Here is a 144,179-nt window from a genome sequence, read left to right as displayed (position 1 = left end):
CAACGATCCCAAATCCGATTGCCTCGAGCGAAATCTAGAAAACTAAGAGCCAAAGCAACGGGTAAGCATTTTTATGCTTAGTAAGTCTCAAGGAATATAATGAACTATAATTTACAGCAATACATTCACATAGCCAAATGCATCATTTCATTAATACACATTCTTACTTCATACTTCATCATTGTATAAGTTCGCAAAGCATCAATCAATTCAATAACTGAAATTCATTAGTCGATTGAGCGAATGTTGCTCAAACACGTCGACTTTCCAATGCACATATAACGTACCTTATCCTTTGGGCTGTCCGAGTGTACTAATTAAATTCATTTCAGCAACCAACACTCACCTCCAGCCCAAGATTCTTCGAATATAACCGGATATAATCACGTGCACAAATGCCTTGGTCTTAGCCCGGATAGAATAACTCGCACGAATGCCTTCGGCCTTAGCCCGGATATAACCACTAGCACAATTGCCTTCGGTCTTAACCCGGATATAATTTCAACATAATTGTCTTGGGCTTAGCCCGGATATCATTCAATTTCTCATGCACACATACATCAATAATCATTGGACATGCATATTTCATTTTCGTTACTAAGGCTCAAACACAATTAATATCATTAGCATATTCGCCGGGACTTAGCCCGGTGGAATTCAAATACTCATACACACATAATCAATAATCATACACATCCATATTTCATCTCACATAATTCAAGTAAGGTCACTTCTTGAGGACTTACCTCGGATGTTGTCGAACGGCTTTTTCGGCTATTCGATCACCTTTTCCTTCCCTTGTCCAATTGTGGCCCTCTTAGCTCTTGAGCTAATTCAAACAAATTCAATTTATTAAAACCTCATTGTGCTTGCTTATGGCCGAATATGACAAGGATTTTAAATGGTCATATGGCCACTCTTTAGCTTGAATACACAATGGTCATGCACATTTTATACTACATCAAGCAATTCAATACAATTTATTTGAGCATCAAGGAAATGCTAAGGCCTTCAATAGGCTACCCAAGGCCGAATATTCATGTACATGTTGAGGTCAATTTTGCACTTAATACCTCACAAAACAGCATGCAATCTACTAATTTATGCTTTGCACATTGTGGCCCAAAACTTATAATATAGCATCAAGCACTTATATGTGTGCTAGGCAATTGTGCTTGCAATTTCACAAGCATTCTTCCACATTTTCTTCTTTAAATCAATATATTCATCACTTAGTTCATAACCAAACATAATGTGCAATCATATATATGCATATATGAGCATGGCCGAATTTTCAAGGTGTCCATAGCCATCCAAAACACAAACTTTTAACTAACATGCAAGAAGCATGAATCATGCTCAAGAATGCATCATGGCCAAGTATGACAATCATGCTCCTTTTCAACTTTAATCATGATAAAACAAAGAGAAAACTCAAAATCTTACTCATGAGTAGAAAATCCATCATTGCATGCATCATCATCAAGCTTCACACTTAGCATGCAATGGCTTTATCACTATAACAACTTTGGCCAAATACCATTTCCATGGCATACCAAAGATTTGAGCCATGGCTAACATGCACATCAAGTTAGCAACCAAAACATGCATGAAACTCCCAACACAACCTCATACATACCTTAATCTTGATGCAAACTTAGCCAAATCTCCTTCTAGATCTCTTCCAAACCAAGCATGAAGCAAAAATCCTCCTTCTTCCTTAGTTTTGGCTCAAAGAAAGGATGAACAAAATTTTTTCTTTCCTTCTCTACAACTCACGGCAATGGGGTATGCCACTCTCTCACACATTTTTTTTTTTCATTCTTTTCTTACCCATGCTTATTTGTTTACTATTTCTCCCTAATGCCCAACAAAACATGTTTCATGACATGTTTGACCCATATTTCTTTGTCATGGCCGGCCATTACTTGTAGAAAGGGGGAATTTGACATGCAAGTCCATTATTTTGCATGCATGCTTTAATTAGTCATCACCTATTTCCTATCGTACTTTCAAAGTTCACTACTAAGTCCTTTCTTATAATTTAGCACCTAATTAATAAAAATCGAGACACGAAATATTTACGCATACCAATTCCACATACAATAAGTACGGAATATAACACTTAATTATTCTTGTGACTCGGTTTCGTGGTCCCGAAACCACTCTCCGACTAGGGTCACATTCGGTGTCACAACTCTCCCCACTCAAGAGATTTTCGTCCCAAAAGCTTACCGGTAAATAGGTTCGGATATCGCTCTCTCATTGAGTTCTCGGTCTCCCAAGTAGCTTCTTCTATCCCGTGCTTGAGCCATAACACTTTCACTAACGGAACCCGCTTGTTTCGCAACTCTTTCACTTCTCGTGATAGGATACGAATTGGTTCTTCCTCATAACTCATATTAGCTTGAATTTCAATTTCGATGGACTAATCACGTGCGATGGATCGGATCTATAACGTCGAAGCATCGAACGTGGAAGACATCGTGAACCTTTTGAGTTCAGGGGCAAAATCAAACGATATGCCACCGGACCGACTCGCTCGATATCTCATATGGCCCAATGAACCTCGGGCTCAACTTGCCCTTACTACCAACACGAGTATTTTTTCCAAGGCGATACCTTGAGGAACACTTTATCACCCACGATACTCGATATCCTTACGCTTCATATCCGCGTCGACTTACGACGATCGAAGGCTATCTTCAAACTTTCACGGATTACTTTCACTTTCTTCGCATCCCTAATCAAATCCACCGAAAATCTTGCTTTCACCAAGCTCACCAAAACAATGGTGTACGGCATTTACGCCGTACAAAGCCTCGTAGGTGCCATCTTAATACTCGATTGAAAGCTATTGTTGTAAGCGAATTCAATCAACGGCAAATACCGCTTCCCATGAACCACTAAACTCGAGGACGCAACATCTTAACATATCCTCAAGTATCTCGAATTACCCGCCGGATTGACCATCGGTTTGGGGGTGGAAGGCGGTCTTTGAAATGCAACTTGGTACCCAAAGCTTCTTGCAACTTTTTCCAAAACCGCGAGGTAAATCTCGGATCTCTATCCGACACGATAGAAATAGGCACCCGTGTAATTTCACAACTGAGAAACGTACAATTCCGCTAATTTGTCCATTGAAAATCCGACGTCACGGGGACAAAGTGGGCCGACTTAGTCAATCGATCTACCACGACCCAAACCGCATCCTTCTTACTTGTCGACAATGGCGGTCCGGATACAAAGTCCATTGTGACTCGATCCCATTTCCACTCGGGTATCGTGATTGGTCAAGTAATCCTCAAGGCACCGATGTTCCGCTTTCACTTGTTGACATATTAAACATCTTGAAACAAAGTCGAGATGTCTCGCTTCATACCATGCCACCAAAATCGACGTTTCAAATCATTGTACATCTTCGTACTCCCGGGTGGATTGCCATTCGCTACAATGGGCTTCATTCAAATTATCGAAATGAGTTCAATTCTTTGGGACACACAGACGACTTTTGAACCTCAAACAATCGTCATCGTCGATTTGAAACTCCGAGTCCTTGTTCGAACACACGCAGCCGCTTTTGCAACCAACTCGTCATCGACTTTCCGAGCTTCTCGAATTTGGTGTGTCAATAATGGTTTGGCTTTCATTTCAGCCACTAACACACCGTCGGATCGGATAGACAAGTGCACATTCATCGCTCGAAAGTGAATAACGATTTACGACTCAAGGCATCCGCAACTACATTCGCCTTTCCGGTGATAGTCAATGATCACTCATAATCCTTTAACAACTCGAGCCAACGTCTTTGTCGCAGATTTAAGTCTCGTTGGGTCATCAAATACTTGAGACTTTTGTGATCCGAGTATACATGGCACCTTTCACCAAATAAGTAATGTCGCCAAATCTTTAAGGCGAATACGATGGCGCCAATTCGAGATCATGAGTCGGATAATTTTTCTCATGTGGCTTTAATTGCCTCGACGCGCAGGCCACAACTCGACCTTCTTGCATTAATACGCAACCTAACCCAAGTAGAGAGGCGTCGCTATAGATGACAAACTCCTTGCCGGACTCGGGTTGCACTAGAATTGGGGCTTCATCAAATAAGTTTTCAGTTGATCGAAGCTTTTTGGCATTCTCCGTCCATTCAACTTAACATCCTTTTGGAGTAGCCGTCATCGGCGTGGTTATCGTTGAGAAGCCTTTTACAAATCGTCGGTAGTAACCTAAAGCCCCAAAAAGCTTGAACCTCAAGAATATTTCTGAGGCTTCCAATTTAGTATGGCTGAAATTTTATTCGGTCGACTCGAATACCCGATCGCAGATACCACATGACCCAAGAAGCTTACCTCTTAACCGTAACTCACACTTGTTGAACTTAGCATATAATTGCTTGTCCCGTAAAATTTGCAGACTAACCGCAGTGTTCAGATGTTCGGTCTCATTTCTTGAATAGACCAAGATGTCATCAATGAACACGACTACGAATCGATCCAAATATGGTCTAAAGATTCGATTCATTAAATCCATAAATACCGCAGGGCATTAGTGAGCCCAAACGGCATCACCAGAACTCATAGTGACCATATCTCGCTCAAGGCGGTCTTGGGCACGTCTCAATCTCGGATTCGCAATTGATAGTAGCCCGATCTCAAATCTATTTTCGAGAACACCGAGGCTCCCTTCAGTTTGATCGAACAAGTCATCAATACGTGGCAACGGATATTTGTTCTTTATCGTCGCTTTGTTAAGTGACGATAGTCGATGCATAGTCGCATGGTTCCATCCTTCTTCTTCACGAACAACACCGGCGCACCCCAAGGCGAAAAACTCGCAAGCGAGCAAAACCTCTATCCACCAATTCTTGCAACTGAGTTTTCAACTCCTTCAATTCCGTTGGTGCCATACGATACGGAGCTATCGAAATTGGGGTGGTACCAGGTACCAATTCGATGCCAAATTCTATTTCTCGAACAGGTGGTAAACCCGGCAATTCTTCGGGGAAAACATCCGGGTATTCACAAACCACGGGCACAGATTCGGGTTTCTTCTCTGATTCCTTGTCATCGAGTACGTACGCAAGGTACGCTTCGCACCCTTTTCTTACATATTTCTGGGCCAACATCGCTGATATTACAGCTGGCAACCCCTTTAAGTCCGTGGACTCAACCCGAATTATTTCATTATTCGCGCACCTCAAATCGATAGTCTTGCTCTTGCAATTTACAACCGCATCGTGCATGGTCAACCAATCCAAACCAAGAATAACATCGAACTCATCGAATGGCAAAAGCATTAAGTCCGCGGAAAACAAGAACCTCGGAACACTAGGGGACTTTTCTTGCACACTTTGTTAACAAGCACGTAATGACCCAAGGGTTTGACACCGAATTACAAACTCAAGAGACTCAATGGGCAAAGTCTTCTTTGGATGCTAAGGTTTCACATATATAAGAATGAGTAGAACCGGGGTCAATCAAAGCAATTACATTTGTATTGAAAAGAGTGAAAGTACCGGTAATAACATCCGGAGAGGCAAGATCCTCGCGTGCGCGTATGGCATAAGTCCTAGCAGAGAGCACGAGCCTCGAGATCGATGGTAGCATCTCTAGATCCTCTCGACCGCCAACGACATTGCCCATATTTCTAGGTGGCCTACCTCGGCGATGGTAGCACCGGGTTTGCACTCGACTTGCATTCTGTCATGCATCCTCGGGCAATCCTTCATAAAATGGTCGGCCGATCCACACTTATAGCAGAGCGATCACGAAACCAACAGCTCCCGAATGCCATTTGCCACAATGTGGACACTCCGTCCTCTCGGCGATCATTTCCGCCACCGGCAATCGAGGTGACTCGTGTGGTCACAGGGGTCGATCGCGTCCTCGTCTAGAAAATCCCAAACGCCTCTAGACCGGCTCGCATCATCTCGAAATCTCTTCGATGCTTGTTGAAGAGACTTTCCCGAGGACCTCTTTCGAATTCTCCAATCCCCACATCAGCTTTTTGTTTCTCCTTTCTAAGCTCTTCTGCTTTACAAGCTCGCTCAACAAGTACTACGAACTCTCGTATCTCGAGAATGCCAACAAACATCCTTATATCATCATTCAGCCCATCCTCGAAGCGTTTGCACATAATAGCTTCGGACGAAATGCATTCTCGCAGCATCGGCTAAGCCTCACAAACTTTCGTTCGTAGTCGGTAACGGACATAGAACCTTGCTTAAGATCAAGGAACTCCTCCGCTTTTGGTCGATGAATCTCGATCGATATACTTTTTCAGAACTCGGTTAGAAAGAATTCCCAAGTCACTTGCTCTCTAGGCACCACAAGTCGAGTACTCCACCAATAGTAGGCGGACTCGCGTAGCAAGGAGATGGTACACTTTAAGCACTCATCGGTGTACAGGATAGCTCATCAAGCACCCGGATAGTGTTATCTAACCATAATTCAGCTCGCTTCGGCATCATCATCATCCGTAGCCTTAAATTCAGTGGCCCCATGTTTTCGAATCCTATCGATCGGGGCTTACGACCTTATTGGGTCGATCCACGGAGGTATTGTAGGTGCGGGGTTGCATTCGTCGGGAATGGAGGTGGTGGAACAGCCGTGTTGGTTCGAATGTATTGATTAAACCATTCGTTCATCACACTATAAAAGGCTTGCTTAGCCTCGTCATTAGGATTGCTGGCCATAGGTTGAGAGTCCGCCGGCGCTGTCCCTTGCGCGCGAGCAGGCGCCACACTCTCCACATCATCAGCTATCGCTCGGTTGGGATCGGGATCCATTGCTATAAACAAACATGAAGTCAAATTGTCAGAATTCATCACACTATCGATTCATCATTTAATGGCATGTATAGCTAGACCCCAAACACATCACGGTAGTCCTAGAATCGACTAAACCGTGGCTCTGATACCAATAAAATTGTAACACCCCAAACCCGAGACCATCGCCGGTGTCGGACCCGAGGGTTAACAAACCAAGTTCACATGTTTTTGCCCACCAATTTGACATTTCCAGTCAGGCTGGAAAACTGCGTCACTGTCGCCTTAAAATCATATCTCGAGTTTCAAAACTCGGAAACTGGTTTCGTAAATTTTCCTGAATTTAGACTCATATATACATCCATGGATTTATTTCTAGGATTTTGGTCGGGCCAATTGGTACAGTTTATTAGTTAAAGTTACCCAAGTTACAGGGATCGACTGCTCTGACCTTCGCGCGGTATAACTTGAATATCTCTCTGCACAGGGCTTTAATGCTGGTGTCGTTTGTTTCTAATGAAACTAGACTCAAAATGGAATCTGTACATATAAGGTATATCTCCTAATTCTTTTTGGATAATTTATAGTGAATTTTTAAAGTTGCGACAGGGAACCCAGAAACCATTCTGGCCCTGTCTCACAATAGCTTTAATATCTCTTAACCTGTAACTCCTATGACCGTTTCGTTTCTTCCATATGAAAATAGACTCATCAAGGTTCATTTACATAGCTTATTCACTATTTTATTCCATTCCTATGAATTATGGTGATTTTCACATTCACGCCACTGCAGCTGGCAGCATCTGTTTTAAGGTAGGACTTACCTATTTGGTAGTCTCCATGATTCAACTAATCTTGCCATACATAGGTTCATATATGATCATTTTAACCATGCCAATGGCTGATCATATGACCAACATTCCCATTTCCAAACCATAGCCACATCATGACCCCAAATATATATACATACAACCCACAATAAGTCTAAGTTCATGCTCCCTTTTGAGCCATTTTCGCATGGCCATACAAACTTACATTACAACGTATTTAACAAACAAGAGGTAGTCCTATACATGCCATCTCAAGTTCAACCAAAATTTATACCAAAATGGAGGCTTGATAGTGTGGATGACTTCGACTTCAACGATCCCAAATCCGATTGCCTCGAGCGAAATCTAGAAAACTAAGAGCCAAAGCAACGGGTAAGCATTTTATGCTTAGTAAGTCTCAAGGAATATAATGAACTATAATTTACAGCAATACATTCACATAGCCAAATGCATCATTTCATTAATACACATTCTTACTTCATACTTCATCATTGTATAAGTTCGCAAAGCATCAATCAATTCAATAACTGAAATTCATTAGTCGATTGAGCGAATGTTGCTCAAACACGTCGACTTTCCAATGCACATATAACGTACCTTATCCTTTGGGCTGTCCGAGTGTACTAATTAAATTCATTTCAGCAACCAACACTCACCTCCAGCCCAAGATTCTTCGAATATAACCGGATATAATCACGTGCACAAATGCCTTGGTCTTAGCCGGATAGAATAACTCGCATACGAATGCCTTCGGCCTTAGCCCGGATATAACCACTAGCACAATTGCCTTCGGTCTTAACCCGGATATAATTTCCAGCATAATTGTCTTCGGCTTAGCCCGGATATCATTCAATTTCTCATGCACACATACATCAATAATCATTGGACATGCATATTTCATTTTCGTTACTAAGGCTCAAACACAATTAATATCATTAGCATATTCGCCGGGACTTAGCCCGGTGGAATTCAAATACTCATACACATAATCAATAATCATACACATCCATATTTCATCTCACATAATTCAAGTAAGGTCACTTCTTGAGGACTTACCTCGGATGTTGTCGAACGGCTTTTTCGGCTATTCGATCACCTTTTCCTTCCCCTTGTCCAATTGTGGCCCTCTTAGCTCTTGAGCTAATTCAAACAAATTCAATTTATTAAAACCTCATTGTGCTTGCTTATGGCGAATATGACAAGGATTTTAAATGGTCATATGGCCACTCTTTAGCTTGAATACACAATGGTCATGCACATTTTATACTACATCAAGCAATTCAATACAATTTATTTGAGCATCAAGGAAATGCTAAGGCCTTCAATAGGCTACCCAAGGCCGAATATTCATGTACATGTTGAGGTCAATTTTGCACTTAATACCTCACAAAACAGCATGCAATCTACTAATTTATGCTTTGCACATTGTGGCCCAAAACTTATAATATAGCATCAAGCACTTATATGTGTGCTAGGTCAATTGTGCTTGCAATTTCACAAGCATTCTTCCACATTTTCTTCTTTAAATCAATATATTCATCACTTAGTTCATAACCAAACATAATGTGCAATCATATATATGCATATATGAGCATGGCGAATTTTCAAGGTGTCCATAGCCATCCAAAACACAAACTTTTAACTAACATGCAAGAAGCATGAATCATGCTCAAGAATGCATCATGGCCAAGTATGACAATCATGCTCCTTTTCAACTTTAATCATGATAAAACAAAGAGAAAACTCAAAATCTTACTCATGAGTAGAAAATCCATCATTGCATGCATCATCATCAAGCTTCACACTTAGCATGCAATGGCTTTATCACTATAACAACTTTGGCCAAATACCATTTCCATGGCATACCAAAGATTTGAGCCATGGCTAACATGCACATCAAGTTAGCAACCAAAACATGCATGAAACTCCCAACACAACCTCATACATACCTTAATCTTGATGCAAACTTAGCCAAATCTCCTTCTAGATCTCTTCCAAACCAAGCATGAAGCAAAAATCCTCCTTCTTCCTTAGTTTTGGCTCAAAGAAAGGATGAACAAAATTTTTTCTTTCCTTCTCTACAACTCACGGCAATGGGGTATGCCACTCTCTCACACATTTTTTTTTTCATTCTTTTCTTACCCATGCTTATTTGTTTACTATTTCTCCCTAATGCCCAACAAAACATGTTTCATGACATGTTTGACCCATATTTCTTTGTCATGGCGGCCATTACTTGTAGAAAGGGGAATTTGACATGCAAGTCCATTATTTTGCATGCATGCTTTAATTAGTCATCACCTATTTCCTATCGTACTTTCAAAGTTCACTACTAAGTCCTTTCTTATAATTTAGCACCTAATTAATAAAAATCGAGACACGAAATATTTACGCATACCAATTCCACATACAATAAGTACGGAATATAACACTTAATTATTCTTGTGACTCGGTTTCGTGGTCCCGAAACCACTCTCCGACTAGGGTCACATTCGGGGTGTCACAGAGAATAACAGAACTTATAGAGTACCTAGGAGATGTTGTTGTAATATACTCAATTATAATAGTTGCCTTGAAATATCTTTGCAATTTCATCACTATTCTACTAACTAATTAAGTCATCTATAATCTTACATTATTCAGTTCACTGAAAGAGTTAATCCGAAAGAATTTTCGGCTAATTCATTCTATAAATATCATATCTGGATAAGTCATTTAATCATGAATAACTTTTTCCTTAACAATGACATCACAAATTCAGAATAATCTTCAGAAAAATCTGATATCTCTTTTAAAATCGTTTTTGCTTTCTAACCCATTCTCATTCTGACTACATCATTAATCATTCAGTCTTTGAACTCTTTAGTTCCACATTCATAAGCTTAATCCACATAAATCTTGTGAATTTCATTGTATAACACTATACTAGTAAGGGGTAGAGATCGTAAGCCTCAAAATTTAACTTCCATAAATACACACATATCACTTAACATTTATCAGTAACATATCCATTATAAAACATTTATTACATACCTTTATAGGTCCCCTTTTATCATACGCAATATTTTTACTCGAACATTATGATTATCACTTTCAGCATTATCAGAATTAGCTCGATTGGAAAGCATCTCTGTTTATTTGCAAAACAATTTTCATCAGAGTCGGGAGATATCACACTATCACAGGTTATATAATGGCATGTATTTCTAAACTCTACATACACTACATTCTGACTAAGAACCGACTAAACCATAGCTCTAATACCACTAAATGTAACACCCCTAACATGTATCCATCGTCGGAATAGGGTTGCAAAGCGTTACTAGAGTTTTGAGAACATTTTTTAGATAATTCCCGTAAGTTAATATTCATTAACTAAGATCATTTAAAATGTCCCTTAATTGGACCCTCGAAGTCCATTACGAGCATTAGAATCGAGTCGGGACTTAAGCGAAACCTCTAGGAATTTTTCACGAATTTTCAAAAAAAATTCTAGGTTACAGTGCTCACACACCCGTCTGGTCCGAGGGACATTCCCGTGTGACCCTGGGACAGCTTGTGCTAGAGGCCGTGTTTGACCCTATATAACTCTCTGACTTGTGCACATAGCCATGCCACACGCCCGTGTGATAGGCTGTGTGGTTAAATAATTCAATTCAAAATTAGGTGTAGGTTTCACATGGCCAAGACACACGCCCATGTGCCACACGTCTAAGACACACGCACGTGTCTCTGTCCATGTACCCAATTCTCAGCATTCTATTTCTCAAATTTAAGGTGCAGGGGGCACACGACCTAACTACACGACAATGTACTCAGCCGTGTGTCACACATGGTCTAGACACATGCTCGTGTGTCTGCTTGTGTGGACAAAATAAAACCATTCCTAGCTTTATTTCTCACCCAAAATCACACCCATAACTTGTACTTGAATCACACATCCAAATACCAACCATTTCAAGCATTCAAATCAAGCAAATTCCATCATTCATCATGGCATATCATTTCATGCCTACATGTCTATTATCTTACCTTAGTTTACTAAGTCCTCAAGTTAGACATAGTTTGATCAAGTACTTAACATATGTGTAGCTACCATAGTTTGACATTACAAGTATATTAAAACAAACCATTACTAGCCATTCCAGTGGCTAGATTACAAGCATCATTTACATTTACATGCCAATATCGCTAATATATCCTATACATGCCATTACAACAATAATTGATTTACCATACTGTACCGACATGGGGCAATGGATAGTGTGAGTGATATCCGCCAAGCTTCCAATCCAATGAGCTTCCGATTTATATAAAACAGGGAAATAAAACTAAGTAAGCATAAAATGCTTAGTAAGTTCGTATAACATGGTACTTAACTTACCATTCATTCTTAACTTACCATTCATTCTATTTTAAGGTAATTATGTAAGGCATACTCAATCTATTTGACCTCAAGCCCTACATACATCTTCATTGCCCTTGTTAGTCATATATTCCATAATAATATCAAAACATATATGGCTCAACAACAATCAAGTTTCCATGCACATATGCTTTCCATATCATGTATTCATTTAACATGTATAAATCATCTCTTTATATTACAAGTATAGTTTTATAATAGTTTATCTCAAGTTCAGATTATTTCATATCAGAGCTTTACCCATATTACTTGGAATATTAAGGTCACGATTAGTACACTCAAGGTGTACAAGTCCATAATCAAGAATGAACATATATTCATAAGATAAAATCCATGTACAAATATCATCATCACATGTTTTCATATATCACTTGTCATGTATCATCATTTTCTTATATTTCAGACGGCTTCGTGTAATAACTCATTTTATCATTCATATCTTCTCATGTCTAGAATTGTCACCCGTTGAATTTATTCGGAATATCAATGGATACACAGGTAACACACTCGAGGTGTACAAATCAGGATCCATCAAATCATGTCCAATGGTACCCATAAAGGTACTATATCAGAGAGTACACTCTCGAGCCACACATGTGTACAACAGAATTACCAGTCCAGGCTAAATCTTTTTTTGACATATACTCTAAGGAACTTGATATGGATTACCCGTCTAGGCTAAATCCAATCTATAACATGTTCTCTAGAGGACTCATATCAGGATTATCGTCTAGGCTAAATCCTTTTCTGTAATAAGGTCAATAGGATCACTTGTCCGAGCTAAATCCTTTCAGCAACAAATGCAGGACCTCATTCCTTTCAAGAAATCACATATCCATCGATTTTCCATTTTATTCAATCGGGATTTAAACATTTTTCTCAAGCATTATCGGGCATGTGATTATTTCATACATCCATAACATTCATATAATTGAAATAAACACATTCCACATTCATTTCAAGCATATAAGTAATATTTTCATCATTTATCCTTCATCATTTATTGGGTATTATCATTTAATCTAAACATTTTTATTTATCGGGCTTGAACGGATATGTAATCATTTCACATATTTATGACATTTATACAAATTACATAAACACAATCAATGCAAGCATGTAAATAAACACAATTTAGTTACACGAACTTACCTCAACAGTGTTCTTGTACGTAAAATCTACTAATCCGACATTTTACTCTTTCCTCGTTCTAACTCTGAATTTGGTCTATTCCAATCTATACAAGTAAATTTTACATCAATTTCTCATATTTTATACTCATTTGGACTCAATTTACATCCTAGGAAAAATTACCATTTTGCCCCTAACTTTTCTATAAATTCCCATTTCTTCCCTAGGCTCAAAAAAAAAATTTGTGCAATTTACTCCCTATTCCAAGCCTAACCCAAGTCCCATTACAAAATTTACAACACATGTATTCATAAAAATTCAATATTTTTCTTCAATTTCACAACTTTACATTTTAGTCCCTAAATCATGTTTTCATCAAAAATCACTTTGTAAAAGTTGTTTATCTATAAACATCCTTTCATTTTCTACCATAAATTTCTAATTTTCAGCATATACATCCATGACCCATTTTCCATACTTTAATAATTTCTCAAATTGATCTCCTAAATAGATAGATTAAGCTATCCCGATTTAAAAAATATCAAAATTACTAAAAACAGGCTAAGGAAACTTACCCAATTTGGCCATGAAAGTTTCTTCTCTCTCTCCTAGGGTTTTTATGGAATATTTTGGGGAAGAAGATGATAAAATAATTTTTATTTCTATTTAATAATTTATCATTGTAACACCCCAAACCCGGCCTAGACGTTATGACTGGATCCGGTGTGCCACATCGATGCGTTCAAAACGTTCCGTTTTACTTAGTTTGGAAAACTTAGTTGGGGTTGTAAAGATACTTTTTAAAGCGGTTAAGGTGAATAGAAGTCAGGCACCGTAGGAAACCGGGAAGAATAGGAGGTGAGTCCGTCGGATCGCTAAGTACCAAGCTCCCTTCGGATCCAATCCTAGACATGCACACCACCATTGCCACACCCTAACGACCCGTGTAATTTTGAGAAAACTATTTGGTTATGTCTATCTTAAGAAAATGATTAAGTTTGAAAACGTTTGTTTAGCGGAAGTCTTACTTGTAAACGTGTTATTTTGAAATCCCTTAATGTTTTTGAAAATGCGTCCTAAAGTTAACCCATTTTCCTTAGTCATCATAGTTTTTCATCGCAGTAAAATAAAATAATAAAAGTAAAACAAAACCATAAAAATAATTAAAAAGCCTTATTACACTTAAAACCCAAAACCATAGATGAAATTAAAAGGACGTCCAGTTCACCAGAAAGAAACTAGGTTCATTGAAACATGTGGCCAGTCCGAATCTCTCATAGCTCCAAGCCTACTATGGTTGAGGATTACCTGCGAGGGTGAAAATAAGGGTGAGTTTTGGGAAACTCAGTGTGTAATTCAACCCAACCATTGCCTAAATCAGTTCAAACCACAGAGACAGAATAAGTTGGCCTTAGCACGTAATGCATTTCGAATAAAGCCCATAGGCCCGTAATGCATCGTAAGATATATCATGCTTATGCAGAAACCCAACCATATCCAACCACGTGCACCCCCATACCATCCTTTCACCATGTGGGGAGACTACTCGACCCACCCAACCGCTACACGCCACAGAAATATGCAGCATGGCTGCCAGATACAGAAAATGTGACAGAGTCACCAGATACAAATATTTTGTGGCAGTGCCACCAGAACAGATATATGTGGCAGGGCCACCAGAACAGGTAATTTGTGGCATAGGCACCAGGACGCTTCCTCCATAATATAACCCATGTCCCCATGCAACATGTAACGACCCGAATTTTACCGTTACCGAAAAAGTGTATTTTCGGGTCTCCATTTCTGAAAAATGGATTCGTAAATATTTATTAAAAATATTTACGAAGTAAAATGAGTGGTTAATTAGAGTTTAATTAAGTGAATTTAATTTAATGAAGAGTAATTAAGAAAAAAGACTAAATTGAATATAGGATGAAAGTTAAATTGTAGATTAAAAGAAAATGAAGAGGACCAAAATGGCAATTATGCCATTTGTCCTAAGTGAGGCGGTGTACCGTGAAGAAAATCTAAGATTTTTTTTTATGTTTTAATTATATTATATTATATTATATTATATTATATTATATTATATTATATTATATTATATATAAACATAAGAAATGAATGAAATGGAAACGAAACAGAGAAGAACAGGGAGAAAGAAAGGAAAGAAAGAAAGAAAGGGAGAAAAGGGAAAATTGATGTTTTGAAGCTTTAAACTTTAATTGGTAAGTCAATTTAGCCATTTTACTTAATTTTGATGTTTTAGAAGTTTTAGAACAAAGTTTTGATGAAATTAAGTTAATATTTTGAAGTTATTAGATTTCTAGATATTGTCCATGTTAAATAAAATGATGAATTAAGGGCTAAATTGATAGAAATTCAAGTTAGAAATGATATAAGGATTGAATTGTAAAGTGATTCATAAGTTTTGTGCTTTAAGGACTAAATTGGAAGAATTTCGAAATTATGGTTTTATGATGAAAAATAGATAATTATGTCTAAGTTTGGTTAAAATTGAGTAGAAATAAAGTATGAATTAAGATAGAAAAGTAAGTGAATTTAGTTAGAATTAAATTGAAATTAAAGTAAATCAACATTTTGTATTGGACAGCAGCAGTAGTCTAAGTTTGAAAAATCACCAAAAATTGTAGAAATTGAATTATAGGATGAATAAAATATAGAATTAAAGATTATTGAGTCTAGCTTCTTATAGAAGAAACTATATAAGCAATTGAATTGTAAACTATGAGATATAATAAATTTTGTGAGACAAGGTCAGAATGAATTCGGGTTCCCCTATTCTGACTTTGGAAAATCACCAAAAATTGAATAAAAATAATTAGAGGCTTAAAGTTATATGTTTAGAATCCCTAATGAGTCTATTTTCATTAGAAATCAACGAGAATGTTATCCGAGTTCTGTACTATGAGATAATTAATTTTTAGTAAAGAAGGGACGAAACTGTTAGACAGCAGAATAGGGGTGAATTTAAAGAATAAACTGTACTTAATGGCTAAACCAAAAATTCTGAAAATTTTATTGTAAGAAGATTTGTGAGTTTAGTTTCAGGAAAAATTAGCGGATCTTAATTTAGAATTCTATAACTCAAGATATGAATTAGTAATGTATTAATGATTATGAATTGTATTAATTTCGTAGTCAATGTGGTACCGTAAATCTCGGCTAAGAAAGGACAAGACAAAGTCAACGGAGTTAGCTCGAAAATTACGGTTTGTATTTCTATAACCCGAACCTAATACTTAATTGTTGAATTTATTTCTTAATATGTATATTAAGTGTTTTGAAGTAAGAATTATTGTGTTTTGCAAATGAAATGGATTGATATAGTATGTGATGAATTTATTGAATTTATATTGATTGAATTGGCGATATATATATAGATATATATATTGAATATTGAATATATATTGATTATTTGAATTGAATTGAAAAATAAATTGTTTGAAAATTTTAAGTATGAGATTTGTGATATTTGGATATTTGTTATTGAAAAGTGAATTGAATTGTATTGAATTATGAATTTATGTGATTAATTAAAATGTGTATTGATTGAAAAATTGAAAAGTGAATTGAATACCCTATTAACAAAGATCGGGCTGAGTCGGATATAGTTGGCATGCCATAGGATTGGAAGTGTTCAGGATTCTTCGACCTCGAGTCGATGAGACACTCGGTGTCACTATATTTCTTCGGATAGATTCGATGAGGTATCGGGTACCAACTTTACTTGGCTAGGCCGATGAGACACCGGGTGTCAAATATTGCTTCGAACTATCCGATGAGGCACTCGGGTGCCATATTGGTGTGTTTGGTTGGATCCGTATATCGCCAAGGTCCGAGTCTTGTTAATAGGGGTAAATAAGTGAAAAGATAAATCGAGTGAATTTGATAGATTGAGCTATTGGAATGAAATAAGAAATTGAATTGAGAATTGAAATTGAGATATGAGATTGAAAACATGAACCAAAAGGTTCATGAAATGAGTGAAGTTCATATGGATGATGATTGATGTTAGAATGAATTAAAATGGTATATTGTTAAGAAGTAAAGTGTGAAAACAAGTGAATTGTGAATATATTGTATAGAATTTATACGGTAAGTAAATGAAAAGAATTGAACAAATATGTTATTGTGTTTGTTATATGACTTGTATAGAATTTATATGGTAAGTAATTGAAATTTTATCTATAAAACAAATAAATGAATACTTATAATTGTTATTGTGATTTTAAGTTTAATTGTTATATTATTAAGTGTTCGGATTATGGAAATACCACTTGAGTATACCATACTCAGCGTACGGTTTGTTTCCGTGCGCAGGTTTAGTAAAGATAGAACGTTGAATCAGCATCCCAGTTCGATCCCGAATTCATTAAGGTAAAGTGTGTTAATTATTGGTAATGGCATGTACCTAGGATGTTTTATGAGAGTCATTTAGGTTGTAGATGTACTCATGAAATGAGTAAATTATGGTTGGCAACGGTATGTAGTATGAATTTTGAAATTTATTAAAAATTCGTAGTGATTCTAAATTAATCCCGAATTGAATTTACTGTTCATATTGGACCGCGAGGGCCCATTAAAGGGACGACATCTTAAAACTAGGATGTGTAAATATTTATTTTAATTAATGACCGAAATTGACTGATCGACCGGTAATGTCTCAAACCCTGTTTCGATGACGGTATAGGGTTAGGGGGCGTTACACAACAGATATACATTCATACAGATTTAATTCATCATGCTTTTCAGGAAAAATTAACCCTAGGGGTATAAAGGTCATTTTGCATACATAGGGGTATAATGGTAATTTTGCATACATAGGGGTACTCTAGTACATCTAACTATTTCTAAGGTTTTCATGCATTTTGTAGCCATTACGTTTTAGCTAGAAACACTTACCGAATGTTCTTACCGAATTGGGCCCGTTGGCCCATTAACCCAGTTTTAGCCCATTAAGCCCAAAATATCAAAACGCATTTAAATCGCTGCATTACGCTTTTATCACTTTCGATTACCAGTAATAATTACCCATACATCTTACGAGCATTCGCACACTCGCAAGTGCCTAAAATACCGGCTTTTCGGCATTTCGGCTTTTTGGCTTTTGCCGATCTAGCCTATGAGAGGGTGTCAGTTACACACCTGATTTGTGACGACTTGCTGACAAGATCCACGCACGAACTGCCTACAATTACGTTGCTACAATTCTTAGATTGCAAATCACAACACTAATCTCCATAATTACTTACCCATATTCGACTCTGTCCCTAAAAGCCTTTAAAACTTTACCTTCTTGCCAAAATCCGATGGCTAGATCCAAGTCTGATCGCTCCAAAGATCCAAGCCTTCGATCCAACCCTTGAGAAGACACTAATCATCAAAATAAATCATCGGTTAAAGACCCTTTATGCCCTATGCCCAAATCGATAGCCTCCCTAGATTTTAGGGACTTCAGCTTTTTCCTAACTTGAAAAATAAGACTAGATTCAGAGTGATGAGCACTTACCACTTATTCCTTCCTGCTTTCCACGTAGATCTGATACAGATTCAACCTTTAAATGACAGTAAAACTTGAATCTAGAAGCTTTGAAGTTTCGGCTACAAGTCCCTAACTCTATAGTAGTTTCGACTTTTCTAGGTGATATAGAAAATAATGATTTGAGGCTATAACCCTGGGTAATGTTGTCGACAGATGCTAGGGGTTTAGAGGAGAGGAATGTTGGTTAAAAAGGAAAACATATTGAGGAATATGGCTTTGGAAAAACGGCATAAGAATATAGCTTTAGAGATTTTGAGATTTGAGGTTCGGCTTTAGTCTAAGAAAATTAATGGAGGAAAGTGATGTAGAGTTGGGTGGAGATGGACAAGAGGTTTGAAAGGTTCGGCTATGGAGAAAGAGAATAAGAAGAAAGCAAAAATGGCTAAAGGGAGAAGGTGAGAAAAGCAGCAAACGGCACAACTCCCTCCCTATTGCCGAATTTATACTGGCACTTTAACCTAGCCGAATTTACCCCCTAAAGAAACCCTTGGCTGGCCACCTCTTGCTCCTCAAGAGTCCAAAATTCAGCCAAAACAGTTCACCCCAATCAGCTCCTAGATTTCCTCCCTTATCTCTATCCTTATTCAATCCCCTTACCCTCTTAAACTCTTCCCGATGACTTTTATTTCAATTCCACCACTTCCCTTTCTGTACATAAAATTAATCACTTAATTTGTTGTCATTGTGACTTGAACCTGGTCCTCCCCAAGCTTCCACACGCCACTACATCCTTCCCAAGGGCGCACATGCCACTTTACCACTTGCTTCCTTGTGATCCATTTTTCACAAATAATTCCTAAAAGCCCAATTTATCGAACCCTCTCTCTTATAGAATTAAATTTAATTAAAACTACTGGTTTTATCTTAAGCTTGGGCCTTCTAGGGCCCACCAACATGATTAATCCTACACATAACAAATGTAACACGAATTTTAAATTTTACAACTTTTACGAATTCTAAAATTGGGCGTTATAACTCTACCTCTTTAAAGAAATTTCGTCCTCGAAATTTACCCGATCCAACAGATGAGGGTATTGTTGTTGCATTGCCTCCTCCGCTCCCAAGTAGCTTCTTCTCTGCCATGGTTACGCCTAAAGCACTTTCACTAAAGGTACCGATTTCCTCCTCAGAACCTTAACGTCTCGATCCAATATTTGTACAGGCTCCTCCTCAAAGGTCAAATTAGTTCGCACCTCAATTTTTGCAAACGGCACGACATGAGTAGGGTCAGAACGATAACACCTTAACATGGAGACGTGAAAAATATCATGAATCCTGTCTAGCTCTGGAGGCAATTCCAACTGATAAGCCACTGGGCCTACTCGCTTCAAAACCCGATAAGGCCCAATGAACCGCGGACTCAACTTGCCCTTCTTGCCAAACCTTAGTATCTTCTTCCAAGGTGAAACCTTCAAGAAGACCATATCGCCTAATCGAGTATTCAATCTCCTTACGCTCAGATCCGCATACGACTTTTGTCTATCGACGCTTCTTTAACCAATCTCTAATTAACTTGACCTTATCCTCAGATTCGCCACCAACTCAGGTCCAAGAACTTGTCGCTCCCCCAGTTCAGTCCAACAACTAGGTGTTCGACACCTTTGCCCATACAGTGCTTCATAAGGTGCCAGTCGAATACTCGACTAATAACTATTGTTGTATGCAAACTCTGCCAAAGACAAGTAATCCTCCCAACTACCTCGGAAATCAATAACACATCCCCTCAACATGTCTTCCAGAATCTGAATAACTCTTTCCGATTGACCATCAGTTTGGGGATGGAAAGCCGTTCTAAAGTTCAATCGCGTTCCCAACGCCTCATGCAACTTTTGCCAAAATCGAGATGTGAGTCTAGGATCCCGATCAGAGATAATCGAAACCAGAACTCCATGCAGTCGCACAATCTCCGCAATCACCCATATCGAGTCTTTCTTAGATGGTGACAAGGGTAGCCCACTCACAAAGTCCATGGTTACCCTCTCCCACTTCCAAAGTGGTATTTTTACTGGCTGCAATAATCCGTAAGGTAATCGATGCTCACTTTCACCGCCGGCATGTCGACATTTCCCACAAATTCGCCACCTCTCGCTAAGTCCAGGCCACCAATACAGTTCTCGCAAGTCATGGTACAACTTATTCTCTCCAGGATGCATGGTACAAAGTCTCCCATGAGCTTCCTTCAAAATTGACTGTCTCAAGTCAGAGTCTTTCGGAACACAAATTTTTCCTCGAAAACACAGAACCCTTTCATCATTTATCCCAAACTCAGAAGTTTCCCCTTCCTTAACTTGTTGAAAACGAGGGACCAAAGACTCATCTTTCAATTGCTTCTCTTTAATCTGATCCACCCAGGTTGGCCTTACTTGCAATTCAGCCAACAGACTTCTATAGTCAAACAGACTTAGATGAGCAAACATTGCTCTTAGATCAGATACAGCTCTACGACTTAGAGTATCGGCCACCACATTAGCCTTGCCTGGGTGATATTCGATTGAACAATCATAATCCTTAAGCAACTCGATCCATCTCCTTTGCCTAAGGTTCAGTTCCTTCTGAGTCAGCAAATACTTAAGACTCTTATGATCTGTGTATATAATACACCTTTCTCCATACAAGTAATGCCTCCAGATTTTAAGTGCAAAGATCACTGCTGCTAACTCCAAATCATGAGTGGGATAGTTCCCTTCGTGAGGCTTAAGTTGTCGAGACGCATAAGCAACCACCTCACCCTCTTGCATCAACACACAACCCAAACCTACGTGTGATGCATCACTGTACACAGTAAAATCTTTTCCAGACTCTGGTTGAATTAACACAGGTGCTTCAGTCAAAACTTCCTTCAACCTCTCAAAAGCTTCTTGCTGCTTCTCCGTCCAAACAAACGGTACTCCTTTCCTTATAAGTTTTGTGAGAGGTGGTGCCATCACAAAAAAACCTTCCACAAACCTTCTGTAGTAACTTGCCAATCCTAGGAAACTTCGAATTTCTGAAACCAACCTAGGTGGATTCCATTCCAAAATTACTTCAATCTTTTGAGAATCCACTCTAATCCCCTCTACAGAGACCACATGCCCCAAAAAGATTACCTCCCTCAACCAGAACTCACACTTACTGAACTTCGCATAAAGTTCTTTCTCCCTTAACACTTGTAACACAGTGCGGAAATGCTCATCATGTTTTGCTTTAGTCTCAGAATATACCAAAATATCGTCAATAAAGACGACCACGAACCGATCCAGAAATGGTTGGAACACACGATTCATCAGATCCATAAACGCTGCAGGAGCGTTTGTTAGTCCAAATGGCATAACCAGAAACTCATAATGACCATAACGAGTCCTCGAATGCTTGTCTTATGAATATCTGCCTCCTTGACCCTTAATCGATGATATCCAGATCAAGATCGATCTTGGAAAATACTGAAGCTCCCTTAAGTGGTCGAACAGATCGTCAATCCTTGGCAGAGGGTACTTATTCTTAATCGTCAGTTTATTCAACTGGCGATAATCAATGCACATGCACATCGTCCCATCCTTCTTGTTCAGGAATAGCACCGGTGCTCCCCATGGAGACACACTTGGCCTAATAAAGCCCCTATTCAATAATTCTTGAATTTGCACCTTTAACTCCATTAACTCTTTCGGTGCCATCCTATATGGTGCAATGGACACTGGTGCTGTCCCAGGCAACAGGTCGATTCCAAATTCGACTTCTCGGTTTGGAGGCAATCCCGGAAGCTCCTCCGGAAAGACATCTTGGAACTCTTTTACAGTCCTAACCTTATCCACTGTCAGCCCCTCTACATCTGTTTGACTTACAAATGCCAAATATGTAATATCCTAAATTAGGGCTTAATCGGAATAGTGGTTTCGTGACCACAAATCCGAGATAGAAATAATTATTTTACAATGATTTTGATGTTTATGATATGATTGCATGATTGTGTGAAAATTTCGTGATGAAATTCTATGCCTAAAGTGCTTAAATTGAAAGTAGGGACTAAATCGAATAAGTTGCAAAACTTGCATTCTAGAAGTTTCTAGTATGAAATTGTTTTGGAATATTAATGAGGAGGTCTTAAATAGCAATTTTACCAATTTTAAGTTCATGGACAAAATTAGGACATGGAAGGAATTTTGGAAAGTTTAGTAGTAAGGGTATTTTGGTCATTTAGTTATTAAAATGAATTAAAACAAAATTAAAAGCCAATTTTGTCCATCTTCTTCATTAGGCCGAAATTTCAAGGGTTCTCTATAGCTAGGGTTTGTTTCAAGCTTCCAAGCTCCATAGTAAGTGATTCCAAGCCCCGCTTTTAATGTTCTTTACGCTTTTGGAATCCTTAGCTCGATTAAGCTTATGTTAGCAATAATTCAACCTAGGGTTTATATTTGGAAAAATACCCATAGGTGAAATTTGTGTATTTTGATGTTTTATGATAGAATATGAGGTTTTAAATTATGTTAGACAACTTGTGCTACTCGGTTTTGAGTGAAAACGAGTAAAAGGGCTTAATCGGCAAAAAATACCTAATAGTCACAAGTATATGTTAGAGAGAGAATTTGATGTTGCCATAGAAGGAAAAGTGATCAGCGTGTTATAAAACATAAGAATAAGGAATAAAGTTTAATTCCAGAGCCTAGGGGCAAAAGTGTAATTATGCAAAAGTTTAGGGCAAAAGTGTAATTTTTCTAAAGTTCAGATTAAATGCTGTTTTGATGAATGTATGTATTAAATAAGATTAATTTGGCATTATAGATCAAGAGAAACGAGATTCAAGTCGCGATCGAGGAAAAGAAAAGGTTGTGGACTAAATTGCAAAATCTTTATATTTTGGTACCAAGGTAAGTTCATGTGTAAATAATGTAGCATAATTGTTATTTTAAGTTATTGATATTAATTATGTGTTATGCTGAATTTCATTATGAAATGTATGCTTTGTGGTTAATTTCAAATAATATGTAAATTATGTGAACTACTTGTTAAATATAATTGTTACCGAGTATTGATTTCGGCATTCTACTAAGACTAAGAAGGATAAGTGTTCGAGGAAAAGCCCGCTTGAACCTTAGGAATAGATTAGGATACAAGTGACATGTCACTAGGATGGTTGAGCATCCGAACTCGTTGAGTTGAGTCCGAGTTCACTTATGGATGCGAATGTCGAACTCGTTGAGTTGAGTCTGAGTTCGAGAGATGTAACTAGGCATCCGAGCTTGTTCAGTTGAGTCCGAGTTCACTTATGGATGCGAACGCCCGAGCTCGTTGAGTTGAGTCCGAGTTCACTTATGGGCGGGTTACATGGTAGCTTGGCTACATATGTGGCACTTATGTGCAAACTTTCCATGTATCCGAATTATATTCCGATGTGTTCAACGAGTAAAGTTCTACTCAAATGGAGGAAAATTTCGAGATGTAAAGAGACGTATTGGTAAGTGATATGAAATGGATATTTTGGACAGGTATGTATTTAACCCTCGGGTTGAGTATTGATACAACCACGATAAGGTAATAAGATGATGAAGAATGATTAAAAATGTGATATGTGTTTTAGTGATGTATGCTAATGTTGACTGGTATAACTGCTTGTTATGTTACTTATTATTTGCATATGAACTTACTAAGCATTTATGCTTACTCCTCCTTCTTACTCATTGTAGTTTTGGACAAGCCAGCTCAGAGTCGGGATAGGTCAAGGCTCACCACACTATCCGAAGATTTTTGGTAAATGGCTTGTAAATTTAAGTATGGCATGTATAGCAATATACCCATTTTGTGTAAATGATCTTATGGTATGGTTGTGAAATGGTTGAGGAAATGCTTGATAATGATAAATTATGAAAATGGTTAGTTTAGATTATGTTTGATGTTAAGGAAAACTATTAAGTTACTTAGTGCATAAAACTCATAAAAGGACGAAATTTACCATAAACAGAATACATAGCAACACTAACGCGAGTTTGAAAATTTACTAAAAATCATAGAAATTGAATTTGGTGGTGAAATACATATCAAATTGAAGCTTATTATGTCTAGTTTCACATGAAACAAATGAAACAAGTAAAGGAAGTATATGTTAGAAGATATTTTAATTTTAGTGAAACAGAGTCATAGCAGTTTCTGAATCCCTGTTCCTACTTTAGAAATTCACCATAAATTGTAAAGATATAATTAGGTGGTGTATTTTATATCCTCAAAATCCTTATTGAGTCTAGTTTTAGTATAAACAAACCTCATAGTCATATGGATTTTTACAGAGAGAAATATGGTTCGTAGTAAACAGAGGTCAGACCAGTCAAGTCCTGAAACAGGGTAACTTTAACTAATAAACTGTACTAATTGGCCCAACCAAAATTCTAGAAAAAATTAGTAGATAGATATATGAGTCTAGATTTAGGAAAATTTATGGATCTTGATTTCGAGTTTCGTAACTCGAGATATGATTTTCTTGTGACTGTGATGCAAGTAGCTTAAAAGCTGTGAATGTAGAAATAAATAATCCAAAGTCCTAAATATGTTAAATTGCTTAGTAACACCTCATACTCGACTCGGCGATGGTCTCAAGCGTGGGGCCGTTACATTTAGTGGTATCGAGCAGGTTTAGTCGGTTCCTGACCACGTGTTGTATGTACGGATTTTGCTATACATGCCATATGTATGAATTGTGATAGTGTGACGACTTGACCTTTTTAAATGAAATTTTTTTATATAGTAAATGGATCCCGATCCACTGTGGCGATGAAGTATGAGTAATGCGCCAGCTCCTACTGATGGAGCAATACGATCGAAAACCCACCCCTCATCGTTGGTCGTGGAGGAGGGAAAGGGATCGGAAGCCTTTCTCCAAATGATGAGTGCATGGTACATCGAGTTCGCTCAGACGAACCCAAATGTACGACCTCCCCACCTCCCCAATTCCTCAACCTATGCCTCCAATGCCTCAAGGAGTGGATATGATAAAATTTCACAGAACCCCGTTGATAGAATTCGTAAACAATGGGCTGAAGAATTTAGAGCAAATATTGATGATGATGCGAGAAAGCGAGTTCGGCTTGAAAATTCTATCCGGTATTTGATGAATTATCTTGTACACCAAGAATGTTTGAAATGTGCTACATCTTTGTTGAGAGATTCAGCCTATAATTGGTGGAAGACTTTGATTTCGTGGTACCGAAAGAGAGGGTAACTCGGGAATTCTTTCAAGAAGAGTTTCGAAGAAATATATTAGTGAAAGATTTATTGATCGAAATGTAAAGAGTTTCTTGAGTGAAGCAAGGTAATATGACAGTCTCGAATATGAAAGAGAGTTTGTTCGATTAAGTAAGTATGCCAGGAATATGTTCCTCTGAAGCCAAGATGTGCCGACGATTTGAAGACGGGCTTAACGAAGACATTAAGGTATTTGTTGGGATCCTTGAACTAAAAGAAATGGTGGTACTTGTCGATCGAGCTTGCAAGGTGAAGAATTCTTCAAGGAAAAGAAAAGGTAGAATCAAACACGAAATTGGAAGAAAAACCAATGAGTAATGCACCTCACAAAGAAACCGGAAAGTCAAGAAATATGAATCCTCGCTCCCAAGTTTCAAATTGGGCAATCATATGGAAATTTTAAGAAGCGAAATGTGGGTCTTAAATCTCGGACTACTTCATGGCTAGTGTGGAAATACGAGATTTGTTAAACCCGAGTGCCGCCGTGTGGTAGAAATCATTTTGGTCCGTGCAAGAGCAAATGAATGTTTTCGATGTGGTTCTCCTGATCATTTTATTAGAGACCGCCAGAGAGAGTCGAGAAAGAAAAATTTCGAATGTAAAAGCTAGTGGTGCGACTCGAGGGAAGGTATCCGAGAAAAGTTGGAAGTGAAACAAGCAGAAGAATGTAGCGAGGATGCACCTGTTAGACTCAAGGAAGGGCTCCGCTAGAACTTATGCTATTAAAGCGCGTGAAGATGCTTCCTCACCGATGTGATTACCGTACATTTTCTCTCTATAATGTTAATGTTATTGCTTTGATTGATCCGGTTCTACTCATTCATATGTGTGCATGAAATTGGTGTCTAGTATGAATATACCGTTGAGAATACGAAATTTATGATTAGAGTGTCGAATCCGTTAGGCAAATGTGTGACTGTTGATAAAGTATGTAAGAAATGTCCTTTAATGATTCGGGATCATTACTTTCCTACCGACTTGATGTTGTTGCCGCTTGATGAATTTGATGTTATTTTGGGTATGGATTGGTTGACATTGCATGATGCTATAGTAAATTGCAAAGAAAAGGTTATAGAATTAAAGTGTGAAAATGGTGAAACTCTGGGTTGAATCAGATAAATCGAGGCATTGCCTAGTGTAATTTCTTCAATGTCGGCTCAAAGATATCTCGAGAAAGGGTTATGAAGCTTATTTGGCGTATGTAATTAATACAAAAGAAGTTGAAAAGAAAGTTGAATCGAGTCTTGGGTTGTGTGTGAATTTATGGACGATTTCCGGAAGAATTGCGGGTTTGCCTCCAATCGAGCAAGTAGAATTTGGTATAGATTTGATACGGAACACTCCGATCTCGATTGCTCCATATAGAATGGCACCAACAGAGTTGAAGGAATTAAAGTCGCAGCTTGCAAGAGTTGATGATAAAGGTTTTGTGAGACCGAGTTTTTCACCTTGGGGTGCTCCGTGTTATTTGTGAAAAGAAGGATGGTTCTATGAGATTATGTGTTGATTATCGGCAGTTAAACAAGGTGACAATCAAAAACAAGTATCCGCTGCCAAAATTGATGATTTGTTTGATCACCTAAAAGAAGCGACATGGTTTTCAAAGATTGACTTGAGATCCGGTATTACCAATCTGCGGGTAAAGGAGTCGGATGTGCCTAAAACGCTTTTAGAACAAGGTACGGTCATTATGAATTTTTAGTTATGCCATTCGGGTTGACAAATGTGTGTTTATGGATTTAATGAATCGCATATTTCACCATACTTGGACAGATTTGTTGTGGTGTTTATAGATGATATTTTAATTTATTCAAAAGATGAGATAGAGCATCTTGAGCATTTGAGGATAGTTTTGCAAACTTTGAGAGATAAGCAATTGTATGCTAAGTTTAGTAAAAGTGAATTTTGGCTCCGGAAGTTGGATTTTGGGTCATATTGTTTCGTGATGGTATACGGGTTGATCCTAGTAAAATTTCAGCCATCGTTGATTGGAAACCACCAAAAATGTAACGAAGTTAGAAGTTTCTTGGGGCTAGTGGGTATTATCACGGTTTGTAAATGGATTTTCTATAATTGCTGCTCCTATAACTAGATTACTCGAAAGGATGTTAAATTTGAATGGACGGAAGAATGTCAACAGAGTTTTGAAGAATTGAAAAGTTATTAACAGAGGCACCGGTGTTAGTACAGCCCAAATCGTAAAGAATTTGTGGTGTATAGTGATGCTTCTCTAAATGGTTTGGGGTGTGTGCTCATGCAAGAAGGAAAAGTGGTGGCATATGCTTCGAGGCGCTTAAAACCTCATGAGAGGAATTATCCTACTCACGATTTGGAATTGGTCATGTGGTGTTTGCTTTGAAAATTTGGCGACATTATTTGTATGGTGAAAATGTCGGTATATACCGACCACAAAAGTCTTAAGTACTTGATGTCACAAAAGACTTGAATTTGAGACAACGAAGATGGTTGGAGTTGTTGAAAGATTACTTAACTTGTTATTGATTATCATCCGGGAAAAGCGAATGTGGTTGCTGATGCTTTGAGTAGAAAGTTGTTGTTTGCTTTGAGAGTTATGAACACTCAGTTGAAAGTGTCAAATGATGGTTCGATTCTAGCAGAGTTAAGAGCAAAACCAATGTTTTTACAAGAGATTTCAAACTCGGAAAAATGATCAAGATTTGCTAGCCAAAAGAAAATAAAGGTGAAGTCGACACGGATCGATTTTAATTGGTTCGATGGGTGCTTAATGTTTAAAGATCGAATTTGTGTATCAAGAATGAGGAATTGATTCAAAAGATCCTACAGAAGCACATAGTGGTTATTTCTTGATTCATCCGGGTAGTACGAAAATGTATAATGACTTGAAGAAAATGTATTGGTGGAATGGAATGAAAAGAGATATATCGAGTTTGTGTCCAAATGCTTAATTTGTCAACAGTGAAAGTGAACACCAAGTACCTTCAGGATTACTCCACCTATTATGGTTCCCGAATGGAAATGGGATCGGATTACTATGGATTTTGTTTCAGATTGCCATTGACTCGGGAAAGAAAGATGCCATCGGGTAATAGTTGATAGATTAACTAAGTCGGCTCATTTTATCCCGACGCATTTAATTATTCTCTTAACAAGTTGGCTGAATCAGATATTAAAATTGTTAGATTACACGGAATACCATTATCGATTATTTCAGATAGAGATCCAAGGTTTACCTCGCGGTTTTGGCAAAAGTTGCAAGACGCGTTAGGTACAAAGTTAAATTTCGATCGCCATCCACAAACCGATGGACAATCGAGAGAGTAATTCAGATTCTTGAAGACATGCTCGATGTTGTGTATTGGAATTTCAAGGAAGTTGGGAAAGATATTTGCCGTTGGTAGAATTTGCTTACAACAATAGCTATCGACGAGCTTGAAAATGGCACCTTATGAAGCATTGTATGGTCGTAAGTGTTTAACGCCTTTGTATTGGACTGAACTCAAGGAAAATCAGATTTATGGAGTTGATCTAATAAAAGAAATCAAGAAAAGTAAAGGTAATTCGAGATTGTTTGAAAGTCGCTTCAGATAGATGTAAATCTTATGCAGATTTAAAACGAAAGGACATTGAATTTCAAGTTGGTGATAAAGTATTTTTAAAGGTGTCTCCGTGGAAGAAAGTCCTTAGATTTGGACGGAAGGGCAAATTAAGTCCGCGTTTTATTGGACCGTATGAAATAATTGAAAAAGTTGGACCGGTAGCATATCGGCTAGCTTTACCACCGAATTAGAAAAGATTCATGATGTGTTTCACGATCTATGTTACGTCGGTATCGTTCAGATCCTTCACATATAATTTCACCGATGTAAATTGAATCTGCGACTGATATGACTTATGAAGAAGAACCGATTAAGATTTTAGCTCGAGAAGTCAAACAACTAAGAAATAAAAGTGTTGCACTTGTGAAAGTGTTGTGGCAAAAGCATGGGGTAGAAGAGACTACATGGGAAACGAAGAAACTATGAGAAACCAATACCCACACTGTTATTTGGTAAGATTTTCGAGGACGAAAATCTTTAAAAGGGGGGGAGAGTTGTAATATCCTAAATTAGGGCTTAATCGGAATAGTGGTTTCGTGACCACAAATCCGAGATAGAAATAATTATTTTACAATGATTTTGATGTTTATGATATGATTGCATGATTGTGTGAAAATTTCGTGATGAAATTCTATGCCTAAAGTGCTTAAATTGAAAGTAGGGACTAAATCGAATAAGTTGCAAAACTTGCATTCTAGAAGTTTCTAGTATGAAATTGTTTTGGAATATTAATGAGGAGGTCTTAAATAGCAATTTTACCAATTTTAAGTTCATGGACAAAATTAGGACATGGAAGGAATTTTTGGAAAGTTTAGTAGTAAGGGTATTTTGGTCATTTAGTTATTAAAATGAATTAAAACAAAATTAAAAGCCAATTTTGTCCATCTTCTTCATTAGGCCGAAATTTCAAGGGTTCTCTATAGCTAGGGTTTGTTTCAAGCTTCCAAGCTCCATAGTAAGTGATTCCAAGCCCTGCTTTTAATGTTCTTTACGTTTTTGGAATCCTTTAGCTCGATTAAGCTTATGTTAGCAATAATTCAACATAGGGTTTATATTTGGAAAAATACCCATAGGTGAAATTTGTGTATTTTGATGTTTTATGATAGAATATGAGGTTTTAAATTATGTTAGACAACTTGTGCTACTCGGTTTTGAGTGAAAACGAGTAAAAGGGCTTAATCGACAAAAATACCTAATAGTCACAAGTATATGTTAGAGAGAGAATTTGATGTTGCCATAGAAGGAAAAGTGATCAGCGTGTTATAAAACATAAGAATAAGGAATAAAGTTTAATTCAGAGCCTAGGGCAAAAGTGTAATTATGCAAAAGTTTAGGGCAAAAGTGTAATTTTTCCAAAGTTCGTATTAAATGCTGTTTTGATGAATGTATGTATTAAATAAGATTAATTTGGCATTATAGATCAAGAGAAACGAGATTCAAGTCGCGATCGAGGAAAAGAAAAGGTTGTGGACTAAATTGCAAAATCTTTATATTTTGGTACCAAGGTAAGTTCATGTGTAAATAATGTAGCATAATTGTTATTTTTAAGTTATTGATATTAATTATGTGTTATGCTGAATTTCATTATGAAATGTATGCTTTGTGGTTAATTTCAAATAATATGTAAATTATGTGAACTACTTGTTAAATATAATTGTTACCGAGTATTGATTTCGCATTCTACTAAGACGGCAAGGATAAGTGTTCGAGGAAAAGCCCGTTTGAACCTTAGGAATAGATTAGGATACAAGTGACATGTCACTAGGATGGTTGAGCATCCGAACTCGTTGATTATGTATTTAACCCTCGGGTTGAGTATTGATACAACCACGATAAGGTAATAAGATGATGAAGAATGATTAAAATGTGATATGTGTTTTAGTGATGTATGCTAATGTTGACCGGTATAACTGCTTGTTATGTTACTTATTATTTGCATATGAACTTACTAAGCATTTATGCTTACTCCTCCTTCTTACTCATTGTAGTTTTGGACAAGCCACCAGAGTCGGGATAGGTCAAGGCTCACCACACTATCCGTAAGATTTTTGGTAAATGGCTTGTAAATTTAAGTATGGCATGTATAGCAATATACCCATTTTGTGTAAATGATCTTATGGTATGGTTGTGAAATGGTTGAGGAAATGCTTGATAATGATAAATTATGAAAATGGTTAGTTTAGATTATGTTTGATGTTAAGGAAAACTATTAAGATACTTAGTGCATAAAACTCATAAAAGGACGAAATTTACCATAAATGAATACCGCAGCAACACTAATGCGAGTTTGAAAATTTACTAAAATCATAGAAATTGAATTTGGTGGTGAAATACATATCAAATTGAATCTTATTATGTCTAGTTTCACATGAAACAAATGAAACAAGTAAAGGAAGTATATGCTAGAAGATATTTTAATTTTAGTGAAACAGAGTCATAGCAGTTTCTGAATCCCCTGTTCCTACTTTAGAAATTCACCATAAATTGTAAAGATATAATTAGGTGGTGTATTTTATATCCTAAAAATCCTTATTGAGTCTAGTTTTAGTATAAACAAACCTCATAGTCATATGGATTTTGTACAGAGATAAATGTGGTTCGTAGTAAACAGAGGTCAGACCAGTCAAGTCCTGAAACAGGGGTAACTTTAACTAATAAACTGTACTAATTGGCCCAACCAAAAATTCTAGAAAAAAATTAGTAGATAGGTATATGAGTCTAGATTTAGGGAAAATTTACGGATCTTGATTTTGAGTTTCGTAACTCGAGATATGATTTTTCTTGTGACTGTGATGCAAGTAGCTTAAAAGCTGTGAATGTAGAAATAAATAATCCAAAGTCCTAAATATGTTAAATTAAGCTTAGTAACACCTCATACTCGACTCCGGCGATGGTCTCGGGCGTGGGGCCGTTACAAAATAGGCCTCACAACCTTTCCGAATCCACTTTTCAGCCCTCAATGCCGATATCACATTAGACAAATAGTCCCTTCGTTCACCTATCACCATAACCCCATCCCCTTCGGTGGTCCTTAGCACCAGTCGCTTAGCAGCACAGTCCAGAGTCGCCTTATGATTAACAAGTCAGTCTATTCCCAGAATGATGTCAAATTCTCCAAACGGCAACTCCATTAGATCGCCAGGAAAGATCCTACTTTGAGTTTCTAAGGGTACATCCTTATACAGCTTGTCTACCCTAACCGAGTGACCCAAGGGACCTAGCACAGATACCCCACTCACTATCTTCTCAGAATGCACTCCCAAAGACCCAGATATGGCACACGCAACATAAGAATGAGTAGATCCAATATCCACCAAGGCAGTATACGGCATATTAGAAACTAAGAATGTACCAGTTATGACATCAGGTGCGTCGCCCTCCTCTCGGCGACGAGCTAGATACACCAACGCTGGCTGTCGAGCCTCAACATTTCTGGCTCCCCTGCCAGGCGCTCCACGACCTCAACCATTTCTATTCCCATTTTTGCCCCTACCTTGTCCACGTCCTCTCGGTGGTTGTGGTCCACCTCTCATGGGTTGAACAACCCTCTGTACAGCAACCTAAGCCTGATCAGCTCTCTGTGGACAGTCCTTAACTCTGTGCCCCATAGATCCGCATCGGAAACAAGCACCAGAACGTTTCCGACACTCACCCAAGTGTACCTTACCACAGTCCTCACAGATTGGCGATCTAACCACATTCATCGGAACGGCTCGAACTGGCTCCTCCACTCTCGCCCTTTTGGCATTCTTGTTTGCTCCACCCGAAGGTCCAGAATCCCTCCGAAAACGGTTTCGATCTTTCTCACGGTTCTGCCTCTCAGTACGCTTTACCTCATCAGCGATCTTAGCTTTTTCCACCGTAATCACAAGTCACGCTCCCTCTGCGAGCAAACAGACTATAAGGTCATCTTTGAGTCCATCCTCAAAGCGAACGCTACGCTCATACTCGTAGCAACTATTCCCACAAAGATACCTACTCACCTCGAAATTCACCTCGACTTAGCAATGCTTTGCCTCCTTGGACCAGATTCAGAATTCTTTCCTACGGCGTCCACATAACTTGCCCCGACGTACTTTCCTTTAAAGGTCGTCTTAAAGCTCCCAAGTAACCCTATCACCGGGTTCCATCCTCACAAGTGAGCCACCACCGATAAGCCTCATCTCGCAAAGAACGACATCGGCCCCTTCAACTTCGCTCCACGTAGCGGTCCAAGTCATCCATAATTCGCCCGTGGCCTCCAAGCAATATTCCGCCATATTCGGGCTACACCAGATACGCCCCTAAAGATCTCCGCTCCATTAGCCCGGAGTCGTTCAGAAATTGACCCTCGAATTCCGTTGCGAACTTGCCCGGCAACCCTTTCCGAACTCGAGCATTGCTCGCGACAGAGCGTCATCCCGGCACCATGATCATGAGATTCCACTTCCATTGCAAGGTACGGTGCTTCGCCACCGGCATATGTCCCAAGACGAAGATCCCGCCGAGCTCTTCTTCGCCTCGCCCACGGCTTCTACCTCGAGTGCTCGCGTACTCATATCGTATAATCGATTACGAATTTTATGCATTAATTTTAGCATTCCAAAGATTATTACGAGATGTTTTATGATAGTAATTCGTAGATGGTTTTCAGAGAATCGACGCCTAACTACGCTTCATCTTTTAGCAAGCTTTTCTAGGGTTTCAGAGCATCCTATCTAGAGTATTCTAGTAAAGTTTCAAGATGCATGATAATTGAATATATTTAGAAAAATTGAATACTTACAGGCTTGGGTTGGAGATTCGGAATGCCACCTTCAGAAGTCCAGATTTAAAAACCGATTTTTTTTTGAAAATCTTCGTTTTTGTAAACCCATTCAACAGCCGAGTTGTTGCAACTTGGCTCTGATACCACTAAATCTAACACCCCAAACCCGGCCTAGACGTTATGACCGGATCCGGTGCGCCACATCTATGCGCTCAAAACGTTCCGTTTTACTTAGTTTGGAAAACTTAGTTGGGGTTGTAAAAGATACTTTTTAAAGCAGGTTAAGCACCAAGCTCCCTTCAGATCCAATCCTAGACATGCACACCACCATTGCCACACCCTAACGACCCCGTGTAATTTTGAGAAAACTTTTTCTTTTCCTCGATCTAGCTTCGAATTTGAGTTATCCAGATCTATATAAATGAATTTAGTCATCAATTTCTCACATTTCATATTCATTTGGACTCAATATACATCCTAGGCAAAATTACCATTTTGCCCCTAATCTTTCCATAAATCCCAATTTCGTCCCTAGGCTCGAAAAATAAAACTTGTGCAATTTACTCCTTATTCCAAGCCTAACAAAAATTTCAATATAAATTTTACAACACATGTATTCTATAAAATTCAGAATTTTCTTCAATTTTCACAACTTTATATTTTAGTACCTAAATCATGTTTTCATCAAAATTCACTTTGTAAAAGTTGTTTATCTATCAACAACCTTTCACATTCTACCATAAATTTCAAATTTTCAACATATTCATCCATGACATAATTTCTATTCTTTGATAACTTTTCAAATTAACCCCTCAAATAGGTGATTAAACTATCCTAGTTTCAATAATATAAAAATTACTAAAAACGGGACAAGAAAACTTACCCAATTAAGCCAAGAAAGGTTGTTTTCTCTTTCCTAGGGTTTCCATGAAATATTTGTGGAAGAAAATGATATAAAAATGATATTAATTCTATTTTAATTATTTATCATGTTTTAATTATTCATATTTCCAATTTAGTCCTTGCCATTTTCTTATTTTTCCATGGATGAATGATCAAAAATATCTACTAACTTTTCTTTAATGGTCTCATTACCATATAAGGACCTCAAGTGTTGAATTTCATAGCTATTTGACCTTTCTAGCTACTAACTTCCAACTTCTGCCTTTTATGTAATTTGGTCCTTTCCGTAATTAAGCACATAATCAATAAAAGTTTCTTATCAGAATTTTCATATGACTTTCCTATCATAATTCAAATCATGCAATAATATAAAAATAAATTTTCTTTCTGGCTCAGATTTGTGGTTCTGAAACCACTATTCTGATTTTTTTGAAAATGGGTTGTTACATGCCCAGTTCAACAAAACAAGATCTACAAGGAAACAGGGAAAACAACACGATTAAGCTTTAATAGAGCTTAGTAGGTTCATAGGTTGAAACGATAAAACTTACCTTTTAAATATAGCCTAACATAGAAAAAAATCATTAGTAAACATTAACCCTATCAAGCATAATCATTCAATAGGTGAGTTCTATATGCACAAGTAGCACAATCACTCCAACCATACAAGATCATTCAATACCAAGTCACGGTATAATATCATAAATCATGTAAACATTTATATAAATCATCACCAAGTTATTATAAACTATTACAAGTACATATCATCATCATCATCATATCATTTAATAATTAAACTTTAGCCTGATGAACTAGATAAACTGATACAGATACACAGTTATCCACCCAAAACACACCAGAATGCTCAACCGAGCTAATCCAATCAAGAACATGCTTGGGCACCAAGTGCCTAGCCCGTATGATAAAAACCCTCTAGAAACACGCCTAGGTATCAAGTGTTAAGCCTGTAGGCTTTACATCTGCCCCCAGAAACACGCTAGAATCACTATAATATAACGCTGTAATCTGCAACAAATGCTAGACTCCAGTATATTCAATGTATGGTAACAAGTAAAGAATCATCATCTTATCACAAATCAATCCCGTATAGTATGCAAAATAACCTATTGGCATGTTAATTGTATTCTACTTGGGTCTTGTTAGATGTACTATTAGTCCAATCAGTCACATCAATGTCTCTATCTTCTAAGAGTCATCTGCTCCAATACCCAAGACAAGATATCTTCCCAATTGAACTTGATATACGACATATTAATCTTTTAATCGACATGCTCAATTTCGATTATACTAAGGACTTGTTTAGATTATCTACTCATACAAGTTGTCTTCCTACATTATGACCCAACCATATAATGCAACTTAATATTAGTTAAACATTAGATAATCAATGAGCTAATATTTTCTTTCATTTGGCTTTGCATGCAAAGATCATTAAGGACAATATACAAAAGAAATTAATGTTAGTAGCGGAGTTTGTAACATCCCAATATAGGATCTAGTCGAAAAACTAGTTTTGAGACCACAAATCTGACGTAAGAAAACTTATTTTTATTATATTTTTATGTTCTATGATCTCACAAAATGATTTCATGAAAATTTTGTTTGAAAATTTTGATGTTTAGGCATTTAATTTAGTCAAAAGGACTGAATCGTAAAAAGTGCAAAAGTTGAGTTCTAGATGCTAGAGGTGTCCAATTGTTATGAAATTTTAAATTGGAGGTCCTTATATGGTAATTAGACCATTGGTTAAGTTGGTGGACAAAAATGGACATGGCTAGGCATGTTTCCAAAGTTTTTAATTAAGGGCATTTTGGTCATTTAGTTATTAAAATGAATTAAAAACAAAAATAAAAGCCTAAAAATTTTTCCATCTTCTTCCTTGGCTGAAATTTGCAATAGGAAGCCATGAATAGGGTTTTTCAAGCTTTCAAGCTCGATTGTAAGTCCATTCTAGACCCATTTTTAATGATTTTCACGTTTTTGAAATCCTTATAACATGATCTAGCTATTTCTACATTAATTTGAGATATGATGAAGGTATAGGTTTTGAAACATGTTATAAATTTGTGTATTTTGATGTTTAATGGTAGATTAGCATGTTTATGGTTAGAGAAACGACTTTTACTAAGTGATTTTTGGTGAAAACGTCCAAAAGGACTAAATTGTAAAAGTCATAAAATATGTAGTAAAAGTGTGTTTTAATGGAAATTTTGGGCTACTATGGTTATTAAAATGGTTCGGCTAGGCTTAAGGTACAAAGAAATTGAATGAAAATCAATTTACGAGCCTAGGGGTAAAAGTGTAATTATGACAAACTTTAGGGGCAAAAACATAATTTTTCCATAGTATGATTTTTGGGTCACATTGAGTAATGTGACTAATAAGTGGGCTAAAAAAATTAGATTCAGGCCTAGAACGAGGGAAAACGAGTAATTGACGGTTAGGTCCCTCTTTACCATTTTGGTGTCGAGGTAAGTTCGTATGTAAATAATGCTATGTTATATTTTTATTTTAAATATTCCAAATGCTTTGATGATGTATGAAATAAATGATTGATTCTATGGTTGTATTTGACGAAGTTCAAATAAGTGAGAAAAATCTCGTTTGAACCTCAGGAATAGAATAGGATATGAGTGACATGTCACTAAGGATATTTGTGATGTATGTGTGATTATGTGATCCAGGTGCTGGTCTTGTACATCTACTAGTGGCTGGGTAGTCCGGCATGTGTTACGGATACCTGAGAGCTTGTGTGAGCAGCTCGTCTGAGTAGGCCCAACATTTGCTCGAGAGCGAGCATTTATGTGATATGAGATATGAGGTAGTTTTAGCTACATATGTGACACTTATGTACAAAGACTTTCTGTGTGTCCATTTAATATTCCAAGTGTTCAATGGGTATACCAAAGATGAGAAAGTAAGTGGTTATGTTACGAGATGGTATAGGTATGTACGTAAAGATTTTAAGTATTGACTTCATGATTTTGTGAGTTATGATCACTATGAAAGTGACTTTGAGATAGCCCTATGATTGTTGATTTATGGACATGATGTATAAATGCATGTAAACACGGTTGATGACTATATGTTAGGCCTTGGACGCCCAATTGATTGGTGAGATAGTAAATGTTGTTCATTTGATTTGTGATTTATCAGTTATGATTGAAAGGAAATATTGGTCTAATTACCTATTAAAATGGTTAAGAAAGTATGGAAAGAAAGAGTTATTACAATTTAGAATATGTTGAGCTATATGCATGAAAACATGAATATACATAAGTAACGTGTACTTTTACTAAGATGCTTAAAATGATTTGCTAATTATGAAACATGCTGCAATGGAGAAATTATGGCTGCTAGACTGAAAGTCGAGTAGTGTTAAATTATTTTAATAAATCAAAAGAGAGTAAACATGTGAATAGTTTATATTATAACCTTTATATTTATAGCTATTTTTATATTAATTTGTGCTTATATTGTCAAGCATAGTATATTACTAGCATGAGTTGCTCATTATTTTTATATGAACTTACTAAAATTTGAAGCTTACTCCCCTTCCTTTCCCATCTCTTATAGGTTAATTTAGCTAGCTCGGGTTAGAGGCCACTGGAGATGTCATCACACTATCAAGCTATCATCGTGGGTAAAAATGAATACAAACCTCTTAAGTTTATGGCATGTATAGGGCCTTAGTCAATTGTGAATGTGTCATTACGATTTAGCCAAAGGTATTGGCTTGTAATGGTTAAAGGTTTGATGTAATGTGAAGCTACGTAAATTAGCTTATATTGGCTTATATTGATATTTGATTCATTTTTTGTAAGGCCATGAGATGTGGCTCATATTGATTATTGGGTTGTAAGCCTATTTATATAAGGATACATGTGTCCATGCAATAGTGATGTTGTTGGTGGTTGTGTGAATGTGATGAGATGTGTTGTGGTTATGAATGCTTGAAAATTTAATTGGGATTTGTTTAGTATGATGATAAACATGGCTTAAATGAGAATTAATAAGTTGGGCTTGACAAAGTATGAAGTCTTATGCATGTATAAGTAAAAATGAAATGATCACAGTCATGTCTTGTTTGTGTCTGTTTAAGTGCTCACTTATGCCATGCTAAGTGCCTTTGAAGTCATGTATGTGTATGTACAAATAAGGGTGGCAATTGGCTTGGAAAATAGCCTCAAAGTTGTTCACACGGTAGACACACGGGCATGTGTCTAGGCAGTGTGAGACACACGATCAGCCCCATGGGTGTATGATCCGGTCGTGTGTCCCCTGCACCCTAACTAGGTAAAATAGAATTCCCAACAGTAAACACATGGGCAGAGACACAACCGTCTGTCTCAACATGTGAAGGACACAACCTAGCATATAGGCGTGTGACTTGGCCATGTGACCCTATTTCGATTGATGATGTCATAAATAGAGAGTTACACGGGCTGAGGACATAGGCGTGTATGACCACACGGCCTACCTACACGGGTGTGTAACCCTTCAAAATAAGAAAATTTTCTTAGTATTGTATAAGTTCTGAAAGTCCTTAGTTTAGTCCTGAACCACCCCAAATGTATGTTTTGGTCCTCGTGGGCCCATATAAGGGATGATATGCATGTGAATGAAAATTTTTAAATTTGGGCGAAATTTTATGGCCTCTTTGTGTGAATGTTTATGTTTTAGTCCAATAAGGCCTCGAACCCTGTCCCAGTGTCAGATACGGGTAAGGGGTGTTATAGACTTTTATTAAATAAATTTGTTTGAAAAAAGTACAAGTATATAGACGTAATCACTACACTAGACGTAATCACTACACTAAACGCACTAGATCCTGATACATATTTTATTTTTAGTGTTTATTTATGTGCAACCACTTAGTTCATTTGAAGAACATTTTAATGAGTTCAAATATAGGGATTTTTGTTATTTTTTTAGAGTGTTCTTACAGCCTTCAACAAGTGAGGTTTGTTTGGTGGAGTATGTTCAGATTAAGTGTACAATATTAAGGTTGCAACAATTTATAGATTGGTTCAACTTAGACTAGTGTTTTAACTAAGACTTAATAAGTGGATTTAACTCTAGGTAAGGTCCCGCAAACTTATTTAGTTCACCAAATTATGTAAGTATCATTGATTTTTTTATTGTTTTGTTCATTGTATATTGTTTCATTTCTTGTTATGACAATCTAATGCAACATTTATAAAGACAAATTTTCAATTAGTATTAGAGTCTACCACCAAAGTTAATTGATTTAATCTTATGTTTAGATGACGAATATGGACTCAACAAAGGAAAGAAGCTCAATCTCACAACCACGCTTGTTGGATTTTTCCAACTATTCTTACTAGAAGTCACATATGAAAGAATTTATTAAAGACATTGATGAGAAAGTCTAGTATACAATTTGGATTCATAAGAATGCTGAGAGTGAAGATGATAATGAAAAACATATAAGATATTATGTTGCTTTTACAACAAAGACATAGGTTGTCAACTTATCAACAAAGATAGATTCAAAAGAAATTAGTGATAATGATGATGATTTTTCTAATCTCTAGTTGGAAGAAGCTTATAGAAACATGATAGATATGTGGAACTTATTATGTAGGTGAATGAAACTCTAAGGGAAGAAAATTTAGCTTGAAGGAAGGAAAACCAAGACTGTATGAAATTGTAGAAGATAATAACGTCTCTTTAACTTATCGAGAAGGAAAAATGAATAAAGTTGAAAAGGAATTGATTGTTTCCCTCATCCTGAAAAACCTAGGATTTAGAAGTAGAGAACTTGATGAAATCTTTGCAACTAGGATAATTGAAACATGTCACAAAGAGCTTAATTATCAAAGTCAAAGATGCAATTAAACCACTTTTTTTTTCAAGGTTCTCTACCTAATATGAATAATTAGAAGAATAAGGGAAGGCCAATATGCCACTACTGTGGTGTGATTAGTCACATCAACGAAGGTGCTGCATATTTCTTAATAATCTAATAAAAAAGTATTATGTTGCAACTCATGTTACAAAAAAAAGGAATACCTATAGAAACATGTTTGGATAAAGAAAAACCAAACGATAACTTTTGGTATTTTGATAGTGAATTTTCAAGGCAAATGACTAAAGATAAAGGATTCTTAAAGGAGTTTAAAACAATCATTAATGCAAGGTTGCCTTTGGTGATTGGAAGAAGGAGAGAATCTTTGGGAAAGGAGTTCTCAATGTTTAAGGATTTCTTGAATTGAAAATTGTTTTCCTTATTGAAAGGTTCAAAGCAAACCTAATTAGCATTAATCAACTAAGTTACCATAGATTACATGTGAAGTGATAGATCAAACTACCAAACACATCATGAAAGGGGCAAAAAAGTTTTCTAACACCCTTAACTACACCAAAATAGGGTTATGGAGCATTGTCGGATATATTACTTAAAAGAACATACAATTTTCGTACATTTATCATTTCCAAAATAAAAGTCATTTACAAGAAATCATAAATTCTCTGATACGAGCCCCCGAGGCTAAAAAAATGCATTAGAAGTGGTTCGGGACTAAACCGATACTTAGGAAATTATTAGAAAATTTAGAAAATTTTTCAAAATAAATTTAGAAAATTTTTCAAAATATAGGGACACATACCCGTGTCACAGGCCGTGTGGACATTCGAAATGGGATCACATGGCCATGTCCCAACCAGTGTCTGACCCCATGTAACTCTCTGACTTGGGTCACACAGCCAACCACACGCCCGTGTGACTAGCCCGTGTGCCCTTTGAAATGGCCTCACACACCCATGTGCCAGGCCGTGTGCTACACCATGCCAAAACTGTAGGGTATACTGACTTATGCCACATGACCAAGTCGCATGCTCATGTGCTTGGCCGTGTGAAGCATACTGGATTTGCTTCTAATTAAACACCATGGGACCCACAATCGTGTCACCTGACCATGTGTCATACACGGCTGAAACACACGCCCATGTCACTGCCTGTGTGGACAAAAATAGGCTATTTACCAAGCCATCACTCAAATTTGCATTCACTTACATAAATCAAATGGCATATAACATGGCATAAATAGGAAGTTAAACCAATCTCAACCAAGCTTAATTCATGCTAATTCCATACCAACTACTACAAGACACTCAAATATCACAATAAGCCATTCAATTCATACCAATTTCACATTCTCAAATCACCTAAATGGTCACTTCATATATGCACTTTCTTACCTAAAATCACATATATACCATATCTCAAAATTCAATCATTTAACGCTCAACATACAAGTTCACAAAAAGCATTTACCTAGCAATTACCAATCACATAACAAAAGCCATTTGCACATATATAAACCTCACCATGTAAAAACTCAGTTTTAGCTAAAATAAAATAGTGGTTTTGGAACCATAAATCCGAGGTCGTAAAATAATTTTAATATTATTTTTGGTGTTTATAGCATGTGAATATATATGTGTGAAAATTTGGTGAGCTAATTTTATCATTTAATAGCTCAATTTGAAAAAAATGACTTAATCGCATAAAATGTAAAAGCTGTGTTCTAATTGTTTAAGTGCTTATTTGCTTTGATGAGTTAAATGTGAGGTCCTTATTGTGTTATTGGACCAATGATAGTGGTGTTGGTCATAAATGACCTTACAATATGTGAATTTATATGTTTATTATTAATGGATAAAATGGTAATTTGATTATTAAGTTAATATAATTAAAACAAAACCAAATTTTGTTTAAGTTATTATATGTGGAGGCAATGCTCACGCCCATGTGCTTGGGACACACCCGTGTCCCTTAACCGTGTGGAATTAATTGAATTTATTTTCCATTTCGAACCTACAGGTGTTTTCACATTGCCGACCACACGCCTGTGTCCCTGGCCCGTGTCCTTCACCCGGCCTAGACAAGCCCGAGTGGTTACCTGAGTCCAAAAACCTGAGCATTTTGTTTATGATGTCATCATGCATTTAGGGGCACACAGTCAAGACACATGCCCGTGTGTTAGGCCGTGTCCTCCATACGGTTGAGACACACGGCCGTGTCTCTACCCATGTTTTTACTACCATGCATACTGACCTAAAAATTTTAGGTGTAGGGGACACATGGTCGTACCACACGCCCATGGAATTGACCACGTGTCACACACGGCCTAGACACACGCTCGTGTGTCTACCCTTGTGGACCTTTTTGGAGGCTACAATCCAAGCCAATGATCACCCTCAACATCCACACACATCTGTGAACTTCTATAATATTTAACAGGGCCTAAATATGCCCAATGACTACCTTCAATGGTCTAGTGCATCTTAACCTCATCTCATTGGTTTTATACATGCTAGATTATCCTCCTTGTATTAAGGATTACCATATCATCAAACTCATTTAGACTTGGCTCATTTTATAACTCACTGCAAATTATGACCTAGCCATCTCCAAGTGATTAGACCACATTCCACATATCCATTCATGATATACCACATTAACCATCCCATGAACATTTAAACACCAACATGCACAATTAGTAAGTTACAACCTACATCTAAATGAGCCATGTCTTATGACCATATACAAAATGAATAGGTATATCATTCAAGCCCTTATATTGGCTAACCAATGACACATATAACAAAATAACCAAAAACCTATACATGCTATAGAAACAAAGTAAAGGCATCTATATAACAAAGCAAGATAAGATGATAGTGTTGACAATACTCCAATCATCTTCCAACCTTCACGAGTCCACGAGCTCTGTAAAACCGAAAAAGGAAAAGGAGTAAGCATTAACATGCTTAGTAAGTTCGGATAATAGGAAGGTAAACTTACTAATTATTTAGCATACAACCACAAAAGATATTCATGCCAAACATGCATAGTATAAATCCCCTATCACATCACTCAATCATCAAGTTAGTTTCCTCTCAAGAAATATAACATTAATCTTAGGTGAGCTCATCAATTCAAACATTTCCATTATCGTTTCTCATTATAGTCCCGTTGAGTTTCTCAGAAATCTCGATGGGTATCCTATTAACCGTCAAGTCATGCTAGTGACCATTTTAAATATTCACTCCCGTGAATCTCACTCTTACGGCGGGATTACCAATCCAGGTTAAATCCCTCATAACATAAATTCAAGGAGTATTCTCGGGATTACCATTCCAGGATAAATCCTTTACAACGACAATTACTCCAGTACGCTTGGATCTGAAATGCCAATCCAGGCTAATTTTAGTCTTTAATCGTATTACTCATCTGGGCTAAATCCACAATGCACATATATTCATCACGAAGTTTGATCACTTAAGGAACACCCGTCCAGGCTAGATCCTTACTATACTGAGATCATCGGATTACCCGTCCGGGCTAAATCCCTTTCTGCAACACATGCAAGATCTAATGTCATGTAAACAAGAATTTACCCATCAAGTCTCCCTTTATCATTCAACCGGGACAATTGTCATCTTTTTCATTTTACACTATCACATTTCATGGATTGTCATACAATCAATATCTAAATTAACATACATTTAAGAATATGCATTTTCAACTATATTTAAAGTTTACTTCGAGTTACACGAACTTACCTGGTAATTGCTTCGATTTTGTATTTCGGTTACTCCAGAACCTTTCGTTTTCCACGGTCGACCTTCAAAATTGGTTCCTCGGGGTCTATATCAGTAAAAATGAATTATTAATACCTCACATTGTTCATTTCCGACCTAAAACTCATTCTAGGGCAAATTAACTATTTTGCCCCTAACCTTTCACACTTTTACAAATTAGTCCCTAGGCTAGTATAATGAAATGCATGAAATTTCTTGAATACCCAAGCCTAGCCGAATATTTTTCATGCTTATGCCAGCCCATATTTTCTTCTATTTCACATTTCTACCCCATATTTTATGCCTTTTACAATTAGGTCCCTTTTTGGTGTTTTTATGAAAAATCACTTAGCAAAGGATGTTTATCTAACATCTAACTTTTATAACCCTTCATAATTAATCAAAGAACAACCATCTCATGTATGGGTCAAATTTCTTGTAACTCCCCTAACCCGTATCCGTCGCCGGAATAGGTTAAGAGGCATTATCGAACTCTTAAATTAGATCAAAACAACCAAATATCAAATACCATCTCAATTCAATAAAATGCCATTCATTCATGTTCCTTATGAACTTAAATCGAGCATACAAGGTCTAATCCATGCATCTAGGACTAAATCGATAACATGTGAACTTTTTAGAACTTATAAAAATTTTCATCTTTTAAAGGTCACAGGCCCGTGTGAACAGGCCATGTGCCTTACACGACATTAGGCACGCCCGTGTGTCTAAGCTGTGGCGAAACAGGGCATACATACTAACTTGTCCACAAGGCCACAAGACACACCTGTGTGCCAAGCCTGTGAAAATTAGGGAGGCTACTGACTTGGCCACACGGCTGACCACACGCCTGTGTACCAACCCGTGTGCCACACACGACCAATAGACACGCCCTTGTATCTAGGCCGTGTCAAAACTGAAGGGTATACTGCCTTTAATTTGTAAGGTAATCCAGGGGACACACGGCCGTGTAACGTGACCGTGTGTCGCACACGGCTGAGACACACGCCCGTGTCTTTTCCCGTATTAACAAAAATAGGTCATTTGAATAGCCAATTTGCCACCCCAATTTAGGTCAACCTACAAGCAACAAATAAGCATGCACAATCAATTCAACCAAATTCCAAACCAAAACATAAACCACTCATGACATATCAAATTCAATCAAATACATACTTATAAGCCTTACCAATCTATATCAAAACATAAGTCAAAAGCCTGTCAAAACATTTCTTTCTATACATCATTCAATTTCACGCCAAAACTTACCAACATTTACCATTTCTTTTGTCCAACTAAAACATATCAAATATATCATATTGCATCACATATCTTATACCAAAATCATGACATATCCACAACCATACCAAGCCATATCACATGGCTAAATATATACATCACAAAACATAATCCCACAACTTTTAGCCTATACATGCCATACTTTAATATATACATTTTAAAAGTACCAAAATGAGGTTCGATAGTGTGGTGATGATCCTTGACGATCCCTGAGCTCACAGTAGCTTCGACATCTATAAAAAATGCAAACACACACACAAAGTAAGCTTTCAAAAGCTTAGTAAGTTTGTACCAAAATCATCAACAGTATATAAAATATGAAACAACAACACATAAGTACTTATAAATTCTCAACTCATCTATTAATTTCATGCCAACATCATCCATATGTTTACACCAATTCAATAAACTTTATGTGCATAATCCCATCTACCACATAGGTATTATACTTACCTGAACATTCCCGTATTCATTCATTTTCATTCTCACCTCTTGTTCGGATATTTTAAGACTTTCCGAAGATTACCAACACTTTAAACATCCGCACACTTAGTGCTTTAAAGATTAGTTGAAGCTATAATAATTCCACACACTTAATGCTTTCTCAATTAACTGAAGCTATCTCAGTATCACACACTTAGTGCCTCATATAGCAGAAGTTAGTTTAAATCACACACTTAGTGCCGAATACCATTGATTTATCATCGTATTCATCCAAACTAAATGTATTGATCTATGTATAAACAAACCATGAAAATATACTTATAACATCATGTTTTACGTACGAACTTACCTCGTACTCGAAATTGTCGACTCAAATCATCTACTCTATAATCTTCGACTTTCCTTGGTCTAAGTCTAAAATCCTCTTTTCTTGATCTATAAGTATTCAAAATTAACCCTTTTATTCACTAAATTATTCAAAACAATCCATAGGCACATATTTAGGGCATTTTACAAACTAGCCCTCATATTTTCACATTTCGACACTTTAGTCCTTAATTCAAAAAATCACAAAATACACAAAGTTTTCTTGTTCACAAGTTTCTCATACAAATCCATACATTTCATTTATTTCACATTTTAGTCCCGCAAATTAACATTTTTACAATTTAGCCCAAATTACTCAATTCATCAAAAATTCAAAGACAACATATGTTAACCCAAAACATATCTTTCATAGTTCATCAACTAACATCACAAAGCTCATAGTTTCATCAATGGCATAACTCAAAAGCATCAACAAAATTAGAAATTGAGACATGGGCTTGATAGTATACTAAGTAACGATCACAAAAACGTAAAAATTATCAAAAACAGAACAAAACTCATACCCTAATCAAGCTTCAACCATAGCCGAATGAAAACCTAGCCTTTGGCTTTCTTCTTTTCAAATTTTCTGTCAAAATGATGATAATAAGGATGATTTTATGATATGTTTTATTTAACATAACTTAATTACTAAATACCAATTTTAACCTTATCTATTTCATTAAAATTTCACTAACTATCGTCCATATTTGTCCATTCATTAAACCAATAGTCTATTTGCATCATAAGGACCCCTCATTTATGAAGCCAAATCAAATAGGCACTTTCAACATCTAGCATATAGCTTTTACATTTTATGCAATTAGGTCCTTTTTATTAAATTAAGCACACAAACATTCAAATTTTCATATGAGACTTTCACACATGTTAAATCACACATCATAAACACAGAAAATAATATTTAAACATTTCTTTGACTCAAATTTGTGGTCCTGAAACCACTATTCTAACTAGGGTCTAAATCGAACTGTTACAATTCTCCCCCTTAGGGATTTTCATCCCCGAAAATCTTACCATTGAACAGATTCAGGTATTGCTGCCTCATAATATCTTCAGGCTCCCACGTAGTCTCTTTAATTCCGTGTCGATGCCACATCACTTTTACTAATGGATTTTTCTTATTTTGCAGTTCTTTAACCTCTCGAGCTAAGATACGGATCGACTTTTCTTCGTAAGTCATATCCGACTGAATGTCTATCTCAGACGAAGGAATTACATGCAACGGATCAAATCTGTATCGTCAAAGCATCGCTACAAGAAACACATTATGAATCTTTTTTAGCTTTGGTGGCAACAACAATCTATACGCTATTGGCCCAATACGCTTGATAATCTCATACCAATGAACCTCAGACTTAATTTACCTTTTCTACCAAACCGAAGCACTTTCTTCCACGGAGATACCTTTAAAAACACTTTATCGTCGATCTCAAACTCAATATCTTTTCTTTTCAAATTTGCATGAGATTTCTAATGATACACCAATCCTAAGGATCCATACATAGGATTAATTATGGACCCAGGAGAAAATTTGAGTTGTGTTTAGTCTTTTATTTTTGTATTTAAGATCTTGTATATCTAGATAAAATATATCTATCAAAATATAGACAATAGAATCGGCTCAATCCTTTTAGTAAAAGATTGGGCCGAGTTTAATTGCAATTCAACAAACCGACAAGAATTATTGGATTACAAAGTATCCATTGCTTCAATTCAAATTTGATTTATGAAGTCGGTTTATCTCATTTTTACACTTTATCTAATTTATCCATCGCGTCAATTCAAATTTGATCGCTTCCATACTTCACAAGCAAAGACTAGTTCAGACTCCATTTGCTAGCCTCATGGATAATTTCATTACCCTCGCGGGCAAGGTCACGTCTAGAAACAAATTTAGAGATATCTCTTTTCATTCTGGACCCAGTAATGTTGTTTCAGATCATTATACATTTTTGTACTACCCGGATGCACAGATAACTAACTGTTGTAAGCTTCACTCAAAATCATCTGAATTAACTCTGAATTTCTCAGAACACAAATTCGATCTCGGAATCTCAAACAATCATTTTTATCAACTTTGAATTCTAAATCAGACTCTACATCACACTAAGCTCTTTTAGCTAAAATCTCATTATCAATCTTCTGAGCTTCGATAATCTACTGTAAGAACAAAAGTCTTGCTTTCAATTTAGCTAAAAGTGAACCATCATTGGACAGAACCAAATAAGCATTCATCGTACGCAAAGCAAACAATGATTTTGGACTCAAGGCATCAGCAACAACATTTGCTTTTCATGACTGATAATCAATCACAAGTTCGTAGTCTTTTAGCAGCTCTAACCATCTTCTTTGTCGCTGATTTAGATCTTTCTGAGTTATCAAATACTTCAAACTCTTATGATCAGAATACACATGACAATTCTCACCGAACAAGTAGTGGTGCCATATCTTTAGAGCAAACACAATCGCAGCTAATTCAAGATCGTGTGTCGAATAGTTCTTTTCATGCTGCTTCAACTATCTCGAAGCATATGCAATAACCTTTCCTTCTTACATTAAAACACATTCCAAACCAATCAACGAAGCATCACTGTATATCACAAATTCTTTACCCGATTCGGGTTGTACGAATACTGGAGCTTCAGTCAACAAAGTTTTCAACTGATCAAAACTGTCTCACAGTTTTTAGACCCCACAAATTTCATATCTTTCTGAAGTAGTTTTGTCAAGGAGTTGCAATCGTCGAAATTTTTTTTACAAATCTTCTATAATAACCAGTAAGTCCCAGAAGACTACAGACTTCAGAGACATTCCTCGGAGGCTTCCAATCCAAAATAGCTGAAATTTTGCTCGGATCAACTCGGATACTAGAGGCTGATACAATATGACCTAGAAAACCAACTTCTCGCAGCCAGAATTCACATTTACTGAACTTCGCATACAACTGTTTATCTCGCAGAATCTATAGTACTAATCTCAAATGCTAGGCATGTTTGGATTTATCACGTGAATAAATCAGAATGTCACCAATGAATACAACAACAAATTGATCTAGATATGGTCTGAAAATTCTATTCATCAGATCCATAAAAATAACCGGTGAGTTAGTCAATTCGAAAGGCATAACTAAAAATTCATAGTGGTTGTACCTCATTCTGAAAGGAGTTTTCGGAATGTCTGAGTCTTTCACTCGTAAATGATAATAGCCTGATCTCAAATCTATTTTTGAAAACACAGCAACTCCTTTCAACTGATCAAACAAATCATTGGTTTGAGGAAGAGGATACTTATTCTTGATAGTCACTTTGTTCAACTGATGAAAATCTATACACATTCTCATCGTTTCGTCTTTATTTTTCACGAATAGAACTGGAGTACCCTAAGGTGAGAAACTCAGTCTAGCAATTCCTCTATCGGTCAATTCTTGCAACTGAGACTTTAATTCTTTTAATTTGGTCGGAGCCATTCTATACGTAGCTATCGAAATCAAAGTAGTACCAGGTACCAATTCAATGCCAAATTCTACTTCTCTAATCGGAGGTAATCCTGAAATTTCTTTAGGAAACACATCAGGGAACTCACAGACAACAGGCACAGATTCAACATTCTTTCCTGACATTCTCAAATCAATCACATATGCAAAAAAAGCTTCACAACCCTTTCTCACCATACTTAAAGCTTTCATCGAAGATATTATAGCAGGCAATCCATTCAAATCACTAGATTCAATTCTGACTATTTCATCATTCTTGCATCTCAAATCAATAGTTTTCCATTTGCAGTTCACAACAGCATCATGCAAAGTTAACCAATCCATACCCAAAATTAATCAAATTCATCAAAATGTAACAACATCAGATTAGCTAGAAAACAAATGTCTCGAAACATTAACAGACAATTCTTACAGACTTTATCAACCAAAACACATCTGCCTAGGGGGTTCAAAACTCTAATTAAAAATTCAGTAGACTCTGCAGGCAAAGTCTTACTATTCACTAAGTTCATGCATATATACGAATGTGTCGATCCAGGATCTATCAAAGCAATCACAGAAGTATCATAAAGAGTAAATGTCCTCGCGAGCTCGAATAGCATAGGCTCTGGCAGGTGCACGAGCCTCAGATCTAACAGTTGTATCTTTTGTTCCTCTTTGACTATTGCTTACATTTCTCGTATTTCTGGTAGGTCTACCACGAGAAGCATTGCCACTCGACCTCTGATTCTGAACATTATCTTCTTCAGCTAAATCTGGGCAACCGTTTATAAAATGATTTCATGAACCACAATTGTAACAAGCTCGGTTATTACTCTTTCCCCAGCATTCTCCAAAATGGCATCTTCCACATTGATCACACTCAGGTTTTTTCATTCTATGCATTACCAACACTGGCAACAGATGTAGCTGGAGCTTTAAAGTTCGAATACGATCTAGCACGATCTCTGTTCGAATGTCCCACATTAGCCGTTAAATGACTATTATCACCTCTGAATTTCTTTGATCCAGGTTGAAATGACTTGCACGATGATTTCGTTCGTACCTCTCTAGCTTCAAAATCATATTTTCTTTTCTCTTTCTAGAGATTTTTAGCTTTACATGCTCGTTTAACAAGCACAACAAATTCTTTGATTTCCAGAATCCTAACTAACAGACGAATATCTTCATTTAAGCCATCCTCAAATCTTTTGCACATTATTGCTTCTGTAGATACACATTCACAAATTACACTTTTTCCGCCAATATTTCAACATCTTTACAATTTAGTCCTTAGCTTATAAAAATACAAATTCATGAAATTAGGTCCCTACCCATGCTATCCGAATTTTCCTTATTATCAAAGCAGCCCATATTTTTTATTATTTCACACATTTACCGCACAATTTATCATATTTCTCAATTTAATCTCTAATTGATAATTTTACCAAAAATCACTTTAAAAATGTTGTTTATCTAACAACAACCATACATTTTCTATCATCAAATATCAAAATGCATGTACATTCGTCAATGGAAAAACCTTAAACATTTAACAATTTTGGAAAATAGTCCCTGAGCTAGCTAGATTAAGCTACAAAGACTCCAAAAACATAGAGATCATAAAAAACGGGATGAAAAATACTTACATGCAAGGCTAAGAGTGAAGGCTGAATACTTAAGCTCTCATAGAGGTTTTCTCCTTAAAACATCCGGTGGTATCATCCATTAAGAAATATGATACATATATATATATTGTTTTAATTAGTTTATTTACTAAATTACTTAATTAACCTTTGTTTTTAACCATTAAAACATCCATTTTATGCCCATAAATGTCCACCCACAATAAAAATGGTCTAATTACCACATAAGGACCTCCACTTTAAAGTTCTATAGCTATTAGATGCCTTTAGCTATTAGAACATAACTTTTACACTTTAAGCGATTTAGTCATTTTTATCGAATTGAGTGTTCAATCGATAAAATTTCTGAACGAATTTTTTACACAATCATACTATCATCAATTTAATAATAAAATAATTATTCAACCTCAAATTTGTGGTCCCAAAACCATTGTTTTGATTTGATTAAAAATGGGTTGTTACATGTTTAACAATTGTTACATATTATTTGATCCATTGAAGTGTAACACTAATCATGATTTGGAAATATGACATCATTGTCTTAGACATATACATTATCAAATTCTTTAAAGGATTGTGAAGTGTGATGCAATTCATGTGTAACGCCCCCACGCCCGAGACCATCGCCGGAGTCGAGTATGAGGTGTTACTAAGCTTAGTTTAACATTTTTAGAACTTTGGATTATTGTTTCTACATTCACAGCTTTTAAGCTACTTGCGTCACAGTCACAAGAAAAATCATATCTGGAGTTACGAAACTTGAAATAAAGATCCATAAATTTTCCATGAATCTAGACTCATATACCTATCTATTAATTTTTTTCTATAATTTTTGGTTGGGACAATTAGTACAGTTTATTAGTTAAAGTTACACCTGTTTCAGGACTCGACTGGTCTGACCTCTGTTTACTACGAACCACATTTCTCTCTGTAAAAAATTCATATGACTATGATATTTGTTTATACTAAAACTAGACTCAATAAGGATTCTGAAGATATAAAATATACCACCTAATTATATCTTTATAATTTATGATGAATTTCTAAAGTTGGAACAGGGATTCAAAAACTGCTATGACCCTATTTCACTAAAATTCAAATATCTTCTAACATATAATTCCTTTACCTGTTTCATTTATTTCATGTGAAACTAGACATAATAAGCTTCAATTTGATATGTAGTCCATCACCAAATTCAATTGCTATGATTTTTAGTAAATTTTCAAACTCGCGTCAGTGTTGCTGCAGTATTCTGTTTATGGCAAATTTCATCATTTTTATGAGTTTTTATGCACTAAGTATCTTAATAGTTTTCCTTAACATCAAACATAATCTACACTAACCATTTTCATAATTTATCATGATCAAGCATTTCCTCAATCATTCCACAACCATACCATAAGATCATTTACACAAAATAGGTATATTGCTATACATGCCATACTTAAATTTACAAGCCATTTACCAAAAGTCTTCCGAATAGTGTGACTGAGCCTTCGACCTATCCCGACTCCTGAGCTGGCTTGTCCAAAACTACAATGAGTAAGAAGGAGGGAGTAAGCATAAATGCTTAGTAAGTTCATATGCAAATAATAAGTAACATAACAAACAGTTATACCAATCAACATTTGAAGCAACTCGTCTCATTCCCTTGGCACTCACTGAAATGACACCTACCACATTGTGAACACTCTGGCCTATTTGGCCAAGCACTACCAACACTTGCGATAGAAGTGGTTTGAGCTTTAGACATCGTGTGTTGCTTGTTCTTGCTCTTGCTCGAGAACCCCACTGACGTGTTTGATCAGGTAGGAAACTATCTTGATCTCTTGGATGAGGCCTACTATGATTGCTCCATCTGCTTGAGTCTCAGGATCGATGTTAGCTTTTCTTTTCTCTTTGGCCAATTCTTCGGCCTTACATGCTCTCACCACGAGCACCACAAATTCTCTCAATTATAAGATACCAACTAGTAAACGGATATCTTCATTCAAACCATCTTCAAACCTCTTCCACATGATAGCTTCTGTAGATACACACTCCCGTTCATATTTTCTGAGTCTCACAAACTCACGCTTATACTCTGTCACCATTCTATGGCATTGCTTTAGCTCTAAAAATTCTTTCCTTTTCTAGTCTATAAACCTCTGGCTAATGTACTTCTTCCGAAACTCTTCCTGGAAGAATTCCCAAGTTATCCTCTCTCTCGGTACAACAGACATGAGAGTATTCCACCATTGGTAAGCTGAGTCTCGTAGGAGTGGCACTACACACTTAACGCACTCCTCAAGCATACATGTTAGCTCATCAAATACCGTAATGGTATTTTCCAACCAAAACTCTGCTCTTTCTGGGTATTCATCAATATTAGCCCGAAATTTCTCGGCCCCTTGCTTTCATATTTTATCTGCAGGGGGTTTCTCTCTCCTAACGATATCCACTCCTTGCAGAGCTATAAGGGCATACTGAAGAATCGGAGGTGCTAGGGAAGATGGAGTGTTTGGATTCACTCGAACAAACACATTGTACCAAGCGTCCATCATGTGGAGGTAAGCTTCTCTAGCCTCTCCGACCTGACTCATTGTCAAGGGCCCACTATCTACTGCCACAGTCCCTTCAGCATAGACTCGTGAGGATATAAATAAAAACACAATTTATCTCGTAAGGATATAGCTAGACTAGTACTTATGCAAGGTTAGTCCTAGAACCGACTAAACCATAGCTCTAATACCACTAAATGTAACACCCCACACCTGTGCCCTATGTCGGGACGGAAGACGAGGCATTACGAAACTTAAACTAATGCATTTCCAACGTTTTCAAATCATCAAGGCTTGATCAAATTTAAAAATTTATCGAACTTGTTTAAACTCTTCAATATGGGCCTACGAGGCCTCAAACATCCTTTGGAAACCATCCAGGACCAACCCATGTCCTTTAACTAACTTTAGAAAAAAAACTCTTGAAACGGGGCACACGCCCGTGTGGTCATTATAACACGGCCGTACTGATTGCCCGTGTGACACACACGGCCTAAGCATCTAGGGACACGCCCGTGTCCCATGCCTGTGGGAATTAAATTCTAAATTTGAACCTACAGGGGTTTTCTCATGGTCTGACACATGCCCATGTCTATAGCTCGTGTCCCTTACATGGCCATGACACGCCAATGTCCTAGCCTGTGTCTAAAAACCTTGACATTCCATTTCTGACATCAGCATCCAATAAGGGGCACACAACCTAGGCACACGCTCGTGGCCGGAGGCCTTGTCCTCCACACGGCTGAGACACAGAGCCGTGACTATGCCCGTGTGTTTACTACCATGCATACTGAATTGCAATTTTTATGTGCAGGGGACACACAGTTGAACAACACGCTCATAGGGCTGACCATGTGTCACACACGGTCTAGACACATGCTCGTGTGTCTATCCGTGTGGAGAATATAAGGCTATCTACCAAGCCTTTTGCCACCCTCACCATCTAATACCAACCAACATATAAAAGTCTAACTTAATATAATTTCTCAACCAAGCAACCATAGTTAAGGCCTATATACATTTCTTATATTCAACCATGCCAATAATTTTGCATTCATGAAAGACTATCTTCCATTCACATATAAACTTTTAATATTAGCCATTTTCCATGGCCTTATAAAAATGAATAAAATGCTAAAGTAAGCCAACACATTTGGCCAATTAACAATGACACAAAACTCAAAAGTCTAAGCCCTATACATGCCATATCCAAAATAAAAAAACTGACTATACCAAGTGCTTCGTTGATAGTGTGATCGATGCCTTTGAAGTCCGATGATCCTCAATCTAATTAGGCGGCACTATAAGAAAATGAAAAGGAGAGGGAGTAAGCATAAAGCTTAGTAAGTTGCATGCAAATAAATATAGCAACAACTTTACCATTCATCATCATGCTCATAGTACAAAAGTAGGCATAAGCAAAACTTACTCATCACTATCCAAAACAATTCACATAGCATATATTGAGCTCACATCTCATACATTTCAAATAGGTACTTGTACCACTCACAACATGGTTATACTTTTCTCATTTAACTTAAATTGTAACTTTCATCATTTAACCATTTGAGATACTATCAGATATTCACTAAGCCTCAAACATAGGGTATAATGCTGATGCCATGTCCCAGACATGGTCTTACAATGGCTCACCTATCAAGTCGATTCCATGTCCCAGACATGTTTTTAGACTGACTATTGAAATTGAGGTCGATGCCATGTCCTAGAAATTGTCTTACACTAGCTCTCACATACCCGTGCCGATGCCATGTCCCAGACATGGTCTTACACTGACACCTTTATACGTGCCAATGCCATGTCCCAAACATGGTCTTGCAATGACACATCTCATAGCCGATGCATGTCCCAGACATGTCTTACACTAACTCTCTTCTCATTGCTGATGCCATGTCCCAGACATGGTCTTACACTGGTTCTCATAATGTGGCCGATGCATGTCCTAAACATGTCTTACACTAGCACACAAATAACCCGAATGTCATGGCATGAATATCCGATTTATTTCCTAAGGTTCAAACGTGAGTTCTACTATCTATATATTCACCATACATAATCATTTCCACAAACAAGCAATTTATGCTATATCAATTCAAACACATATAATAACTATGCAGTTGTATTATTTACATACAACTTACCTCAAATTACAAAAATGTAGACGACTAGTTCTACTTAGTCCACTTGCTTTGCTTTTCCGTGGTCTAGGCTCGAATTTTGTAATTCTTGATCTATAATGATTAAAATTCACACATTTAATCATTTTATTAATCTAGGTACTCAAAAAATTAAAAATTAGGCAAAATGACCATTTTGCCCCTAGACTTCCACAAAATGACCATTTTACTCCTTGGTCCGAAAATTGATTTTTATCACATTTTCTCCCTAGCCAAGCCTAGACGAATACTTTTTATACTATAAGTAGCCCACAGTTCTCATTATCACACACATGTAACATCTATTTCACAACTTATGCAAAATGGTCCTTAGTTAAGGTTTTCATGAAATCTACTTCACAAAAGTTGTTTATTTAACAACCATGATTCATTTTCTTCCATAAAATTTTAGAAATGAACATGTTTACTATCATGGAAAAACCCTAAACTTTCAACCATTTTGTAAAATAGTCTCCTCATTTGAAAGCTCATGCTACAATGGTTCCAAAAATACAAAAATCATCAAGAAAAACTATCAAAATCACTTACTTGTGAAGGTAAAGAGTGGCTGAAATTTTTCTAGCTTCCAAACCCCTATTCTTGCTGGTATTTTTGGTGGTGAAGAGGGTCACAAAAAGATGATATTTTTTCCTCTTTATTTTATTTCACTTTGGTTAAATAAATTACCAAATTTCCACCTAACTTTGACTTTCTCTATCTTCTGTCTCTTATGGCTAGCCATCACTTACCCATGGGTCTATTTGCCCTTTAAAGACCCTAATTTTTTGTTCTACAGCTATTTAACACCCTTAGCTATCAAAATAGAAATTTTGCACTTTATGCGATTCAGTCCTTTTTCACAATTGGGCTCACAATCGCTAAAATTAATTCACCAAAGTTTTCATGCACCTATATAATCATGCTATAACACATAAAATAACATAAAAAATAATAAAATAGTTTCTATAACTTTAGATTTATAGTCTCGAAACCACTATTCTAACTAAGCCAGAAATCGAGCTGTTACAAACACAAAATCAATAGTTAAGTTCTTGAGAAAAAAATATTTTTTTCCAGATTTGGAACCTTACGTGCATTGGTAAGTGACGAAGGATCCCATTTTTGAAGTAAACAATTCGAAGCCACTTTAGCCAAATAGAGTGTACGACATTGAATGAAAACAACATACCACCCCTAGGCTAACGGTTAAACAGAGGTATCTAACCGAAAGATCAAATAAATTCTAGAGAAAACAGTGAACCCAAATAAGAAAGATTAGGCGGCAAGATTGGATGATGCATTATGGGCTTATAGGACAGCATATAAGACACCATTAGGTATGTCTCCCTACAAGTTAGTTTATGGAAAAAAATTTCCATTTACCAGTTGAATTAGAGAAAAAGTATATTGGGCAATCAAAGAACTAAACTTAGATCCAAAATTGGCAAAGAAAAAAAGATTATTCAAAGAAAAAAAGATTATTCAAATTATAAGTATTGGAAGAATTTCATTTTATGGATTATGAGAACACCAAGATGTACAAGGAAATAAGCAAACTCCGGCATGATGCAAAAATCAAAAAACGAGAATTCTTGCTTGGGTAAAAAGTTCTATTGCTCAATTCAAGATTAAAACTATTTCCTGGTAAACTTAAATCAAGATGGATAGGCCCGTATACCATAAACTAGGTAACACCTCATGGAGTAATATAACTTATCAAAAAAGGGGGACAATATTTCCTTATAAGTAGACAATGTGTAAAAAATTATTTGGGAGGAATGATGCATACAATTGTCGATAGACAGTTCCTACAGTGCAAAACTATATGGAGTTCAAGGGGGGCTGAAGGGATGTTGGTAAATAAAAAGAACGATGAAGAAGAAAGTGATGAAATTGATAACTTCAAAACACAAGAGGAACAAAGTAAGACCTGGCTCACATGTTGTGACAACAGAACCTTATGTTGCGACATCAAACAACACTCAGAACAAGTAAACTGTCTTCGACATCAAGACATCACTACGTAAAGTCTGCAATCCTTATTGAAACTAACCACTAACATTAGTGTAGTTTAGTTCCATTAGATTTATAACTCTTTAACCTTTTACTAAGTAGGATTAAATTATAATTTGATTATGTTATTATTTTCTTTAAAAATAAATAGGTCAATCAGCATCTACAACCATTGAGAAGAAATACAATTTTGCCATGAAAAGCTCAATAAATTTCAAAATGAAATATTATAATAGAAGATTAGGTCTGAGGAATGGCAAGTTTTTGTGCAGCATTTCAAGCCTATTTATTGAATTCCAAGAAAGAGACATAGATAAATATTTACAATAGTTGTAGCCTTATACTTTTATTAAGAACAAGGATTTGATCCCTTAATGAGGAATTGTAAAGGTTTATGGGAGATCGCAACAGACAAGGAGTGGACCAACTTTTGTTTGTCACCTGAAGAACCCATAATAATGCCTGTGGTGTAGGAATTCTAACTATCATTGAAAGCGAGGGAAGCTAAAAGACCACTCTATGAGATACGATCTTCTGTCAAGGTAAGAAAGGTTAATATCCTGGTAACTAAACGAAGTATTTGTTGATTTTATAATGCACCATATTATTACCGTGACTACCTTTACAAAACATATCTCCGTGAGTTCAAAAATGTTGACACTGAAGAGATCCTGAGATTTTTGTTATAGAAAGAAAAGAGATATGGACATATCAAAAAGGCACAACAATACCTGAAACGTTCAACCAAGCATTAATTATGCCAAAAGCTAAAATTTAGATGAAGTTTGTATGTTCAAAAATTTGTCCCAAAACTAACCTGTCTGGCATCAATCCAATCCATGCTATTATAACATATGGAATACTGCAAAAGAAACAACTATGTATTGGCATGTCGATATATAAGAATATGGTTGAATGCGCAAGAAATCTACAAAAAAGTATATTCTTTCCCCACTTGATAAAGAATTGTGCAAAAAAATAGGAGTACCTATAGTGTGGTTGGATAAAATGATGAATCCTCCAAAGAAACTACTAAAACATGATGCATGTAAATAGTTTGTCATATTGAAAAAGCAAAAGGAGGAAAGGAGGAGTAGAGGACTTCAAGAGGACAATAAATGATAGATCAAACTAATGTATTAGGATTTTTTAGGAGTAAATAGCATTAAAGGAGTTAAATCAGTTTTTTTATAATATATTTGTTTTTATTAATTTAGGGTATTGTAATTTGTTATAATTAATGGATTTAAATTATTTATAAAATACCCTACAAAGTAGATGCATAGCAATTTTGAGTTATCAACGATCAAAAGAGGTAGCACCCACTAACAGCTCATGAATCCATCATGATCGATTAGGTAACTTCTTTCCTTATCTTTTACAAGGCTACACATTGAGGACAATGTGTAATCTAAAGTGTGGGGGGTAACATAGAAAATTTATTTTAAATTTATTTTCTTGTCAATTTGTGTTTGAGCTTGTAGAAATACAAATGATTGGTTAAGAGCATGTATATAAGTTGAGTGTATTCATGATAAATTTGGCATGAGGATAGGTGATTTTAAAATTTTTATTATTAGACTATAAAGTTCCATATATTACATTGTAAATAGGTATCAAGCAATCAAATGTACCAAATTATATAGAGAATACAAGGAAATGAGCATGATAGTATGAATGATAAATTGTTGAATTTGTGGTTGTTTGGTTGACTAGAGTTGTGAATATTGAAATGCCTAGGAATGACCTAAGGCATTGTTTGGTATACACCCAGAGCCAAAAAGCCAACCCTATTATTTATCTTTAGTACCTATTTTTGAGCCATAAAACACTTCTTGATGAACCTTCATATAAAACTCGAGCCAAAATATTAATTTGTACTTGCCCTTTTTCTTTGGTCCTGAAATGCACGATTATAGAAGTCTGGCCATAAGTATTGATGGCTAAGTAGAACATTTTGGTGGATTTTGTAAAAAAAAATGAAATAGGAAGCATCAATATGATATAGTGATTATATGTTAGCCAATATGTGCAACAAAAGAAAATTTCAAAAAAAAATTCAAAATGAGTAGAAAAAGTACTTGAGAAGTAAAAGCATTTGTGAAGGTGATGTACTGAAAAAGGAAAAAATGTTACAAAGTCACAAAAGTAGAAAAGCTCATTCATTAGTGCATAAAAACTCATGAGCTAACTATAATTATTATATTATGCCGTGACTTCCTTATGGATAAATTAGAAAGGTAAAAGAAAGAGAAATAAGGCAATGAGCCGAAAAGTGTTACTAAGGGGTAGAATAAGGGAAAATATGATGTGTCAAACTATTTTTGTGCTTAAAACTATTTGATGCTTACTATTCTTAAAATCCATACCTGTCCTAAGCCTCAGGATGTTACAAACTAAAAAGCCCTATGTGATCTAAGTAGACTTATTCTTGATTCAAAATTATACTAAATAATTGCATTTATGACTGTTTGTATTCTTCCAGGATAATCAAATTATTTGTATAACTTATTGATGGATTCTTACATTTGAGACCCTTAATGCTTGAATGCTTTCTAATATACTGAACTTAGGTGTTTGATACCAAAAGTGGTAAGTAAGTTATATATTTTTCCAAGATCACGTGTGAATATAAAATGCTTATTCATGTACTCCAAAGCAAACACTTGTATCATACTTGTTCAAGAGTCGTCTTTTCATTTATTGTTTTTGTTTGTGTTGCTTGAGGACATGCAATGACTTAAGTGTGAAGGAGTTTGATTTGTCATAATTCGATGTAGTAGATTAAACTAGTTTTCGCACTTTAGGAGCTTGAACATAAGCATTTTAGTTAAGTTTTAATTACATTTCGTAAGTTTAGTTAAGTTTAATAAAATGTATAATTTAAGTCTTTTATTGACCTTAGGGGTCAAATGAGGCCTAAGGTTAAACTAATATACTTTGTAGGTCAAAAGAGAAGTAGTTCTTGCTGATTCAATATTTGAGTGGACTAATCGAAAGACCCTTCTAAGGTATTGACTAGTTGATTAACTGAGAAAGCTCGAGTCGGTAGTTTATTATGACTACCAAAACGAGTTAATCACTCATGCCCAGATTTGATATATATTTGATTATTTGATTTCTCATTTCTCATTTCTCATTTCTCATGTCTCATTTATTTACTTTTCTTTTATTTCCTTTCTTATTATATTTTAGTTTATCAAAAACCTTTCTTTTGATGCTTCATACTATAATCCAATTAAAGGTACTAAGTAGATCTATATATGTTTAGATTAGAATTAATTTAGTGCTTGCCTCCCTTGGGTACAATCCTCGGAGTACTTACCTACTCCGTTATAACTATATTACAACCTGAACCGCATACTTGCGGATACAATTTTTCACATCTTTTGTGCAGGATTTCTACTCTGGACACTGGTACATTCAAAGGCAATCAATTATATTAGAGTTTGGCCTTATGAATTGTTAAGTGGGCAGCTATTTAAGGTACAAGTGTATTAAACTTTTGTTAGTGGTGTCAAAAAATGAGGTATCAGGACTTTGTTTCCAGAAATCGAACTCGTAAATTTTTTTACTGATTTTTTATCGAGTGGTTATATGGATGAATTGAATTTCGAATAGGAAATTTTACTGAATTAGTGATTAATTAGGGTACAAGGACTAAATTGTAAAAACTATAAAAGTTAATCGCTATTGATTTTTACCAGCCAAAATGCTTATTTATTAATGGTTTAAGAGTTTAATTTGAAAATGACAACTTTTTAAAGGTAGTGGATGTTAGGGACATTAATTAGTTGGAAATATGTTAAGTAATGTTTAATAAAAGATTAAGCATATGTTAAAATAAATTAGGTAAAAAGTGTTTGTAACACGCCATACCCGACTCGATAATTGGATCCGAGTATGATGTGTCAGAACATAAAATTAGACTAATTCTTATACAAATCATTCAATAAAATTGAAATCTTGAAAAAATTTACAAATTTAAGAGTATTAAACACGTGACTGGCTTTTACTAAGTATATTTCATTGAACAGAATATAGTGATTCAAATTCAAGCATTGATATTTTAATAGAAAGCTCGTAAAAACAAAGTCTTGTCAAAATAGTAGTTCTTTATACAGATTACTTCCAAAATACATTTATACGCCACCTCCAAGAGTCATGCATGATACATAACAAATCAGACAACTCACAATATATACAGCTCTCTGGCGTAGTATTTCTAACAAATAGTCTACCTTTAGTCAGGAAGCCTGAGAAGGAAAAGTTAATAGAGTAAGTTCGTACGAACTGTAACACCCCGAATTTGGGCCTAGAAGTGTTGGAGAAATCTTGGGTTCAAACCTGGGCTTTAGCAAAAATTTTGGTATTAAGTGAAAAAAAAACCCTGGATGAGGGCCTTTTAAATTATTGTGTTAAATAAATGACACAAGGAAGCATGTAGTCTAGTGGTTTTTTTTAAGTTAACCTGGACTTTGGCCTTTAGACCTTATAATTAATTAGGGATAAAATGTAACGCCCCAATTTTTGGGCTTTCTGTGTTTCTGTGATTTTTAAAATTTCTGTGTGTTCTGGTTGGTTAATATATATATATTTTAGTAGGTTAGTGGGCCTTTGGAAGGCCCAAACTTAAGTTAAATCCATAGTAGTCTTCGGAATTTTAATTTTATGAACAGGTAATGCAATTGGCGTTTGGGATTTTAAGAGTAAAGGGGTAAAAGATGACACAAAAAGGAGTGTGTTGTAGTGGCAAGGTGGTGCCACTTAGGGGAGGAGGAAGTGACGCCATAGAGGAAGCAAGGGGTCCAAGGTTCAAGTCTTGGCTCTTGCAATATATTATGGTTTTTCTTTTCAATAAATCTGGAAGCAAGTAGGTGCGCTTTAAAGTTTAATGTGTTGGATATATGACACAAATGAGTTGATGGCCTAGTGGTGGTGGCGTGAGTTGGCATGTGAGAAGACTATGGCTCGAATCCCTTGGCACACAAAGGTTGATTATTGTGCTATGTTGGGACGGCAAGAGTTGGTGTTGGTTTTAAACTCTGGTGATAGAGGGATCCCACATCAGGAAGCTAATATAAGAGTAGATGGAGAGCTGGTTTTAAATAGAGCAAACCATGAGGAGAGTAGGCTACCCTTCTTGGCTGATCCCTTTCACTTTGTGACGTGCTCGTTTGGGTTGGGCGTCAGCTAAGAGTGTTTAGAGCGCGGATTAACTGCAGTCTCCTAACAAGTGTGTATTTCTCATTACTCTAGTAGTAGGATGACTATTTCGGGCAGCGATGGGCTGAAATGGGCTAGGTGGTCCCAATGGGTCCGTAAGCCCAAGTGGATAAGTTGTAGAATTATTGAAATACCCCTGTAGGGTAGAATTACCAAAATACTCATGTAGGATAGAATTACCAAAATACCCCTGTAGGGTAGAATTACCGAATCTCCAGCCCAAGTCTGTAAGTTTTCTGAGCCTTTCTAATTGTTTCTGAAATATCTGTTATATGCTTGTACAAAAACTTATCATGGTACTTTAGTTAGGGTAACACTGGAACCGTAGAAACTCTAATAAGTAGACTGAGACTGTAGCTAGGCTACCGCAAAAGGAAACAAACTCAAGCTCTAAATTACTGTTATTCATAAGACATCTGTAATAAACACTGAAATATTAAACTGATACATAGAATTCTTAATCAGACAATACAAAATTAGTACACGAGCAGCTCGTAGAAGAGGCCGTGGACGTGGCTGAGGTAATACTCAGGCTGAATCTTCGTCTTCAGAACATGTGCTGGCAGCAGATGCACCGGTATCACCGGCAATAGAGGTAGAGTCTCATGATCGAGGTGCCGGGGACGATGCTATGTCCCAGGCAATGCTTAGAGTTTTGGAAAGGGTTGCTGGGGCAAGTATGGGAAACAAAATTTGGGGTCTATTTTTTAGCGGCTCCAGGCCAATGGAGCAGAGATATTTAGGGGCGTATCTGGTGTAGCTTCGAATGTAGCTGAGTATTGGTTAGTAGCAACAAAGCGGATTATGGATGATCTGGACTGCTCTGTGGAGCAGAAGCTGAAGGGAGCCATGTCGTTACTCAGGGATGAGGCTTATCAGTGGTGGCTCACTGTGAGAGATGGAACTCCTGCCGACAAAGGACTTGGGAGTCGTTAAGACAACCTTCAAAGGAAAGTATGTTGGGGCTAGTTACGTGGACGCTCGCCGGAAAAAATTTCTGAACCTGGTCCAAGGGAGTAAGTCAGTGGCTGAGTATGAGTCTGAGTTTCTGAGACTAAGCCGGTATGCTTCTGGGACTGTCGCTACAGAGTATGAGCGTAGCGTACACTTCGAGGATGGTCTGAGAGATGAACTTAGGGTGCTAATTGTTCCGCAGAGGGAGCGTAACTTTGCTGCTTTAGTGGAGAAAGCTAAGATAGCTGAGGAAGTGAAGCATATAGAAAGACAGAATCGTGAGAAAGATTGGAACTGTTTTAGGAGAGATTCAGAACTTTCAGGTGGTATGAACAGGAATGTTAAGAGAGCAAGGGTAATGGAGCCAGTTCGAGCAGTATCGATGAATGCTGTTAGACCGTAGGGTTGTAGGAATTGTGGGAAGATGCATATGGGTGAGTGTCGAAAATGTTCTGGTGCTTGTTTCTGATGCGGATCTATGGAGCATAGGGTTAAGGATTGTCCCCAAGAACCAGATCAGGTTCAAATTTTAGAGCAGAGGGTCACTCAACCAGTGAGGGTGGGACCACAGTTTCTGAGAGGACGTGGGCAAGGCAGTGGTGGTAATGGAAACGATCGAGGAAGAGGAGCGCCTGGCAAGGGTGCTGGATTTGCTGAGGCTCATCAGCCGGCGTTGGTGTATGCAGCTCGTCGCCGAGAGGAGGGTGATGCACCTGACATCATAACTGGTACGTTTTTTATTTCCAGTATGCCATACACTACGTTGATAGATGTTGGATCTACCCATTCATATGTTGCATGTGCTATATCTGGGTCGTTGGGTGTGCGCTCTGAGGAGACCGTGAGTGGGGTATCTGTACTAAGTCCTTTGGGTCACTTGGTTAGGGTAGATAAACTGTATAGAGATGTGCCTATAGAAACTCAAGGAAAAGTTTTCTTTGGAGATCCGATGGAGCTACCTTTCGGAGAATTCGATCTTATTTTGGGAATGGATTGCCTTGTTAAGCATAGGGCTACTCTGGATTGTGCTGCTAAGCGAATAATGTTAAAGACCACAAAGGATGAAGAGGTTTTGGTGATAGGTGAGCGTAGGGATTATCTGTCTAATGTGATGTCGGCATTAAGAGCCGAGAAGTGGATTCGAAAGGAATGTGAGGCTTATTTGGCATTTGTAAGCCAATCAGAAACTGAGAATCTGACAGTGGATAAAATTAGAACCGTTAAGGATTTTCAAGATGTTTTTCCAGAGGAGCTTCCGGGTTTACCCTCGAACCGAGAGGTTGAGTTTGAAATCGACTTGTTGCCTGGAATGACACCAGTGTCTATTGCACCTTATAGGATGGCACCGAAGGAGTTGGTGGAGCTGAAAGCCCAAATTTAAGAGTTATTGGATAGAGGCTTCATTAGACCAAGTGTGTCTCCGTGGGGAGCACCAGTGTTGTTCGTAAAGAAGAAAGATGGGTCAATGCGGATGTGCATCAATTATCGGCAGTTGAACAAACTGATGATTAAGAACAAGTACCCACTGCTGAGAATTGATGATTTATTCGACCATATTAGAGGAGCTTCAGTATTTTCCAAGATTGACCTTCGATCTGGGTATCATCAGTTGAGGGTTAAGCAAGTGGATATTCACAAGACGACATTTAAAACTCGGTATAGTCACTATGAGTTCTTGGTTATGCCATTTGGGTTGACGAATGCACCTATGGCATTTATGGATCAGATGAATCGCGTGATCCAGCCATACTTGGATCGATTCGTGGTCGTCTTTATCGACGATATTCTGGTGTATTCTGAAACTGAGGAGAAACATGATGAGCACCTTCGTATTGTGCTGCAAGTGCTGAGGGAGAAGGAGCTTTATGCGAAATTCAGTAAGTGTGAGTTCTGGTTGAGAGAGGTAACTTTCTTGGGGCATGTTGTCTCTGCTGAAGGGATCAAGGTGGACCCTCGAAAGATTGAAACAATTCTGGAATGGAAGCCACCGAGGTCAGTGTCAGAAATTAGAAGCTTTCTGGGTTTAGTTGGGTACTATAGAAGGTTTGTGGAAGGATTTTCTGTGATGGTAGTGCCTTTGACAAAGCTTATAAGAAAGGGAGTACCGTTTGTTTGGACTGAGAAACAACAGGAATCTTTTGAGAAGCTGAAGAAAGTTCTGACCGAGGCACCTGTACTGATTCAACCGGAGTCTGGAAAAGATTTTATCGTATGCAGTAATGCATCACATGTAGAGTTGGGCTGTGTGCTAATGCAAGAGGGTAAAGTAGTTGCTTATACATCACGACAGCTTAAACCACATGAAGTTAACTATCCTACTCATGATCTGGAGTTGGCAGCGATAATCTTTGCGCTTAAGATTTGGAGACATTACCTGTATGGAGAAAGCTGTATTATATACACAGATCATAAGAGTCTTAAGTACTTACTGACTCAGAAGGAGTTAAACCTTAGGCAGCAGAGATGGATAAAGTTGCTTAAGGATTATGACTGCGCAATTGAGTATCACCCAGGCAAAGCTAATGTGGTGGCTGATGCCCTAAGTCGTAGAATCAGATTCGATCCGAGAGCCATGTTTGCTCGTTTGAGTCTCAGATGATGACGGTAGTTTGTTAGCAGAACTGCAAGTTAGGCCGACTTGGGTGGATGAGATTAAGGAAAAACAGTCGAGGGATGAGTCCCTAGTTTCTCGATTCCGGCAGGTTAAGAATGGGGATACTTCTGAGTTCAGACGGAACGGTGAGGGAGTTCTGTGTTACCGAGGTAGAGTTTGTATTCCGAAGGACTCTGACTTGAGGCAAGCAATTCTGAAAGAAGCTCATGGAGGTCTGTGTGCTATGCATCCTGGAGGGAGTAAAATGTATCGCGACTTAAAGGAGTTGTGTTGGTGGCCTAGATTGAAGCGAGAGGTAACGGAAGTTGTGGGAAAATGTCTGACTTGTTAGCAAGTGAAAGCTGAACATCAATTACCTTCCGGATTTTTGCAGCCAGTGAAAGTACCACTTTGGAAGTGGGAGAGGGTAACTATGGATTTTGTGAGTGGGTTACCCTTGACACTGTCAAAGAAGGACTCGATTTGGGTAATTGTGGATAGGTTGACCAAATCTGCTTATTTCATACCTGTCCGCACTGATTATTCACTTTAAAAGTTAGCCAAATTGTATGTGGCAGAAATAGTGTGACTTCATGAAGTGCCAGTGTCGATTATTTCTGATCGAGATCCTAGATTCACATCTCAGTTTTGGAAAAAGTTGCATGAGGCGTTGGGTACGCGGTTGAACTTTAGTACAACCTTTCATCCTCAAATTGATGGTCAGTCGGAAAGGGTTATTCAGATTCTCGAAGACATGTTGAGGGGATGCGTTAACGACTTTTGAGGCAGTTGGGAGGATTACTTACTGTTGGCAGAGTTTGCTTACAACAACAGTTATCAGGCAAGTATTCGAATGGCTCCTTATGAGGCACTGTATGGGCGAATAGGTCGTACACCTAGTTGTTGGACTGAGTTGGGTGAACGACAGGTTCTTGGACTTGAGTTGGTGGCAGATACTGAGGATATTAGAGACCGGTTGAAGGAAGCATCTGATAGACAGAAGTCATATGCAGATTTGAAGCACAAGGAAATTGAGTACTCTGAGGGTGATATGGTCTTCTTGAAGGTTTCACCTTGGAAGAAAATATTAAGGTTTGGGAGGAAAGGCAAGTTAAGTCTGCGGTTCATTGGGCCTTATCGGATTCTTAAGCGAGTAGGTCCAGTGGCTTATCAGTTGGAGCTACCTCTAGAGTTGGATAGGATTCATGATGTCTTTCATGTCTCCATGTTAAGGCGGTATCGTTCTGACCCTACTCATGTTGTATCGGTTGCAGAGATCGAGGTCCAAACAGCCTTGACTTTTGAGGAAAAGCCTGTGCAGATTTTGGATCGAGATGTTAAGATTTTGAGGAGGAAATCAGTTCCGCTAGTAAAGGTGCTGTGGCGTAATCATGGCAGAGAGGAAGCTACTTGGGAGCCAGAAGTGGCGATGCGTCAACAATATCCTCATCTGTTTGATTTAGGTAAAATTTCGACGATGAAATTTCTTTAAGGAGGGTAGAGTTGTAATGCCCCAATTTTCGGGTTTTCTGTGTTTCTGTGATTTTTAAAATTTGTGTGTGTTCTGGTTGGTTAATATATATATTAGTAGGTTAGTGGGCCTTTGGAAGGCCCAAACTTAAGCTAAATCCATGGTAGTCTTCGGAATTTTAATTTTATGAACTGGTGATGCAATTGGCGTTTGGGCTTTTAAGAGTAAAGGGGTAAAAGATGACACAAAAAGGAGTGTGGTGTGGTGGCAAGGTGGCGCCACTTAGGGGACAAGGAAGTGATGCCATAGAGGAAGCAAGGGGTCCAAGGTTCAAGTCTTGGCTCTTGCAATATATTTTGGTTTTTCTTTTCAATAAATTCGGAAGCAAGTAGATGCACTTTAAAGTTTAATGTGTTGGATTTATGACACAAATGAGTTGATAGCCTAGTGGTGGTGGCGTGAGTTGGCATGTGAGAGGACTTTGGTTCGAATCCCTTGGCACGCAAAGGTTGATTATTTTGCTATGTTGGGACGGCAAGAGTTGGTGTTGGTTTTAAACTCTGGTGATAGAGGGATCCCACATCGGGAAGCTAACATAATAGTAGATGGAGAGCTGGCTTTAAATAGAGCAAACCATGAGGAGAGTAGGCATACCCTTCTTGGCTGATCCCTTTCGTTTTGTGACGTGCTCGTTTGGGTTGGGCATCAGCTAAGAGTGTTTGGAGCGCGGATTAACTGCAGTCTCCTAACAGGTGTGTATTTCTCATTACTCTAGCAGTAGGATGGCTATTTCGGGCCGCGATGGGCTGAAATGGGCCAGGTGGTCCCAATGTGTCCGTGGGCCCAAGTCATAATTTGTAGAATTATTGAAATACCCCTGTAGGATAGAATTATCGAAATACCCCTATAGGGTAAAATTACCGAGATACCCTTGTGGGGTAAAATTACCATTTTGCCCCTAGGGTGTTAAATGACTATTTTGCCCCTCGTGCGTAAATAACTAACTTGTGTGATGATTGGGTTAGTTGACGTGGATTTATGTTAGTTATCATTAATTCGTAAGTCTAATGTGTTAGTGATTGATTGTAGGATTATCGCGTGGGAGATATCGTCATCAATCGTCATCAACCAGGTGTGTAAACGACACCCTCCCTTAGACTGAATTGGTAAAAGTCGAAATATCGAAACGTTGGTATTTTAGAACTCATGACGTCTGAAAATTCGTGAAACGCTTGTTAATGAATATGGTGCATTTGGATGATTAGAGTGCAGAGTGTACATTTTCGTGCACAACGGTATTTTTGGGCTTAATGGGCCGAAAAAGGGCAATGGGCCAACGGGCCAATGGGCCCACTTTGGTAAAAAAATGAGGTAAGTACTTCTGATTACTTGGTAAACGTTAGAATGAGCATGAAACCTTAGCAATAGGTAATAGTTACTGAAATACCCTTCTGCATGCAAAATTACGATTTTACCCCTAAGGTTATTTTTTCTGAAAAGCATGATGTTCTGTTTCTTTATACGTATGCCATGACATATTATTTCAGTTGCATGGGACATGGGTTTATATTGATGGAGGAAGTGTTCGCGACCTCATTTCGCCGCAACCGTGGCCTCGCCACATATATCTGCTCGGTGACTTTGTCACAATATCCGCGACCTCATTCAATCGGTGGCTTCGCCATATATATATATCTGCTCGGTGGCCTAGCCACAATATCTATATCTGGTGACTTCGTCACAATATCTGGCAGCCTCACTGCAATTTCTGTGGTGTGCAGCTATTGGGTGGGTCGAGTAGTCTCCCCACATGGTGTAAGGCTGGTACGGGGGTGTTATGGATGGCTCTGGGTTGGGATTTCTGCATTTATGATATATTTGTTCTGTATCTGCTATAGGCCTATGGGTTTCATTCTGATTTTTGTACTGGGCCAAGGCCCAGATAAGTCTGACTCTGAGGTTTGATCTGTTTTGGGCTTTGGTTGGGTTATGTTACACACTGAGTTTACCGAACTCACCCTTTATTTTCATCTCTGCAGAAAATCCCCAACCATAGTGGGCTTGGAGCTGTGAGGGATTCGGAGTGGCCACATCATCTGTAAAGTTGGTTTTTCTAAGTTAGTTTATTTTTATTATATTTATATTCTAATTTAATTTTGGGTTTTAAGTTGCAATAAGGCCGCTATTTAAATTTCTTTTTTCCGCTAGTGTTAGACTACGCGGTTTTTCAAAATTAATGAACGTTTTTAAGACTCAACAAGCACAACAAATGGATAGCCTAAAGATTGATAAACCGGCTTTTCATTCAACCGCTTTTTTACAAAGACCACCCCAATCACTTAAACCAGCGAATGCATACTAAGTCGTAAGTCAATGTGACACGTCAGATCTGGCCATAACGTCTGGGCCAGGTTTGAGGTGTTACATTTAGTAGTATCAGAGTCAAGTTGCAACAACTCGGATGTGGAACGGGTCTAAAAACGGGAGTTTGTAAAGAAACACTGAATAAAGGTTGTCAGAAATCGTTTTTTTAGAACTTGATTATAAATTGTTTTCGAGAATGTTTCCAATATTTTCTCTTTACAAATAGATGATTTTAAAGATTAAAATCGGTTTTCTAAAATTAGGTTTTTTAGAAGGTGGCACACCGAATCTCCAGCCCAAGTCTGTAAGTTTTCTGAGCCTTTCTAATTATTTCTGAAATATCTGTGATATGCTTGTACAAAACCTTATCATGGTACTTTAGTTAGGGTAACACTGGAACCGTAGAAACTCTAATAAGTAGACTGAGACTGTAGCTAGGCTACCGCAAAAGGAAATAAACTCAAACTCTGAATTACTGTTATTCATAAGACATCTGTAATAAACACTGAAATATTAAACTGATACATAAAATTCTTAATCAGATAATACGAAATGAGTACACGAGCAGCTCGTGGAAGAGGCTGGGTTTAGGGTGTTACATAAAATATGCCACAAAAAGCCTTGTGGTCTAGTGGCAAAGTAGCGCCACATAAGAGGCAGGAAGGTGGCGTCATAGAGTTTGTAAGGAGGTCTAGGGTTCGAAACTCATGGCAATCAAAGAGCATTGATTTTGCTAACAGGGGGCGGCAAGAGTTGGTGTTGAATTTAAACTCTGATGATGGAGGGATCCCACGTCGGGAAGCTAACATAAGAGTGGTTGCGAAGCTGGCTTTAAATAGAAAGAACCATGAGGAGAGTAAGGGTACCTTTCTTGGCTGATCCCTTTCGCTTTATGGCGTGCTCGTTTGGGTTGGGCGTCGGCTAAGAGTGCTCGGAGCGTGGATTAACTCCAGTCTCCTATCAGGTGTGTATTTCTCACTACTCTAGCTATAGGATGGCTACTTCGAGCCGCGATGGGCTGAAAGAGTCCATGTGGGCCCAATGGGCCTACGGGCCCAATTGGATAAGTTGTTTGATTGTGTAGTAAATATTGAACTAGGCTAGGTGAATCTCATATTTGTGGCTAGATTTGGGCTAAAAGGGCCACACGAGCGTGTGGGCCTATTTGGGCCAAGAATGGGCTTTAGGCCCATTCGTATTGTTATCCCTGTTTAGAATACCTTAGTTTACCAAATTACCAAAATACCGCTAATTTGTGAAATTACTGAAATACCCTCAACTTGTAAAATTACCAAAATACCCTTGGTTTGTAAAATTACCAAAATACCCCTGTAGGGTAAAAATACTGAAATACCCCTGTAGGGTAGAGTTACTGAAATACCCCTGTAGGGTAGAATTACTGAAATACCCCTGTAAGGTAGAATTATCAAAATACCCTTGTAGGGTAGAAATACCAAAATACCCCTGTACGGTAGAATTACCGAGATAACCTTGTGGGGTAAAATTACCATTTTGCCCCTAGGGTGTTAAATGACTGTTTGCCCTTGTGGGCAAGTGACTGGCTTGGACTGTCTGGTTGACAGATTTGATTATGAATATGATGCATGAGATATTGTTATACATGATAGGACATGATATGCACATGATATGCTATGATATACTCATTATATGCATGGAGGAAGTGCAAAAAGGGCTTTTCCCCAGTTATTAAAAGAGGCTAGGCCTCCAGTTATATGATAAAGCAGCTATGCTGGCAGTGGAGAGTTTGGTTGGGTGGGTTGAGTTATTCCCCACATGGAGAGCTTGGTTGGTACAGGTGGAGAGTAGTGGATGGTGGGTTGAGTAGTCTCCCCAAATAGGCTTGCATACATCCATTGGTATTACATGTGGTATTGAAATGGGCCTATGGGCCATACCGTTTACTGTAAAGGCTTTGGCCCAGTGATATGATTTATGAAAAGGCTTTGGCCCAGTAACCGTTAAACGAAAGGCTTCGGCCCAGTATATGTCGAGACTGAATAGGGCTTTGGCCCAGATTGTACTAATACTGTGTTATTCACTGTTTGTTTGTTATTGGGATTACACACTGAGTTTTCGTAAACTCACGCCGTTTCTAACTGTGCAGGTAATCCCTAAGCTTAGATGGTTTGGAGCTGCGAGGACTGGAGATAGCCACACTCTCGCTTCGCTTTTTAATTGCAATTAGATTTCGTTTTGGGTTTTTAATTTATGTAATAAGGTCATTGGTGGGTTTTAAGATTTAATTTGGATTGTGATTTCTTATACTAAACTGCTAGTTTAGGAAAACTCGAGATTTTAAAATGGCATGATTCTTCCAAGGAACACGAGCTTCCAACAACAAAGTTTTCAAAATGCTTCTGTGATTTTAAATGAGGTAATATACCAAAGGCAAACAAATTGGTAAACGTTTTGATGAGAACTTTAGTTTAATAATAATGAAGGAATTTAGATTCAGTAATGGATTTTCACCAGAACGATCAAATTTGAAAAATGGTTTGATGTGACACGCCAGATTCGGCCATAACGTCTAGGCCAAGTTTGGGTTGTTACACGAACTTAATGAGTTCCAAAGAGAAATCATACATATCATTACTTACAACACAACTAAAACTTATAGATTAACTTAAACGTGATATTCATAGTACGCATAATGGTGTGTACACAACACAGACATGTTTAGTACACCAATTTACTTAACACATGGGCGTATACTGTGTGCCAACTTAACACAACTTAGACAACCAATATTTATGCTAGCTAGTACCCAAAATTCAGATTTACAAACATATCATATAGTCTCATTCACATACATACTCTCCCTTAACTCCTCATATCATTCTCATTTAGAATAGCATGTTTTATCATAATCTACCAGTCCGATTTGCAATATAATTGCCCTACAAGAGGCTACACAAACATATCTCCTCTTCTCTATCACCACAAATCATATCTCATATATCATAAATAAGCATGAAGGATGAAAATTACTTCATAACACAGATAGACTGAACTCAAACTGACAACATTAGACAACATTATCCACACATATACCATTCATGCATATCTGAAGGAGGTTCTTAGCTTACACAAGTTATATAACAATGAAAGCTATAATACATGGAAGTAAGAAAGAACTTACCAGAAACTCTAGCACAAATCTACATAGCAGGTCTGTTGCCTTTATCATTTGGACTCTCATTAGCTTCTTGAACGAAAAGAAAGATAATTCTACACATCAGACCATCAATCTATCAAACTTTAACATACATGCAAAAATCGATAATACTTAATCCAGAATTAGAAAGCTTCCTTCCTCACACACTATTCTAACATTTTGTGCTTGCATTATGAAAAACATGTCAATGACTTCAATAATAACCTAAGGGTTTATCAGTACTTACCAAAGAGTTGGTACTAACGTAGATGTTAGCTAAATACTGCAAACCTTCACTTGGATGAAGTTCTTCTAAACTTAAGTATTTTCAAGGATTTACAAAGGAACTTAATAAAGAAGATGTAAAGGTGTTTCAGAAAGAGCACCACTATTCTTATATACATAAGCAATAGAGACAAGAATTAGTGGAAAAATCAGATAATTCCACTGATGCTCTTGATTATCGTGATCAATTACACTTAACAAGTTTTAACTATTATCAACTATAGTAGTCTAGTTCATTTCAACTAAATCTCAACTTGACTAACCAAATCATCTTACACTAAAATAATAAATAAATCTAAACAACTGCAAACTTAACAAGTTCGCCCAAAGCATCTAGGGTGGGCGGATACTTAATAGAAAAGTCTAACAAACTTTAGAGCTCACCAAAATTAAAAGTTTACCATATGGAGAATTACAAAAAATTCTATTATTAGCCAGGAAAATTACTTTACTTACACAAATATATCCTTAATTTACCATATATACATCAAACAGTAATTGAATATTGAGACTCTACTAGGCGGGCTGTTACAATCTCCCCCACTTAGAAAATTTTGTCCTTAAAATTTATGTTTGTGAAAAGCTGAACATACTGCTTATTCATGAAACTTTCTCTTTCCCAAGTAGCTTCTTCTCTATTATGATTTCTCTATAATACTTTTACCAATGGAATCCTCTTATTCCTTAGCTCTTTCACTTCTCTTGCAAAGATACAAATAGGCTCTTCTTCATATGATAGATTTGGTTGTACCTTTAAATCTTCAATCTATACAACATGATCAGGATTTGATCGATATCTTCTTAGCATAGAAACATGAAAGACATTATGAATATTTGGTAACTCTGGAGGTAAAGCCAACCTATATGCCACTGGTCCAACTTGCTTTAAAATTTCATATGGTCCTAAAAATCGTGGACTTCACTTTTCTTTCTGACCAAATCTTATAATTTTCTTCCATGGAGAAACTTTAAAGAATATTTTATCACCAACTTCAAATGATATATCTTTAATCTCTAGATCAACATAATCTTTTTTACGATCTTGGGAAACTTTTAGATAACTACGGATGGCAAAAGAAATTTCTTCTATTTCTCAACCTAACTCGGGACCTACCACTTTCCTTTCACTAAGCTCCATCCAACATGTAGGCATTCTACATTTTCTACTATACATAACTTTAAATGGTGACATACCCAAATTGGCATGATGGTTGTTATTATATGAAAATTCAACCAAATAAAGATATATTTACTAATTCAGTCCAAATTCAATCATACAATTTCTTAGCATATCCTCCAAGACTTGAATGACTCTTTCAAACTGACCATCTATCTAAGGATAAAAAGCAGTACTAAATTGCAGCCTGGTTCCCAACAATCGTTGCAGTTGGTTCTAAAATATTGATCTCTGTATGAGACTTTGGAAGATGGAATTCCATGAAAGTGTACTATCTAAAAGATATAGAGTTTAGCTAACTTTTCTAGTGAATCAGTGGTGTGTACAGGCAGAAAATGAGTTGATTTAGTAAATCAATCCACAATCACCCGAACTTAATTCTTCTTTAATGGACTGAGAGGAAGTCCTGATACAAAGTCCATAATGATTCTATCCCATTTCCATTCTGGTATTTCCAAGGGATACAACTTACCTGAAGGAACTGATGCTTTGCTCTAACTCATTGACAAGTCAAACAAGTTGAAACTTATTTTATGATTTCTCTCTTCATTCCAAGCCACCAATATAGGCTTGTCAAATCTCGATTCATCTTGACACCTTTTGGATAAAGTGATAAGGGTCCTTGATGAACCTCTCTAAGCAATTCTTATATTAAACCGTTCTCAACTGGTACATACATTCTTCTCTTAAACCTTAGTTTACCATCTTTACCCAAACTGAAGCTTGCTACATTATCAAACATCATTCGCTGCTTATACATATCACACTGCTGATCTTTTATCTATTCTTCTAGAACTTGAAAGATAAAATTTGGTTTAACAATTAGCTTTATCAATAATTATCCATCATCGACCATACTTACTCTTGCCCGTAAAGATGTTAATGTTGCCATTTTTTTCTTACTCAAAGCATCAACCACAATATTAGCTTTCCAAGGGCTATACTCTATGGCCAAATCATAATCTTTTAGAAGTTTCATCCAACGTCTTTGCCATAGATTCAAATCTTCTTGCTTCATTAAATACTTCAAGCTCTCGTGATCAAAGAATACACGACACCTTTCCCCGTATAGATAACGTCTCTATAACTTTAATGCCAAAACCACTACTGCCATCTTTAAATCATGGGTTGGATAGTTCCTCTCATGTGGCTTGAGTTGGCGTGATACATACGCCACAACTTTACCCTTCTGCATAAGCACACATCCAAGCCCATTCAAAGATGCATTGGTATAAACAGCATACTCCATGCAAAATTCTGGTTGAGCTAAGACAGGTGCTCAATTAAGACTGTTTTGAACTTTTCAAAACTTTGCTGACAATCATAAATCTATTCAAACTTTTCTTTCTTTTTCAACAAATGAGCGAGAGGAGATGCCAAAATTGCAAAACCTTTCACAAACCTTTTACAGTAGCCTACTAGACCCAAAAAATTACGAACTTCAGTAACATTCTTGGGAAAATTCCATTCAAGCATTACTTTTACCTTACCAGTATCAATTTTAATACATTTAGCAGAAATTAAATGGCCTAAAAAATAAACTTCTCTCAGTCAGAATTCACACTTACTGAACTTGGCATATAACTTATTCTCACATAATATTCTCAGCACAATCATTAAATAATCCTTATCATCAGCTTCATTCTTAGAATAACCTAGAATATCATCCATAAAAACCGCCACAAATTGATCCAAATAGGGCTAAAACACTCTATTCAACAAGTCTATGAAAACTTCAGGTGCATTTGTTAAGCCAAAAGGCATCACTAGGATTTCATTATGGTCATACCTTGATCGAAATGCAGTCTTAGGAACATCATCACCTTTTATCTTCACTTGATAATATCAATGTAGCATCCTGAATAGGGCCTAGTTAGAATGGTGGTTTCGAGACCACAAATCTGACATAAAAATATTTACTTTATGATTATTATGAGGCCTAGAATATGAGTTTATTAATGTGTTAAAGTTTCATGAAGAAATTCTTTGAGTAAGGTGTTCAATTGGAAATTTGGGACTAAATTGAATAAATTGCAAAACTTTAATTCTAGAAGCAATTTGTATGAAATTTCTTTGGGTTATGAATTAGAAGGTCTTGGGGAGCAATTTGACCAAATTCTAAGTTTTTGGACACAAATGGGCTTGCATGGATGGAATTTTAAGGAAAGGGCTTAAGGGCATTTTGGTCATTTGGTATTTTAATGAAATAAAATGGGAAAAATGAACCAAAATCAGCATATTCTCTTCCTTGTCCAGTCAAAACTTCAAGGATTTTCATACCTAGGGTTTTCAAGCTTTCCAAGCACAATAGTAAGGGCTCCCAAGCCCCGTTTTTCATGCTCTTTGTATTTTTGAAATCTCGGTAGCTTGCTCTCTCCATTTCTACCCATATTTCATGCTAGAGTTCATGTTTAAAAATTTACCCATGCATGAATTGCTTGTATTTTGATGGATTATGGAGGAATATGAAAGATGAATGTATATTAAACATCTTTTCCTAGTTGATTTTCATGAAAATCCCTTGTAGGGACTATTTTGCAAAAGATGTAAATGTGTGGTAGAAATGAGAAAATAATGGAAAATGTGAGCTACCATAAGAAGGAAAAGTGTTCGGCTAGGCTTGGGTAAGATAGAAAGTGCATGTGTTTCATTATACGACCCTGGGGACTAAATCGTAAAAACGTGAAAGGTTAGGGGCAAAACAGTCATTTGGACCGGGGGTAGATATTAAACTCGAAATGTATAATGTAGTGTATTAATGTGTAATGACCTAAATTTTACCGATGTCGAAAACGTGTATTTTTGGGTCTTTATTTCGAAAAGTGGATTCGTAAATATTTATTTAAAAATATTTACTAAGTAAAATGAGTGGTTAATTAGATTTTAATTAAGTGAATTTAATTTAATTAAGAATAATTGGATAAAAGGATTAAATTGAATGAAGTGTAAAAGTTTAATTATAGAATAAAGAAAATTAAAGGGACTAAATAAATAAATAAACCAAAAAGAGTGCCAAGTGTATGGCAAAATAAAATACAAGTATAATAAATATAATACACACATTTGTAATACATATATGTATTTGCTTATTATTTAAGTAAATATTAATGTATTTATTATTATTAAATTAATATTATATGATAAATAAATAAAAGTTGACAAATGTATGGTATGTATAGTGACATGTGTGATACTAATATACATACATTTGTAAAATACATGTATATTTACTTATTATATAAGTATATTATTAAATTATATAGTATTATTAAGTAAAAGATATTTATATAATAAATAAATTAGTGAAAGACAAGTGTGATATTATAATGGATACAAATGTTAAAAGAATATTTGTTATTAAATAGATTTTATAACGGATAATTATTAAGTTATTATATTATATATATATAACGGTTTAATGAAAAAAGAAAGAAAAATAATAGAAATAGAAACAAACTAGGCGAAACGAAAAGCGGGGAAAGAAAGAAAGAAAGGAGAAAAGAAAGAAGAAAGGGAAAATTGAAGGTTTGAAGCTTGAGGTTTAAATAGGTATGTCAATTTAGCCCTTTTTACTTAATTTTGATGTTTTAGAAGCTTTGGAACAAGATTTTGATGAAATTAAGTTGATATTTTGAAAGTTACTAAATTTCTAGATAATGTTCATGTTGAGTAAAATGATGAAATAAGGGTTAAATTGATAGAAATTCAAGTTAGAAATGAAATAAGGATTGAATTGTAAAGTAATTCATAAGTTTTATGTTGTAGGGACTAAATTGATGAAATTTTGAAATTAGGAAAATATGCTGGAAATTTAATAGTTAAGTATGAGTTTGGACAAAATTTGAATAGAAATGAAGTATGAATTGAGATAGAAAAAGTAGGTGAATTTAGTTAAGATTAAATTGAAATTAAAGTAGAAATTGAATAGAAATTGTATTAATTAGATATAAATTAATAGTGAATTAACAAATATGAGTTGTTTTAATTCCCATAGCTAACGTTGTCTCTGGAAATCTCGAGTAAGCAAGGAAAAATGGAAAAGACAACGGGAGTTAGCTCGAGAAAATACGGTTTGTATTTCTATAATCCGAACCTAGTTATTAATTGTTATATTTTTTTTATTCAATGCAATTAATAAATGTTGAAGTGAGAATTATTGTGTTTATAATGGAAATGGATTAATTTAGTGTGTGATAAATTTATATTGAATTGATTTATGAATATATATAAATGTTTGAATTGAAATGAATATTGATGTGGAAATTGAATAATAAATATTTGTTCTCTGGAAATATATGTGGTTGGAAGTGTGATAAAATTGATAGAAAATTTTATTATTATGAAATTGAATATTTATTAGTGAAAAGTGAATGGAATTATGTTGAATTGAAAATATATAGTTAATTAATTAAAATATAAATTAATTGAAAACTGAAAAATGAATTAAATACCTATCAACTAGTCGGACTAGTCGGATATAGTTGGCATGCCATAGGATATGGAAGAGTACGGGTTTTGCCGGCTTACTGCTCAAGCAATTATGTGCCGACTACTGTTATTGTTACCGTTACTGTTACCGATTCGGCACTTTATGTGTCGGATATTGTTATCATATCACATTCTCACACTATTTTGAATTTGTTCCGATGAGGTACTCGTGTACCGTAATGTTATTTATATCGCTTTTTGAATTTGTTCCGATGAGGTACTCTGTAATCTTTATCTTATCGTTATCTTGTTACTATTCCGCTTCACCGATGAGGCACTATGTCTGTATTGGTGTGTTGGTTGGATCCGTGTATCCGCTCAGGTCCGAGTCATGTTAATAGGGGTAAATAAAGGAACCGGAAAGATCGATTTATTCTTGAATAATTTAATTGTTATCAGATATCTAATTTTCTTGAATAATTGATCATATCGGATAACCGATCAGTTGATTGATACCGAATAACTGATTATTATTGAATAATTGATTGTTACCGAATAACTGACTATTACTAAATAAATAATTATTCTGATTAACTGATTGTTAATGAATATTACTGATTGATTAATTGCTATTGAAAAATAATAAATGATTTTGAACTTAAATTAGACCAAAATATTGGTTGGAAAGTGAATGTTTGAATACTCATTGAGTTTGAAAAGTTCAATATATATAAACTAATATGTTTTATAATTGTTTAAGTGTTCGGATTATAGAAATACCACTGAGTGTATACTCAGCGTACGGTTTGTTTCCGTGCGCAGGTAAATGCTAGACCGTTGAATCAGCATCCCAGGCCGATCCCAAATTCAATGAGGTAAAGCATGTTGAGTATTGAAAATGGCATGTACTTAGGACATCTTATGAGTGTCATCTAGGTCGTGAAAGTCTTGATGAAATAAGTAAATTATGGTTGTCAATGGTATATAGTATGAAGTTGAAATAATTGATATAGTAAGTGATATATTTAAAAAGATTCATTGGATAGGTTATAAAATGTTTTAGATTGGTAAGATTTGAGCATATTTAAGTGTATTTGGATTGTTTGAATGTTAGCAAATTGTATTGGTTGAAGTTTTAATTTGCAGGGTTAGAAACACTTATTTTAATAAAAGATTATAATTGAACTGTACAGACCGGTAATGCCCTATAATCCTGTTTCGAGGATGGATAAGGGTTAGAGGGTGTTACAATTAGTGGTATCAGAGCTATTTAGGTTTAGCCGATTCTCGGACTAAATCGAGCTCGGAATTGGGCCTAAAGGTACATGCCATAATATAGTCAAAATTGAATCGGGACCGAATTCTGATATATTTGTTTGTCTTTGTTTTATAGTGAAAATGTTAGATGAAAATATTGATAGTATTGATCATGAAATGTATACTAAAAATGAAAAGTCTCGTGAATTAGATAAAAACTAAATTGACAACATTGAGTAATAACTTAATGAGTAATTAATCACTGAGTATCCACTGAGTGTTGAATAATGTAATGATAAAGAAAGAGATAATACATAATTGTTTAGAATTATGACTGATGTTCTACAGTGAATAAAAGAACTGTATCTGCTACGACATCTACCCCTCCTGTTTCTCAATCAGTTCCTGAAGTGCTTCAAGGTACAGAGCTTGACTGAACGGGTAAGTTATCTATTGTTAATACTTCGTAAATATAGTGTGGAAGAATTGAGAATTATAGTTGAAGATGGTCTTGAAAGAACTGAAATCTGGTTAGAGAATATTATCGGGATTGTAAATGAATTGTTTTGTTCACCGATTAAATGTTAGAAAGGTATGATATTTATGTTAAAAAAAATTCAGCTTGCCAGTGGTGGAAAATATTGATTTTTGTTGTGATTAAGAAGGGGTTATTTAGAAATTTTCAGAGATGAGTTCTGAAGGAAATATATATATATATATCAGTCAGAGATTTCTCGATCAGAAACGTACAGAATTCTTGAAGCTTAAACAGGATCATATGATCATAACTATGTATGAAGGGAATTTGTTTGATTGAATAAATATATCAGAGGGTATATTTTGATAGAAACTGTAAGGTACAAATGGTTTGAAGATGGTTTAAATGAAGATATAAATTTGAAGAACGTAGAATAAAGAGTGGAATATATGTTAGATATGATTCTTTTAATTATTATCTTAGTGATTGCTTGAAGAAAGTTGAAAAAAGATATTATTCAAATTTCAAGACTGAGTAACACAGTTGCCAGAGGTAGATTACTCTATAACTCCAGAAATACGAGTGATAATTGAAGCGTGACAAAGGACTTCACTGAAAAATCTGGAGCATGAACATTAGCCACGACATATGTTAACCGTATAAAAGAAGATATTTCCCTGTTAGATGTCATTACAGCATCCATTTAAGATTTGGCTATTGAGTTAGCTGAATTTTTGGTTGAAGTATCAAATTTCCAGGTCAGTATTTATTGATTGATAGAATCTGCATGAACTATCTGATAATGATACTAAGGTACTGTTTTTTGATCGATTTGATGTTATTATTGTTTGATGTGATTTTGAGAATGGAATGGTTAATTCTGCATGATGCTATGGTAAATTATAAGTAGAAGTATATTATACTGCAAAGTTAGGATGATGAAATATTTTGTTTTGAACTAGAGAAGACTGAATGATCTTTTTATTGTGATATTAAACATACCAACACAGGCATATACCGGAAAGGGTCATGGTATTTGCCTTGCTTATGTATTGGATATTAAAGTGTTCAAGTTAAAGTTTAAATTAGTGACAACAATGCTAGAAAATTCTAAAGTGTTTCTGGAAAAGTTACTCAAATTACTGTTGATTGAAGAAGGATTCTGGATGATATGGTTACTACAGAATGATGTGGAAATTGGAATGATTTGATAAACGTCAATAAGATTTCGATTAATTGGAAGTTTCGTTAACTGAAGTATTAGTTCTGGTTCAGTCTGAAATTCGGTAAAGAAAATTTGTAATTTATAAGGACAGTAGTGTTTTGATACAAGAAAGTGAACTAAGGGTTATGTTACGAAAGGTTAGAATCATATGGAAAGAATTATTTGACACTTGATTCGAAAGTGGTAGCTTTTATCTTTGCACTAAAGGATCATAATTTGATAATTGAATATCATCCAGGAAAAGCAAATGGAGTTATGAATACTCAGACTTGGAAGTTTTGCTTTGTGTTATGAGCTATGAACACTCGATTGTCATTACCTGATGATCGCTCAATTCTAGTTGAAATAAAGGTTAAACTTACTTCTCTACAGCAAGTCTGCAAAGTTCAGAAATGTGATAATGAGTTACTGGTTAAATGGGTATAGTGAACAATTGATTTTGATTGAAAATTTCAGATTGAATTTGATGATTGTCTGCTATTTAGAAATAGAAGCTGTATTAAAGAATTTAGAACTTAGACAGAAGAATTTGTATGAAATTTATTACAATACTATATCTATGCATTCTAGAAGAAATAAGATGAACAGTGATTTGAGGTAGATGTGTTGAAGACTGGGAAAGAAAAGCAATACTTTGAAATTGTATATAAATGTTTATATCAGATACAGATACCTTCAGAACTGTTACAGCTAGAAAGGATATCAGAATGGAAATGGGATATAATTTCTATGAGTTTGAACTGGAATTATCTTGATCTTCGAAAAAGAAAGACGGTATTTGAATAATCGTCGAAGGTATGGTAAAGTCTGCAAATTCTATTCAGATATGAATAAATTTCTTACTTAATAATTGTCTAAAATATAGGTTTATGAGATTATCAAATTACATGGTATGGTGGTTTCTATTATTTCTGATTGAGATACGTGGTTTATACTCTAATTATAGAGCAAGTACAAGAAGTTCTGGGTATGTTATAACAGTTTTCAGTACTGTATGAGGTTCTGAATGATTATGAGTGTAAAACTGCATGGAATCTGATTGAATACAGTGAGAAGAAGAATATGCGGAGCTATTTGATTCGTGAAATTGAAGAAAAGTGGAAGTGATTCGAGATAGACTGAAAGTAGTTTTGACAGACAGAAATCATATATAGACTTGAAACATTGGAATATTGAGTATTTTGTTAGTGATATGGTATTTCTTAAAGATTCACCTTGGAAGAAAATTTTAAAGATCAGGTTGAAAGAGAAATTGAGTTCTTGTTTTGTTGGGCTATGTGAAGTTGTAGAAAAGTCGGACCGGTAAAATATTGTTTGGTTTTGCTTCTGAAGTTACAGAAAGTTTATGATAATTTTTCATGATTTGAAGCTCAGAAGATGATATAGATCAGATCTCTTGCATGTTATATCGACAAAGGATATTTAGATTTGATGTAATCTATTGTATGAAAAAAGGTCGGTTGAGATACTAGCCTGAGCGGTAATGTCATAATATTGAGGAAGCAATACGGGAACCGAGAGAACCAGTGAGATCACTGAACCCCCACCTCTCTTTTAGGAAAATTTCGAGGACGAAATTTATTAAGGGGGGAGAATTGTAATGACCTAAATTTTACCGACGTCGAAAAAGTGTATTTTTGGGTATTTATTTCTGAAAAGTGGATTCGTAAATATTTATTTAAAAATATTTACGAAGTAAAATGAGTGGTTAATTAGAGTTTAATTAAGTGAATTTAATTTAATTAAGAATAATTGGATAAAAGGATTAAATTGAATGAAGTGTGAAAGTTTAATTATAGAATAAAGAAAATTAAAAGGACTAAATAAATAAATAAATCAAAAAGAGTGCTAAGTGTATGGAAAAATAAAATACAAGTATAATAAATATAATACACACATTTGTAATACATATATGTATTTGCTTATTATTTAAGTAAATATTAATGTATTTATTATTATTAAATTAATATTATATGATAAATAAATAAAAGTTGACAAATGTATGGTATGTATAGTGACATGTGTGATACTAATATACATACATTTGTAAAATACATGTCTATTTACTTATTATATAAGTATATTATTAAATTATATATTATTATTAAGTAAAAGATATTTATATAATAAATAGATTAGTGAAAGACAAGTGTGATATTATAATAGATACAAATGTTAAAAGAATATTTGTTATTAAATAGATTTTTATAACGGATAATTATTAAGTTATTATATTATATATATATAACGGTTTAATGAAAAAAAGAAAGAAAAATAATAGAAATAGAAACAAACTAGGCGAAACGAAAAGCAGGGAAAGAAAGAAAGAAAGGAGAAAAGAAAGAAGAAAGGGAAAATTGAAGGTTTGAAGCTTGAGGTTTAAATAGGTATGTCAATTTAGCCCTTTTTACTTAATTTTGATGTTTTAGAAGCTTTGGAACAAGATTTTGATGAAATTAAGTTGATATTTTGAAAGTTACTAAATTTCTAGATAATGTTCATGTTAAGTAAAATGATGAAATAATGGTTAAATTGATAGAAATTCAAGTTAGACATGAAACAAGGATTGAATTGTAAAGTAATTCATAAGTTTTATGTTGTAGGGACTAAATTGATGAAATTTTGAAATTAGGAAAATATGCTGGAAATTTAATAGTTAAGTATGAGTTTGGACAAAATTTGAATAGAAATGAAGTATGAATTGAGATAGAAAAAGTAAGTGAATTTAGTTAAGATTAAATTCAAATTAAAGTAGAAATTGAATAGAAATTGTATTAATTAGATATAAATTAATAGTGAATTAACAAATATGAGTTGTTTTAATTCCCATAGCTAACATTGTCTCTGGAAATCTCGACTAAGCAAGGAAAAATGGCAAAGACAACGGGAGTTAGCTCGAGAAAATACGGTTTGTATTTCTATAATCCGAACCTAGTTATTAATTGTTATATTTTTTATTCAATGCAATTAATAAATGTTGAAGTGAGAATTATTGTGTTTATAATGGAAATGGATTAATTTAGTATGTGATAAATTTATATTGAATTGATTTATGAATATATATAAATGTTTGAATTGAAATGAATATTGATGTGGAAATTGAATAATAAATATTTGTTCTCTCGAAATATATGTAGTTGGAAGTGTGATAAAATTGATAGAAAATTTTATTATTATGAAATTGAATATTTATTAGTGAAAAGTGAATGGAATTATGTTGAATTGAAAATATATAGTTAATTAATTAAAATATAAATTAATTGAAAACTAAAAAATGAATTAAATACCCTATTAACTAGTCGGACTAGTCGGATATAGTTGGCATGCCATAGGATATGGAAGAGTACGGGTTTTGCCGGCTTACTGATCAAGCACTTATGTGCCGACTACTGTTATTGTTACCGTTACTGTTACCGATTCGGCACTTTATGTGTCGGATATTGTTATCATATCATATTCATTATCGCTTTTGAATTTGTTCCGATGAGGTACTCGTGTACCGTAATGTTATCATTCTCGCTTCAATTTGTTCCGATGAGGTACTCGTGTACCATACTTTATCTTTATCTTTATCAGCATCGTTTAAACTTCACCGATGAGGCACTATGTGCTGTACTGGTGTGTTGGTTGGATCCGTGTATACATCTAGGTCCGAGTCATGTTAATAGGGGTAAATAAAGGAACTGGAAAGATCGACTGTTACTGAATAATTTAATTGTTACTGTATATCTGATTTTTACTGAATAATTGACTGTTACTGGATAACCGTTCAGTTGATTGCTACCGAATAACTGATTATTATTGAATAATTGATTGTTACCGAATAACTGACTATTACTAAATAAATAATTGATCTGATTGACTGATCGTTAATGAATATTACTGATTGATTAATTGCTATTGAAAAATAATAAATGATTTTGAATTTAAATTAGACCAAAACATTGGTTGGAAAGTGAATGTTTGAATACTCATTGAGTTTGAAAAGTTCAATATATATAAATTAATATGTTTTATAATTGTTTAAGTGTTCGGATTATAGAAATACTACTGAGTGTATACTCAGCGTACGGTTTGTTTCCATGTGCAGGTTAAAGCTAGACCGTTGAATCAGCATCCCAGGCCGATCCCGAATTCAATGAGGTAAAGCATGTTGAGTGTTGGAAATGACATGTACCTAGGACGTCTTATGAGAGTCATCTAGGTCGTGAAAGTCTTGATGAAATAAGTAAATTATGGTTGTCAATGGTATATAGTATGAAGTTGAAATAATTGATATAGTAAGTGATATATTTAAAAAGATTCATTGGATAGGTTATAAAATGCTTTAGATTGGTAAGATTTGAGCATATTTAAGTGTATTTGGATTGTTTGAATGTTACCAAATTGTATTGGTTGAAGTTTTAATTTGCAGGGTTAGAAACATTTATTTCGATAAAAGATTATAATTGAACTGTACAGACCGATAATGCCCTGATCTGAGACAGCGGAGATGGTTAGAATTAATTAAGGATTATGATCTGATTATCGACTATCACCTGGGAAAGGCGAATATGGTCACCGATGCATTGAGTAGAAAATCCCTGTATGCTTTGAGAGCCATGGATACTAGTTTGACATTGCTTGATGATGGTTCAGTTCTGGCCGAACTAGAGTCTAGGCCAACATTTCTGCAGGAAATTCATGATGCTCAGCTTAATGATGATGACTTGCAAGCAAAAAGAGCTCAATGTGATTCTGGTGTTGAGTCAGATTTCTGAATTAGTCTTGATAGATGTTTAATGTTTAGAGATAGAGTTTGTGTACCCAAAGACAATGAACTTATTCGGAAGATTTTGCAAGAAGCACATAACAGTGGTTTGTCTGTTCACCTGGGAAGTACCAAGATGTACAACGATTTAAAGAAGATGTATTGGTGGAACGGAATGAAAAGAGATGTTTCTGAATTTCTATCGAAATGCTTGGTATGTCAGCAAGTTAAAGCTGAACATTAAGTGTCTTCAGGTTTGTTACAGCTTGTAATGGTCCCCGAATGGAAGTTACCATGGACTTCGTGCCGGGATTACCTTTAACTCCGAAAAAGAAAGATGTCATATGGGTTATAGTGGACAAATTGACAAAGTCGGATCATTTCATCCCGGTAAGGATGAATTATTCTCTTGATAGATTGGTTGATATGTACATTTCTGAGATAGTAAGATTGCAAGGAGTACCACTGTCGATTATTTCGGACAGAGACCCGAGGTTCACTTCGAGATTCTGGAAGAAGTTACAAGAAGCCTTGGGTACAAAGTTGAGCTTTAGCATAGTCTTTCACCCTCAGACTGATGGCCAATCTGAGTGGATGATTCAGATTCTCGAGGACATTGCGTTATTGGATCCTCAAATTTCAGGGTAGCTAGGAAAATACCTGCCATTGGTAGAATTTGCCTCTAACAATAGTTTCTAAACAAGTTTAAAGACGGCGCCTTATGAGGCTTTGTATGGCAGGAAGTGCCAAACTTCATTGTACTGGATAGAACTCAAGGAAAATCAGATTCATAGAGTTAATCTGATTAAAGAAACTGAAGAAAAAGTTAAAGTGTTACGAGATTGTTTAAAAGCGGCATCAGATAGGCAAAAGTCTTATGCTGATCTGAAAAGAAAGGAAATTGAGTTTCAAGTTGGAGATAAAGTATTCTTGAAAGTATCTCCATGGAAAAAGGTATTGAGATTTGGTCAGAAAGGTAAACTGACTCCATGATTTATTGGACCGTACGAGATAACTGAAAGAGTTGGACCGTTAGCCTATCGTTTGGCGTTGGCATCCGAACTAGAAAAGATTCATGACGTGTTCCATGTATCCATGTTAAGAAGATACTGATCAAACCCCCTCTCATGTAATTTCACCGACTGAGATTGAAATTCAACAGACATGACTTATGGAGAGGAACCGATTAAGATATTGGCTCGTGAAGTTAAACAGTTGAGAAATAAAGATGTGGCTCTAGTAAAATTTTTATGCCAACGACATGGTGTAGAAGACGCTACATGGGAGCCGGAAGAAACCATGAGAAGTCATTATCCGAATCTGTTTTCTGGTAAGACTTTCGAGGACAAAAGTCCCTAAGGGGGAGAAATGTAACATCCTAAAATAGGGCCTAGAATATGAGTATATGCATGTGTTAAAGTTTCATGAAGAAATTCTTTGAGTAAGGTGTACAATTGAAAATTTGGGACTAAATTGAATAAATTGCAAAACTTGAATTCTAGAAGAAATTTGTATGAAATTGCTTTGGGTTATGAATTAGAAGGTCTTGGAGAGCAATTTGACCAAATTCTAAGTTTTTGGACAAAAATGGGCTTGCATGGATCGAATTTTAAGGAGAGGGCTTAAGGGCATTTTGGTCATTTGGTATTTTAATGAAATAAATTGGGAAAAATGAACCAAAATCAGCCCATTCTCTTCCTTGTCTAGCTGAAACTTCAAGGGTTTCCATAGCTAGGGTTTTCAAGCTTTCCAAGCTCAGTAATAAGTGCTCCCAAGCCCTTATTTTCGTGCTCTTTGTATTTTTGAAATCCCGGTAGCTTGCTCTCTCCATTTCTACCCAAATTTCATGCTAGGGTTCATGTTTAAAAATTTACCCATGCATGACTTGCTTTTATTTTGATGGATTATGGAGGAATATGAAAGATGAATGTGTATTAAACATCTTTTCCTAGTTGATTTTCATGAAAAACCCTTGTAGGGACTATTTTACAAAAGATGTAAAAGTGTGGTAGAAATGAGAAAATAATGTAAATGTGTTTCATTATACGAGCCTAGGGACTAAATCGTAAAAATATGAAAGGTTAGGGGCAAAACGGTCATTTGGACCAGGATAGATATTAAACTCGAAATGTATAATATAGTGTATTAATGAGTTAAATTTTTTTGTTATAGACCTCGAAGAACAAACTTCGGAGGTCGATCGAGGTAAACGCGAGGTTTCAGAATAACCGAAACACAACTCCGAAAGGAATACCAGGTAAGTTCGGATAACTTAAAGTAAACCCCTAATACGCATAATTGAATAATTTATGAATGCATGATGATTGCATCTATTATTAGCTTGAAATATCATAGAAATGCATATTTGATGGTAACATGTGAAAAATGTATCGGATGAGGTTGAAAAAGGGAATTCGATGGATAAACCCTCATTGATATCTGTAAAGAGATCTTGCATGTGTTGCAGTAAGGATTTAGCCCGAACAGATAATCCGTGATCTTAAGTATAAAAAGGATCTAACCCAGACGGGTGTTCCTTGAATGATCATGCCTCCCGAAGAATATGTGTACATTATGGATTTATCCCAAACGAGTAATCCGATTAGGGTCGAATTTAGCTCGGATCGTAATTCGATCGAGCTCATTAAGGGTGTTTGTCGTTATAAGGATTTAGCTCGACCGGTAATCCCGACATCACCTTATGAGTTCATGATATAGGGATTTAGCTTGACCGGTAATCCCGCCATGAGATGTGAGGTTCGCGGGAGTGCATATATGTGAAATGATCATTCATAAGAATTGACAGATAATGGGTATTCCATCAAGATTTCCTAGAAACTCAACGAGATTAATATGATGTATGTCAATAAGATGATGAATGATGAGCTCATCTGCATAAATTACATGATGCTTTGTTACGTAACTAACTCATTGATTGAGTGCATGTGATAGGGAATCGTTTCATAATTGATGATTTCATGATTTAAATATGGATGACGCTAATTACTCGGTAAGTTACTTTTCAGTTATTCGAGCTTACTAAGTATATAAATGCTTACCCCTCCCATTTTCCCTATCTCATAGAGCTCGAGGACTCGAAAGGATTGGAAGACGATTGGAGAGTCAACACACTATCAACTAGACAAGCTTTGCTAAAAAGACTTTGTTTGTTTTGTTCAATGGCATGTATAGTTTTTTTGAGTATTTTGTTATATGTGTCTTTTTATTTGCCAAATGAAGGCATGTACGAATATGTTTATCTCTTTGTATATGGTCACGGAAATTGGCTTAGTTGAAGTAGGCTATGACCTACGAATTTATACATGGTTTTATTTACAAGTGATGGGTCGTTACCAATTGGCAATGAGTCACATGAACGAGCCAATTTCGGATGAATTAAAGTGACATGGGAACCCATAAACACTAAGTGGGAAATAACCTATCATGTATGAAACCAATGATATGAGGTTTCCATACATCTAGTTTAATTAAGATTATTTACAAGTGTATAATTGTGTTTTACTTTAAATTTGGTAACCACTAAGCAGAAGTGTTAGAAGGCGTGGCTAAAGGCTTGGGAAATAGCCTATTAGAGTCCATATGGTTAGACACACGGGCATGTTTCTAGGCCGTGTGTGACACACGGTTCCCTCCCATTGGGGTATGCTATGGCCGTGTGTCCCCTGCATTTAAAATTTTAGTTCAAAATTGTACACGGGTAGGCCACATGGGCGTGCACCATGGCCGTGTTAAAAAGACAGTGTAGTCAACGGGCAGGCAAAACGGGCGTGTGCCATGGCCTTGTTGATAAGTCAGTGTTGCCCACGGCTGAAGGGCATGGGCGTTCCCCAAGTCACACGGGCATGTGAGTCCACAAGACCCACCTACACGGGCGTGTGACACTTTATGATAAGGAAAAATTTCTTAAGGAGCCCAAGGTTTATCGAACGTACCCGAATTTTTCCTACACTGCCTCTAGGTATGTTATAGGCCTCGGAGGCCTATATAAGGACGAGTTGTTCATGGATGAAAAGCTTAAAATTTGAGTAAAACTTGGTGACCCAATTTGGTACATTTCAAAATGTAATGTCCTGGTAATGCCTCGAACCCTATCCCGGCATCGGGTACGTGTGAGGGGTGTTACAATCAATATCACATATCAATCTTAGAGAAAATCATAGCCCCATACAACTTATCAAAGAAATGTTCAATCCGTGGCAAAGGATATTAATTCTTCATAGCTACCTTAATCAACTGGCTATAATCAATGCATAGGTGTAGTGTTTCATCTTTCTTCTTCACAAACAAGATTGGAGCACCTCGTGGTGAAACACTTACGTAAATAAATCTCATGTCTAATAGATCTTGCAATTGTGCTTTCAACACTTTCAGGTCTAACGTTCCATTCTATAAGGAGCATAAGAAATAGGCATTGTACTAGGCTCCAATTCAATTGAAAACTCCACTTCTCTATCAGGTAGCATCCTTGGAAGCTCTCTTAGGAACGCATTTGAGAAGACCTTTACAACTGGAACTTGACTGATATATTTTCTTGACTCAGATGAATCCATAATGTATGCCAAATAAGCTTCTGCACCCTTAACTAAAAATTTTCTGGCAGATACAATAGAAATTATCCTATTCGCCAAACCATTCTGTATGTCGGGCAGTAATACCTCATTACCTTCAGCAGTCAACAAACACACACCTCTAGCACAAAAATCTACCACAACATTATGTCTAGTCAACCAGTCTAATAAAAAAATAACATCAAACTCATTGAAACTCAATAGTAATTAATCCGCCAAGAATGTGTACTTGTCAAATACCAACGGACAATTCTTTATCATCTTATTAGCCATAGTACTCTAACCCAAAAGATTAATCACTAAAAAATTCATTTCAGAATACACAATCTCAAGACACAGACCCTCTACAACCTTACTACATATATAAGAATAATTTTTTCTAGATCTATCAATGCATAAATACTATTTTCGAGAAAAGAAAATTTACCTGTTATAACTTCTAGTATATCAGCATTTTCTTTTTTCTTCATTATCTATGCTTGGGCGGATACTCCAAAGCTTGGCTTAGTAAAACTTTTCCTTGGTTTTCCCTGTACTAACCCAGACTTTGTTGCTACTTTGGTCCTGGTCTCTTGTTGAAACTTCTGAGGCCCACGAACAGACTGATTTTTACTTACTTCTACCCTGAAGGGATAATCCTTAACTAGATGATCCTTGGATCAATATCCAAAATATGCTCTAGAATGTCTCCAACATTCTCCTCCATGATTTCTCCCACAGTGCTCATAGATAGAAATTCTTATTATTCTAGTTTCCCCCAAAGCTTGCCATCGAACAGTCGGTCTACTATTCCCATACACCTGAAACTCATATGTTTTGATTCCCTTATTGATGATGAAAAAGTCTGATCTCTAGGCTTCTTGAAATTTGTTGGAGGTGGAGGGCTAGCCATTCCATGTTTCATTATTTCTTTTTCAAAGTTCCTACCCCTATCTCAAATAATTGTTTCCATTTTTTAAGCTTTGGTTGTCATGGCTTCTAAAATTTTACATTCAGAAGTTTCTACCAAAGTACTAATTTCATCTCTCAGGCATCTTTCAAACTTGTCACGAGTCTATTTTTCTAACTAAAACATTTTATTGGCATAACAATTGAGTCTAACAAACTCTTGTTCATATTCAATTACAAACATCTTTCTCTGTTTAAAGTACATAAATTCCTTCTTCATCTACTCCATATACATGTGGTTCACATATCTTTTTATGAATTTCTCCAAAAAAACTCCAAATCAATCATTTCTTTAGGGATCACACTAGTCAATTTTCCTACCATTGATCTCCTTCCACAAAAAAGATTGTGAATAGAAGACTATATTATGGTGTGCACTTCAGTTCTTTAATCACTCTACATACTCGGGCTAACCACTATTCAGCCACAATGGGATCATTACCCTTGTCATGTAAAAATTCCTTAACACCTCTGTTATGAATTCCTTTATAAGATCTTCTTTGATGGAGTTACAGCTAGTACAGGTGGTGCTGGGCGTACCACTTCTGGTTGGTGTTGCTTAGCTTGTTGAGGTTAGGGTGCTTAAGTATTCCCCATAAATTGATCAAAAATTTGGGTCATCATTGTCAAGAAGACGTTTCAAAAAGCGTTCTCAGCAGCAACACCCAAATTGGTTGTGGGAGTTTGCTTTTGAACATAAGGTACATGACTTTCAATTTCTTCCCCAATTGTTTCTCTATATCCCTCAGACATTATTATCAACATTACAAGAAAATTTAGATTAGCTCACTACACAAAGACTAAGCTAGATGTGTATCATACATGATGGAGTGTGGCATAACCTTTGATTTTCTGAGATTCAACTCAACCTTGTCTCTGATACCAAAATTCTAACACGTCATACCTGACCCGATAATTGGATTTGAGTATGAGTGTCATAGCATAAAATCAAACTAATTCTTATACAAATCATTCAATGAAAGTGAAATCTTACAAAAATTTACAAATTTAAAAGTATAAAACATATTATGAGCTTTTACTTTATAAAGATTACTATAACGCCCAGTTTTGGTGGGTCCTAGAAATGGGTGAGTAGAATGAGAGAAATTTGTGAGATGCAATCCTATAGAGAAATCTGTGAGATGCAGTCCTATTCGCTCTGCTGATACTTTTGGCACATAGGTCGGGTACAAATTTGACGTTAGAGTATGATGTAATGATTATTCTCTGAGTGTGTTAAGTTGTAAAGAAGAAGGGATTAATAAGAGTATTAAAGATTTTTGGGTGAATTGGGTTATCACCAAAGGTATTGTATGCCCAGTTTATTGAGTTATTATGCTAGTTACATTCTAACGAGGAAGTTAAGAAGGGTCAAAGGGATGAACCTAAACTTTTAAAAATATTGGATTTCCATTTACAGTTGTAGACTATTTATAAAAGCAGGTTTGAAAGTTTGAGACACGTGTCAAGTTCCAATAAGGGCTTCAGTTATTTTTATAGATATTTGAATTAGAAAAGGGACTTTTTCTTCTACCTTCATCAATAAGTATTGTTACCTGAACCTTAAAAAACTTACAATATTTCTTTCTCCTTCAAGCTGGAGTTGTAGATCTATATCTTCACCATTGATTACTCCATGTCAAGTAGTTGTTGTTATTTTTTGCAATGGAAGCCTGGTTCTAGTGCAGTAAGTGAGAATCAGGTGAGTCTTTAAGTTGACTCTTGCATGTATACTATTATAAGATACTTTGTGGAAATTGATTGAACTATGAAACAAAAGCTAAAAAAGTTCAGTAAGAATGTTTGCTGGGAATAACATTTATAGTTTTTATGAAATCTGGTAGTTTAAGTATGTGATAGGCATCCTGATGTTGAAGCATTTTTGTATTGGTACATTTGGAAAATATTGGAAGAGATGTGAATTAGTTAGAGGGTAAGTTAATGCATTATAGCATTGAGTCCCAAATGGTGTCAATGCATGAAGAGTTTGTTAAATGAGTTTATGTTTGTTCATCGCAATGGAGTTTGCAAAGGTCCATCAGGACTAAAAGCACAATCTCTTATATGAATCTTGAAGGAAAAGTCCATAGCCATAGCACCTTCTGAAAGGAACTAAAGGATGGTGATTACCCGATGGGGTTCTCTGCGTGTCCTAGGACGATGATGGGTACACCTCACATAACGTGAGTTTAGGCAAATCCATATTGTAGACACATCAAGAAAATAGTAGCCTTTGTGGTAGATCATGAAATAGTAGCTTATGTGGTGAAATATGAAAAATAGCCTTTATGGCGAATCATGAAAGAGTAGCCTTTATGGAAAAATATGAAAGAGTACCCTTTGTGGTGAAATATGAAGGGATAACCTCTGTAGTGAACCCTACAAGTATAGCCTTCGTGGCGTACTCCGAATCAACTACCCTGAGGCATGTCTTAATAGGACTCTTAATGAAAAGCTTGAAAGATGTTTTTGTAGTGTTTCACAGTAAGGTCTTCATGGCGTATCTAATGAGTTTCCTTAGTGGCGCATTAATGGACTACATGGTAAAGTATTTTATAATACTAAAACTTAGTTGGAATTAGTGAGTTGCAAAGAAAGATAAGTAGCGAGTCAGTAATTAAAGTGTAATCTAAATAAAAATTTAAGAATTGTATGTTTGAAAGTGGTATTTGTCATCTATGCATGATTCCATTCTTGAGTTGTGATGAAACGATGGCGTAGAGATAAGCATGTAAGAGTAAGGATGTTTTGGTTGTATTAATCTTTGGAAAAATATAAAGATTTAAAAAGGTTCAGAAGGAAGGACATCAGTGATGTGTTAAAGAATTCAAAGGGAAAGAAATGACTTCCGAGCAAGGTATGATAGCTATGGTGTGCAAAGAAAAGGGAAATAAGAATGGCAATCACCAAAGGCAAGATAAAGGATGAGAACATCAAGATCGGCTTTTAATTTATTAATGATTGTGTGCAATTATCCCATAGGTATCTACAATACTCACTAAATTCTAGTGAACTTATCTATGTTTTCCTTCAATCAGCTAGCCTAAGAAGTAAAACTTAACAGAATAAGTTCATATTAACTTAGTGAGTTCCAAATAGAAATCATACATATCATTACTTACAACACAACTGAACCTTTCAAATTGACTTACACATTATTATATTCATAGTACACCCAATGGCATTTACAGAACACAGCCAGACTTAGTAAGCCAATTTACTTAACACATGGGCATATATTGTACGATAACTTAACACAACCTAGAGAACCTATCTTCATGCCAACCACGTACCTAGAATTCAGAGTCAAAAACATATTATACAGTGTCATTCACATACATGCTCTTCCTTAACTCCTTATATCATTCTCATTCAGAATAGCATGTTTTATCGTGATCTGCCAGTCTGGTTTGTAATATAGTCTCCCTACAAGAGGCTACACAAACATATCTCCTCTTCTCCATTACCACAGGTCATATCTTATATATTATAAACAGATGGTAGTGGTTTAAGCATGAAGGATGGTACTTACTTCATAACAAAGACTGACTAAAATCAAACTGACAACATTGGACAACATTATCCACACATATATCCTTCATGCATCTCTAAAGAAGGTTACTTACCTTACACAAGTTATATAACAATGAAATTTAGAATACATGGAAATAAGAAGGAACTCCCTAGAAACTCTAGCATAAATCTATAAAGCAAGTCCTTTGTCTTTATCGTTTGGACCCTCATTAGCTTCTTGAGCTAAAAGAAAGATACTTCTACACATTAGATCATCAATCTATCAAACCTTAACATGCATACAAGAATCGATAATACTTAATCAAGAACCAGGAAGCTTCCTTCCTCACACACCATTCTAACATTTATGCATGCAGTACGAAAAACACATAAATGACTTCAATAATAGCCTAAGGGTTCATCAGTAATTACTAGGGAGTGAGTACTAACGTTGGTGCTAGCTAAAATACTACGAACCTTTACTTCGATGAAGTACTTCTAGACTTAGGTTTTTTAGAGATTTACAGAGGAACTAAAAAAAGATGTAAAAGTGTTTCAAAAAGACCACCTCTATTCTTATATACTTAAGCAACGGAGACAAGAATTAGTGGAAAAATCATATAATTCCATTAATACTCTTGATACTTGTGATTAAGCACACTTAACAAGTTTTAAGTCTTATCATATACAGCAGTCTAGTTTATTTCTAACTAAATCTCAACTTGACTAACCAAATCATCATACTCTAAAGTAATAAACAAATCTAAACAATTACGAATTTAACAACTTCACCCAAAGCATCTGGGGTAGGCAGATACTCAACAGAATGCCAAACCTTAGAGCTTGCCAAAATTAGAAGTTCACCAAATCGCAAATTACAAAAAAATTCTATACTTAGCCAGGACAATTACTTTACATACATAAATCTTGTAATATCCTAAATTAGGGCTTAATTGGAATAGTGGTTTCGTGACCACAAATCTGAGATAGAAATAATTATTTTGATGAATATGATATGATTGCATGATTGTGTGAAAATTTCGGGATGAAATTCTATGCCTAAAATGTTTAAATTGAAAGTAGGGACTAAATCGAATAAGTTGCAAAATTTGCATTCTAGAAGTTTTTAGTATGAAATTGCATTGAAATATTAATTAGGAGGTCTTAAATAGAAATTTGACCAATTTCTAAGTCTATGGACAAAAATTGGACATGGATGAAATTTTTGGAAAGTTTAGTAGTAAGGGCATTTTGGTCATTTAGTTATTAAAATGAATTAAAAACAAAATTAAAAGCCAATTTTTGTCCATCTTCTTCATTAGGCCGAAATTTCAAGGGTTCTCCATAGTTAGAGTTTGTTTCAAGCTTCCAAGCTCCATAGTAAGTGATTCCAAGCCCCGTTTTTAATGTTCTTTACGTTTTTTGAATCTCGGTAGCTCAATTAAGCTTATGTTAGCAATAATTCAACCTAGGGTTTATATTTGGAAAAATACCCATAGGTAAAATTTGTGTATTTTAATGTTTTATGATAGAATATGGGGTTTTAAATTATGTTAGACAACTTGTGCTACTTGGTTTTGAGTGAAAACGAGTAAAAGGGCTTAATTGGCAAAAATACCTAATAGTCACAAGTATATGTTAGAGTAAGAATTTGATGTTGCCATAGAAGGGAAAAATGATCAGCATGTTATAAAACATAAGAATAACGAATAAAGTTTAATTCCCGAGCCTAGGGGCAAAAGTGTAATTATGCAAAAGTTTAGGGGAAAAAGTGTAATTTTTCCAAAGTTAGTATTAAATGCTGTTTTGATGAATGTATGTATTAAATAAGATTAATTTGGCATTATAGATCAAGAGAAACGAGATTCATGTCGCGATCGAGGAAAAGAAAAGATTGTGGACTAAATTGCAAAATCTTTATATTTTGGTACCAAGGTAAGCTCATGTGTAAATAATGTAGCATAAATGTTATTTTTAAGTTATTAATGTTAATTATATGATATGCTGATTTTTAATCGTGAAATATTATGCTTTGTGGTTAATATTGAGTAATATGCAAATTATGTTTACTACTTGATAAATATGAATTGCTACCGAGTATTGGTTCTGATATGCCATGGAAGACGGCAAATGTGAGATCGAGGGAAAAAACTCATTTGAACCTTAGGAATAGATTAGGATACAAGTGACATGTCACTAGGATGGTTGAGCATCCGAACTCGTTGAGTTGAGTCCGAGTTCACTTATGGATGTGAATGTCCGAACTCGTTGAGTTGAGTCCGAGTTCGTGAAATGTAACTAGGCATCCGAACTCGTTGAGTTGAGTCCGAGTTCACTTATGGATGCGAATGCCCGAGCTCGTTGAGTTGAGTCCGAGTTCACTTAGGGGCGGGTTACATGATTTCTTGATTACATATGAGGCACTTATGTGCAAATTATCCGTGTATCCGAGTTGTATTCCGATGTGTTCAACGGGTGAAATTTCTAGTGAGATGGAAGAACACTTAAGATGCAAGCGACGTTTTGGTAAGTGTTGTGAAATGGACACTTTGGATAGGTATGTTCTTAACCCTCGGGTTGAAAATAGATACAACAACAATAAGGTGGTAAGATGATGAATGATGTTTAGAAATGTGATATATGTTTTGGTGATACCATGCTAAAGTTGTTTGGTATATTTGTATTGTTATGTTACTTGTTATTTACATATGAACTTACTAAGCATTTATGCTTACTCCCTCCTCTTTATTTACTGTAGTTTTGAACAAGCCAGCTCGGGAATCGGGACGGGTCGAAGGTTCAATCACACTATCCAAAGGACTTTCATCTGGGTAAATGGCTTGTAAAACTTAAGTATGGCATGTATAGCAATATACTTATTTTGTGTAAATAATTTTATGATATGGCCATGATTGGTTGAGAAAATATTTGATATTGATAAGTCATGGTGATGGTTAAATTTAGATCATGTTTGATATCATGGAAGTTTAATAGGTTATCTAGTTCATAACAACTCATGAAAAGATGAAATTTGCCTTAAAATAGAATATTGCTGCAGCAATGACATGAATTTGAAAAATCACTAAAAATAGTATAAATGGAATTAAATGATGAGAAAGTTATGAAATTTAAGCTTAATGAGTCTATTTTCATATGGATTAAAAAAACAGGCATATAAATTATACTTTATGAGATATTTGAAACCTTGTGAAATAGGGCCAGAGTGATTTCTGGATCCTCTGTTCTATCTTTAAAAATTCATAATAAATTGTAAAAAAATAATTAGAAGTCATTATTTATATGTAAAGATTCCTTGTTGAGTCTAGTTTTAAGATAAATAAACCTCGTAGTCATTTAAATTCTGTATAGAGATATATCTGATTCGTAATACATAGAGGTCAGAGCAGTTGAACCCTAAAATAGGGGAGACTTTAACTAAAAAACTGTACTAATTGGCCAAGCAAAAAATTTTAGAAAACAATTAGTAAATATATATATGAGTCTAGATTTAGGGAAAATTTACGGATCTTGATTTCAAGTTTCATAACTCGAGATATGATTTTTCTTGTAACTGTGACACGGGTAGCTAGAAAGCTGTGAATGTAGAAACAAATGATTTGAAGTTCTTAATTTGATAAATTATGTTCGGTAACGGGCGACGGTTTCGGGCATGGGGGCATTACAAATCTATCCTTAATTTACCATCCATATGTCACAATAACTGAATATTAAGACTTCGTCAAGGAAGCTGTTATAGTGTTTCTGTGATATCCCGAATTAAGGCCTAATCGGAATAGTGGTTTCAGAACCATAAATCCAAGATAGAAATAATTATTTTATGATTATTTTGAGGTCTATGATATGATTGCATGATTGTGTGAAAATTTCGTGAAGAAATTCTATGCATAAATTGCTTAATTTGAAGTTGTGGACTAAATTGAATAAGTTACAAAGCTTGCATTCTAGAAGTTTTTAGTATGAAATTGCTTTGAAATATTAATTAGGAGGTCTTAAATAGCAATTTGACCAATTTCTAAGTTTATAGACAAAAATTGGACATGGATGGAATTTTTGAAAGTTTAGTAAGGAAGGGCATTTTGGTCATTTGAATATTAAATGAAATAAAATGGGAAAAATAACACAAAAATGATCATCTTCTCCATAAGTTGCTGCCAAATTTTGCTCTCCACCATAGCTAGGGTTTCAATACTTTTAAGCCTTGATTGTAAGTGATTTCTATGCCCGTTTTTAATGTTCTTTACATTTTTGAAATCCTCATAGCTCGGTTTAACTATTTCTACCTATGGATGATATGTATGAATTTTGATGTTTTATGGTAGAATATGAAGTTTGAGATTGTGTTAAACAACTTTTGCTAAGTGATTTTTCGTAAAAACGAGTAAAATGACACAATCAGTAAAAATACCTAATATTCATAAGTACATGTTAGAGTGTGAATTTGATGTTGCTATAGAAGGGAAAAATGATCAGCATGTCATAAAATATAATAAAATAGGATGAGGTTTAATTTACGAGCCTTGGGGCAAAAGTGTAAATATGTGAAAGTTTAGGGGCAAAATGGTAATTTTATGAAAGTTCGTATTAAGGGTTGTTTTGATGAATGTGTGTATTAAATAAATTAATTTGGTATTATAGATCAAGAGAAAAGATATTCGAGTCGAGATCGAAGGAAAAATAAAGTTTACGAGGAATAGGCTCGACTATTCTCATTTTGTATCGAGGTAAGTTCAAATGTAAATATTGTAATATAACCATTATTTTAAATCATTTAATGCTATTTATACAATATTATGATTGCTATCATGCAATTCTATGCTTTGTGGTCATTGTTGGACAACATGCAAAAATTTTATGAATTATGTGAAAAATGTGAAAGACTACCGAACTATCGTCATTGGTATTCCAAGGAGAATGGTAAAGGAGTACGAACGAGGAAAATCCCGTTGAACCTTAGGAATATATTAGGATATTTGGGCATCCGAACTCGTTGAGTTGAGTCCGAGTTCGTGAGATGTAACTAGGCATCCGAACTCGTTGAGTTGAGTCCGAGTTCACTTATGGATGCGAATGTTCGAGCTCGTTGAGTTGAGTCCGAGTTCGTGAGATATAACTAGGCATCCAAACTTGTTGAGTTGAGTCTGAGTTCACTTATGGATGCGAATGTCCGAGCTCGTTGAGTTGAGTCTGAGTTCGTGAGATGTAACTAGGCATCCGAACTCGTTGAGTTGAGTCCGAGCTCACTTATGGATGCGAACGCCCGAGCTCGTTGAGTTGAGTCCGAGTTCTCTTATGGGCGGGTTACATGGTAGCTTGGCTACATATGTGGCACTTATGTGCAAACTTTCCAAGTATCCGAGTTATATTCTGATGTGTTAAACGGGTAAAATTCTAGTGAAATGGAAGAATACTCAAGATGCAAGTGACGTATTGGTAAGTGTTGTGGAATGGGCACTTAGGACATGTATGTGCTTAACCCTCGGGTTGAGACTTTATACGACAACAATAATGTAGTAAGACAATGAATGATGAATAGAAATGTGATATATGTTTTGGTGATATTATGCTAATGTTGGTTGGTATAATTGCTTTGTTAAGTTATTTGTTATTTTCATGTGACCTTACTAAGCATTTATGCTTACTCCCTCCCTTCCATTCCTTGTAGTTTTTACAAGGCGGTTTGGAGATCAGGATGGTCGGAGGCACGCTCACACTATCAACGGACCATCTTGGTATGGTGGCTTGCATATTTTAGAAATATGGCATGTATAGCATTATAATCCTTTTGTGTATATAATCTTACGATATAGCTCATGTATGGCATGGAAATGTTTGAGAATGATTAGCTATTGGAGTGGCTAATCGTGATTATATTTGATAACATGTATGCTTTATGTGTTAACTAATCTATGGAAATCTATAAAATGGTGAAATTGGCTATAAAACAGAATCACACAGCAGCAGTGACGTGAGTTTGAAAAATCACTAAAAATAGTAGAGATAGAATTAGATGATGAATAAAATATGTAATTGAATCTTAATGATTCTTATTTCATGTGGAAGAAAAAAAAAAGGTAAAAGAGTTTTATTTTATGAAATATTTACGTTTTGGTGAAATAGGGTCAGAGCAATTTCTGAATCCCCTATTCTAAATTTAAAATTTTACCATAAATTGTACAAAAACAATTAGGAGTTGTAATTGACATGTATGAAATACTTATTGAGCCTAGTGTTATTAGAAACAAACAACATAGTCATTGAAACTCTATACACAGAGATATCTGATTTGTAATACACAGGGGTCAGAGTAGTTGAACCCTAAAATAGGGGAGACTTTAACTAATAAACTGTACTAATTGGTCCAACCAAAAATTCTAGAAAACATTTAGTAAGTATATATATGAGTCTATTTTTAGGGAAAATTTACGGAATTGGATTTCGATTTTCGTAACTTGAGATATGGATTTTTTTAGCGACTGTGATGCAGTTAGCCAGCTTGTCTTGAAATTCTAAAATAAATTGTTTGAGCTATTTAATTAATGAATTAAGTCCGTTAACACCTCGTGCTCGACTCCGGCGACGGTCTTGGGTACGGGGGCATTACATTTGGCGGTATCAGATCTACGGTTTAGTCGGTTCTCGGACTAACCTAGCATGTGTAAGAGTCTAGCTATACATGCAACGGACCCGTGATAGTGTGATGCCTCCCGACGCGTATGAGCGCCGTCTTGTTTAGACAGAGGTACTCTCCAACCGAGCTGCACTGACCATGTTCAATGTGATGCGAAGGTGTTTGAATAAAATTACGATTATAATGAGTCTCTATTCAAAAAAGTATGATTAAAAGTTTATGATATATATATGTGATAACACGTGAGATGAAAGTTCATGTTGTGATAAATATCCATACTTGCTTAATGCTCATATGATGTAGTGCGCTTAGCTTACTTGATAAGATGAACGGGATAACGAGAAATTCGTAGAGGTATGAGTAAAGGTTCCTAATATCATGATATGAATGAAAATGTCATTGCCTTGATTGAACGTTGAATGTTGATGAATGTCAATGATATTTTTTATGAGATAAATGATTATAATGAAATGAATTTATCTATGTTAAATTGTTTGGACTGAATTATATGATTGTAATGATATGTATATAATGATGCACGAAATGAAAGTTGTGATTGTGATGCAAATATCTATGTTTGTTTAGCCCTTATATCATGTAATGAGTATGATTTGTTTGAGTAAATGAATGGATAAGTCAAGCTGTCCAGAAAACATAGGATGCATGCATAAGTATACTTGTCTAAATGGGATAATTAGAAAATTTGTGTAAACCAACATGAATGATGCATTGCCTGAATGAATGATATGATTTTGATGATGTTGTTATGATGATGGAAATTGTGTCATATGCATATGTATGAGAAAGTCGAGTCAAAGGCCCTACAACCCCTCCCCCTTACCGAAGTGGAGCTTATAATGGGATTTCATGAGATTTGTACTGAATAAGTTTCTGGTTGAGAAACCAAAGAGTTCAATGATAGAATAATCATAAACATGATTAGAGACTGAGAATGAGTTGGTAAATAAAGTTAGAGCTAGAAAAGTATTAGGTTGATATAAAGATTATTGGAGCTATGCACTGTCCTAGTTAAAGAATGAATTTGCTTTGGTAAATTGAATTACTCAGATACAAGGTCGAGAAAAGTGTAAATCAAAATTTAGTCAGAACTAGTCTTCTTTAGTGAAAGGTCTAACATGAAATTTTTGATGGCAGAACTAGTTGTGGGAAATGATATTTGAAATGTGTAATATCCGAGTGTGACGATTACGGTGGATGATTTAATGCTTTCTTCGAGATGTTCTATGTATTTATCCGTTCTTAGAAAAAAAATTCTATGGCTGTTGATCTTTTGAAGAAATTCTTGTTATATGAGAATGTTTTCTAATCTCGTGTTAGATGGATGCATTGGTAGTCCGATGGTTTATAATTTGTATTCTTGTATTTCTGGGCATTTTATTACATTTCATCGATAAGAATTGATGAGAGGATATGTATGATATTATGATACTGCTTTTCTACTTAATGCTCCATTTGATATATATGTATGGGAAGATACATTGTTCTTGTTATATTTGATTCCAGTGGATTAAATGATGTTTTCTTCTGGACTTCTTTTCTCTGAGGAATTTTCGAGATATTCTATATTTCCCTATGAGTTTGGTTTTTGATTTTTCGACATAGTATCGTATCTTGGGTTTCTTTATTCTAGATTTCTTTATTCTGGGTTTCTCAATCGTGAATTTTTTTATTCGGTTTTCTTGTTGTCTTTATTCCATAATTTGTCAATTATGACTTATGTTCGAAGTGCATTCTTCAGCTTGTGATAATCATGAGAAGCATGACTATACTTCTGATTTTATCTTGGTAATGTGGTGATTTTAATATTGGAATTTCTCACATTTTCGTGTAAGGATTTGACAACAGTAAAGGCACAAGTGATAAAAGTGCGAGTTTCAATCGGTATGGTGGATTACTTCTCTCAAGTAAGTCAATTATAATTAATGACTTCAATTGAGATATTTTGGTTATTTGAGCTAATGCAATTGAGATGGTTTTAATTAGCGTAAGAAATGAATAGTAAAGGGCTGCATGATGAATTGTTTAGTAACTAGAAGGATTACTTGAAATGTCATTCAAAGGTGTTTAGATCGGTTCGGGTGTTTAATCTGTGTGAATTATTTATTTGAAAGATTTCATATGACAATTATCTCAGGATCATTTTTTTTTCAAGTCTGATAATAGAATTTCATTTCTTTACGAGTAAAAGGCAAATAGTCTGAACGAGAAGTGTATATCTCTTAGAAAATTTTGATATGAGTTGAAGCTACTAAGAATGTTAAAGTTTTCATCTTACGAAAGCTGAAAATTTTATTACATGTTAGCAAGGTTTGGACAGATGAGAATATCGCTAAGAAAAACGTCTGAACTGGACTAGTCTGCATTGAGTAAAGATTTCTTAATTTTCAGTAATGCACTATTGTATGAATGGTGATGTGTTTCACAAAAATAAGGTAATGTGATAGTTTGGAGCATTTGATGTCACAGAAAATTTGAGTTGTTGATGGGGTTAAAGCCGAGTATCAGGATCTACCAGAATTATCTTTTCCAGTATTGATATTAGGATGAGAATGAGAAGGATTAATTCTGAGGCTATATCAGAATTATTTCTATAGCGGAAAGAGAAAAATATGATACTGAGTAGTAAACTAAAAGAGTACAGTGAGGATCAACTTCTGATGTTGAATTTTAGATTGGATCTGATTCATGGTATTATTATTCCGAGGCTTATACAGAAAGAATTGTATGAAGCTTATAGTGAAAATTTTCCTAGTCATTCAGAGAATAATGACATGTACTGTAATTTTATTCAGATGTTATTGGATTGTGATTTATTGATGATGAAAATTTGTATGATTATTTTCAAAGAGTGCAGGTCCCTTTGATTGTTGGATTTCTTGGAATTCTAGTCTCCATTAACCAAATTGAGATCTGGGTTTTATGTTAAGATGACAAGGGAAACTGAGAAGGGTTGAAAATTTAAGAACAATTTAGAGATGAGTTCGTAGGCTTTCAGAATATATGAGAAATTAAAGAGATATATTGGAGGCACCGCCTGAGTGAAAGTTCTTCGACACCGAATATGAAATTGAGGAATCCAAATGAAGACCACTTTTCCAGTAAGATTTTCTGGGACGAAAATCCCTAAAGTGCGGGAGAGTTGTGATTCCCGAATTAGGGCCTAATCAGAATAGTGGTTTCGGGACCACAAATCTGAGATAGAAATAATTATTTTATGATTATTTCGAGGTCTATGATATGATTGCATGATTGTGTGAAAATTTTGTGAAGAAATTCTATGCATAAAATGCTTAATTTGAAGTTATGGACTAAATTGAATAAGTTACAAAACTTGCATTCTAGAAGTTTCTAGTATGAAATTGCTTTGAAATATTAATTAGGAGGTCTTAAATAGCAATTTGACCAATTTCTAAGTTTATAGACAAAAATTGGACATGGATGGAATTTTTGAAAGTTTAGTAAGGAAGGGCATTTTGGTCATTTGAATATTAAATGAAATAAAATGGGAAAAACAACACAAAAATGATCATCTTCTAACATTTTCACTATAAAACAGTACCAAACAAATATATCAGCATTTGATCCCGACTCAATTTCAACTCAATTATGGCATGTACCTCTAGACTCAATTTCGAGCTCGATTTAGTCCGAGAATCATTAAACTCGAATAGCTCGATACCACTAAATTTGTAACGTCCCCTAACCCTATACCATCACCGAACAGGTTACGAGACATTACCAACAAGATACCAATTCCGGTCATTAATTAAAATAAATATTCACACACATCCTAGTTTTAAGATGTCGTCCCTTTAATGGGCCCTTGCAGTCCAATATGAACAGTAAATTCAATTCGGGACTAATTTAGAATCACTACGAATTTTTAGTAAATTTCAAAATTCATACTACATACCGTTGCCAACCATAATTTACTCATTTCATCAATACTTCTACAACCTAAATGACTCTCATTAAACATCCTGGGTACATACCACTATCAATACTCAACATACTTTACCTTAATGAATTCGGGATCATCCTGGGATGCTGATTCAACGTACTATCTTTACTTAACCTGCGAACGGAAACAAACCGTACGTTGAGTATGGTATACTCAATGGTATTTCTATAATCCGAACAATTAATAGTATAACAAATACTTAAGATCATAATAACAATTACAATTATTCGATTATTTATTCATAGATAAATTTCAACTACTTACCATATAAATTTTATACAAATCATATAATAAACACAATAACATAATTGTTCAATTCTTAACTAAATCCATTATTATTACTCCATTCTTTCACTTACTACTCGGTATAGCTTTCCTTAATTTACTCACAATTCAATATCATTAAACTATATTCAACTATACACTTATCAATCATATTCCATTTTAATTCATTTCAATAACATCAATTTCATTTATATCATATCAACTTACTATCCTCGATAGCTTTCAAGATATACATACGATTCATATATCTCAAATCACATTTCAATTCATCAAGTGGCATCATATATCATCAATTCAACTCCAATCATTTCATGAACCCTTGGTTCATATTTTCAATTCATATCTAAATTTTCAATTCTCAATTCAATTTCTCGTTTCATTTCAATATCTTGATCAATCAAATTTATTCGATTTATCTTTCACTTATTTACCCCTATTAACAAACCCGGACTTTGACAGATACACGGATTCCAACCCAAACACACCAAGACGGCACATTGTGCCTAAAACGTACATAGTACTGATCAAGATATCGACACATAAAGTGCCTAAAACGACACACGAGGTGCTGATACGACACACGAGGTGCCCGAAATACGACACATAAAGTGCCCGATCGATAAAGCCAAGAAATCCCGTACACTTCCAGATCCTATGGCATGCCAATTATATCCGACTCAGCCCGACTAATTAATTGGGTATTTCATTCACTTTCTCAATTTTATAATTCTTTCATCAATATCTCATTCCGATAATTACACATATTTACCCATTTTCACAATTCATACAATTTCATTCAATTCAACAAATATATTTCAATTATGCACATTAATTCATAATTCAATACAATTCAATTTACTTTTCAATACCAAATATTCAAATATCACAATCTCATATATTCATATCAATTTCCTCATATTTCCAATCAATATATTTTTCAATATAACATTCATTCAATATTCAAATTTCTACATAAGTCATATATATTATATAATTCAATCAATATAAATTCAATCAAAATAATTTCAATCAATATAAATTCAATAAATTCATCGATACCAAAATCAATCCATTCCAATTGTAAAACATCATAATTCTAACACTAACAATTGCCATATGTATATAAATATGACAAATAATAACTAAGTTCGGATTATAGAAATACAAATTGTAATTTTCGAGCTAACTCCCGTTGACTTTGTCTTGTCCTTTCTTAGCCGAGATTTCCGGTACCACATTGACTATTAAAGCTTAAAGCTTCGAACCATCAATTTTCTCTTTTCTCCCTTTCTTTCTTTCTTTTCTCCCCGCTCTCTGCTTTCGTTTCATTCTGCTTTCTATTTCCTTTCTTTTGTTTCTTTAGTTTATATAATATAATATAATATAATATAATTAAAACATAAAATATCTTTATTATATAATAATATAATAATATAATAATATATTAAACATAAAAAAATCTTAGATTTTCTTCACTATTTTACCGCCTCAATTTATACTTTTGTATAATTTCCTTTTAGTCCTTTTATTTTCTTTTAATCTATAATTTAACTTTTACCCTTATTCAATTTAGTCTTTTTCTTAATTACTCTTAATTAAATTAAATTCACTTAATTAAACTCTAATTAACTACTCATTTTACTTAGTAAATATTTTTAATAAATATTTACGAATCCATTTTCGAAAGAGACCGAAAATACACTTTTTCGGTAACGTTAAATTCGGGTCATTACATTCGTATTAAGGGCTGTTTTGATGAATGTGTGTATTAAATAAATTAATTTGGTATTATATATCAAGAGAAAAGATATTCGAGTCAAGATCGAAGGAAAAATAAAGTTTACGAGGAATAGGCTTGACTATTCTCATTTTGTATCGAGGTAAGTTCATATGTAAATATTGTAATATAACCATTATTTTAAATCATTTAATGCTATTTATACAATATTATGATTGCTATCATGCAATTCTATGCTTTGTGGTCATTGTTGGACAACATGCAAAAATTTTATGAATTATGTGAAAAATGTGAAAGACTACCGAAGTATCGTCATTGGTATTCCAAGGAGAATGGTAAAGGAGTACGAACGAGGAAAATCCCGTTGATGTAACACCCCAAACCCAGCCTAGACATTATGACCGAATCCGACGTGTCACATTGAAGTTTTAAAAACCCACGACTTGTATTAGTGTTTTAAAAGATCATCTTTTGCAAATTTAACAAAGTGAATGGAAGTCATGCACCGTAGGTATCCAAATGAGGAGGTGAGCCATGAAGGTCGCTAAGTACCGTGCTCTCGATTGATCCAATCTTAGACATGCCCACAACCATTGCCACACTTTGATAAACGAGTTGAAATTCATTTGAGTAGATATCTTTGATAAACCGGTTAATCGTGTCGTTGTGTTATTTTGAAAACGAGTATCATTTTGTAAACGCGCCCTAACTCTAGCCCATTTCAATTATTATCAGAAATATTTAAAGTTATTAAAAATAAAATAATCCCAGAAAAAAATAGTTAAAATGGCCTTATTACAACCCAAAAATAAATAGTATTTAAGATAAACTAAAGGAAACTGGTTACTTATTGTATAGTCCAAGAATGATCACCATGGCCACGCCGAATCCCCTCCGGCTCCAAGTCCCCACATCAAGGCTCACCTGCAAGGTTAAGGAAGGGGGTTAGTTTGGAAACTCAGTGTGCAACAAGCCCCTTTCAGAGCCCAACCAATATCTGCCAACTGGGCCTAAGCCCAAGTTCAGTTTCAATATATACTGGGCCGAAGCCTTTTCATAAATCATACCACTGGGCCGAAGCCTTTACTGTAATCGGTATGGCCCATAGGCCCATTTCAATATCACATGCAATATTAATGGATGTATGCAAGCCCGTTTGGGGAGACTACTCAACCCACCAACCGCTACTCTCCACACGTACCAACCAAGCTCTCCATGTGGGGAATAACTCAACCCACCCAACCAAACTCCCACTGGCAGCATAGCTGCTTTACCATATAACTGGAGGCCTAGCCTCTTTTAATAACTGGGGCAAAGCCCTTTTAGCACTTCCTCCGTTCATATAAAACCCAACCCATGCATATGTGAATATATCATGGCATATCATGTGCATATCATGGCATATCATGTACAAAAGCAGTATCACATGCATCTTAATAATAACATAACCCTAGGGGTATAATGGTCATTTTCACCTAGGGATAAAAAGGTCATTTTCACATTATAAGGGTAATTTCATTTCTCTATCAATTATTAGGGTTTCCATGCCCATTATCAATTACCAACAATTTCAAGTGCTTAATCAGCGATTCTAGCCCATTCTAGCAAAACCGAGTCATTGGCCAAAAACCCCTAATGGGCCCTGCATGGCCGATTTAGTCATCTAGGCCCGTTTAGCCTATATTCCATAATGGTATTAACTTTCTTAATGTGTAATTTATCTGGATTCCATTTTCTACCAAACTTACCCAAATGGGCCCGAAAGCCTATTGGGCCCGATTTCAGCCCCTCGAGGCCCAACTTACCGTGATGCAGCAAATCGTGCCCCTACTTGTTCCAACGATCTCGATCATCAAACTTAGCGTCTCTAGCTAACCTATGAGCTTTCGTATGCTCATGAGTCCTCGAAATGCTAGAATTTTTGGCATTTATGCTTTTCGGCATATATCGAGTTAAGCTACGAAAGAAGGTTCGTTACACACCTGTTTGGTGACGTTCACCAACGAAGTCTCCCACGGCAACCTACAATTATCCACCACCATTCTTAGTCTACAGTTCATGCTAATCAACCCAAATCTTACCTTACCAAAATCGACCAAAGAACCCCTAATGGCCATAGTTCACTTACCTTCACAAGGTTTGACGGTATGATTCAAGCTTATCCAACACTGACACTCCAAGCCTTGATGCTCTTCCAAAGTTATCTATTCCACTATTCAAACCATAAAAATCAAATGAATAAGCCCAATAAGGCCTATATCTCAAATTGACTGTGACAGCCCTAAAGTGACCCTAGTCGAAAAGTGATTTCGGGACCGCTAAACCGAGTCACCAAATTATTTGAATGTGATTTTTATTGTCTAAAATATGTGAATATGAATGTGCGAAAATTTTTAAGCTTCGATTTAGTTAATTGCATGTGAATGGAGTACATAGGACTTGTGTGACACTTTTGAAATGTGATAGGATCTATAAGGATCTAATAGTGCATGTAATCAAAAGGGAGGACTTGCATGTCAATTTTCCCCCCTAATATGTAGTGGCCGGCCATGAGCATGGGTGGACAAAATGTTATGGCTAAAAACATGTCATAAACATGTTGGGGTAATGCATTATGTAAGGATTAATAAAATAAAGAGCATGGGCAATAAAATATTAGTGTTAGTAGGATGAGAAACAAAAAAAAAAAAAGAAAGGATGTGTGTGATTGTTTCTCCCATTGCCGTGAGTTGAAGGAAAGAAAAAAAAAAGTGTTCATCCTTTGGTTCATCCTTGGCCGAAAATTTTAAGGAGGAAGGAAGAAGAAAGGTTGAAGAGGTTCGGCCATGCATGTAACTAGGCTAAGGTATGTTTGATGATGTTCCATGAGATGCATGCATGTTTTAGTTGTTAGCTTGAGTTCTACCTAGCCCATGGTCTAAATCTTGCTATGTGATGGAAATGACACCCGGCCATGGATGCATCATTCTTGCTTGGTGTTGATGTTGTGTTGGTGAGATATCAAGTTATTTTTGTGACCAAGTTGAGATTTGAATTTTGGAATGAGTAAGGTTTTCGCTATGGTAAATATAAGGGTGATGGATGTTGTGTCATGCTAAATCTAGATGAACAATGTTAGTGCTTATATCTCGATATTCATGAGTTTCTTTCTTGGTTTTACCTCAAACCCATGAAGTATTTTTAATTGGTGTTGTTAGAGGTTTCGGTCATGGGATTATAAGCTTGTTAGTTTTGATGGTGAAATTTATGCCTTGTAAGGGTAAATGGTGTCTTGATGCATTTGGCCATGGTAGAAAGTAGATGTGAAATGGTAGTAAGATGAAATGCAAAATGTTAGTATTTGATTACTAGTGTATAAATGCGTATTAGCCAAGTTTTGAATTTGAAACAAAACGATATATAATCAATACAAGTAACCATACTTGTAGGAAGTATTAAGCATATAATTGGCCTCAACATATACGTGCATACTCGGCCACATGAGAAGATTAGTGTTGCATGCATTCGGTTAGAGGCAAGCATATTGATGCCTTTATCTTGGTTTAGACAATCGGCTAAAAGGGAGTGTGGGTTAATATGTTGAGTTGATGCATGATTTCACATGTATGTGACTTTAATGTCTAATGTATAAATATGGGCTAAGTGCCTTGTGTTCCTCTTTTCGATGCTCAAATGATTAAATCAATTTATTTGTTTAATTAAGCTCAAGAGCAAAGGGGATCTAAATCCGATAAAGGGAAGGAAAAAGTGGTCGAATAGCCATCGAAATCGTTCAACAACATCCAAGGTAAGTTTTTGAGTAATAGAACTTAGATTATGATTTGATTAGATCATGTTTTAAGCAAATCAAAATCATGCTCTTTGTATGTGGCTATTGAGCCGAAATTGCAAGTGTAATAAGTGTCTTGTGTTTGAGCTTTGGTAATGAAAATGAAATACGGATGTGTCATGATTTATTGATATATGTGCTTGGTTATTCGAATGATATCTGGGCTAAGTCCCAAGTCTTTTGTGCTAAGTGACTATATCCGGACTAAGATCCAAGGCATTTGTGCGAAGCACTAATTCGGGCTAAGCCCAAGGCATTGGTGCGAGTTACTAAATCCGGTTAAGTCCCAAGGCATTTGTGCGAGTTACTATAACCGGCTATGTCCGAAGGCATTTGAACGAGTAGCTATATCCGGTTAAATTCCGAAGGTACGTGATTCGGGAATGAACGATCTTGCTGTAAAAATTTCAGTTAATACGCTTGTAACATCCCAACAATGAGGTATGTTTCGTATGTGCATTGAAATAGTTGATTCCCTTCGAATAATATTCGCTCAGTCGAGTAATGAGCTTCCGGTATTTGGCTAAGACGATCCCTAATGTATGAATATAGGGGTTGGAATGTGAAGTAGGAATGATTTGAGAATATGTATATATGGAATTATCCGTTTAGTTATATGAATGCTATACTTCAGATGTGCTTAAATTCTTTGCTCAAAACTTACTAAGCATTTAATGCTTACTCCGTTTCTTTGATTCTCTGTTTTATAGATTTTGGTTCTTCAGCTATCGGACTCGGGATTTTGAAGTCGAAGTCGCCCACACTATCAAAGCTCCTTTTGGTATACTTTTGGTTGAACTTTGAAATGGCATGTATAGGACCACCCTTTTGTTGTTGGTCATGAACCCTTCGGTTTTGTGTAAATTTGGATAGCCATGCGAAAATGGCTTAAATATACTTTGATCATAGCATTATAATCGTTTTGTATGTTGTCCGTCGATAGGTATGGAAATGTTGGAAACGTTTAGCCATGGGAATGGTTATTCATGATCACTTTTGGTATATGTATGACAAACTCTAGTTGATCCATGGAGGATCATGAAATAGGTAAAGTTTACCTTAAAAATAGATGCTGGCAGCAGCAGTAATGTGAATGTGAAAAATCACTAAAAATAGTAGGAATGGAATTAAATAGTGAATAAAAATTGTAATCGAACCTTGATTAATCTATTTTCATAGGAAAGTAACGAAATGATCATATGAACAGTATATTATGAGATATTTAAGTTTTCGTAAAACAGGGCCAGAACGGTTAATGGATTCCCTTTTCCAACTTTGGAAATTCATTATAAATTAACCAGAGATAATTAGAAGTCATACCATATATGTATAGATTCCTTTTTTAGTCTAGTTTCATTAGAAACAAACGGCATAAGTATTGAAGCCCTGTACAAGGAGTTATCCAAGTCTTATTGCAGGAAGGTCAGAGTAGTCAAACCCTGTAACAGGGGAGAATTTAACTAATAAACTGTACTAATTGACGCAACCAAAAATTCCAGAAAAAAATATGTAGATGGACATATGAGTCTAGTTTCAGAGAAAAATTACGAAACTGATTTTCGAGTTTTGTAACTCAAGATATGATTTTTAAGGTGACAGCGACGCAGTTAGCCAACTGCCTGGAAATTTTTAAAATGGACTGTGAAAATGAGTGGTTTAAGCCCGTTAGCCCCTCGTGTCCGACTCCGGCAACGGTCTCGGGTACGGGGTGTTACATTGACAACCTCCCTAAACTATAGGGGGTTTCAGCTTTTGTCAACAGTTATACTACTGAATCGATTGGAGTATGAATATTTACCACAGTCTTTCGTTTTTGTACCGCTTAAAACTTAGCAGATGAAGGATTTGGCCACCAAAAAGTGAAGAGAAAAAGAAGGTTGCTGGTCAACAAGAAATCGGCACAACCAAGCTTCACAGGTTTCGGCTTTTGTGGCTTTTCGGCAAAAGTGATGATGAGAAAGAGAGTAGTAGATGGGAAGAAGGAATAGTAGACTGGTTTTGGAGAAGAAAAGAAAGAAAGATGAATGGAAAGGGTGATAGTTCCGGTTAGAGAAGAGAAAGGAAGAAAAGAATGGCTCTATAGTGTTCCAACAGAGGAAAATCGGCACAACTATAGCCTAATGCCGAAATACTACCCTCAAAATCCCCAAGCCAATTTCTCCTCGCTAATCCCCTCTATTCGGCCAACTCTAATCCCTCCTTCAAATCCCTAAAATCTCTCCCCTTATCACTCCTTAATTCAAGCATTCAACTGATTCAAACTCTCTCCAACAGAGTTCCATTCGGCTTCAACTTCTGCATGCTCAAGGCACAAAAATAACATCACATTTGTCATCATAGTGAATCGAACCCTGGCTTTCCCCCAACCACTTACATGCCACCTTTTTAGCTCCTTAGTGGCATCACTTAGCCACATTGCCAGGGGCTCTTTTGTGTTACATTTTACCCACACCTTTTAATAAGGCCACATATCCAAAGCCCCTAACTCCTTAAGTCCAAAATTCAAAAATTCTACCGGGTTTTGGCCATCACATGGGCCTTCCATAAGCCCTATTACATACTCCAATTATGAATTTCACAACCAAATACCAAATTTTAAAAACTTTACCAAAATCTCGAGAATCACGAAAAACCCAAAAATCAGGATGTTACAACTCTACCCTCCTTAAAGAAATTTCGGCCTCGAAATTTTACCTGATCCAAACAGTTGAGGGTACTGTTGATGCATCGCCTCCTCTGACTCCCAATTGGTTTTTTTTTGCCATGGTTTCTCCAAAGTACCTTCACCAATGGGTCTGACTTCCTTCTCAGCACCTTGACATCGTGATCAAGTATCTGCACAGGTTCTTCTTCGAAGGTCAAATCCGACTGTACTTCAATTTCTGCAACAAGCACGATATGAGTAAGGTCAGAATGATATTGCCTTCGCATGGATACATGAAAGACGTCGTGAATACGATCTAGCTTAGGAGGTAACTCTAGCTGATAAGCCATCGGCCCTATCCGCTTAAGGATTCGATAAGGCCCAATGAACCGTGGACTCAACTTACCCTTCTTACCAAATCCCAATATCTTCTTCCAAGGCGATACCTTCAAAAAGACCATGTCCCCTACAGCATATTCAATATCCTTACGCTTCAGATAAGCATAAGACTTTTGTCGATCCGCTGCCTCCCTTAACTGATTCCTGATCACCTTGACCTTGTCTTCAGTATCTGCTACCAACTTTGGACCAAATACTTGCCTTTCCCCCAACTCTTCCCAACAAGTACGCGAACGACACCTTCGCCCATACAGTGCCTCGTAAGGAGCCATCTGAATACTTGCTTGGTAATCTGTTATATCGCGAACTCGCCAATGGCAAGTAATCCTCCCAACCGCCCTAAATTCAATAACACAACCTCTCAACATGTCTTCTAAAATCAATAACCTCTCCGATCGCCCATCCGATCAAGGTGAAAAGCCGACTAAAGTCCAATTATGCTCCCAACGCCTCATGCAACTTCTGCCAAAACTGAGATGTAAACCTTGGGTCTCGTCAGAAATTATTGATACTGGCACTCCATGAAACAGCACTATCTCTGCCACATAAAACTTGGCCAACTTCTGAAGTGAGTAATCGGTTCAGACAGGTATGAAATGGGCAGATTTCGTCAACCTATCCACAATTACCCAAACTGAATCCTTCTTGGAAGGTGTCAATGGCAAACCACTTACAAAATCCATAGCTACCCTTTCCCACTTCCAAAGTGGTATCTTTATCGGTCAGTAATAACTCAAGGCGCTTGATGCTCAGCCTTTACTTGTTGACACGTCAAACATTTCCCCATAAATTTGGTCACTTCTCGCTTAAGCCCAGGCCACCAATATAGCTCTCGTAAGTCTCGATACAACTTACTCCCTCCTGGATGCATAGCACAAGGTCCACTATGTGCCTCCTTTAAAATCATCAATCTCCAGTCAGAGTCATTCGGCACACAAATTCTTCCTTGAAAACAAAGAACCCCATCATTATTTAATCCAAAGTCTGGATTCTCCCCCTTCTCAGCTTGCTGAATCCGAGAAACCAACGACTCATCCACCAACTGTTGCTTCTTAATCTGCTCCACCCAAGTCGGTCTCACTTGTAATTCTTTCAATAAGCTTCCATCATCATATAAGCTTAAATGAGCAAACATTGCCTTCAATTCTGCCACAGTTCAATGACTTAACGCATCAGCCATGACATTTGCCTTACCTGGATGGTACTCAATCGAACAGTCATAGTCCTTTAACAACTCTATCCACTTTCGCTGTCTAAGATTCAGCTCCTTTTGAGTCAGCAAATACTTAAGACTCTTGTGATCCGTATAGATAATGCATCTCTCCCCATGCAAGTAGTGCCTCCATATCTTAAGCGCAAAAAACACTGCTGCCAACTCCAAGTCACGAGTAGGATAGTTTACCTCATGAGGCTTAAGCTGTCGTGAAACATATGCGACCACTTTACCCTCTTGCATCAATACGCAGCCCAAACCTACATGTGATGCGTCATTATATACCGTGAAATCCTTACCAGACTCTGGCTGAATCAACACTGGTGCTTCTGTCAGAACCTTCTTTAACTTCTCAAAAGCCTCTTGCTGCTTATTTGTCCAAACAAATGGTGCTCCCTTCCTTATAAGTTTCGTTAACAGTGCTGCCAACACAGAAAATCCTTCCACTCCAGAATCGCCTCAATTTTTCGAGGGTCTACCTTGATCCCCTCAGCAAACACAACATGCCCAAAGAAAGTTACTTCATTCAGCCAAAACTCACACTTACTAAACTTTGCGTAAAGTTGTTTTTCCCTTAGCACTTGCAGCACAATACGAAAATGCTCATCATACTTTTCTTCCGTTTCCGAGTACACTAAGATATCATCGATAAAAACGACTACGAATTGATCCAAGTACGGCTGAAATACCCGATTCATCAAATCCATGAGTGCTACCGATGCATTAGTCAAACCAAAGGGCATAACCAGAAACTCGTAATGACCTTATCGAGTTCTGAATGTCGTCTTATGAATATCCACTTCTTTGACTTTCAACTGATGATATCCTAACCGAAGGTCGATCTTAGAAAATACCGAGGCTCCTCTCAGTTGGTCGAACAGATCGTCAATTCTTGGCAAAGGATACTTGTTCTTGATCAGCAGCTTGTTCAGCTGCTGATAGTCAATACACATCCGCATGGTCCCATCTTTCTTCTTTACGAACAACACTGGTGCGCCCCACGGAGAAACACTTGGTCTTATGAATCCTCTATCCAACAGTTCCTAAATTTGAGCTTTCAGTTCCACTAAATCCTTTGGTGCCATCCGATAAGGCACAATGGACACTAGAGCTGTTCTAGGTAACAAGTCGATTCTGAACTCGACTTCTCTGTTCGGAGGTAGTCCAGGAAGTTCCTCCGGAAATACATCTTGAAATTCTTGGATGGTCCTAACCGACTCCACAGTTATCCCCTCAGGTTTAGCTTGACTCACAAATGCTAAGAACGCCTCACAACCATTCCGAATCAACTTCTCAGCCCTTAAAGCCAAGACCACCTTGGACAAATAGTTCCTTTGCTCCCCTATGACCATTATCTCCTCATCCTTGGCAGTTATTAGCACCATTCTCTTAGCAGCACAATCCAACATCGCCCTATGTTTAGTTAGCCAGTCTATTCCCAAAATAAGATCAAAATCCCCAAATGGCAACTCCATCAAATCTCCTACAAATATCTTATCTTGTGTCTCTAAAGGCACCTCCCTAAAGAGTTTATCTACCTTAATCGAGTGTCCTAAAGGGCTTATCACTGATACCCCACTCACAGTCTCCTCAAGAAGCACACCAAATGCCCCAGATACATCACAAGCAACATACGAGTGAGTGGAACCCACATCAATCAAAGCAGTGTAAGGCGTGCTATGAATGAAGAACGTACCAGTTATAACATTAGGAGCATCACCCTCCTCACGACACCGTACAGTATAAACCAACATCGGCTGTCGAGCTTCAGCATGTCCAGCACCCCTGCCAAGTGCCCCACGTCCACGTCTATTACCATTGCCACCCCACCTTGCCCATGGCCTCACTGTGGTGGTGGTCCTCCTCGCTACTGTTGGACACCTCTTTGTTCCGCAGCTTGATCCTGAGCTGATCTCAGAGGACACTCTCTGAACTTATGTTCCTTTGACCCACATCGAAAGCATGCCTCAGTTCGTTTCCAGCACTCCCCCATATGTACTCTGCCATAGTCTCTACAAGCCTGCGGTCTAAAGGTATTCACCGGAACTGCTCGAACTGGTTCGTCCATTCTAGCTCTTTTAGCATTCCTATTTGTAGCACCCGAGGGTCCAGAATCCCTCCTAAATCTGGGTCGATCCCTCTCAGGATTCTGCCATTCAGTTCATTTTACTTTCTCGGCTATCTTAGCCTTCTCTACTAACGCAGCGAAATCACACTCCCTCTGTGGAGCTATCAGCACCCTAAGTTCATCGCGGAGGCCATCCTCGAATTGAACACTGCGCTCATATTCGGTCACAACTATCCCGCTAGCATATCGACTCAGCCTAAAGAATTTCGCCTCATACTCCGCAACAGTCTTATTACCCTGAACCAGATTCAAAAATTCTTTTCGACGGGCATCCACATAACTAGCTCCAACATACCTCCTCTTAAAAGCAGTCTTGAACAATTCCCAGGCTACTCGTTCGATCAGGGTACTCTCCCTTACAGTGATCCACCACCGGTATGCCTCATCTCGTAGCAACGACATATCCCCCTTCAGCTTTTGCTCCACAGAGTAATCCAGGTCGTCCATAATCTGCTCTATTGCCTCTAGCCAATATTCAGCCACATTTGGGGCTACTCTAGATACGCCCCGAAAAACCTCTGCTCCGTTAGCCCGGAGTCGCTCAGAGATGGATCCCCTATTTACTGTCCTGGTGCTAGCTCCAGTAACCCTTTCTAAAACCCTTAACATTGCTTGGGACAAAGCATCGTCCCCCGCAGCCTGATCATATGACCCATCTCAGTTGCTTGTGGCACGACTGCCTCCTCAGCTGGCCTATGCCCTGAGGATGAAGATTCAGCTTGCACCCTTCTGCGACCACGTTTGCGGCCTCGTCCACGAGTTCCTCTTGTACTCATATCGAATTAACTGATTACGAATTTTATGACCTTAGTTTAATATTTCAATTGTTTATTACGAGATGTCTTATGGATATATAACAGTTCAATGATTGTTTTCCCAACGTTGTAGCCTAGCTACAGTCTCATTCCTACCGTTTTACAGCTCTACCCTATCTAAAGTATCATAGAAGGGGCTCAGTTCTATCAATATCACATAATGTAATGGAAAGTATACTTACAGATTTGGTGCCAGGGATTCAGTGTGCCGCTTCTTTCTCCAAACCATTTAAAACAAAAATATGTATTTGATCACAGAAAATAGTAATTCTTAAAATTTGATTTAAAACAACTTTGTTTCGAAACTATTGATTTTAGACCCGTTTAAAAACCCACAGCCGAGTTGTTGCAACCTGGCTTTGATACCACTAAATGTAACACCCCAAACCCAGTCCAGACGTTATGACCGAATCTGACGTGTCACATTGAAGTTTTAAAAACCTACGACTCGTATTAGTGTTTTAAAAGATCGTCTTTTGCAAAGTTAACAAAGTGAATGGAAGTTGTGCACCAGGTAGGTATCCGAAATAGAGGAGGTGAGCCATGAAAGTTGCTTAAGTACCAGGCTCTCGATTGGATCCAATCCTAAACATGCCCACAACCATTTCCACATTTTGATAAACTAGTTGAAATTCATTTGAGTAATATCTTTGATAAACCGATTAATCGTGTCATTGCATTATTTTGAAAACGAGTATCATTTTGTAAACGCGCCCTAAGTCTAGCCCATTTGAATTATTATCAGAAATATTTAGAGTTAAAAATAAAATAATCCCAGAAAAAAATAGTTAAAATGGCCTTATTACAACCCAAAAATAAATAGTATTTAAGATAAACTAAAGGAAATCGGTTATTTCTTGTAAAGTCCAAAAACTATCACCGTGGCCACACCGAATCCCCTCCGGCTCCAAGTCCCCACATCAAGGCTCACCTGCAAGGTTAAGGAAGAGGTGAGTTTGGAAACTCAATGTGCAACAAGCCCCTTTCAGAGCCCAACCAATATCAGCCTACTGGGCTTAAGCCCAAGTTCAGTTTCAATATATACTGGGCCTAGCCTCTTTTAATAACTGGGGCAAAGCCCTTTTCGATAAACTGGGGCAAAGCCCTTTTAGCACTTCCTCTGTTCATATAAAACCCAACCCATGCATATGTGAATATATCATGGCATATCATGTGCATATCATGGCATATCATGTACAAAAGTAGTATCACATGCATCTTAATAATAACATAACCCTAGGGGTATAATGGTCATTTTCACCTAGGGGCAAAAAGGTCATTTTCACATTATAAGGGTAATTTCATTTCTCTATCAATTATTAGGGTTTTCCATGCTCATTATCAATTACCAACAATTTCAAGTGCTTAATCAGCGATCTAGCCCATTCTAGCAAAACTGAGTCATTGGCCAAAAACCCCTAATGGGCCCTGCATGGCCGATTTAATCATCTAGGCCCATTTAGCCTATATTCCATAATGGTATTAACTGTCTTAATGTGCAATTTATCTGGATTCCATTTTCTACCAAACTTACCCAACTGGGCCCGAAAGCCCATTGGGCCCGAAAGCCCATTGGGCCCGATTTTAGCCCCTCGAGGCCCAACTTACCGTGATGCAGCAAATCGTGCCTTTACCTATTCCAACGATCCCGATCATCAAACTTAGTGTCTCTAGCTAACCTATGAGCTTTCGCATGCTCACGAGTCCTCGAAATGCCAGAATTTTCAGCATTTCGACTTTTCGGCATATATCGAGTTAAGCTACGAAAGAGGGTTCGTTACACACCTGTTTTGTGACGTTCACCAATGAAGTCTCCCACGAAAACCTACAATTATCCACCACCATTCTTAGTCTACAGTTCATGCTAATCAACCCAAATCTTACCTTACCAAAATCGGCCAAAGAACCCCTAATGGCCATAGTTCACTTACCTTCACAAGGTCTGGCGGTATGATTCAAGCTTATCCAACACTGACACTCCAAGACTTACTCCTCCTCCAAAGTTATCTATTCCACCATACAAATGACAAAAATAAAAATAAAGAAGCCCAATAAGGGCTATATCTCAAATCGACAACCTCCCTAAACTATAGGGGGTTCGGCTTTTGTCAACAGTTATTCTACTGAATCGATTGGAGTATGAATACTTACCATAGTCTTTCTTTTTTGTACCGCTTAAAACTTAGCAGATGAAAGAATTGGCCACCAAAAATTGAAAAGAAATAGAAGGTTGTTGGTCAACAAGAAATCAGCACATCCAAGCTTTACAGGTTTCGGCTTTTGTGGCTTTTCGGCAAAAATGATGATAAGAAAGAAAGTAGTAGATGGGAAGAAGGAATAGTAGACTGGTTTTGGAGAAGAAAAGAAAGAAAGATGAATGGAAAGAGTGATAGTTTAGGTTAAAGAAGAAAAAGGAAGAAAAGAATGGCTCTATGGTGTTCCAACAGAGGAAAATCGGCACAACTATAGCCTAATGCCGAAATGCTACCCTCAAAATCCCCAAGCCGATTTCTCCTCCCTAATCCCCTCTATTCGGCCAACTCTAATCCCTCCTTCAAATCCCTAAAATCTCTCCCCTTATCACTCCTTAATTCAAGCATTCAACTGATTCAAACTCTCTCCAACAGAGTTCCATTCGGCTTCAACTTCTGCATGCTCAAGGCTTAAAAATAACATCACATTTGCCATCATAGTGAATCGAACCCTGGCTTTCCCCCAACCACTTACACGCCACCTTTTTAGCTTCTTAGTGGCGTCACTTAGCCACATTGCCAGGGGCTCTTTTGTGTTATATTTTACCCACACCTTTTAATAAGGCCACCTATCCAAAGCCCCTAACTCCTTAAGTCCAAAATTCAAAAATTCTACCGGGTTTTGGCCATCACATGGGCCTTCCATAAGCCCTATTACATACTCCAATTATGAATTTCACAACCAAATACTGAATTTTAAAAACTTTACCAAAATCTCAAGAATCACGAAAAACCCAAAAATCAGGATGTTACAGTTGAACCTTAGGAATATATTAGGATATTTGGGCATCTGAACTCGTTGAGTTGAGTCCGAGTTCGTGAGATGTAACTACACATCCGAACTCGTTGAGTTGAGTCTGAGTTCACTTATGGATGCGAATGTCTGAGTTCGTTGAGTTGAGTCCGAGTTCGTGAGATGTAACTAGTCATCCGAACTTGTTGAGTTGAGTCTGAGTTCACTTATGGATGCGAATGTCTAAGCTCGTTGAGTTGAGTCCAAGTTCGTGAGATGTAACTACGCGTCCGAACTCGTTGAGTTGAGTCCGAGTTCACTTATGGATGCGAACGCCCGAGCTCGTTGAGTTGAGTCCGAGTTCGCTTATGGGCGGGTTACATGGTAGCTTGGCTACATATGTTGCACTTATGTGCAAACTTTCCAAGTATTCGAGTTATATTCCTATGTGTTCAACAGGTAAAATTCTAGTGAAATGGAAGAAAACTCAAGATGCAAGTGACGTATTGGTAAGTGTTATGGAATGGGCACTTAGGACAGGTATGTACTTAACCCTCGGGTTGAGACTTGATACGACAACAATAATGTAGTAAGACGATGAATGATGAATAGAAATGTGATATATGTTTTGGTGATATTATGCTAATGTTGGTTGGTATAATTGCTTTGTTAAGTTATTTGTTATTTGCATGTGAACTTACTAAGCATTTATGCTTACTCCCCCCTTCCATTCCTTGTAGTTTTGACAAGCCGTTTTGGAGATCAAGATGGTCGGAAGCACGCTCACACTATCAATGGACCATCTCGGTATGGTGGCTTGCATATTTTGGAAATATGGCATGTATAGCATTATAATCCTTTTGTGTATATAATCGTATGATATAGCTCATGTATGGCATGGAAATGTTTGAGAATGATTAGCTATTAGAGTGGCTAATCAAGATTATATTTGATAACACGTATGCTTTATGTGTTAACTAATCTATGGAAATCCATAAAATGGTGAAATTGGCTATAAAACAAAATCACACAGCAGTAGTGACGTGAGTTTGAAAAATCACTAAAAATAGTATAGATAGAATTAGATGATGAATAAAATATGTAAATGAATCTTAATGAATCTATTTTCATGTGGAAGAAAAAAAATAGGTAAAAAGTTGTATTTTATGAAATATTTACGTTTTAGTGAAACAGGGTCAGAGCAATTTCTGAATCCCCTGTTCTAAATTTAAAATTTTACCGTAAATTGTACAAAAACAATTAGGAGTTTTACCTTACATGTAAGAAATAATTATTGAGCCTAGTGTTATTAGAAACAAAGGTCATAGTCATTGAAACTCTGTACACGGGGATATCTGATTTGTAATACACAGGGGTCAGTGTAGTCGAACCCTGAAACAGGGGAGACTTTAACTAATAAACTGTACTAATTGGCCCAACCAAAAATTCTAGAAAAACTTTAGTAAGTAGATATATGAGTCTATTTTCAGGGAAAATTTACGTAATTGTATTTTGAATTTTGTAACTTGAGATATGGATTTTTTTAGCGACTGTGATGCAGTTAGCCAGCTTGTCTAGAAATTCTAAAATAAATTGTTTGAGCTGTTTAATTAATGAATTAAGTCCATTAACACCTCGTGCTCGACTCTGGTGACGGTATCAGGTACAGGGGCGTTACAGTTTCTTCATTATTTTTTCCTTCTCATCATTGTTTCTTCATTAAGATAAAATAAAAACACTATTGTTGAATGCTTCAAACAATCGGCCCTTTCATGGTAAGCCCTCTAAAGCCCATTTTCAATAAATTTTATGTTTTTGAGTTCATTGTAGCTTAATCTAGATATTCCAAGTATTGAATAGTAAAACTGTCAAATGGTAGGATTTGAAGCTTGGATATGAAATAGGGCTAATTTGTAAAGTGAAGTTTGTTAGTTTTTAGTTTTAGGACTAAAATGCAAATATCTCAAATTAGACATGAAATTTCTATAATTATTTAATTTAGAGAGTTGTAGAAGGACGAAAATGAAATTAGATCATAAAATGAAGCTTAAATGTGAAAATTATGATAGTTCTGATTTTAAGGACTAAATTGAAAAAAATGTGAAACTTTAGCAAAATTTTGTAAAATGGAATTAAGTAGATATTATAAGGTAATTAAAACTTATACTTGGAAATGAATAATCATATAGATCAAGATTTGAATCAGTCGATAGATAATCGAGAAAAAAGGAAAATTGTTGGTTAGTCCCTAACACTTCAATTATTGTCAAATTTACCATGTAAGTTTATGTTGTATGTGTATGTTTTAATGGATAATATTTTTTTTATAGATGCTTGTATGTATAATATATTTTCAATTATTCGCTAAATGTTACAAAAGGTGAGTTTTAGACTAAACTGTAAAGTTATATGTATGTGATAATTATAAATCATGTAGAGTTCTGAATGGATATGAAATGGTTATGTCATATGATTCAATTTATGGAATTGCTACAGTAATGTAAATGTTCTGTGTGACAGCCCTAAATTGACCTTAGTCAGAAAGTGGTTTCGGGACCGCTAAACCGAGTCGTAAAAATAATTAACCGTCATAGTTGATGCTCATTATATGTACATATGCATGTGTGAAAATTTCATGTTTGGATTTTGTTAATTGTAAGTGAATTTTATCAAATAGGACTTGTGTGAGAAAATTTAGAAATGTGCTAGGCAAATGTAAAGTGGTCTATTAATGCATGTTGTGAAAATGATGGGTTTGCATGTCAATTTACCCAAAATTTAAGCATGGTGGCCGGCCATGCTAGGAGTGGAAACATGTTGCAAACATGTTGGGTTAGTGGTTATGTTAGAAAGAATAGAATAATGAAAAAAAAAACAAAAAGGGGGAATATGATGAAAACAAAGGAAAAAAAAATGTGTCCATCCTTTCACATTTTTCTTCCTTGGTCGAATGTTCTAAGAAGAAGGGGGGGAAGAGCTTGAGAAAATCAGCTATGGTAGCTTGCTAGACTAAGGTATGTTTGATGTTGTCCATGAGATTCATGCATGTTTTTAGTTGTTAGTTTGAGTTCTACCTAGCCCATGGTTTAAATCTTTGCTATGGGAAGGGGATGATATTTGGCCATGGGTGTTGTCTTCTTGGTTGATGTTTGATGTTTGATGTTGTGGTGATGAAGCATGAAGATGAGTTAAGTTTCGGCTAAGGTGGATTTGTGTTGATGTCATTTGCATGCTAAGTGTGAAGCTTTGTGATGATACATGTGTATGGTGCTTTTGATGTTGTGAATGGGAGTAGAGGAAAAGTAAAAGAAAATTTATGTAGAAATGTGATATATGTGAAGCCATGCTAGATTAGGAAAAATTCAGTCAAGTGTTCATGAGATGAAATTTTGTGTTTAGGTGAATTAAAGATGATAGTATAGTTGATATTATATATATATATATATATATATGTATGCATATTCGGCCATCAAATTAAGAGCATAGGTGATGATGAGTCTAAGCTTTGTACATTCGGCCATATATACATATATGCATGTGTGATTGGATTATTGATAGTAGGGCGATAGCATATGGTTATTAGTCAATAGCTAAGAGCATAAGGTAGCAAGATAAAAATTTTACCATGCCGTTCGTATGTCATAAAATCATTAAAATGTGAATACCCATATATGTAGCAAAGCGGTTGAATGAGTTAATTTATTTGTTTAAGCTCAAGATCCTAAAGGAGAGGCGTCCAACAAGGGAAATCGAAGGTCATCGAGTAGCCGACTTGGAATTGTTTTACCCAACACAAGGTAAGTCATTAAGCATATAGTTGGTATTGATTTAAATGATCGTAATACCTATGCAATTGTGTTTAATGAGATGAAATGTATACAATCAGATATGTATGTAGAGATGAAATTGTCGAATGTAAAAAGGAAGTGAAGCGTATATAGTGGCTGGTTTTCGGCACTAAGTGTGCGGGCAATAAGTGTTCACGGTTGTGAGATTGGCACTAAGTGCGCGGGCTTGAAATGCATGGCACTAAGTGTGCGAGTTTAAAGTACATGACACTAAGTGTGCGTGGTTGATTATTAAGCACTATGTGCGAACCCAATATATATATATTTCTATCAATTATTTATATTAAGGTGCGACCTTACCGAGTCGATTTGGACAGCGGAAAGGGTGAGTACCTTGAGTTCATGGCTAATAGGTGCTATGTTTATATTTGGAGTTGAGCGTGGTAAGTTTGAACCTATGTGATGATTATAATTGAAGTCACGTACATAAGGTTCATCGTGGAATAGATGAAAGTTCGCTTAGTTGTATGATTGTAACGAAAATAAAATGGTGTATGGAAATGCCTCAATTATTTTATTGAATAGCGTATGAAATGTCAATGTAGGACTTGGAATGAGATTGAATAGTAAGGTCTAAGAAACTATGGCATAGTTCGGTATGGATGGAGTGCTTAGCCTCATTTCGTTGTTTCCTCTTGTAAAAATTTTATTAATGGATGGTAGTGTAATGCTTATGACTTACTGAGTTATATACTCATTCGGTGTTTGCTTGTCACCCATTTTAGGTTTCTTGGACTCGACTTTTTTCGTATTTGGGACCGTCATCGAAGTCATCACACCGACTAGCAACTTTTTGGTATCTTCTTCTTAGATAGTCTAAGAGAACATTTCGGCATGTATAGGCTATTATGTTTGTTTGAACTTTGGTATGTAAAACTTTGGATAGCCATGCGAAAATGGCTTATATACGTTTTTAGCATAGTACTATAATCGTTTGTATGTTGATCACTAAGAGGTATGGAAATGTTTGGAAACGATTAGCCATTGGAATGCTTAATCATAATTATACTTTGTGCTATGTATGCAAAAAGGGCTAATTGAATCATGGAAACTATGAAATAGGTAAAGTCTACCTTAAAGGCAGACGCTGACAGCAGCAGCGATGTGGATGTGAAAAATCACTAAAAATAGTAGGAATGGAATTAAATAGTGAATAAATTATGTAAATGAACCTTGATGAATCTACTTTCATATGGAAGAAACGAAAAGGTCATATGAGTTGCATGTTAAGAGCTATTTAGGTTTTCGTGAAACAGGGTCAGAACGGTTTCTGGATTCCCTGTTCCGACTTTGGAAATTCATTATAAATTAACCCGAGATAATTAGAAGTCATGCCATATATTTATAGATTCCTTTTTGAGTCTAGTTTCTATAGAAACAAACGGAATCAGTATTGAATCCCTGTACAGGGAGATATCCAGGTCGTAATGCATGAAGGTCAGTGTAGTCACACCCTGGAACAGGGGAGACTTTAACTAATAAACTGTACTAATTGGCCCAACCAAAAATTCTAGAAAAAAATTTGTAGATGGATATGTGAGTCTAGTTTCAGGGAAAAATCACGAAACTGATTTTCGAGTTGTAGAACTCAAGATATGATTTTTAAGGTGACAGTGACACAGTTAGCTAGCTGTCTGGAAATTTTTTTTTTATGAACGGTGAAATTAAGTGAACGAAGTCTGTTAACCCCTCGTGTCCGACCCCGGCGACGGTCTCGGGTATGGGGTGTTACATTCTGAATTCTATATAAATGCATGTTTGAACTTAGTAAAGGATTAGGATGCAATTGGCATGCCAATAGGGTTAGTTAAGCGCTTATACGGGATTGCATTTTGGTGCCTTGTTTTGCATTTCAGTGCCTCTGTATAACATTACTATGCTCTCTGGTGTGGTGTAGATACTTTAGTATCCAAACCTTTTTTCTAATGTTCATCGGGCTATTCTGATTAAGTAAAAGAAATGAATGATATGCTTTAGACTTGAATGGATGGATTGAATTGAATGTTATGACAAATTGAAATATATATTTTTATATAGTATTATGATGGACTCACCTACCTCTTGTGAAATGTAATGTCAGGTTTTGAAAATATCAAGTAAATTGGTTGTATATATGTATTTCTTTTATTCCAAGGTAAATTACAGTACATTTTCAATTATGAACTTGCTACGCTTACCTAAAGCTCACTGTATTTTGTTTTCTATTTTATGTAGTTGGCTTGCGAAATGTGTCTATCTAATCATCCTTAGAGCTCACACTCTCTAGCTTCAGTCTTAGTAGATTTTTGAATCTTTTTACTCAGTTATGTGGCATGTATATAGGCTTGGTTGTGAATAGGTGTTTATGTGTTTAAATGATGATTTTGGAAAGATGATGAAATGGTCCTTGGTAATTTTTGTTTGAAAGTATATATGTGTCTGTTTAAATGAAGTGTTCATTTTGTTGAATCAAGAAAGAGGATAGTTTTTTGGGATGCTTGAATGTAATGACCCAAATTTTACGGTTATCGGGAAAGTGAATTTTCGGGTCTCCATTTCTAAAAAAATAGATTCGTAAATATTTATTAAAAATATTTACGAAGTCAATTGAATGGTTAATTAGACTTTAATTAAGTAAATTTAGCTTAATTAAGAGTAATTAGTGGAAATGATTAAATTGAATTAACTGTGAAAGTTTAATTATAGAATAAAGAAAAGTGAAGGGACTAAATAAGAAATAAGCCAAAAAAGAGGTGACAAATGTATGGTTAAAATAAGTTAAATGTGTACAAATATAAATGGTACACATGTATTATACATGTGTATTTACTTATTATATAAGTAAAATAATAATAATTAAAATATATTATATTAATATTATTTTATATTAATTAATTAAATAAATAAAAGTTATGACAAGTGTAAGGTGAAAATTAATACATGTGTATTAATAAATATACACATGTATAAATAATAAATATTATAATAGTTTAATAATAAAATAAAGAAATAAAATAAAGAAATAAATGAAATAAAAGAAATGAAAAAGAAAAACAAAGCAAACGAAACAGAGAAGAACAGGGGAGAAAGAAAGGGAGAAAAGTGAAAATCAAGGTTTTGAAGCTTTAAACTTTAATATGTATGTCAATTTAGCCCTTTTTACTTAATTTTGATGTTTTAAAAGCTTTAGAACAAAGTTTTGATGAAATTAAGTTGATATTTTGAAAGTTATTAGATTTATAAATATTGTTCATGTTGAGTAAAATGATGAATTAAAGGCTAAATTGATAGAAATTCAAGTTAGAAATGAAATAAGGATTGAATTGTGAAGCGATTCATAAGTTTTATGCTTTAAGAACTAAATTGAAAGAATTTCAAAATTATGGTTTTATGATGAAAAATAGATAATTATGTCTAAGTTTGGTTAAAAATTGAGTAGAGATAAAGTATGAATTAAGATAGAAAAGTAAGTGAATTTAGTTAGGATTGAATTGAAATTAAAAGTAGAAAATCAACATTTTGCACTAAGACTATTTTGGACAGCAGCAGTAGTCTAAGTTTGAAAAATCACCAAAAATTGTAGAAATTGAATTAGAGGATGAATAAAATATGGAATTAAAGCTTATTGAGTCTAGTTTCTTATAAAAGAAACGTTTTAAGCAATTGAATTGTAAATTATGAGATATAATAAATTTTGTGAGACAAGGTCAGAATGAATTCGGGTTCCCCTGTTCTGAATTTGGAAAATCACCAAAAATTCTGAAAATTTTATGGTAAGAAGATTTGTGAGTCTAGTTTCAGGAAAAATTAACGGATCTTAATTTAGAATTCTGTAACTCAAGATATAAATTAGTAATGTATTAATGATTATGAATTGTATTAATTTCGTAGTCAATGTGGTACCGAAAATCTCGGCTAAGGAAGGACAAGACAAAGTCGACGGGAGTTAGCTCGAAAACTACGGTTTGTATTTCTATAATCCGAACTCAGTCATTATTTGTTATATTTATATACATATGAAAATTGTTAGTGTTAGAATTATGATGTTTTACAATCGAAATGGATTGATTTTGGTATGTGATGAATTTATCAAATTTATATTGATTGAAATCATTTTGATTGAATTTATATTGATTGAAATATATATTATATATATGATTTATGTAAAATTTGAATATTGAATGAATGTTATATTGAAAAATTATATTGATTGGAAAATGAGGAATTGATATGAATACATGAGATTTGTGATAATTGAATATTTTATATTGAAAAGTGAATTGAGTTGTATTGAATTATGAATTAATGTGAATAATTGAAATATATTTGTTGAATTGAATGAAAATATATGAAATTATGAAAATGTGTGAATATATGTGATTATTAGAATGGTATATTGATGAAAGATTTATTAAATTGAGAAAGTGAATCGAATACCCTATTAACAGTATCGAACCAGATTGGATACAAATGGCATGCCATTGGATCTATGATGTGATGAGGAGATTTGTAGTTCGACTGAGAAGATGTTTCTGTTATTATATACTTCGGTTTATCTGAAGAGGTATTTAATGCCTTATTGGTGTGTTTGGGAGGATATGATATACTGGTGTGTTATGGAGGATTTATAATATTCCGGGTGTGTTTGGGTTGGATATTCTGGTGTGTTTGGGTTGGATATTCTGGTATGTTTGGGAGGAATCCACGTATCTATCAGAGTCCGAGTCTTGTTAATAGGGGTAAATAAGTGAAAATATAAATCGAGTGAATTTGATTGATTGAGTTATTGGAATGAAATGAGAAATTGAATTGAGAATTGAAATTGAGATATGATATTGAAAACATGAACCAAAAGGTTCATGAAATGAGTGAAGTTCAAATGGATGATGATTCATGTTAGAATGAATTAAAATGGTATATTGTTAAGAAGTAAAGTGTGAATACAAATGAATTGTGAATATATTGTAAAGAATTTATACGGTAAGCAAATGAAAAGAATTGAGCAAATATGTTGTTGTGTTTGTTATATGGCTTGTATAGAATTTTTATGGTAAGTAAATGAAACTTATCTATAAAATAAATAAATGAATAGTTATATTTGTTATTGTGATTTTAAGTTTAATTGTTATATTATCAAGTGTTCGGATTATAGAAATACCACTGAGTGTATACTCAGCGTACGGTTTGTTTCCGTGCGCAGGTTAAGTTAAGGCTAGACTGTCGAATCAGCATTCCAGGCCGATCCCGGCATCTTAAAACTAGGATGAGTATGAATATTTATTTTAATTAATGACTGAAATTGGACTGTACTGACTGATAATGTTTCGTAACCCTGTTTCGATGACGGTATAGGGTTAGGGGACGTTACATTGAATTTTGAATGCTTGTATGTTATGTATACAGGTATTTTTTTATGGCATTATGGTATGTTTAGATTGAAGCTCTAGCATGATTAAATTGATTGATATGGTAGGCTATTTCAAAGGATGTTGTAACACCCCTTACCTGTACCCGAGGCCGGGATAAGGTACGAGACGTTACCAGACAAACATACAAACACTAAACTAAAATACGGGCCATAAAATTTCATTCATATTTCAAAATGTTCATTCACTTACACATAGTCCCGTATTTGAGTCTACGAAGCCCAACACATACTTTAGAAAGGGTTCGGGACTAAACCGAGAACTTATGAAAATCTTGGAAATTTCATGCTTTAAGGCTCCACACACTGTGTCCCAAAGTCAGAAATTCCATACACTACCGAGACACATGGTCGTGTTCTCTGCTGTGTGGAATATACCTAGGCTATTTTCCAAGCTTTGGTCAACCTTAATCTCTTACACACTTATACAAAATCAAAAGCATATAACATGGTATTCATTTAATGATTAAATATTCTCAATTAAACCACAAACATAGCATTTGTATATCATCATACATGTGTCTCTCATACTCATTTTACCTTGTTTATTATAGTACCACTTATACATTCATAGAAAGATTATCATCTTACCAAAAATCTTCAGCTTAATCATCAAGCATTCATATTTAAAACTAGATCATATCTTACCACATCCTGGTCACTTAATGAACACATCATTCACATAACCAAGTTCCTGCACTTATTCATCACAAAACTCACAAAGCAATACATAGAGATTCTCCCGTTGAACTTTTCGGATCAATCCTCGATACTTGGTGGTTTTAGCACATAGCTCCACCCATCATATAGTTCGGCTCTCTTGTACACATGGTGAACACTCAGTACCACCCATGTGACCTAGCCAATTTATCTCGTAGCTCTCTTGTCTACATGGTGTCCTTCACCTGGAACCACTCATGTGACCTAGCTACATATATCCCGTAGCTCTCTTGTCTACATGGTGTACACATAGTATCACCCATGCGACCTAGCTACATCATAATGTCTTGTTGCTCTCTTGTACACATGATGTGCACTCAAGACCATACATGTGACCTAGCTACATACTATCTCAGATCATCCAATCTTTCCAAGGTTCAACCGAGATTTCTCTATCTTTTCCAAAAATTTCACCAATCAAGTAATTATCCAAAACATATTTCCAATATTATTATAAAATATCATAATACAAGTAATATTGATATATTACTTACATATAAACTTACATCTCATTTAATATCAAGGCAATAACATTAAATTACACATTGCCTTTTTAAAAATCATATGAACTTACAATTTCCCATAATATCCATAATCATAGAAATCACATTTATGTATGATAATTCAAAGCACTTCATGTACCATAGACATATTTTAAATCAATTCATAAACTTGGCACCATAATCATTTAATTTAACATAATTCAATTAATTCACTAAATTTAACTTTCAAATATAAATTACAAGATTATTGTTGTATTATTATCATACCAACTTAGATACTTTCAACACCTCAATCATAATAAATATATCAATTTTACATTGAAACATGCATAAATTAATGCTTATTATACATATGAACTTACCTCGATACTAAAACGACCATTTTACTAACTTTCCCAATTTTCGATTTTTCTCTCATTCTAGGTTCAAATCTCGTTTTTCAGGATCTAAAACATCATATTTTACTTATTTAATTAATGTACTCTTCAAAATAGTCCTTAACTCAAACATTGGAAAAATTACAATTTTGCCCCTAAACTTTTGCATATTTACACTTTTGCCCCTAGGCTCAGGAATTAAACTTCATCCTTTATTCTTATGTTCTATGACATGCTGATCACTTTTCCCTTCTATGGAAACATCAAATTCTCACTCTAACATATACTTATGATTATTACGTATTTTTACCAATTAAGCCCTTTTACTCGTTTTCACTCAAAACCGAGTAGCACAAGTTGTCTAACATAATTTAAAACCTCATATTTTATCATAAAACAGCAAAATAAACACATTTCACCTATGGGTATTTTTCCAAATATGAACCCTAGCTTAAATTATTGCTAGAATAAGCTTAATCAAATTACCGGGATTCCAAAACCGTAAAGAACTTGAAAAACGGGGTTAGAACGGACTTACTATTGAGCTTGGAAAGCTTGAAAAACCTAGCCATGGCCTCCCCCATGCTAATTTCGGCCTCCATGAAAAAGATGAGTCAATTTTGGCTTTATTTTCCCTTTTTATTTCTTTTAATTACCAAATGACCAAAATGCCCTTCCTTACTAAACTTTCAAAAATTCCATCCATGTCCAATTTTTTTCCATCACTTAGAAATTGGTAAAATTGCTATTTATGACCTCCTAAGTAATATTTCAAATCAATTTCATACTAGAAACTTCTAGAATGCAAGTTTTTCAACTTATTCAATTTAGTCCCTAACTTCAAATTGAGCACTTTATGCATAGAATTTCTTCACGAAATTTTCACACAATCATGAAATAATATCATAGACCTCAAAATAATCATAAAATAATTATTTTTATCTCAGATTTTTTGGTCCGGAAACCTCTATTCCAACTAGACCCAATTTTGGGCTATTACAACTCTCCCCCCTTTAGAGATTTTCGTCCTCGAAAATCTTACCGGAGTGAAGTTTAGTATATTTCTCATAATTTCCAGCATTACTAACTAATTGTTTTCAAGACGATACTTTTAGAAACACTCTGTCATCAATTTGAATCCCAAGATAACTCAGTCAACTCTGATATTTCTCTAACTCTGTCCTTCACTTGTCAACCATTCTCAGTCTCTGGTCATATCTATAATTATTTTATCACTGAACTCTTTGATTCCACACTTAGGAACTTAGTCAATATGATTCTCATGAATTTCTGTTATATGCACCTCATCGGTAAGGGGGTGAGGTCGTACAGTCTCTAACTCGATTCTGACATATATCTATATGACACATTTTTTTGATTATCCACATATGTCATTATAATCATACTATCCACTTCAAACAATTTATTATTCATATTTGTCTTACATAAAATTTCCAATTATCTCATTTCAAACAAGTGCACTCACTTATACATTCTATGAATTTTGAATAACTTTAGTCATCACATTTACTAATTAATTTAGTCAAGCATGCAACAGCATATGTAGGCCAAACAAATATGAATAAATATATCACTATATAAACTTTCATCTCACATATACATATATCACGAATTCTTATTCATACTTTCCCGAGTTTAACACATCACAGCTACACTTTACTCAAATACTTCAATATTACTATTAAATGGTCAGATGTAGCTCGGTTGGAGAATACTTCATTTTAAACAAAATGGTCCTCATTAGTGTCGGGAGACATCACACTATCACATATTTGTGGCATGTATAACTAAGCTCTCACACTTGCTATGTTAGTCTGAGAATTGACTAAACCTGCTCTGATACCACTAAATGTAACACCCCTTACCTGTACCTGAGGCCGAGATAAAGTACGAGGCGTTACCAGACAAACATACAAACACTAAACTAAAATACGGGCCATAAAATTTCATTCATATTTCAAAACGTTCATTCACTTACACATAGTCCCTTATTTGAGTCCAAAAAGCCAAAAACATACTTTCGAAAGGCTTCGGGACTAAACCGAGAACTTACAAAAATCTTGGAAATTTCATGCTTTAAGGCTCCACACGCCTGTGTCCCAAAGTCGTGTTCCATACACTACCGAGACATATGGTCGTGTCTCACCTGTGGAATATACCTAGGCTATTTTCCAAGCTTTGGTCAACCTTAATCTCTTACACACTTATACAAAATCAAAAGCATATAACATGGTATTCATTTAATGATTAAATATTCTCAATTAAACCACAAACATAGCATTTGTATGTCATCATACATATGTCTCTCATACTCATTTTACCTTGTTTATTATAGTACCACTTATACATTTATACCAAGATTATCATCTTACCAAATATCTTCAGCTTAATCATCAAGCATTCATATCTAAAACTAGATCATATCTTTATAAAATATCACAATTCAGATGCGCAAAATAACATGTTTGCCTGAAACATTTCAATTCAACTCCATACCCAACAAGCATTACATTGAGACTAGTCATATATATATACATATCATGATACATATCATTCTCTTTCTGTTTTCTTATCAATATTTCATATACCATAGTTTCCATGTATTCCACATATATTTATTTTCCTCCTCCTCCTCTCCATTCCACAACCTTAATGTATATAGCATTCTTGTAAGTACGATTTTACAATTTACAAATAAATGCTCACATCAAACTATCCACACGAGTCATAGTCACTTACTTATTTATAATTCGAGCTACAGAGCTCCAAATTAAGATCCGTAAATTTCCCCTGAAACTAGACTCACATATCTTTAAACCATAAAGTTATTATAATTTTTTGTTTAGCCAATTAGCACAGTTTATTCATTAAAATTTCCCCTGTTTCACTTTCTGACAGTTCTGACCTCTCTTCACTAAAAATTAATTATCTCACAGTACAGAACTCGGATAATGTTCTTGTCGATTTATCTTGAAAATAGACTCATCATGGATTTTAAAAATATAAGTTTAAGCATCTAATTATTTTTATCCGAATTTTTGTGATTTTCCAAAATCAGAACAGGGTATCACGTAATCATTCTGCACTAGTCTCACAAAAACATAAATATCTCAAAACATAGAACTCCTTTTCTTTCTCTATTTCTTTTAATGAAGATAGACTCATTAAGATTTAATTTTATATCTCATTCAGTCTCTGATTCAATTACTACTATTTTTGGTGATTTTTCAAAATCACGTCACTGCTACTGTCCAAAACAGTTTTATTGCTAATTCACTCTTTCACACTTTCTTTCTTTTAACCTCATTTTAACATACATATCACAAATCATTTTCACCACATTTCATACATCACAAGTATAGGCCCATGATCACAAAGTCACCATAAAATCATCCTCATGTATAACTTACTTGTTTATAACCTTACCACATCCTAGTCACTTAATGAACACATCATTCACATAACCAAGTTCCTGCACTTATTCATCACAAAACTCACAAAGCAATACATAGAGATTCTCCCGTTGAACTCTTCGGATCAATCCTCGATACTTGGTGGTTTCAGCACATAGCTCCACCCATCATATAGTTCGACTCTCTTGTACACATGGTGAACACTCAGTACCACCCATGTGACCTAGCCAATTTATCTCGTAGCTCTCTTGTCTACATGGTGTCCTTCACCTGGAACCACGCATGCGACCTAGCTACATATATGCCATAGCTCTCTTGTCTACATGGTGTACACATAGTATCACCCATGCGACCTAGCTACATCATAATGTCTTGTAGCTCTCTTGTACACATGATGTGCACTCAACACCATACATGTGACCTAACTACATACTATCTGTATCATCCAATCTTTCCGAAGGTTCAACTGAGATTTCTCTATCTTTTCCAACAATTTCACCAATCAAGTAATTATCCAAAACATATTTCCAATATTATTATAAAATATCATAATACAAGTAATATTGATGTATTACTTACATATAAACTTACATCTCATTTAATATTAAGGCAATAACATTAAATTACACATTGCCTTTTAAAAATCATATGAACTTACAATTTCCCATAATATCCATAATCATAGAAATCACATTTATGTATGATAATTCAATGCACTTCATGTACCATAGACATATTTTAAATCAATTCATAAACATGGCACCATAATCATTTAATTTAACATAATTTAATTAATTCACTAAATTTAACTTTCAAATATAAATTACAAAGATTATTGTTGTATTATTATCATACCAACTTAGATACTTTCAACACCTCGAAATCATAATAAATATATCAATTTTACATTGAAACATGCATAAATTAATGCTTATTATACATATGAACTTACCTCGATACTAAAACGACCATTTTACCAACTTTTCCAATTTTCGATTTTCCTCTCATTCTAGGTTCAAATCTCATTTTTCGGGATCTAAAACATCATATTTTACTTATTTAATTAGTGTACTATTCCAAATAGTCCTTAACTCAAACTTTGGCAAAATTACAATTTTGCCCCTAAACTTTTGCATATTTACACTTTTGCCTCTAGGCTCGGGAATTAAACTTCATCCCTTATTCTTATGTTTTATGACATGCTGATCACTTTTCCCTTCTATGGAAACATCAAATTCTCACTCTAACATATACTTATGATTATTAGGTATTTGTACCAATTAAGCCCTTTTACTCGTTTTCACTCAAAACCGAGTAGCACAAGTTGTCTAAAATAATTTAAAACCTCATATTCTATCATAAAACAGCAAAATAAACACATTTCACCTATGGGTATTTTTCCAAATATGAACCCTAGCTTAAATTATTGCTAGAATAAGCTTAATCAAATTATCGGGATTCCAAAACCGTAAAGAACTTGAAAAACGGGGTTAGAACGGACTTACTATTGAGCTTGGAAAGCTTTAAAACCCTATCCATGGCTTCCCCCATGCTAATTTCAGCCTCCATGAAAAAGATGAGTCAATTTTGGCTTTATTTTCCCTTTTTATTTCTTTTAATTACCAAATGACCAAAATGCCCTTCCTTACTAAACTTTCAAAAATTCCATCCATGTCCAATTTTTGTCCATCACTTATAAAATTGGTCAAATTTCTATTTAAGACCTCCTAATTAATATTTCAAAGCAATTTCATACTAGAAACTTCTAGAATGCAAGTTTTGCAACTTATTCAATTTAGTCCCTAACTTCAAATTGAGCACTTTATGCATAGAATTTCTTCACGAAATTTTCACACAATCATGCAATAATATCATGACCTCAAAATAATCATAAAATAATTATTTCTATCTCGGACTTTGTGGTCCCAAAACCTCTGTTCCAATTAGACCCAATTTTGGGCTATTACAGATATGTTATTTGGTAAGATACTAAATGGATAATTAACAGTTGATGTCATTGTTTTGGTTATTTGTAAGGTTGATTGAATGTTACAATATGGTCTATTTATTGGTTAGTTGGCATGACATACTTAAGTAAATGTTTTTTGAAAAAGGGTGTCATTTGAAGCATATTGGTATAATGTTTGAATTAGGGTGTCATTTGAGGCATATTGGTATAATGTTTGTAAATTTGTATGTTTTCTATTGAGTTTATACCGATTTTGAGTTGGTTTAATTGTGCATTAGGTCAACAAATAGACAATTGATTTAGTTTGGTATGAAATAAGCATTAAATGACATACTTTGTACCACACGACCGTTTTCCACACACGGGCTGGTGACACAACTATGTGTCTATTGGATAAAAAGAAGTATTAGAAGCACACGGTTCCCAATTGTCACACATGTTAGCTACATGCTCGTGTGAGTACTGTAGATTTGGTCATTTAATTTTCCCAAGGTCTCAATTTGTTACAAAGCTTAGCCACACTACTGTGTAACTTTTGATGAAATTTTTCAATTTGATCCACATGACTCTAGAGAGTTACACGGCTTGGAGACACGTTTGTGTGACCCCTTTTTTCCATGATTTTCTTTATCTTTTGAAGATGTTGCAATTTGATCCTTATTTTTTCTTGAGTCAATTTAAGAGCTTTCGTAAACTCAATTAAGACTCGAATATAAATATATATCATAATATTGAGTGTTTAAGACATCATTGATCATTTGAAGGATTTATTTATGATACAATTGATTTGAAATTTTGGAAATGTTACAAATTAGTCGTAATTAAATTCTTGGATGATACTGGAGCATATGTAAGCTCCTATAAGGCTGGATAAAAGTTGTATTTGGTGATTATGAATTGAATTAACTATGATTTTATGATTTATGTTTGATTTGAATGGTAATTGCATTCTTATGAAGTAATTCCAAGTTATTTTGAAATTATCGATGTGATTTGAATGTGTTCTATTTCGATAATGGCTGTAACATTCCGTCGCTTGAGTTTGGTGACAGGACAGATTAAGGAGTGTTACACATGCAAACTAAAATTCTTATTAATGATTTTTCCATTTCACTTGGGTTTAATTTTTCAAGAAAAAATAAATAAAGTATTCAAGAAGTTGTTTACTAGATTGATGAATAAAAATTGCTAACTACTTGGTAAAGTTTTCAGAATTAGAAGTGGTCATAAAAATGATTTTGAACATAATAAGTTTGCTACCTTTATTGATCAAGTTGGAATTGAATATGAGTTTTAAATATTAAAAACTTTATATCAAAATGGATTAATAGAGAGGAAGAATCAAACACATCAAGACATGACTCATGTAATGACAAACTCAAAAGATCAATCACATTGATTGTGGGTTGAAGTAATCAACACAACGTGTTATACTGCCAATAGTGAATTTATTTGTCCCAAAACTAGAATAACTCCATATGATGTTTAGAAGTGAATGCGGACATATTTTTCCTATTTTCATATTCTTGGAATCCATTGTTACATACATAGAGATGGGGAACATAAAGGAAAATTTGATCCACAAAGTGAGAAAAGAGTCTTTGTAGGCTACTTTATAAACAACAGAGCATATGAAGTCTTCAATAGTGATTGCCTCCAGACGTACTAATGTCCAGAGTGTGAATACTGTAATAAAATAGAGAGTTATGAGGCAGTATCCACAAGTATATTGGTTGAATTGTAATATAGATTTTACAACAAAGTAGGTGAGTACTCTGAGAATCGTAACCAAGGGAAGCAAGCACTAAATCAATATTAACCTAAATAATTAAATATCTAATTAATACTTTAAGTCAGTTATAGTATGAAAGTAAAATAAGAAATATGTTTAGAATTTGTAAAATAATAAAAGAAATGAAAAAAAAAAACAAAGAATTAAAATTGCAAGAGATAGAGATAGATAAAAGAATTAAAATTGCAAGAGATGGAGATAGATAAAGTGAATCAAATCTGAGGATAAGTGATTAATTCGCTTAAGCAATCTCAATCAACTATCATCTCGGATTCTTCGTCAATCAACTAGTCGCTACCCTAGCAGGATCTTTCGATCTTCCACTAACATAATGAGTTACCAAGAAGTACTTAGCTTCCAACCTCATAGTCCAGACTGGTTTGGGGTCAAGGTGATCACAGATGGGCAATACCAATTTTGGCTTCATTCCTACTTTGATGACTTCCCGAGGTTGTCAAGCCTAGGGTTTTTTTTACGTTCTTCCTTTCCTAAACAACTGATCTGTTAAATTACCCTACAAAATAGTTAAAATATCATGTTTCCGCTCGTTAATCCCCCATAAAAGGATTAGTTCCTCATGGCTTTCATAAACAACATGGAGTAGATATAAAAATTAATCATAATAAAAGAATAGTATAGAGTTTAAGAAAAGCCTAACTAATATTGATAACGAATGTGAATCCACCAAAGTCGATCTCCTTTACAACTTAGATCTCTTGAAAGAAAATAAAGAACAAAAAAAAACTCTGAAAACATAAGAAAATGAAATTAAACCTAAAGAAAAAGTCTAAGCTAATGGGATGGTGCCTTCAATGTGTGCCAAAGAGGTCTATGTATAGCCTTTAGGTAGTCATCGTCCTTAGCCTTAGGGTAACTAATGTTCCCGAGTTTTAAAGTTTGATTGTGCAGACTAAAACACCCTTGCTTTGTGTTTTATTCTCATCATAGAGTCGATGTCGCGACAGGCCAAAACCTGTGTCGTGACGTAGCAACCAACATGTCCCTCTGTAGACATCTTCAGGGGTATGTCACGACACTCTCAGCCTGTGTTGCGACATTGAAGGTAGTTTCTCACTTTCTCTATTCTACTTTCTATGTTGTGACATTGGATCCCCCATGTTGTGACATAGCATCTAGTATTGCCCCAAAATGCCTTCTAATGGTCTACTGCACACTCACAAAGTATGTTAGCTCTTCCTTAGGCCTCATTTGGCCCTTACAGTTAATAAAACACTCGATGTGCACATTTTATTGAATGTAAACAAAACTAAAGGAACTGAATTAAAACTTAACGAAAATGCTTGTATTCAAACTTCTTAAATCTGAAACTAGTTTAATCTGCTATACCAAATTATGGCAGATCAAACTACCCTATACTTAAGTCATTGTTTTTCCTCAAGCAACTTAAACAAAGATGAAAAATGAAAAAATGACGACCATTGAGCAGGTATGGTGCAAGTATTAGTTTCGGAGCATATGACTTAGACATTTCACATTTACTAACAATTTCAACATGATGAGTAATTAACTTACCACTTTTGATCACAAAAATCTATATTTAATATGTTACAAAATATAAAAGTATTAAGGTTCTCACCTATAGGAATCCATCAACATATCATACAAGTACTTTGATTATCCGAGCAGAATACAAATAGTTGTTTATGTAAGTATTTAGTATGATGTCCATTCGTGTAAAAAGATATTTAAGTCACATAGGGCTTTTTAGCTTGTAACATTTTGAAGCTTATGACAGGTATGAAATTCAAAACCAGTAAGCATCAAAGGGTTATAAACACGAAAATAGTTTGGCACATCGTATTGATCCCTATTCTCCACCTTAATGACCCTTTCCCATTCACCGCCTTATTTCTCCTTCTCTCACCTTCCTTGTTTTTTTGTGTATAGCAATTCATAGCATGACATAGTAACTATGGCTTATGAGTTTTTGTGCATTTGGAGTACCAAGGGGATTGGTGATTATATCTCATTATTTATTTGGCAGTTTCACTGTATTATTAATTATTAGTGGTTTTACCACATCGAGCATTGCTCACATACATTGGAATTTGGCAGACAAGTTCTGGGGAACTCGTGTGTGTAGCGGATGGTATGGGTAGGACCTCACATGTGCATTTTCCACGATCATGTGCATTTGAAAATTATTATTGTTAATGTTTGATTGTGCTATTGCTGCCTCTATGAAATTGCCTGTATTAATGTTTAATACTTGTTTAGACTCACACTAAGCTTGTTAAGCTTACCCCA

This window comes from Gossypium arboreum, chromosome 13 (genome assembly GCF_025698485.1).
Source record: "Gossypium arboreum isolate Shixiya-1 chromosome 13, ASM2569848v2, whole genome shotgun sequence".
In the NCBI taxonomy this organism is placed as follows: Eukaryota; Viridiplantae; Streptophyta; class Magnoliopsida; order Malvales; family Malvaceae; genus Gossypium; species Gossypium arboreum.
This window is presented reverse-complemented; position numbering follows the sequence as displayed.